Below are 144,179 nucleotides of genomic sequence, written 5' to 3' on the forward strand. Positions count from 1 at the left end.
GAAACTGAAGATCTCATACAACGCTATGTACTACTGCCTTCACAGAACAGCGCAAACTGGCTCTAACCAGAATAGAAAGAGTGGGAGGCCCCGGTGCACAACTGAGCAAGAGGACAAGTACATTAGAGTGTCTAGCTTGGGAAACGGATGCCTCGCAAGTCCTCAACTGGCAGCTTCATTAAATACTACCCGCAACACACCAGTCTCAACGTCAACAATGAAGAGGCGACTCCGGGATGCTGGCCTTCTAGGCAGAGTTCCTCTGTCCAGTGTCTGTGTTCTTTTGTCAATCTTAATCTTATTTTTTTTACTGGTCAGTCTTAGATACAGCTTTTTATTTGCAACTCTGCCTAGGAGGCCAGTATCCCGGAGTTTTGTACACTATCGATAAGAAATATACAATCTTTATGCAGATGTTTAACATCCAAACCAGCTCATGTGCAGTTATGAGGCTGATTGTCTCTGTTGGTCCATATTATACCACAGGGATAGCAACCAAGGCAGGTGTTCAAACATGCAGTTGTTGTTGCAGAGAATATCTGAAGGATTTTGGCCAATGTCGATCCAAAGTCGATGATGAAGAATAGCTGCGACATTTACAATATTTCAAAGTAGGGTGAATAATACAATGTATCAAATGACATGTGGCATAGTGTTTCAGTTAAAACACACTTCTCTGTCAGAAGAGATGTTAAAATACAGGACAAAACATGTCTGTGTTTAATACAAGTACAAGGACTGTTTTATGTTTTGGTCACGGTCATGAGAAACTGATTCAATAACGGAGCAGCGAAAAACCCCTGGGTGACATTCATAAATGTGTTTATGCAATGATTTGTTCAGACCACATTTCATCCTCAGTTTCAACCTCAAAGAGCAGTTGAAACAGAACAGGCAATGTTGGCTTCTAGGTCTTAGACCATGTAAACATTACGGAGCAAGATAGCAGGAGAATGTGTCCACTTAATAAAACTAGACATCAGATGAGGCTGGTGGAAGGAGCTATAGGAGGATGTGCGCATTGTAACAGCTGGAATGGAATAAATGGAACAGAGGCCAATGTGGTTTCCAATCTTCACCCGGCACAGCCAGAAGAGGACTGGCCACCCCTCAGAGCCTGGTTCCTCTCTAGGTTTCTTCCTAGGTTCCTGTCTTTCTAGGGAGTTTTTCCTAGCCACTGTGAATCTACATCTACATTGCTTGCTGTTTGGGGTTTTAGGCTGGGTTTCTGCATAGCACTTTGTGACATCTGCTGATCTTAAAAGGGCTTTATAAATACATTTGATTGAAAAATGTATTTGATACCGTTTCATTTATTCCATTCCAGCCATTACAATGAGCCCGTCCTCCTATAGCGCCTCCCACCAGCTTCCTATGAGAGACATACTTAACTATATACCCTACATAAGACGTTTACCTTTCTTTCTGAAATAAGAGTGGTCCTTGCATAGTAATGTGCATACTTCAATGATCTGATGATTGTTATGGAATATAACAATATTTTTCCTAGTGGCTGAGGTCTGTTTCTATTTCCAGATCCTAAAAAACTAAATGGTTTTAATATAATATCCATCAATGCTATTGGTAGCTTGTTACTGTAGTTGAAAGACATGCTTTATGCATAGCAAGCATGACGTGATAGTACAGTGGATTACTATAAATACCTCAGGCCTTTGGAATAAAAGCAAAACACATTTTTGAATTGAAATTTAAACAAACTGTTCAAATAGTAATTATCATGATTGGCGGCAATAACAAAAAGTGTTCTTTGCATATAGTGATATAAGGCACAGTTTTAGCACTAATGTGTTAGCTAGATGTCCATATTGACGGCAACGATCCGAACACAATCATGAGATAACCCCTTCAACGTCACAGGTTAGCACCTCGTCATGTTTCTGTTCCTGTCCGAGCTGCCTGTGAAACTGGCCCTGCTTTTGAGCCCTCCAACAATGGATATTCTGGCCCAGGGTGATACTCTTGATGATTGGCAAGTGACTTAGCATGTTATTTGGCAATGACGTTACTCCAGAGTTTGACAGATTGAGCTCCTGTAGAGACACAAGTCCACTGAACACAGCTGGGCTCAGTGTTTTTAGCTTGGCGTTGTTGGAGAGGTCCAAGACCTGAAGGTTCTGTAGGCCTCTGAAACAGTTGGGCTGGATGTTAAAGAGCTCAGGAAGCCCACTGAGGGACAGGTAAACAAGGTCCTTGAGGTCCTCAAAAGCACCCTCCTCAATGCGGGAGATACTGTTCCCATCCAGGTTTAGGTCCCTCAGCAGGATGCCTTTTAGCTTGGGCACGGCCCTCAGCTGGTTGGCTGCTAGAGTCAGGCTCTGGACATGTAGCAAGGGGCTCCTAGAAGAACTCAAGGAGACCACTGTCAGCCGGTTGTGGGACAGATCCACGCTGATTGGCTCTCCGTGATCTTTAGTGATGAACATGTCCAGATCAAACTCTCGGAAGTGGTTGTGGCTGAGGTCCACCTCGGTTAGGGAGAGGCCAGAGAAGCAGCCCTCGTCCAGGCCCTCCAAAGAGTTGTGGCTGAGGTCCAGAGACTCCAGGTAGCGCAGCCTGGACAGGGCCTTAGGGCTGACCATGGAGATGAGGTTGTTGCTGAGGTCCAGGCTGACCAAGGTGGTATAGCCAGGCCCAGAGAGCATGGTGTCAGTCAGCAGGGACATAGAGTTGGAGGAGAGGTCCAGGTGGGCAGTGTCCAGGGGGATGGAGATGGGGTTGGTGCTAGGGCCCACTCCCCTGCAGTCCACCCTGGTCAGGCTGAAGCTGTCGAACAAGCCGAAGCTCTCCACCTCACAGTGGCAACCCGGGTGGCAGTTCTTCACTGCTCCAGCTTGGCCATGGACCGCCAGGAGCATCCACAGGCTAACACACAGGAGAAACGCCATCATGCTCTGAGGGGACACAAAAACAAAACAAAGATGTTACGTCAAATGTATTCAGATGCTTTTAGTGTATGTGGACACCTCTTCAAATGAGTGGATTCGGCTATTTCAGCTACACCTGTTGCTGACAGGTGTATTAAAATAGAGCACACAGCCATACAATCTCCATTGACAAACATTTGCAGTAGAATGGCCTTACTGAAGAGCTCAGTGACTTTCACCGTGGCACCGTCATAGGATGCCACCCTTCCAGCAAGTTAGTTTGTCCTGCTAGAGCTTCCCCCGGTCAACTGTAAGTTCTGTTTTTGTGAAGTGGAAACGTCTAGGAGCAACAACGGCTCAGCCACGAAGTGGTAGGCGACAGAATGGGACCGCTGAGTGCTGAAGCTTGTAAAAATCGCCTGTCCTCAGTTGCAACACTCAATACCGAGTTCCAAACTGCCTAGGGAAGCAACGTCAGCACAACAACTGTTCATCGGGAGCTTCATGAAAAGGGTTTCCATGGCCGAGCAGCCGCACACAAGCCTAAGATCACCATGCACGATGCCAAGCATCGGCTGGAATGGTGTAAAGCACTCCGCCTTTGGACTCTGGAGCAGTGGAAACGTGTTTTCTGGAGTAATGAATCCCGCTTCACCATCTGGCAGTCCTTGTTCAGGGGCAGAATGACAGATTTTACCTTGTCAGCTCAGGGATTCAATCTTGCAACCTTACGGATAACTAGTCCAACGCTCTAACCACCTGCCTCACGAGGAGCCCGCCTGTTACGCGAATGCAGTAAGAAGCCAAGGTTAGTTGCCAACTAGCATTAAACTTAGTCAATCATAAATCACTAGTTGTAACTACACATAGTTGATGATATTACTAGTTTATCTAGCGTGTCCTGCGTTGCATTCAATCGATGCAGTGCGCATTCGCGAAAAAGAACAGTCGTTGCTCCAACGTGTACCTAACCATAAACACCAATGCCTTTCTTAAAATCAATACACAGAAGTATATATTTTTAAACGTGCATATTTAGCTAAAAGAAATCCAGGTTGGCAGGCAATATTAACCAGATGAAAATTGTGTCACTTCTCTTGCGTTCAATGTAGGCAGAGTAAGGGTATATGCAACAGTTTGGGCCGTCTGGCTCATTGCGAACTAATTTACCAGAATTTTACATAATTATGACATAAAATTGAAGGTTGTGCAATGTAACAGGAATATTTAGACTGATGGATGCCACCCGTTAGAAAAAATACCAAACAGTTCCGTATTTCACTGAAAGAATAAACGTCTTGTTTTCGAGATGATAGTTTCCGGATTCTACCATATTAATGACCTAAGGCTCGCATTTCTGTGTGTTATTATGTTATAATTAAGTCTATGATTTGATAGGCTTGAAGTCATAAACTGCTCTATCAACTCCCGAGATTAGGCTGGTGTAACGATGTGAAATGGCTAGCTAGTTAGCGGTGTGCGCGCTAATAGCGTTTCAAACATTACTCGCTCTGAGACTTGGAGTAGTTGTTCCCCTTGCTCTGCATGGGTAACGCTGCTTCGAGGGTGGCTGTTGTCGTTGTGTTCCTGGTACGAGTCCAGGGAGGAGCGAGGAGAGGAACGGAAGCTATACTGTTACACTGGCAATACTGAGGTGCCTATAATAACATCCAATAGTCAAAGGTATATGAAATACAAATGGTATAGAGAGAAATAGTCCTATAAATACTATATTAACTACAACCTAAAACTTCTTACCTGGGAATATTGAAGACTCATGTTAAAAGGAACTGCCAGCTTTCATATGTTCTCATGTTCTGAGCAAGGAACTTAAAAGTTAGCTTTCTTACATGGCACATATTGCACTTTTACTTTCTTCTCCAACACTTTGTTTTTGCATTATTTAAACCAAATTGAACATGTTTAATTATTTATTTGAGGCTACATTAATATAATACATCAATAAAATCAAGTTAAAATAAGTGTTAATTCAGTATTGTTGTAATTGTCATTATTACAAATACATTTTAAAAATCGGCTGATTAATCGGTATCTGTTTTTTTTTGTCCTCCAATAAATCGGTATTGAAAAATCATAATCGGTCGACCTCTAATATTAATGCCCATGATTTTGGAATGAGATGTTCGATGAGCAGGTATCCACATAGTTTTGGTCATGTAGTATATCTAAGAAAAGGTAAACGGAGAGATACATGGAATACTAATAATTTAATTGCTTCCCTTTTTTCAAATATAAAAAAAGTACAGCTAATTGGATATCATTTTCAGTGACCCAATATAAACACAGTATATGGGCTATTTAACAACACTCTGCATCATCTGGTGAACAGAGCAACACTACAGGCAGAGACACTACAGGCAGTAAAGAAGCTGTGAGTCACATTGATATGCACTCCATTACGGAGATATAAATACATACAGCTAGCGTTAAACACATAATGCATAAACATAATCTCCACATAGACATTAAAAACAAAATAAATATGACAAATGTGTTAACGGCCATAATTTACATTTTTGATTTTTATATCTTTTTTTTTAGCAGACGCATGTTAGTAGTTCATGTTTTTAAACCGTATTCCTTCCCTCAAGCCACTTATCTGAACAACATAACATTGAAGATTACACTCGGAGCAGACAGTAAATGTAGTTTTAGAATTCAAATAAAGAGTTTTTCCTTTCAAAATGCCACCGTAGCCATCTTTGCTACTCGTCAAGCTTTCCTTGCAACCCACACCAACAGCCCTAAGTTCTCTTTTCTTTGGGCTCCCAATGGATTTGACCTAATTTTCTTTATCAAAATGTATCAAATGTTTTCTTAGTTTACAACAAACTATTCATGGTTCTGATGATGCAAGCAGAGACCTCATCACTGAAGGTCCTTATACTATCTGTGTCTAATCTGTCTAATGTGTCTTTAGGAAAGTCCTCCTCGGTCTCCCCCAAGCCGACAGTTATGTATAAAGATGTCGGAGACACCAGTAGCTAGCTACTCATCAGAAAGTTCACATTCACATATTAAGTATTGTGTGGCAAAAGGCACGTATTGATGACTACTGTATCACGAATAACAATGGAATGCCATCGGCAAAACAGTTAAATGATTCCTCCAGAAACCTTGAAAACATTTAAATAAGTTTAATAACCAAGCAATAACTAAAAATGAAAATGCATTTCATACCACTATTTTCTGTTGTTGTTGATAGTTTCTTGTTCACTGCACAGCTCTAGATAGCTAACTGAGAAGGCTAGTGGTTCACAGGACTTTTGTTCCTGAACCCACCTAACTCGCGTCCTTTGTGCAGGGAAAATGATCTGCTTCTAAACCTCTTTGTGCACTTGGCAGCAACACTGCCATAATGAGCAGAGCACAGAGTACCCACACGCAACACATGGAAATTGGACAAAGGTTAAATGGGCAATCAGCAGTTGCGACATTCATTTAATTTGTACTTATAAATTAATGATATGTACCCATTGAGTATTTAAAGAATATAACTTATAAATGTTTAGTTAAACTGTCATACCCCATCAGAACACAAAATATAATCTTGCTTTACGCCAATGTTTGTAAACCAAGTAAAATGAAAAACAAACACTGTATTGCCTAAAAACATGGTTAAAACTATCATTTTGATATCATGGATGGTCTGTCCTTGCATCTAAAGCTCTGTCTTTTGAGAGTAGTAACCATTCTCAAGCCCCATCCCAACAGCTTTTTACCAAAACAGTGGTGGGGAGGGCTTTAGTGTTGTTTCAATTGCTGATTGCTGCTTTAACAGTTGTAGTTGTATAACAACTGGATAAGCGTTCAGGAGGTGTATACCCAAGCATGACCCAGCAGAAAAGCCATTGAAGGATTGATCATTAATTTGTGCAGTGGGCCAAAGTTAGGTATAGTCTGTGGAAGGTTATCACATCAAGCTTTCCAGTAGTCAAATGACCAAATTGACCTCCAATGGCCTCATGGGTGGAATGTTATTAATATCTTTCATAATGAATAAACATTTTTTTAAACAGCAGAAAATCTGGTGTTTCTATGTCAATGTGTTATGATATATTTCAGTCTTCAGTGATGTATATAAAGTGTAATATTGGGATACAAACTCCAAATGAAATACATACTTTATCTGGCATGGTACAGGTGTCTTCTTTTTTTAACAACTTGACCATGTGTGTGAGTTGTATACTTCCGTTTCAAAGTAGATTTGTTTAAGACTACCAAGAAACACTGTGGCCCTGATTTAGTCCACGGAAGTAAAAGGTTTGAAAAGTTCCAAAGGCTACAGAGTGACCTGCAAAGGCTACAGAGTGACCTGCAAAGGCTACAGAGTGACCTGCAAAGGCTACAGAGTGACCTGCAAAGGCTACAGAGTGACCTGCAAAGGCTACAGAATGTTCTTATGTAACAGGGGATGTTGGATAATCAAAAAGGACATCTGGAATACTTGAGATTCAACATAAAGGCTGATTATGTGTTAAGCTTCCCAGAAACTCTGATATACTCAACTGGAGTATATCATTTTGTGTGGTGGTTGAAACTGTTTATTCTATTAATCTGAAGGTTAAAAAAACGGCCAGTAATACTGGTTCTGATGTTTAATCAGGCAAATGTATACCGAATTTGAGTAATGTCGCAAAATGTTGGTTAAAAAATATAATTCTGCAAAGATCTATCAAATTTGCACATAAATAAGTCACAGTTTCCCTGTATCCAGTTGAGCGACTGTGTGTATGTTGGTGAGAGAACATGTGTTTTCATTGTTGACTCAAAGCCGAAGTACCCCCTACCATACAAGATAGACAAAATAAGTCAAAAGAGATCTGCCCTATCAAATGGATGGTCAGTAAATATTTCCCTATTAAACAAGATCAAGAGATGGAAAAACATAAGCATAATACTTCACTGACTTCTAGGGATACACAATATATCGGTGAACATATCGGAATCGGACCATATTAGCTAAAAACAAACATTCAAAGCATGACGGTATACCCAGGGATTTCTTTCAGAACAGGACAGAATGCTTCAGGAAACAGTGCTTCTACAGTGGAAAAGTAAGCCAGCTTGCAAGGCATTGTTGTCATTTTATAAAAAGCAGAAATAAGGGAGAACTATCTCATAGTAGTATACAGTTGAAGTCGGAAGTTTTAAAACTTGTTTTTCAACCACTCCACAAATTTCTTGTTAACAAACTATAGTTTTGGCAAGTCGGTTCAGATATCTACTTTGTGCTTGACACAAGTACTTTTTCCAACAATTGTTTACAGACAGATTATTTCACTTATAAGTCACTGTATCACAAGTCCAGTGGGTCAGAAGTTAACATACACTAAGTTGACTGTGCCTTTAAATAGCTTGGAAAATTTCAGAAAATGATGTCATGGCTTTAGAAGCTTCTGATAGGCTAATTGACATCATTTGAGTCAACTGGAGGTGTACCTGTGGATGTATTTCAAGGCCCACCTTCAAACTCAGTGCCTCTTTGCTTGACATCATAGGAAAATCAAAAGAAATCTGCCAAGACCTCAGAAAAAGAATTGTAGACCTCCACAAGCCTGGTTTGTTCTTGGGAGCAATTTCCAAATGCCTGAAGATACCACGTTAATCTGTACAAACAATAGTACGCAACTATAAACACCATGGGACCTCGCAGCCGTCATACCGCTCAGGAAGGAGACGTGTTCTGTCTCCTAGAGATGAACCTACTTTGGTGCGAAAAGTGCAAATCAATCCCAGAACAACAGCAAAGGACCTTGTGAAGATGCTGGAGGAAACAGGTACAAAAGTATCTATATCCACAGTAAAACGACTTCTATATCGACATAACCTGAAAGGTCGCTCAGCAAGGAAGAAGCCACTGCTCCAAACCCGCCATAAAAAAAGCCAGACTACGGTTTGCAACTGCACATGGGGACAAAGATCACACTTTTGGGGAAATGTCCTCTGGTTTGATGAAACAAAAATAGAACTGTTTGGCCATAATGACCATCGTTATGTTTGGAGGAAAAAGGAGGCTTGCAAGCCGAAGAACACATTCCCAACCGTGAAGCACGGGGGTGGCAGCATCATGTTGTTGAGGTGCTTTGCTGCAGGAGGGACTGTTGCACTTCACAAAATAGATGGCAACATGAGATAGGAAAATGATGTGTACATATTGAAGCAACATCTCAAGACATCAGTCAGGGAGTTAAAGCCTGGTCGCGAATGGGTCTTCCAAATGGACAATGACCCTGTTCTGTTATGCATCTGTGTGATGTGATCAATCAGTTTGTTCCAGTTCAGAATGAAAATGCATTGAATTTTAACTGCAACAGTTCCAACCTAGACAAATATGTAAGAGTTTTTAAATGGGGGAAATAAACATGACTAGCTATTTATATGGCCATTTCATTTCATTGTTATTTGTTTTTGTCTATATTGCATTTGTTTTAGGCATAAGGGCAATGAAATGTACCAATATTTAAGTATAGTTGCACATGTTCCTAAGCTTGGGTCCCAGGAAAACACAGAATTTCTAATTTGGGTCCAGGGCTGAAAAAGTTTAAGAACCCCTGCTCTACAGTTTCCATGCCCTAATGTGAAACCAAATAAAAATGAGTGCAAAGCAATAAGATAACGGTGGCTAAATGCCAGAGGGGAAGACGTAAGGAGGAAAAATGTATAAGTAGTATGTGTCAAGACTGGAAAGGGAGTTGCTTCACGAACCAGCTCGGCTGTTGTTATATTGTAATACAATTCTAATTGAACTCACAGGCTCCGGTATTTGAGAAATATGATTGACTGTTTACTTCCATGACACTAGCCAGCTACATAACCCTATTGCCCAAAGCTAATGTTATAAGCAGCCAGCTTGCTTCATCTGGCTAGTGAGGCTCCACCGGACCGGGTTATGTGTTGTGAAGCTAGCCTCGAGATGAGTGATGAAAAAGCTGCAACATTGGAGAAGGAAACACACAAGCTACAAGGGACAGTCAATAAGATTGAAACCCGAAATTAATGAAATGAAAAAGGAGAACACCGTTCTGAGGGAAGCCTTACTGGACATACAAACTAGATCAATGAGAGAGAATCTGGTACTTACAGGTATCCAGGAGAAAGAAGGGGAAGTCCCTGAATCTGTAGTTAGAGAGTTCCTCCTTATAGGCTTTAGATCCCACGCGAAGTTATCGACAAAATCCAACTTGAACGTGTACACCGCTTCGGACAGAGAGGCCAAAGGTATGAGCGCCCAATTGTTGCCAAATTTACTTCATTTAAAGATAAAAGAATGGTTAAAGGCCTGGGTAAAAGACTTGCTGGGACCAAAATTGGCATGAACGATCAGTTTCCGAAGGAAATTGCAGAACGGCGCAAAGTTCTGTATCCAATTTTCAGAAAATAGATTAAAAGGGAAACGAGTAGCTCTCGTCGTTGATAACTATATATTGATAACCAGTTGTTCAGAGACTCAAAGATTACTCCTTGGTTATTTAAAAAATTACAAAGTTCTCATAGAAAATAAACACAATTCTAGCCCGGTTATGGATTGTAATAATACAATAAAAGAATAAAGCTTTTCTATATATCTTCACATTTAACTAATTGAACACACAAGCACTAATTCAACATAGTGAAGATAAAAACAAAGTAAACAGAAGGCACAGTATGTGTGGATGGTGTGGTGTGTGTTTATTTTTATTTGTTATGTTGGTAAAGTTGAGTGAGTGAGTAAGAAATGGTTGCATATCCCAGAGCCAATGTATTGCTGTGGGCCGGGGTATGATACAGCTATCAATGTTGATGGATATACTTTTAGAATGAATTATCCGTCTTATTTATTTATTGTCCTATCATGGTGGAACAGTTTTAAAATAGATGATACATTTGATTTGTTATTGTCCTATCATGGGGAACTACATTTTTAAAATAAATGATATCAAATGATTTATTTATGATCCAATTTTAATGGTAAGATCCTATTTAATAGTAATACCCTAGACCCTAGACACCCACCTGAATGACCCAGATACTAAGGAGAAGTCCCTAATTGTTTTATGTGCATGCTGCAAGCGTTTACAAACATATATTTGAATAAAAATAATTGAAAGTTGTGTCTCATTATGATAGGTGGTGAAATAAGTATAGCCAGTTACAATTGTAATGGCCTAGCAGATAATAAGAAAAGACAATGAGTATGTACATGGCTAAAAGAGAAGGAATATAATATCTATTGTTTACAGGAAACCCCTTCTACAGTTTTAGATGAAGTTTTGTGGAAAAAGAGCTGGGAGGGCAAAATATACTTCTCCCATGGGCAAAGAAATTCCAAAGGGGTGATGGTTTTAATTAACAATAATTTTGATCCAAATGTGCAAATTGTCCAAACAGATCCTCAAGGCAGATGGATAATTTAAAATATGTTATTGGACAATAAACAGAGATGGCTTATTAACCTATACGGTCCGAATAATGATGATCCAAGCTTCTTTGAAAATACAGTATATACAGTGCCTTGCGAAAGTATTTGGCCCCCTTGAACTTTGCGACCTTTTGCCACATTTCAGGCTTCAAACAAAGATATAAAACTGTATTTTTTTTGTGAAGAATCAACAACAAGTGGGACACAATCATGAAGTGGAACGACTTTTTTAACAAATCAAAAACTGAAAAATTGGGCGTGCAAAATTATTCAGCCCCTTTACTTTCAGTGCAGCAAACTCTCTCCAGAAGTTCAGTGAGGATCTCTGAATGATCCAATGTTGACCTAAATGATTAATGATGATATATACAATCCACCTGTGTGTAATCAAGTCTCCGTATAAATGCACCTGCACTGTGATAGTCTCAGAGGTCCGTTAAAAGCACAGAGAGCATCATGAAGAACAAGGAACACACCAGGCAGGTCCGAGATACTGTTGTGAAGAAGTTTAAAGCCGGATTTGGATACAAAAAGATTTCCCAAGCTTTAAACATCCCAAGGAGCACTGTGCAAGTGATAATATTGAAATGGAAGGAGTATCAGACCACTGCAAATCTACCAAGACCTGGCCGTCCCTCTAAACTTTCAGCTCATACAAGGAGAAGACTGATCAGAAATGCAGCCAAGAGGCCCATGATCACTGGATGAACTGCAGAGATCTACAGCTGAGGTGGGAGACTCTGTCCATAGGACAACAATCAGTCGTATATTGCACAAATCTGGCCTTTATGGAAGAGTGGCAAGAAGAAAGCCATTTCTTAAAGATATCCATAAAAAGTGTCGTTTAAAGTTTGCCACAAGCCACCTGGGAGACACACCAAACATGTGGAAGAAGGTGCTCTGGTCAGATGAAACCAAAATTGAACTTTTTGGCAACAATGCAAAACGTTATGTTTGGCGTAAAAGCAACACAGCTCATCACACTGAACACACCATCCCCACTGTCAAACATGGTGGTGGCAGCATCATGGTTTGGGCCTGCTTTTCTTCAGCAGGGACAGGGAAGATGGTTCAAATTGATGGGAAGATGGATGGAGCCAAATACAGGACCATTCTGGAAGAAAACCTGATGGAGTCTGCAAAAGACCTGAGACTGGGACGGAGATTTGTCTTCCAACAAGACAATGATCCAAAACATAAAGCAAAATCTACAATGGAATGGTTCAAAAATAAACATATCCAGGTGTTAGAATGGCCAAGTCAAAGTCCAGACCTGAATCCAATCGAGAATCTGTGGAAAGAACTGAATACTGCTGTTCACAAATGCTCTCCATCCAACCTCACTGAGCTCGAGCTATTTTGCAAGGAGGAATGGGAAAAAATGTCAGTCTCTCGATGTGCAAAACTGATAGAGACATACCCCAAGCGACTTACAGCTGTAATCGCAGCAAAAGGTGGCGCTACCCAATTTTTCAGTTTTTGATTTGTTAAAGTTTGAAATATCCAATAAATGTCGTTCCACTTCATGATTGTGTCCCACTTGTTGATTCTTCACAAAAAAATACAGTTTTATATCTTTATGTTTGAAGCCTGAAATGTGGCAAAAGGTTGCAAAGTTCAAGGGGGCCGAATACTTTCGCAAGGCACTGTATAAGAACTCTACAAGCAACACTAGACTCTATTATTATGGTGGGAGATTTTAATACGGTCTTAAATACCTCTATGGACCGGAAAGGAAATCACACCACAAACTATCAACCTCAGGCACTTAAGGAAATCATGCATGTCATGGATATATTGTAATTAGTGGATATATGGAGACTTAAATAGCCTGACCTAGTGAGATATATGCTTAATCAAGCTAGTCTCCTTGACTACTTTCTTATACCATTCTCTCTGGCACCAAAAGTTTAAAAAGTGTTGATAGGGGACAAAATGCGGTCGGATCATCACATAATTGGCATATATATTACTCTTACAGAATTTCCACGTGGGCGAAGATATTGGAAATTTAATCAAAGCCTACTAGATGATAAATTGTTTAGAACTAGGACAGAAAAATGTTTAACTGACTTTTTCAGACATAACATAGGTACAGCAGATCCCCTTACTGTATGGGACACTTTTAAATGTGCCTTTAGAGGCCATGCAATTCAGTACTCATCTATAAAACAAAAGCAATTTAGATCAAAAGAGTCCATATTAACAAAGGAAATTGAAGGACTAACAGTACAGTTAGATAGCACTAGAAACTGAACCATAGAGGCACAGAATAAGTTAGAGGAAAAACAAAAAGAAATCGAATAACTTATTCAAGAAAGATCCAGTGTAATATATTATAATAATAAAGCGAACTGGATGGAATATGGGGAAAAATGCACCAAATTATTTTTCAATCTTCAATATAGAAATGCTACTAACATTTTTTTTATTAAAACTTGTTACAAATTATGGAGTCACGCATGATTCACCAAATTATATTTTGAAAGAGGAAGTAAAGTACTTTAAGAATATGTTTTCATTTCAGGCTCCTCCATCTCCACTAACTGAAACTAATTATATGGATTTTTTTCCTAATAATTATGTAAAATTAATATCTGTACAGAAAGACTCATGTGAAGGCCAAATTACAGAGGAGGAACTGCTTGAGGCAATTGGGGCCTTTAAGGAAGGGAAAACTCCAGGGCTGGATGGCATACCAGTGGAAGTATCCAAAACTTTTTGTTGGTATATGGTCAAAGGACCATTATTGGCTTGTTTTAACCACTCCTATATAAATGGTAGATTATCAGATACACAACAAGAAGGTCTGATATCATTATTACTAAAACAGGACCCTAGTGGTATATATAAAGATCCAGTCCATTAAAAAAATTGGAGACCTCTTACACGTCAGTGTTGTGATGCAAAAATCCTAGTAAAATGCTTGGCACATAGAATTAAAAAGGTATTGTCAGATATTATTTATCCTAATCAGACAGGTTTTTTACATGGGCAATACATTGGAGATAATATAAGACCAGTACTGGAAACAATAGAACACTATGAAATATCGGGGACACCAGGCCTGGTTTTCATAGCTGATTTTGAAAAGGCTTTTGATAAAGTATGACTGGAGTTTATATATAAATGCCTAAAACATTTCAATTTTGGGGAATCTCTTATAAAATGGGTTAAGGTTATGTATAGTAACCCTAGGTGTAAAATAGTAAATAATGGCTACATCTCAGAAAGTTTTTAACTATCTAGAGGAGTAAAACAAGGTTGTCCACTATCGGCATATCTATTTATTATTGCCATCGAAATGTTAGCTGCTAAGATTAGATCAAACAATAATATTAAGGGATTAGAAATCTGTGGCTTAAAAACTAAGGTGTCATTGTACACTAATGATTCATATTTTCTTTTAAAACGACAATTAGAGTCTCTCCACGACCTCTTAGAGGATCTAGATACTTTTGCTATCCTCTCTGGATTAAAAACAAATGATGATAAATGTACCATATTACATATTGGATCACTAAAAAAATGCACATTTTACATTACCATGTAGTTTACCAATTAAATGGTCTGACAGAGATGTGAACATACTCGGTATATGGGGCGGCAGGGTAGACTAGTGGTTAGAGCATTGGACTAGTAACCGGAAGGTTGCAAGTTTAAATCCCCGAGCTGACAAGATACAAATCCCCTGAACAGGCAGTTAACCCACTGTTCCTAGGCCGTCATTGAAAATAAGAATTTGTTCTTAACTGACTTACCTAGTTAAATGAAAGTAAAATATATACATAAATAAATCCCAAAAGAAAGAAATTATCTCACTCCACTATTTTTTTTTTAGAAAGTTAGCAAAAATAGATAAGATCTTGCTACCATGGAAAGGAAATACCTGTCTATTTGTGGAAAAATCACCCTGATTAACTCTTTAGTTATATCACAGTTTACCTATTTGATTTGCTTATGGTTTCGCCTGCTTTTTAAATTATATGAACAAAAAAATATTCAATTTTATTTGGAACGGCAAGCCAGATAAAATTAAAAGGGCCTATTTATATAACGAATATGAATTCGGTGGGCAGAAATTATTAAATATTAAAGCATTAGACCTCTCACTAAAGGCATCAGTCATACAAAAGTTATTCTTAAATCCAAACTGGTTCTTTGGTCAATTGGTACGAATGTCTCATCCTAAATTTAGGAAGGGCCTTTTCCCCTTTATTCAGATTACACCTGCTCACTTTTGGTTGTTTGAAAAGGAAATAATCTCCAAAATATCTTTATTTTTTAAACAAGCCTTAGAAAGTTGGTTGCAATTTCAGTTTAATCCACCTGAAAGGACGGAACAAATAGTACAACAAATATTGTGGTTCAATTCAAATATACTAATTGATAAAAAAAAAAAACTGTATTTATCGAAGAAATTTTTTAAAAAGGTATAATTTTAGCGAATGATATCGTAAATAGGACTGGTGGAGTTATGTCACACATGCAGCTAACACAGACATATGGAAATGTCTGCTCTACCCAAAATTACAACCAATTAATTGCAGCATTACCACAAAAATGGAAGAGGCAAGTAGAAGGGGAAAAAAGTAAGGAACTTGTATGTCGGCCCTGTATTAAAGAACATAAATGGTTAAAGAAAAGTGTGATAAATAAAAACATACCAATTTCATTTAAGGACCAAAAACTGACAGCTGTGCCATATAAATTGCAAAATAGTTGGGAAGAGACTTTTGATGAACCTATTCCATGGCACATGGTTTATGAATTGATACGCAAAACAACGCCGGATTCAAAACTTAATTACTATACAAAATTCTTGCAACTAATAGAATGTTATATATATGGGGGATACAATCTTCCCAGCTCTGCAGATTCTGCTGTGAGGAGGCAGAGTCATTAGATCATTTATTTTGGTATTGTCCATATGTTGTTCGTTTTTGGTCTCAGGTCCAGGAATGGCTGAAGAATTGCAACATTTGCCTAGAACTAACGCTACAGATAGCAATACTGGGTGATTTGAAAAGCCATAGTCAATCAATCAATAATATAATGATTATTTTAGCAAAAAAATATATTTTTAATTTACAATCTGTAGAAGCTATGAGAATAGGAAGGTTCAATTATTTTGTGAAGCATCACAGCACAGTTGAACAATATATGGCAAATAGAAATCTGAAATGGCTGATGTTGAGATATAGATGGGAGGGGTTGAATGGAGCTGAAGGGTGGGACTAATAACAGGATAAACAATGTAAAGCATACGGGATCTGTAAAATGTATAGGTTCGGAACTTTAGTGAAATAGCATAGTTACAAATAGAAATCAAACTGGATGGACATCAGAAATAGAGGAAGGACTAAGAACAAACAAGAGCGCACTATTGTAAAGTAGACTGTCTGTAAAATGTATATAAGATGTATAAATTGAAGGTAAAAGCAGAAGTGTTTATTAGTTTACTCCAATTGGGGGATCAGCGGTAGGGTTTGCGGGGAATAATAATAAAGGTATCATCTTAAAAAAAAGTATGTATGTCTATATATATGTATGCATGCATGCGTGTATGGATATATATATTTACCCCAAAAATATGGGGGATTGGAAATGATGCAGACAATTACATTGGAAGCAACATTCTTTCCGCAATATTAAGCTGATCCACCCCTTAAAAAAAAAAAATTATAATAATTTTAAAAACTATGCTAATGAAACAGATGATGTCGTTATGCTATGTTATTGGGGAAGAACATTGTTTGCATCCATGCGCTTGCTAGCTTTTTTTTATGACCAGCACTGTAGGTACGCAAGACAACTTTACCAGCATCATAGCATACGTATCGATGAATCGTTGTGACATATGAAATACGAGTAATAGTGTAATCAATGTTTAATAACTACGTAAAAAATGTATGAGCGTGTTAAATTATTATGTGACGTGCAGTCATATTCAGGTCCTGATTGGTCAACAAGCTTATTTGACACGTCAAATAGTTTTTTTTGACACGCAAAGACCCAAACGGCGTTCCATAGAAATCCCGGTTGAGAATGAAACAACTGATCAAATGAACAACGAAACAGCACAGCAAGTAAGTGAAAGAAATAGGTTTTGATTATATTTTACTGGTAATGGGGACGTATGTAAATGGAAACAAAATACATTTTTGGTCAGTGTGTGTGTGTGTGTGTGTGTAACATTTATTTAACTAGACAAGTCAGCTAAGAAGAGATACATATTTACAATGACGGCCCGACAATGCTGGGCCAATTGTGCGCCACCCTATGGGACTCCCAATCACGGCCGGATGTGATACAGCCTGGATTTTAACCAGGGACTGTAGTGACCCCTCTTGCACTGAAATGCAGTGCCTTAGACCGCTGTGTCCATGTGTGTGTGTTAACTATTTAACTGTGCTAGAACGCTTAAAAGGCCACAAAAATTGTAAATATCGGTTATCGGTATCGTTTTTTTTGGCAAGGAAAATATTGGATATCGGTCTCGGCAACAACTGGCATATCAGTGCATCACTACTGACATCACACAAATCCAAGATAAGGTATATATCTTTCATGATGTTGTGTTTTCTCAATACTGGATGAACTTTTACTACCCATGTTTTCCTTTTAATAAAAACAATTATTTTAACAGGAAACCATCATCCTCCATCTTCCCCAGACACCGACTACACCCTGAGTGAATGGCTTTATTAGCAAACAGATGAGGGGGCAGTCTAAAGCCATGCTGTTGGAATCTGTGGCTAAAACTAAGTGCTCATTTAGTTTAGAAGTCTAGTCTACGACATTGATGCTAGCTAGTGTCTTTCCCTCTCTCTTCATTGTCCATGTATGTTATCCATGAATACATCTGCTGCTCTTTTACTGGGGGCTGTGAACATTCCCAAACCAGGTGTTTTTCTCATCCTTTCACCAATAAATTACAGCAAACAGCAAATGACTGTTAGCCCAGACTTCAAATCAGCCAAACATTTACCACTATAATTACTTGACAACTATGGCGTACGCGCCTCAACTCTCATTACGGGAAATTATAGGCCAAACACATCTCACTTTTAGGATCTTATCTTTCAACACTCTTATATACTCATAATACACCATATACAGTGCATTTGGAAAGTATTCAGACCCCTTACCTTCGTCCACATGTTGTAACATTACAGCCTTATTCTATAGTTGGTTAAATCTATTTTTTTCTCTCCTCATCAATCCACACACAATACCCCATAATGATGAAGGAAAACTGTTTTTTTTTTCCTTTTTCTATTTTTAAATATCACATTTACATAAGTATTCAGACCCTTTACTCAGTACTTTGTTGAAGCAGCTTTGGCAGAGTCTTCTTGTGTATGACACTGCAAGCTAGTCACACCTGTATTTGGGGAGTTTCTCCGATTCTTCTCTCTAGATCCTCTCAAGCTCTGTCAGTGTCACGCCAGCTCCCGCTCTTCCCTGTGCCAGGCTCCCCAGCATTGCGCACTCCTGCCATCCATCATTATGCACACTTTCCTTTCCCCCGTCACACGCATCAGCGATAATGGACTCACCTGGACTCAATCACCTGTTTATTACCTCCCCTATATTTATCAGTTCGCCAGCTGTGTTCCCCACTGCTGCATTGATTGATGTTTGTCATTGTGTATCCGTGTGCTGACGCTGTTTCTGTCCTGCTCTTTGTCTGTTCCTAATTAAATGTAAACTCCCCGTACGTGCTTCTCGTCTCCGGAGTTGGTCCTTACAGTCAGTTTCGATGGGGACCGTCGCTGCACAGCTATTTTCAGGTCTCTCCAGAGATGTTTAATCGGGTTCAAGTCTGGGCTCTGGCTGGGGTACTCAAGGACATTCAGAGACTTGTCCAGAAGCCACTCCTACGCTGTCTTGGCTGTGTGCTTTCCCATGCCCAAACTGGACAAGTGCGTGCATCCGTGTGCGCCATTGTGCGCAAATTGATTTTGTCCCCTCACACCAAACGCAGGTTGGAATATCAAAACAAACGCTGAACCAATTATATTAATTTGGGGACAGGTCCAAAAGCATTAAACATTTATGGCAATTTAGCTAGCTAGCTTGCAGTTGCTAGCCAATTGGTCTTATTTAGCTAGCAAGCTTGCTGTTACTAGCTCATTTGTCCTGGGATAAACATTGAGTTGCTATTTTACCTGAAATGCACAAGGTCCTCTACTTTGACAATTAATCCACACATAACGCGGTCAACCGAATCGTTTCAAGTCATCTCTCCTCCTTCCAGGCTTTTACTTCTTTGGACTTTATATGGCGATTGGCAACTAACTTTCATAATAAGGTGTATTACCACAACCGACCTCAGTTCATCTTTCAAATCACCCACGTGGGTATAACCAATGAGGAGACGGCACATGGGTATATGCTTCTAAAAGCCAATGAGGAGATGGGAGAAGCAGGACTTGCATCGCATTCTGCGTCAAAAATAGAAGTAACTTCTATTTTAGCACCTGGCAAAGCAGACACTCGTTGGCGCGCACAAGCAGTGTGGGTGCAATGATTGAATAACATGTACAGTTGATGTTGGAAGTTTACATACACCTTAGCCAAATACATTTAAACTCAGTTTTTCACAATTCCTGAGATTTAATCATAGTAAAAATTCCCTGTCTTAGGTCAGTTAGGATCACCACTTTATTTTAAGTGAAATGTGAATGTGAAATGTCAGAACAATAGTAGAGAGTGATTTATTTCAGCTTTTATTTATTTAATCACATTCCCAGTGGGTCAGAAGTTTACATACACTCAATTAGTATTCGGTAGAATTGGCTTTAAATTGTTTAACTTGGGTCAAACGTTTTGGGTGGCCTTCCACAAGCTACCAACAATACATTTGGTGAATTTTGTCCCATTCCTCCTGACAGAGCTGGTGTAAGCACAAGCTTTTTCAGTTCTGCCCACACATTTTCTATAGGATTGAGGTCAGGGCTTTGTGATGGCCACTTCAATACCTTGACTTTGTTGTCCTTTAGCCATTTTGCCACAACTTTGGAAGTATGCTTGCGGTCATTGTCCATTTGGAAGACCCATTTGCGACGAAGCTTTAACATCCTGACTGATGTCTTGAGATGTTGCTTCAATATATCCACATCATTTCCTCTCCTCATGAAGCCATCTATTTTGTGAAGTGCACCAGTCCCTCCTGCAGCAAAGCACCCCTACAACGTGATGCTGCCACCCCCGTGCTTCACAGTTGGGATGGTGTTCTTCGGCTTGCAAGCCACCCCTTTTTCCTCCAAACATAGCGATGGTCATTATGGCCAAACAGTTCAATTTTTGTTTCATCAGACCAGAGGACATTTCTCCAAAAAGTACAAAATTGGTCCCCATGCGCAGTTGCAAACCATAGTCTGGCTTTTTTAATGGCGGTTTTGGAGCAGTGGCTTCTTCGTTGCTGAGCGGCCTTTCAGGTTATGTTGATATAGGACTTGTTTTACAGTGGATATAGATACTTTTGTACTTGTTTCCTCCAGCATCTTCACAAAGTCCTTTGCTGTTGTTCGGTGATTGCTTTGCACTTTTCACATCACAGTACGTTAATTTCTAGGAGACAGGAAGCGTCTCCTGCGTGGTCCCATGTTACGTACTATTGTTTGTACAGATGAACGTGGTACCTTCAGCCGTTTGGAAATTGCTCCCAAGGATATCCAAGACTTTTGGAGGTCTACAATTTTTTTTCTGAGGTCTTGGCTGATTTCTTTTGATTTTCCTATGATGTCAAGCAAAGAGCCACTGAGTTTGAAGGTAGGCCTTGAAATACATCCACAGGTACACCTCCAATTGACTCAAATTATGTCAATTAGCCTATCAGAAGCTTCTAAAGAATGACATAATTTTTGGAATTTTCCAAGCTATTTAAAGGCACAGTCAACTTGGTGTATGTAAACTTCTGACCCACTGGAATTGTGATACAGTGAATTAATTATAAGTGAAATAATCTGTCTGAAAACAATTGTTGGAAAAATGACTTGTGTCAAGCACAAAGTAGATGTTCTAACCGATTTACCAAAACTATAGTTTGTTAACAAGAAATTTGTGGAGTGGTTGAAAAATTAGTTTTAATGACTCCAACCTAAGTGTATGTAAACTTCCGACTTCAACTGTATGTGTACATTTATTTTGCAAAGCTGGCACGTGATGTGTCCAGTTTGGGCAGCGTGTTAAACAGTGTCATTGTCCAATTGGAAGGTGAACCTTTATCCCAGATTGAGGTCCTTAGCGCTCTGGAGCAGGTTTTCGTCAACAATCTCTTATAACTTTCCTCCATTCATCTTTCCCTCGATCCTGACCAGTCTCCCAGTCCCTGCCACTCAAAAACATCCCTAGAGCATGATGCTGCCACCACCATGCTTCACCGTAGGGGATGGTATTGGCCAGGTGATAAGCGGTGCCTGGTTTCCTCCAGACGTGACGCTTGGCATTCAGGCCAATCTTGGTTTCATCAGACCAGAGAATCTTGTTTCTCATGGTCTGAGAGTCATTTTGGTGCCTTTTGACAAACTCCAAACAGGCTGTCATGTGCCATTCACTGAGGAGTGACTTCCGTCTGGCCACTGTACAATAAAGGCCTGATTGATGGAGTGCTTCAGAGATGGTTGTCCTTCTGGAAGGTTCTCCCATCCCCACAGAGGAACTCTGGAGCTCTGTCAGAGTGACCATCGGGTTCTTGTCACCTCCCTGACCAAGGCCCTTCTGACCCGGATACTCAGTTTGGCCGTGCGGCCAGCTCTAGGAAGAGTCTTGGTGGTTCCAAACTTCTTACATTTAAGAATGATGGAAGCCACTGTGTTCTTGGGGGCCTTTAATGCAGCAGACGTTTTTTGGTACTCTTTCCCAGATCGGTGCCTCAAAACAATCCTCAGAGTTCTACAGACAATTCCATCAACCTCATGGCTTGGTTTTTGCTCTGACATGCACTGTCAAATTTGGGACCTTTTTTAGACAGGTGTGTTCCTTTCCAAACCATGTCCAGTCGATTGAATTTACCACAGGTGGACTCCAATCAAGTTGTAGAATCATCTCAAGCATGACCAATGGAAACAGGATGTACCTGAGCTAAATTTCAAGTCTCATAGCAAAGGGTCTGAATACTTATGTACTGTACAAAAGCTATTTCTACTTTTTATTTTTTATCCAATGGCAAAAATGTCTAAAAACCTGTTTCGCTTTGTCATTATGGGGTATTGTGTGTAGATTGATGAGGGAAAAAAATAATTGAATCCATTTTAGAACAAGGCTGTAACGTAAAAAGCTAACCTATGTGGGAACTGGGAAGGATGTTTTAATGCATTTTCAGCTATTGTTCAGTCTAATTTGATGTCCCGGTATCTGAGGATGGGTTGAGCCTCATTAGTATAGGCCTACGTAGTAAGGCTAAGAGTGTATTTTACCAGCTTAATCCCAAAGTCAAAGCCTACAAACAATGTAATTAGGAGATAGATGGTGCGGGCACGCTAATCCATTTAAAACAAATTAATGCATGACATTAAGAAGAGCCACGTTTAATCTGAACTTGAAGTAGTACATAAAACAGTATAGGCTAGGCTCATCAGGACAACAACAAGTAAATCCTCATTTGCCATGATTAATATGGTTGAACTATTGCACTGATAACGCTGTCCATCTGTCTGTGCTGTCAGTGTATGGTTAGAGATTACATCGCGTGTTAAGACTTCAAAAGTGGTTTTAAAATGAGTTCTACACCATCTGTTTTGAATATCTAGCTTCCTGACTCAATCCCAAATGAATGGAAACGACGGGCACTAATTTCATCATTTCAGAAACTTCATTTCATAGTTCAGATGGTACCTATCTTTCACTTTCATTTGGAATTGAGGGACCACAGCATGGTGAATTAGATTTGAGTGACGTTTCTCGTATTTGCCATAATAATCGTAAAGCCATGGCAATGTCTTCCTTGCATTATTTATATAAAGTCTGACTCAAAGCCCTATGCATGCATATCCACATAGGCTGCCTACATGACACTTTCAAGAAAATATTTTGTACTTGAGCGCAATATGAAATGGAGGAGTAATACGACTACAAGGCTAGCAAATTAACTTCGTTTTCCGCTGGAAATCACATTTCCTGTAGCCGTGGCAAACCTAGCCTTACCTTGCAGCCTACTTTTCTGAGACTGTCAAGCTCATCCGTGTGGTACCTCAGAAAATAATCAAATCTCATATCTACCAGACTACTACCAAGTTCCGCCACCTTTCTCTGTCAATCAATCATCACTCGATTTGTCACTTTCTCTGAAGCACCCAACCAAGTTTACGCATTTGGCCTGTGAATGAGTAATGGTTTTCAGGGGTTTAAAATAAAGTAGCTATATGATTATAATTGTAATTAAATAATATGTACAATGAGCCTAATAGCCTATGAGGAGGAGCGCAGTTTTTCTGAGAAATCAGAAATATGATCTGACCTCCGTGGTCCCGAGGCTTGAAAACCTTGAAATCCAAAGAAAACTCTAAAATACCGTTGATAATAAGGGTTATTCTAACTTGCTCACATATTTTCAGACATACCTTGACCATCAAATAGAAATGTAGATAGTTGGCTCGCCTGGATAATCCAGTTCACTTCACAGCGACGAGGAATCCTGCATGAGACTCAACCTCCGCACCCATTTTTATAAATCCCATATCATTGTGTGGTTCAGGCAAGCTAAAGAGATGTCTTGCGGTTTTATATTAACTGTCAGTGCTGCGACTAGCTATTCTGATTGGAGGTCGAGACGAGACTCCCCCCAACTTCTTCGCTGAGCACTGAAGTCCGGATAGGTTTCCGCCAGCACCCCTGTCTTTTTCTAATCACTTTTGATGTTGGACCCGAACGGTGCGCGCTCTAGTGGAGAGACTGGTGCGAGGACCGACATGAAATTATTCCATTGTTACAGATATACAGAATGTTATGCAATAGAGCCCCACAGTGGAAGTGTCATAATATCCATAGAAACTAGCGGTCAAACACGGAAATGGTTCCAATCGTTCACCCACCATTCACTTTTCACATTGGGCATTAAAATAAAGGCCGTGTTTCATGTGGGCTTTGATAACCATGTCAATCTCTCTCGGACAAGGTGATTTATATCAATATATTTGGCTCAATTTACTCTCAGATTCGAAAATGCTAATTCGTATCAAAGTAGACATAATTTAAACTTGCACAATATTTACTGCAGCCTCAATGTGGTGATGAAGGCCATTCATAGCAACTAACAAATGGTTGATGTAGACATAAACAGCAACAGGGGCACTGGGTGTTAACAAAGATTTAAGAGGAAGAGAAGGCCAATATTGCTGCACAATATTGGGCTTGACGCTGTTCATCTGTGGGTTCTGGGCTACATCAATTGTTTTCACAGTATGATGACAGAGAGTGGGCCCCAACACACACACGCACACAGATGAAGAGGCAGGTATGAAAAACACTGAAGTGGAGAGAGAAAACAATACAATGTCTTTTCAACTGTGGGCTTCCCTCTCCTTTTCAGGTCTGTAAAAAGAAAACAGCTGAAGTCGAGATTAGAAGGTTGCCACAAACAGTTTGTGTACTAGATCAATTTGTATGCAGAATTTGTTTCAAGGATGAATAATTTGCTGACTGTGTCCTCAGAAAACATAGGCAGTAAGTCCTAAAATATCCCTTCCCCCCCATCTGTCACCTTCTATTTGGCAGTAAATGACTGGAAAAGTTAGAATAGTTCCAGAGAACCGTGTGATTTTGGAATCCTGTTCATTTATTATGTGATATTCAGAGAATGAGCCCCTTGTGTAGCTAATTATGTTATCAGAATCTGTCTGGATGGGGATGCTCGTTACAGATGATAAACAGTTTCTCCAGCTGAGGCATGGGGCTGGAGAAATGTAACCACCACCAGAACTGTGGACTGATGGTCCATGAAATTGACATGATGGTTTGAAACATTCTTTGAAGCTGTATATTGATGTTGTGCAAAAAAAAATAAGGATTTTGGCTCAATCTATTGAATGTTTGAGTCAAAATGACTGCTCATTGGCTCAAATGGGGTCCCTCATGGACCCACACATGTTATATTAGTATTTTCCATGAAGTGAGACAGACCATGTATGAGGTTCCAACTTTTCTTTTTAATTAACAAAGGCTGCATTTGTAGAGTTCCATAAAGAAAGATGCCCACATATCAAGTAAAACATTACAATTTCTCATTGAAAAATAGGTGTGTGGAAATTCAGTTGCATTTTCATGGTCGGTTTGGGTGGGGGGGGGGGTGTTGACCATCTCAAGAGTTGGTATATATTCAGCTTCAGGTGCAAATGACAGGGAGGGTAAATACATTCAGTCTACGGGATATAACATGTGCTTAGTACCAATGGTTTGTCTCTAAAACAGTCCATCGTTAGTACTCCATTCTTCATAAACTACTGCTAGAGAGGGAGTGTGGCCTAAAACCACAGTTCTATAAATAGATGCATGTATTAGGTCAATTCAGACAGACTATTGTATTTAATTTATTTCTCCCTCAACTCAGTGTGCAGAAAAGGCTTTTTGTGGTGTGGAGTGCTCACCAGCAGGGGAGAGAGGGCACAAGAAGAACAAAACCAAAATAAATCACAAAAACTTGGATATGTCAATAAAAAAAGAACAGTACATCGTTAAAAAAAACTAGTGGCCACCAGTTGCAAGTTTATGCATTACACACTATTCACACTTGTACAATAGAAAATCAAAGGAGTCTGCCCACTTTTCAAACAGTCTTATGAGGCAGCTCTTCTTCTGTAATGGACTTTCTAGGATCACTGGCCTTTTGCATACCTGACGTGTGCAGACTCACTAACACTATTGTATTGCGAGCACAGCAGATGCTTGGGGAGAGAGCAGACTTGAATGGTTGCTAGGCACGGCCTTTCTTTACTTCCAATACACTGTAGATTTGATCTCTCCACACAGAATTCCCATATCCAGTATGGTATATGAACAGTCCTATTATAAAGAGGAAGTTGTGTGAAGATGTTCTGAGCAGCTGCCGTGTGGTTGGCACCTTCCTCTGTGCCAGGAACCTCCAATGGAGGTAGGTTGACTGAACCCGTGGCAGGCGTGGGTAGAAGGGCATATCAAATCTCTACGTACATAAAAATGTTTGTGCTCTTTGAGAGGCTGGGCATCCAATGGCGTTGTCTTGCTCACTGACCCCCTCACTCTCTCACTGTGCTCTCACACACACTTAAGAAAACAAAATAACAAAATCACATGCACATACACATTTTTTACACTTCTGCAAACATCAATTTACAAGGAAATTAGCTACAGTTATTCATTTATGAACATAAAAAAGCTTGTTTCTGTATTATTTAGCGAAAATTAAACGTAAAGTAACTACTCAAGTAATTTGACTGTTTTGTCTTGATTCACCCTGGAGAGGGGGGTGCCCCCTTGGTTAACTAATCAGGAACCCCTCCTCCCCAAATGCCTATGCTGGTCACCGCTAAAAGTTCCAGAGGCAAAGAAAACATCAATTTCAGTCTGATTCTCTGTCACCCACAGGCTTCTTCTTACCATAGTATTCTAAAAGCCCACCAGTGGTGTGGAGATGTGTAGAGACTGGATGTTTCATACGCCCCCTCACCCCATTTCCACGGCAACACTTATTCAGAGAGCATGCGAGCATGTTGCCCAGCAATGAGGGAGAGCTGTGGCAGGGCGAGTGGTGTTGCAGGCTGAGAAGGGTGTGAGACCCCCCCCCATCCCTTTAACCCACTTGAGCTACAGCTCGCAGCCTTCACACTTCTCTTACCTAAAGTGTCCCCCCCCCCACTATTCACAATAAAGTGCTTCAGCTAACAAATGAACAAAAAGTTCTAATTACAAATCTACAGATTCCTTTGCTCTTCAGGATTCTTTCCATGTGTGTAACAACGGTGTGTGTGTGTGTATTCTTGTATTGTAAAGTGTGTGTTTGGGCGTTTGAGTGTGTGTATTTGTTACAGTGTTGGCCAGACTGCCTGCCTTTAAGTTGACTAATCTCATATACTCCTTCCATCCACTTCAATACTAAAGACGATGTCAGACGGCATGACATCATCCTTCTTCTATCCCAAACCAATAAATAATCACAACAGCATTAATAACACAGAGTAAAAACCTTTACATTATTATAATAACTGTGATTTGCATTAAAAAGTTGTCTTTTTCATCGGTGTATAAGTCTCTGTTGTCATTGTCCTCATGTCAATCTCTTTCTTCTGGTACAAAATAATTTAAAAATCCTGCAAGTCAGAAACAAAAAGCTGGGTAGTTTGTTTGATCTGGTGGTGTGTGTCCTCATCCCACTCTCTTCAAGGAGTCGGTTGACAGACAGCATGCGAGAAGATGCCTGTGTCTTGTTCATGTCCTGTGAATGTCTCAGTTACAGGATCATTGGATCATCTTTGGTAGTGAATGTGTGCATCATCTCTCGTGCACTTCAGCGGTCAGTCTGCGATGCCCAAGAAGGTTTAATACCATCTGTCGTGTTGCTGTTTGCTTAAACTAAAAAAAAGATAAAGAATCTGAAAGGTGCTTGGACTGCTACGTGAGTGAACATTGGGGTTCTGTGCTTGTTCTCAAGGTTCTACGGTTAGGGTAGAGAGTGGTCCGTCTGGGCAGAGGAGGAAGGCAGGTAGGTCACAGCTGCCCCTGATGTGTGTGTGTGTGTGTGTGTGTGTGTGTGTGTGTGTGTGTGTGTGTGTGTGTGTGTGTGTGTGTGTGTGTGTGTGTGTGTGTGTGTGTGGTCTGCTACTCGTAAAGTGTGACGGTGCAGTAGCAGAGGGCAGAGATTCTCCGGTCCACACTGGCCTTGTCTGTTGAGGAGACACAAACACATTCAGATCACAGTCACTGGAGCGGCTGTTCAATGTCACAATGCCTTGGCTGCCATGCCACACACTCTGTCAAAGCACCATAGTGCACTCTAAACCTAATCCGATTGAAGCCTCATCTGAATGCACCTCAGAGATAGACTAAGTGGTTGAAGCAAGCCTTTTAGTGCCGGTTACCATTATGATAAGAAGTCAAAGGGATTGTTCTCAACAGACTCTAGTTAACACACTTGACTCTCCATATTAATATCCATGTCCACTACACCAGAGTCTCTGATACACTACAATGTGATAAGCTAGTCTGGTCTCTGACAGAGCCTGTTGGGGGAGTCTAGCCTGGTTGTCAGATGGATTTGTGCCTTTGGCCATACATGACATATCAATGGTGTGGCAGAAACAGACTGGTATCCAATCTATAGTTGAGGTCGGTGGGTGGATACTTACACTTGGCCACATTTTCAATGTCTGCAGGGTCCTGGAGGATCTTGGACAGGCCATCTAGCAGCATGGCAGCCTTGTTGTAGCGGTAGGCTATGTCCTCCGTCTGCTGAAACATCTCATCCAGAGCTGCAGACTGCACCGTTTCCACAGCGTGGTTATAGATGAGTTTCTCTGCGGTCACGCTGTTGATCTCATCTACGAAGCGCTGCTTGTCGGAGAAGAAGTGGTTCAGCTTGTCAGTGAGCCGCCGACACAGGGAGATGCAGCTCTTGTAACGCTCGTTCAGACTCTTCACCACTGAGGAAGGGGAGGGAGGGGGAGAGAAAGCTAGTTATGCTCAAAATAAACTAAAATAATGATATCTAAGTATTATACATGCATCTGGATACTATTGATATTTTAAGTTAGTATGCCGTTTTTAAAATGTTTTTTTCTTCCATAAATACTATAGTGTAATGGCACTGTTACCGGTCTGGGGACTTCTGTCTTACCCTGCTTGACTGCGCTGGAGGGGTTGAGCTTGGCTGATTTAATCTGGGCCTTGGCCAGGTGGAGGGAGGAGGCTAGGAGCTGGGCAGCCTTCATGTACAGCACCAGCTGCTCAACCTGCCTGTAGAGGGCAGTACAGCACATATTACTAACCTATACATCTTATTTCTTTCCATGGCTTTCCTTTCTTTCTAAAAAATAATAATAACATCCTTTCCTTTCACAATTTTTTTTTAAAATTGTGATGAAACAATATCATTTTTTGTGCATCACTATGACGAAATGCAACAGGTTTGGGTCCGAACTAAAACCAAAATACATTCAGTTAAAATGACCCTCCCCGCATATTTGGTCTCTCCCTTACCCCCACTCCTTGCTGAGCTGGCTGATCTGGTCCACTACCACACTCTCCTGAGTGGGGTAGAGGGAGGCAGCCGATACACCCAGGTCTGCTCCTCCTGCTCGCACCGCTGCGATATCCAGGACACAGTCAGTGAAGGACAGCATCATCCGTAGGTGCATCAGAGTGTCTGTGTGCTCTCGCTGTAGTCACAAACACATGATACAGGTCAGATATTACAGAAAGACGTGTGCAAATAGAAATTACACACACACAGAGAAGGTCCCCTCTCACCTCCATGAGTGTCTCCTCAGGCAGCTCTGGGGCCTCGAAGGTGATGAATCCATCCAGGCTGGGGGGAGAGGTACCGTAGGGGACATAGCGTAGGCTGCTGGGACCTGCCTCTGCCCCCCCTTGGGGAGGGGTCCCAATTGCCATGCCTGGAGGAGATCCCACATACACTCGCCCACTGGTGGAGCATAGGGAGCCTGCCGAACTGTTGGAGCCCACTGAGAGCGAGAGAAGGCGAGAGGAATATAACTTTATTGTTCATGTGAGTCATTATGTAGATCACTTTGGCATAATTTGATTGCTCTTTTCATTGGTTGAATTTGAATTCTAGAGAATTTCAGATTTTAAGATACAATTATTATTTTTTCCCCAGAACAATGTTCAGTCCACTGAGACAGACGATTATTGATAGTACCCACTAAGATGGACAGCACAAGAAGAGGGAGAGAGATTGCCCACTAAATTGCAGTTATGTACCTCAGGGAACTGGCATTGGAACCACTACCCCTGAGTTAGCGCTTCACTCCAGGTAGGCAACATTGAGTGGTCATAGTAATTAGCGTTAGAAGGTTAGCTAGGAGGGTGTAGCTTTGGGAAGTGGGGTTTAGCAAATGGTTAGCCTAGCAGGTTAGCCTAGTAGTTAGCCGCTGACGCAGTGAGCGGTCTCACCTGAGGTGGTGCGCGGCCGGGTGCCCAGGTGGCTGCAGGTAGGGGGGGTGCTGCTGTTGGGGGGCGAGCCCACGGTGAAGAGAACGGTCCGGGGACTCGCCGCCCCACCCTGAAGCTGAGCCAGCCCAAACAGTCCTGCCGGGGCTAGGGAGGGAGGGGGCGGTCATTCACACTAAGCCAATCAAGCTCTCACAGGAAGTGCCTGTCAGAGCAGCCAATCCAAGCAGTTCATGCAGGGCGAGAAGCCATGAAGCAGAAAGACTGGTGAGTCTTTGTATTTGTGTTGTTCTTGGGGACAATGACAAGTGTCATCTACTAAACCATTGTTGTACAGGTCAGTTTACTAGCTAGGTTATTTCTTACTAAACTCTCTAATTTCACAACCCATTTTCTGTCTCCAGCTGTTTTCTAATTAACGGTACAAACATCTATTCCATTAATTATACCGGTGAGGACAAACTAGGACAGTGTGTGTGTGTCAGTGTGTGTTTATTTACCTGTATCCATGGGCCGCTCTGTGTTGAGGCTGTCCGTGCTTCCCTGGTAGGGCTGTCCCCCTAGAGTGATTCTGATTGGCTGTTCAGACAGACGGCCAGTACTGACAGACCTGGGGAGAGAAATACATGCAGAACACACTGAGATGAGCAAGATATACACTATATATACAAAAGTGTGTGGACACCGCTTCAAATTAGTGTATTTGGCTATTTCAGCCATACCCGTTGCTGAAAGGTCTATAAAATCGAGCACACAGCAATGCAATCTCCATAGCCAAACATTGGCCGTAGAATGGCCTTACTGAAGAGCTCAGTGACTTTCGATGTGGCACCGTCATAGGATGCCACCTTTCCAACAAGTCAGTTTGTCAAATTTCTGCCCTGCTAGAGCTCCCCGTTCAACTGTAAGTGATGTTATTGTGAAGTGGAAATGTCTGGGCACAACAAGGCTCAGCTGCGAAATGGTAGGCCACACAAGCTCACAGGGCACCGCCGAGTGCTGAAGCTCGTAAAAATTGTCTATCCTCGGTTGCAACACTCACTACAGAGTTCCAAACTGTCTCTGGAAGCAATGTCAGCATAATAACTGTTTGTCGGGAGCTTCATGAAATGGGTTTCCATGGCCAAGCAGCTGCACACAAGCCTAAGATCACCATGCACAACGCCAACAGTTGGCTGTAGTGGTGTAAAGCTCGCTATCATTGGCCTCTGGAGCAGTGGAAACGCGTTCTCTGGAGTGATGAATCACGCTTCACCAACTGGCAGTCGGACGGACTAATAATGATCTGGGGCTGTTTTTCATGGTTCGGGCTAGGCCCCTTAGTTCCAGTGAAGGGAAATCTTAACGCTACAGCATACAATGACATTCTAGACAATTCTGTGCTTCCAACTTTGTGGCAACAGCTTGGGGAAGGCCCTTTCCTGTTTCAGCATGACAATGGTCTCGTGCACAAAGCGAGGTCCATACAGAAATGGTTTGTCAAGATCGGTGTGGAAGAACTTGACTGGCCTGCACAGAGCCCTGACCTCAACCCCATCGAACACCTTTGGGATGAATTGGAATGCCGACTGCGAGCCAGGCCTAATCGCCCAATATCAGTGCCGACCTCACTAATGCTTGTAGCTGAATGGAAGCAAGTCCCCACAGCAATATTCCAACTAGAGGTCGACCGTTTAATCGGTCGATTAACCGATTTCAAGTTTTCATAACAAATCGGTAATCAGCATTTTTGGATGCCGATTATGGCCGGTTAAATTGCATTCCATGAGGAAACTGCGTGGCAGGCTGCCTACCTGTTACGCGAGTGCAGCAAGGAGCCAAGGTAAGCTGCTAGCTGGCGTTAAACTTATCTTATAAAAAACAATATTTCTTCACATAATCACTAGTTAACTACACATGGTTGATGATATTACTAGGTTAACTAGCTTGTCCTGCGTTGCATAAAATCAATGCGATATGCAATATTAACTAGGGAAATTGTGTCACTTCGCTTGCATTCATTGCACGCAGAGTCAGGGTATACAGTGCCTTGCGAAAGTATTCGGCCCCCTTGAACTTTGCGACCTTTTGCCACATTTCAGGCTTCAAACATAAAGATATAAAACTGTATTTTTTTGTGAAGAATCAACAACAAGTGGGACACAATCATGAAGTGGAACGACATTTATTGGATATTTCAAACTTTTTTAACAAATCAAAAACTGAAAAATTGGGCGTGCAAAATTATTCAGCCCCTTTACTTTCAGTGCAGCAAACTCTCTCCAGAAGTTCAGTGAGGATCTCTGAATGATCCAATGTTGACCTAAATGACTAATGATGATAAATACAATCCACCTGTGTGTAATCAAGTCTCCGTATAAAATGCACCTGCACTGTGATAGACTCAGAGGTCCGTCAAAAGCGCAGAGAGCATCATGAAGAACAAGGAACACACCAGGCAGGTCCGAGATACTGTTGTGAAGAAGTTTAAAGCCGGATTTGGATACAAAAAGATTTCCCAAGCTTTAAACATCCCAAGGAGCACTGTGCAAGCGATAATATTGAAATGGAAGGAGTATCAGACCACTGCAAATCTACCAAGACCTGGCCGTCCCTCTAAACTTTCAGCTCATACAAGGAGAAGACTGATCAGAGATGCAGCCAAGAGGCCCATGATCACTCTGGATGAACTGCAGAGATCTACAGCTGAGGTGGGAGACTCTGTCCATAGGACAACAATCAGTCGTATATTGCACAAATCTGGCCTTTATGGAAGAGTGGCAAGAAGAAAGCCATTTCTTAAAGATATCCATAAAAAGTGTTGTTTAAAGTTTGCCACAAGCCACCTGGGAGACACACCAAACATGTGGAAGAAGGTGCTCTGGTCAGATGAAACCAAAATTGAACTTTTTGGCAACAATGCAAAACATTATGTTTGGCGTAAAAGCAACACAGCCCATCACCCTGAACACACCATCCCCACTGTCAAACATGGTGGTGGCAGCATCATGGTTTGGGCCTGCTTTTCTTCAGCAGGGACAGGGAAGATGGTTAAAATTGATGGGAAGATGGATGGAGCCAAATACAGGACCATTCTGGAAGAAAACCTGATGGAGTCTGCAAAAGACCTGAGACTGGGACGGAGATTTGTCTTCCAACAAGACAATGATCCAAAACATAAAGCAAAATCTACAATGGAATGGTTCAAAAATAAACATATCCAGGTGTTAGAATGGCCAAGTCAAAGTCCAGACCTGAATCCAATCGAGAATCTGTGGAAAGAACTGAAAACTGCTGTTCACAAATTATCTCCATCCAACCTCACTGAGCTCGAGCTGTTTTGCAAGGAGGAATGGGAAAAAAATTCAGTCTCTCGATGTGCAAAACTGATAGAGACATACCCCAAGCGACTTACAGCTGTAATCGCAGCAAAAGGTGGCGCTACAAAGTATTAACTTAAGGGGGCTGAATAATTTTGCACGCCCAATTTTTCAGTTTTTGATTTGTTAAAAAAGTTTGAAATATCCAATAAATGTCGTTCCACTTCATGATTGTGTCCCACTTGTTGTTGATTCTTCACAAAAAAATACAGTTTTATATCTTTATGTTTGAAGCCTGAAATGTGGCAAAAGGTCGCAAAGTTCAAGGGGGCCGAATACTTTCGCAAGGCACTGTATGCAACAGTTTGGGCCGCCTAGCTTGTTGTGAACTAATTTGCCAGAATTATACATAATTATGACATAACATTGAAGGTTGTGCAATGTAACAGAAGTATTTAGACTTAGGGTTGCCACCCGTTTGATAAAATACGGAACGGTTCCGTATTTCACTGAAAGAATAAACGTTTTGTTTTCGAAATGATAGTTTCCGGATATGACCATATTAAATAACCAAAGGCTCGTATTTCTGTCTTTATTATATTATAATTAAGTCTATGATTTGATAGAGCAGTCTGACGGAGCGGTGGTAGGCGGTAGCAGGCTCGTAAGCATTTATTAAAACTTTACTGCGTTTGCCAGCAGCTCTTAGCAATGCTTGATTCACACACTGTTTATGACTTCAAACCTATCAACTCCTGAGATTAGGCTGGCAATACTAAAGTGCCTATTAGAACATCCAATAGTCAAAGGTATATGAAATACAAATGGTATAGCGAGAAATAGTCGATGCGTCATAATTCCTATAATAACTACAACCTAAAACTTCTGAACTGGGAATATTGAAGAACTGGGAATATTGAACTATCAGCTTTCATATGTTCTGAGCAAGGAACTTAAACGTTAGCTTTTTTACATGGCACATAATGCACTTTTATTTCTTCTCCAACACTGTGTTTTTGCATTATTTAAACCAAATTGAGCATGTTTCATTATTTACTTGAGACTAAATAGATTTTATGTATGTATTATTGTATTATGTATTATTTTATTTTCATTGTTCATTCAGCATTTTTGTAATTGTCATTAATACAAATATATATATAAATATATATATATAAATAAAAATTGTCCGATTAATAAATATCGGCTTATTTTGGTCCTCCAATAATCGGTATCGGCGTTGAAAAATCATACTCGGTCAACCTCTAATTCCAACATCTAGTGTAAAGCCTTCTCAGAAGAGGGTAGGCTGTTAAAGCAGCAAAGGGGGGAGCAACTCCATATTAACGCCCATGATTTTGAAATGAGATGTTCAACGAGCAGGTGTCCACATACATTTGGTAATGTAGTATATATTACCCACACAGAAAGAGAAAGACCATAGTGCTCACATTACCTGCCAAAGGTGGTCCTACTGGCCTCAGGGGCAGACTGGCGCCCACTGGGATAGGGGGTGCAGTGGTGGGCACAGATGTCCCGTGCGTCCGCCAGGGTCTTAGTGGTTGTGGGACTGTCTGCCAGGGCCATCAGGTTACAGGACGCCTGCGTCTTAGGGATCTTGAATGGGGCCGAGATGGGCTGAACAGGGACATCGAGGTCAACAGTTACTGGGAATACTCACTCCAAGGTTGTGGTAAGTAGGACCGTAGCAAAACAGAATTGGGCTTATGATTAAAATATGCCAAAATGGTTATCAACTTAACCGACCTTGGTGGGGGAGCCAATGATGGTGGGCAGCGGTGACTTTGTCAGCCAATCAGAGGAGCGGGGAGAGGAGCCCAGGTGTTTGGTGGGGGAGGTGCCCAGATTGCCAGGGCGACCCAGATGAGGGGAGTGGCTGGTGGGGTAGTTGGAGGTGGAGGGCTGGATGGGGTCTGACAGCTGCTTATGGAGTTTCTGTCTGGTCTGGTAGACCTCGGTCAGGGTGGGGGCACTCTGAAGGCGAGCCCCCAGTAACTGGGACGACGGCACTGGAGAACCTAAAGGAGACACACAGTCATTCATAGAAGTCATTTATCACTTAATGTAAAAGTTTAAGTTTCATCAGTTACATTAGTGTTAGTATATTGTCATTGGAGTTGGCCCATACTAATCTAGAGAAAATGTACAATTCACCACTAGATGGCTCTACAGTTTTGAAATGTGTATTTTTCCACTGTAATCCAAGTCAAAAATAGCAGCAGTGAAGGGCCACTAGGTTAATGTTTTTATAAGCCTCTTGTTAATTCAGAGTATTGCTGCTGAGAAGTTCAAAAAGACCCCTTCTAGTTTCTTCTTTAGCAGGACATCAAGTCTGTATTGGTTTCTTCTTTAGCAGGCCATTAAGTCTGTATTTGTTTTTTCTTTAACAGATCATCAAGTCTGTGTTTGTTTCTTCTTTAGCAGGTCATCAGGTCTGGCTTGTTTCTTATTTAGCAGGTCATCAGGTCTGGGTTGTTTCTTCTTTAGCAGGTCATCAGGTCTGGTTTCTTTCGTCTTTAGCAGGTCATCAGGTCTGGGTTGTTTCTTCTTTAGCAGGTCATCAGGTCTGGGTTGTTTCTTCTTTAGCAGGTCATCAGGTATGGGTTGTTTCTTCTTTAACAGGTCATCAAGTCTGTATTTGTTTCTTCTTTAGCAGGTCATCAGGTCTGGTTTGTTTCTTCTTTAGCAGATCATCAGGTCTGGGTTGTTTCTTCTTTAGCAGGTCATCAGGTCTGGGTTGTTTCTTCTTTAGCAGGTCATCAGGTATGGGTTGTTTCTTCTTTAGCAGGTCATCAGGTCTGGGTTGTTTCTTCTTTAGCAGGTCATCAGGTCTGGGTTGTTTCTTCTTTAGCAGGTCATCAGGTCTGGTTTGTTTCTTCTTTAGCAGGTCAACAGGTCTGGCTTGTTTCTTCTTTAGCAGGTCATCAGGTCTGGGTTGTTTCTTCTTTAGCAGGTCATCAGGTCTGGGTTGTTTCTTCTTTAGCAGGTCATCAGGTCTGGTTTGTTTCTTCTTTAGCAGATCAACAGGTCTGGCTTGTTTCTTCTGTAGCAGGTCATCAGGTCTGGGTTGTTTCTTCTTTAGCAGGTCATCAGGTCTGGGTTGTTTCTTCTTTAGCAGGTCATCAGGTATGGGTTGTTACTTCTTTAACAGGTCATCAAGTCTGTATTTGTTTCTTCTTTAGCAGGTCATCAGGTCTGGTTTGTTTCTTCTTTAGCAGGTCATCAGGTCTGGTTTGTTTCTTCTTTAGCAGGTCATCAGGTCTGGGTTGTTTCTTCTTTAGCAGGTCATCAGGTCTGGTTTGTTTCTTCTTTAGCAGGTCATCAGGTCTGGGTTGTTTCTTCTTTAGCAGGTCATCAGGTCTGGGTTGTTTCTTCTTTAGCAGGTCATCAGGTCTGGTTTGTTTCTTCTTTAGCAGGTCAACAGGTCTGGCTTGTTTCTTCTTTAGCAGGTCATCAGGTCTGGGTTGTTTCTTCTTTAGCAGGTCATCAGGTCTGGGTTGTTTCTTCTTTAGCAGGTCATCAGGTCTGGGTTGTTTCTTCTTTAGCAGGTCATCAGGTCTGGTTTGTTTCGTCTTTAGCAGGTCATCAGGTCTGGTTTGTTTCGTCTTTAGCGGGTCATCAGGTCTGGGTTGTTTCTTCTTTAGCAGGTCATCAGGTCTGGGTTGTTTCTTCTTTAGCAGGTCATCAGGTCTGGGTTGTTTCTTCTTTAGCAGGTCATCAGGTCTGGGTTGTTTCTTCTTTAGCAGGTCATCAGGTCTGGGTTGTTTCTTCTTTAGCAGGTCATCAGGTCTGGGTTGTTTCTTCTTTAGCAGGTCATCAGGTCTGGTTTGTTTCTTCTTTAGCAGGTCAACAGGTCTGGCTTGTTTCTTCTTTAGCAGGTCATCAGGTCTGGGTTGTTTCTTCTTTAGCAGGTCATCAGGTCTGGGTTGTTTCTTCTTTAGCAGGTCATCAGGTCTGGTTTGTTTCTTCTTTAGCAGATCAACAGGTCTGGCTTGTTTCTTCTGTAGCAGGTCATCAGGTCTGGGTTGTTTCTTCTTTAGCAGGTCATCAGGTCTGGGTTGTTTCTTCTTTAGCAGGTCATCAGGTATGGGTTGTTACTTCTTTAACAGGTCATCAAGTCTGTATTTGTTTCTTCTTTAGCAGGTCATCAGGTCTGGTTTGTTTCTTCTTTAGCAGGTCATCAGGTCTGGGTTGTTTCTTCTTTAGCAGGTCATCAGGTCTGGGTTGTTTCTTCTTTAGCAGGTCATCAGGTATGGGTTGTTTCTTCTTTAGCAGGTCATCAGGTCTGGGTTGTTTCTTCTTTAGCAGGTCATCAGGTCTGGGTTGTTTCTTCTTTAGCAGGTCATCAGGTCTGGTTTGTTTCTTCTTTAGCAGGTCAACAGGTCTGGCTTGTTTCTTCTTTAGCAGGTCATCAGGTCTGGGTTGTTTCTTCTTTAGCAGGTCATCAGGTCTGGGTTGTTTCTTCTTTAGCAGGTCATCAGGTCTGGGTTGTTTCTTCTTTAGCAGGTCATCAGGTCTGGGTTGTTTCTTCTTTAGCAGATCATCAGGTCTGGGATGTTTCTTCTTTAGCAGGTAATCAGGTCTGGGTTATTTCTTCTTTAGCAGGTCATCAGGTCTGGTTTGTTTCGTCTTTAGCAGGTCATCAGGTCTGGGTTGTTTCTTCTTTAGCAGGTCATCAGGTCTGGGTTGTTTCTTCTTTAGCAGGTCATCAGGTCTGGTTTGTTTCGTCTTTAGCAGGTCATCAGGTCTGGTTTGTTTCGTCTTTAGCGGGTCATCAGGTCTGGGTTGTTTCTTCTTTAGCAGGTCATCAGGTCTGGGTTGTTTCTTCTTTAGCAGGTCATCAGGTCTGGGTTGTTTCTTCTTTAGCAGGTCATCAGGTCTGGGTTGTTTCTTCTTTAGCAGGTCATCAGGTCTGGTTTGTTTCTTCTTTAGCAGGTCATCAGGTCTGATTTGTTTCTTCTTTAGCAGGTCATCAGGTCTGGGTCGTTTCATCTTTAGCAGGTCATCAGGTCTGGGATGTTTCTTCTTTAGCAGGTCATCAGGTCTGGGTTGGTTCTTCATTGACAAGTCATCAGGTCTGGTTTGTTTCTTCTTTAGCAGGTCATCAGGTCTGGTTTGTTTCTTCTTTAGCAGGTCATCAGGTCTGGGTTGTTTCTTCTTTAGCAGGTCATCAGATCTGGTTTGTTTCTTCTTTAGCAGGTCATCAGGTCTGGGTTGTTTCTTCTTTAGCAGGTCATCAGGTCTGGTTTGTTTCTTCTTTAGCAGGTCATCAGGTCTGGTTTGTTTCTTCTTTAGCAGGTCATCAGGTCTGGGTTGTTTCTTCTTTAGCAGGTCATCAGGTCTGGGTTGTTTCTTCTTTAGCAGGTCATCAGGTCTGGGTTGTTTCTTCTTTAGCAGGTCATCAAGTCTGGTTTGTTTCTTCTTTAGCAGGTCATCAGGTCTGGGTTGTTTCTTCTTTAGCAGGTCATCAGGTCTGGGTTGTTTCTTCTTTAGCAGGTCATCAGGTCTGGGTTGTTTCTTCTTTAGCAGGTCATCAAGTCTGGTTTGTTTCTTCTTTAGCAGGTCATCAGGTCTGGGTTGTTTCTTCTTTAGCAGGTCATCAGGTCTGGTTTGTTTCTTCTTTAGCAGGTCATCAGGTCTGGGTCGGTTTCTTTAGCAGGTCATCAGGTCTGGGTTGTTAATCTCCAGGTTTTCCAAAGGAGACAAAGTGCTAACTGTATCTGCACTGTTTTGCTCAAGGCAAGTCCTTTCTATGACACTGTGGTTGCCATGGATACTGGCCCCGTGACACACTTCTGAAATCTGCGTGGACGGGTGGTTGAAACGCTCCAACTCCCATACACACAACCTCCCTCCCAGAGTGTTAATGGAATACCTGTTATTTCAAATAAAACCTGACTCATGGCTTTTGTCAATCATAAACATCCACCTCAGGGGAGGGGAGAGAGAGAAGAACATGTAAACACTTCTGTAGCTGCCCTTGTCTGTCGCTCTTTAAAAGTCATCCTAGGCTGGGTTTCATAAGAGCACTAAGATCATATTTTGGCCATTTAGTTTAAATGGAATGAAGATCTTTGGGAAACCCAGCCTTGTTCTATCGGTCCGTCTGTCTACTGAACTCACCTCCTGAGGAGCTGCGGCTGCGGGACTCGTGGCCCTTAGTGTGTCCACAACAACAGTGACCCAGCTGCTCTGGGATTGTGCCCACTTGAAGATAAACACACACAGACATATTCATGCAGTGTTGCATTAGATGTCAACAGAAGGTTTCAATGTAAAAGGATGTTGATGCCAGGCGTGTTGAATGATATGAGATATGAGGACATGTTGGGGCATGTTCTCACCCAGAGGTGAGGGCGAGTATGGGCGGGAGCTGCCTATAGAGAGACGTCTGCCTGTCATCTGAGGGCTGTAGTCTGCAGAGCTGGCGGACCCAGAGCCAACCTTAGGGAAACCCATGGGACTGGTGTTGGACCGCCTCACTGTACCAGACCTGCATAGACCACAAGCACACACAATGGAGGTTTAGATATCACAAATACACAATACATACATAACAAAAACATAACATTCATTGTTAGTCCACCAGAACCAACACCTACAGTTCATGAACCCCCTTTTTAGTTACAGCGATGCTCTAGTTTCCAACCACTATCCTTCATGTTGCCATCAAATAACACTTGAATAACCTTTCTAAAATATGTGAAAACATGAACTTTGGCAACGAGCTTAGCTAGATTCTATTCCCTCAGCTCAGTGTAACAGTTGCCTTTTTTCACATGGCCCTAATTTCAACTTCCGGAGTTATTCAGCGACCGTCAGATTGCTGCCAAGACCACCCTGTCACGCTGCAAGCACTTCATACACGGCTGTTAGCCTACACTCGCAAAAAAACAAGCATGTCGGAACATTGGTTGAGCAACTGTTGTGCTGACAGCGAGTACTCTTCCACTCTCTCTCTTTCTGCCTCACTTCCTCTCTACAGTTTTCTGGAGTTAAAAAAAAGAAATATGTCTGACAGAGAAAAGAGTAGGCAGCAGGCGGACACATATGGAAGCCAGTCCTCCCCTGAGATGTCTGCAGTGTCTGTCTGCAAGCCTGCTGTACTAGCTCTCTGCATTCATCTCTTCTTGAACATAAAGAACGGTCGCTAAACGCTAACTCGTTAACTAGCCAGACACGGTCAATGACAGGGTAGTCGGTCTATGACAGAGAGCTTAATCCTCCTTGGAGGACACAGAGTAAGACCCACGGCCAAGGGACAAGGGGCAGCAGTCGGGGGAGGCTGGCTATTCCGTACTCTGACTAAATTACTTCCGGCACCGACAGAGATGGCCGCCTCGCTTCGCGTTCCAAGGAAACCATGCAGTATTTCTTTTTTTTACGTGTTATTTTGTACATTGGTACCCCACGTAATCTTAGGTTTTATTACGTAGAGTCGGGAGGAACTATTGGATATAAGAGCAACGTCAACTCACCATCATTATGACCAGGAATACGACTTTCCGAAGCGGATCCTCTGTTTTGCCCACCACCCAGGACAATGGATCGGATCCCAGCCGGCGAACCAAAACAACGACGCCGTAAAAGGGGCAGACAAAGCGGTCTTCTAGTCAGGCTCCAGGGACGGGCACATCGCGCACCACCCCCAAGCATACTACTCGCCAATGTCCAGTCTCTTGACAACAAGGTTGATGAAATACGAGCAAGGGCAGCATTCCAGAAAGACATAAGTAAGTAACATTCTTTGCTTCACAGAAACATGGCTCACTCGAGACACGCAATCGGAGTCGGTACAGCCACCTGGTTTCTTCACCCACAGAAACAAGCATCTTTCTGGTAAGAAGAGGGGCGGGGGGGGTTGCCTTATGATTAACGAGACGTGGTGTGATCATAACAATATACAGGAACTCAATTCCTTCTGTTCACCTGACTTAGAGTTCCTCACAATCAAATGTCGACCGCTGGGGATTTTAACAAGGCTAATTTGAAAACAAGACTCCCTAAATTCTATCAGCATATCGATTGTGCTACCAGGGCTGGTAAAACCCTGGATCATTGTTATTCTAACTTCTGCGACACATATAAGGCCTCTTCCCCGCCCTCCTTTCGGAAAAGCTGACCACAACTCCATTTTGTTGCTACCTGCCTATAGACAGAGACCACGCTTCAAGATTGCTTCGATCACGTAGACTGGGATATGTTCTGCATTGCGTCAAACAACAACTTTGACGAATACGGTGAGCGAGTTTATTAGTCAGTGCATCGGCGATGTCGTACCCACAGCAACTGTTTAAACATTCCCAAACCAGAAACCGTGGATTGGTGGCAGCATTCGCGCGAAACTGAAAACGCAAACCACTGCTTTTAATCAGGGCAAGATGACCGGGAACATGACCGAATAAAAACAGTGTAGCTATTCCCTCAGTCTCGACCCCGCCCTGTGCAACTGGGTACTGGACTTCCTGACGGGCCGCCCCAAGGTAGTGAGGGTAGGTAACAACATCTCCACCCCGCTGATCCTCAACACTGGGGCCCCACAAGGGTGCGTTCTGAGCTCCCTCCTGTACTCCCTGTTCACCCACGACTGCGTGGTCATGCACGCCTACAACTCAATCATCAAGTTTGCAGACGACACTACAGTGGTAGGCTTGATTACCAACAATGACGAGACGGCCTACAGGGAGGAGGTGAGGGCCCTCGGAGTGTGGTGTCAGGAAAATAGCCTTTCACTCAACGTCAACAAAACAAAGGAGATGATCGTGGACTTCAGGAAACAGCAGAGGGAGCACCCCCCTATCCACATCGACACGAAAGTAATGGAAAGGGTAGTAAGTTTTAAGTTCCTCGGCGTACACATCACGGACAAACTGAAATGGTCCACCCACACAGATAGCCTGTCACCAAAAGCACTCACAAACTTTTACAGATGCACAATCGAGAGCATCCTGTCGGGCTGAATCACCGCCTGGTACGGCAACTGCTCTCCCCACAACCGTAAGGCTCTCCAGAGGGTAGTGAGGTCTGCACAACGCATCACCGGGGGCAAACTACCTGCCCTCCAGGACACCTACACCACCCGATGTCACAGGAAGGCCATAAAGGTCATCAAGGACAACAACCACACGAGCCACTGCCAGTTCACCCAGCTATCATCCAGAAGGCGAGGTCAGTACAGGTGCATCAAAGCAGGGACCGAGAGACTGAAAAACAGCTTCTATCTCAAGGCCATCAGACTGGCCATCACACCACTTAACATTGAGTGGCTGCTGCCAACATACTGACTCAACTCCAGCCACTTTAATAATGTAGAAATGTATGTAAAAAAAAATATCACTAGCCACTTTACACAATGCCACTTAATATAATGTTTACATACCCTACATTACTCATCTCATATGTATATAGTGTGCTCGATACCATCTACTGCATCTCGCCTATGCCGTTCTGTACCATCACTCATTCATATATTTTTATGTACATATTCTTCATCCCTTTACACTTGTGTGTATAAGGTAGTTGTGAAATTGTTAGGTTAGATTACTTGTTGGTCATTACTGCATTTTCGGAACTCGAAGCACAAGCTAACCATGTGTATGTGACAAATAAATTAGATTTATCCACTGCCCAGGCTTTGGGGCCCTGTGGTGAGGGTAGGTAGGGGGTAAGGGAGCAGAGGGTTCACTGTGGAGCTAGGCTACTCCAGTACCGCATTCCCACTGTGGATTTACCCCAATGTTTTACCCAAAAGACTCAGACTTTTCTGTTTCCTTCTATGCGGGCCAGCACCCATGTCATTGGGCTCCGGTGGACTTGCTCTAACTTGTAGCCAAGGCAAGGCCCTGGGTACTTTTCAGCTTGAATTTACATAATAATGGCCAACTTTGAACGTTAACACCTTCTCGCAAAGCAACAGATTTGATGATGCAGATGTTGTTGATTATGCTTGCCACAAGTCTTTCGTGTCACAGTCCTGACGGAAACACAATAATAGTAGAGCTTACATTAACATAAAACCCTGGCTGCTTGGAAAAGCACCACAGAAACACTAATCCCTGTGGCAATGTTCTTATCTCATCTCAGTCAATAGAAGCACAACAATAAAACTAATTTGCCTCTAAAGGAGATTCAAAACCTCCTCCTATTCCCTCCCTTTCTATGTCTTGACCCCCCCCCCATCACACCACAATATAACAAGCAATATCCACTGACTAAACTGATGAAACTTTGTGAAACTTTACCTGATGCAATAACTGACAGTTATAGGTGAATTTTCCTTCCCACCCAAAGGTTAGTCATTAAAAATCCAACAACATGAAATACTAGTCTCTGATCAGCCAGGTGTGAGAACTGTATGCACCCACAAGACAAAAAATGTCTTAATCATGACAGTTGTACTTCGAGAACCACCCAGGACAGGGGCACCTCAAAACGCAATACAGCTGCACCATTGAGAGCATCTTGACTGGCTGCATCACCGCTTGGTATGGCAAATACTAGGTATTCAACTGCAAGGCTCTACAGAGTGTAGTGCGTATGGACCAGTACATCACTGAGGTCCAGCTCCTTGCCATCCAGGACCTCTATACCAGGCAGTGTCAGAGGAAGGCCCTAAAGCCACCCAAGCCATTGACTGTTCTCTCTGCTACCGTACGGCAAACAGTACCGATGCCCTTTTCCCCAGACAGTGTCTCTTACCTGGGGGAGCTGTAAAGCGTAGTGGTGGGGCTGTTGGAGAGGTTCTGCTTGATGCGCTGGTAGTTCCGCACCTGGGTGGGCACAGGGATGGGGGTGGTCTCTGCCCGGGGGGACACCATGGGGGTCTGCCCGGTGGTCTGCGGCTGCCTGGAAGGGTGAAGTGGGAAGAGCAGGCCCGTTAGCCAGTTGTCTGCTAGTTCTGCCAAAACTGCACCATCTGTTCAGGAATGTCAACACCCACAGAACTCTATGTTAAAAAATACTTCAGTCCTACCAAGACGACATTTGTATGAATAGAACGTGGAGAGCACAACAGTTGGACTAAATTAAACTCTAGGCTGACTCAAAGTTTCTAACTAGGCTATGTCTCTGAGTTCTTTGTTTACTTCTACACATATGGCATTTTCAACTGAGGCTGGGTGAGGAACTAAACTTCAGTCCTGCTGTAAGGGGGCTGGCCCAACTCAGAGGGGGCAGGGCTGATGTGTAAACCCACGCGTATCTGCCCAATCAGTCGGAAGCAGTCTGTGCCAAGAGGAGGAGTTATGGGCGGGCCTGAAGAAACTGTGGTTTGTGGGCTCAGCCAATAGTATGTGCTGGGCCCTCCTCCTTTCTATCAGACACAGAGGGACAGGAGGGAAAAAAAGCCAGGCTAATTTGCATTCCTTTGTTATTCGATTGGTACAAAATGTTCCCTGAGCAAAAGTCATACACGGGTCACCCATAGGGGGGTCACTTGGGTTTAGAATGAAAAAGGGAAAGAGAGGAAGGGGGGAGGAATATAAATGTTATAGAACAGGACAGATTCAGCCTAGCAGCATTATGTAATAAGATGATTAGCAGGGGAGGGTGTAGACCAGAGACATGGGAATAGACTGAGGGATACACGTGAGGCACGCGACCACCCGTCTATTCTGTACAGCAGCGACATATAGACAAAGACACAGAGGGGTTCCTTTGTTTGCTTTCCACTCCGAGAAGCAAATAAACACATTTTACAACAAGACACACATTGACATAGCTTTCGATTAGACACAATCGCCCTTCAAGTTCCAACGATGAGTCAGCATATAGGGAGGAGGTCAGAGACCTGGCAGTGGTGCCAGGACAACAACCTCTCCCTCACCAACAAACTTTCATGGTCCAAACTAGAGGTCGACCGATTATGATTTTTCAACGCCGATACAGATTATTGGAGGACCAAAAAAAGGCGATACCGATTAATCTGACAATTTATTTTAATTTTTTTGTAATAATGACAATTACAACAATACTGAATGAACACTTATTTTAACTTAATATAATAAATCAATAAAAATAAATTCAGCCTCAAATAAATAATGAATAATGCAAAAACAAAGTGTTGGAGAAGAAAGTAAAAGTACAATATGTGCCATGTAAAAAAGCTAACATTTAAGTTCCTTGCTCAGAACATGAGAATATATGAAAGCTGGTGGTTCCTTTTAACATGATACTTCAATATTCCAAGGTAAGAGGTTTTAGGTTGTAGTTAATATAGTATTTATAGGACTATTTCTCTCTATACCATTTGTATTTCATATACCTTTGACTATTGGATGTTCTTATAGGCACTTTAGTATTGCCAGTGTAACAGTATAGCTTCCGTCCCTCTCCTCGCTCCTTCCTGGGCTCGAACCAGGAACACATCGACAACAGTCACCCTCGAAGCAGCGTTACCCATGCAGAGCAAGGGGAACAACTACTCAAAGTCTGAGAGCGAGTGATGTTTGAAACGCTATTAGCGCACACCCCGCTAACTAGCTAGCCATTTCACATCGTTACACCAGCCTAATCTCGGGAGTTGATGGGCTTGAAGTCAAACAGCAGAGCTGCTGGCAAAACACATGAAAGTGCTGTTTGAATGAATGCTTATGAGCCTGCTGGTGCCTACCATCGCTCAGTCAGACTGCTCTATCAAATCATAGACTTAATTATAACACACAGAAATACGAGCCTTAGGTCATTAATATGGTTGAATCGGGAAACTATCATTTCGAAAACAAAACGTTTATTCTTTCAGTGAAATACGGAACCGTTCTGTATTTTATCTAACAGGTGGCATCCCTAAGTCTAAATATTGCTGTTACATTGTACAACCTTCAATGTTATGTCATAATTATGTACAATTCTGGTAAATTAACTACGGCCTTTGTTAGGAATAAATGGACTTCACACAGTTCGCAATGAGCCATGCGGCCTAAACTGCTGCATATACCCTGACTGCTTGCACGGAACGCAAGAGAAATTACACAATTTCCCTAGTTATAAGAAATTCATGTTAGCAGGCAATATTAACTAAATAGGCAGGTTTAAAAATATATACTTGTGTATTGATTTTAAAGAAAGGCATTGATGTTTATGGTTCGGTACATTGGTGCAACGACAGTGTTTTTTTTTTTCAAATGCGCTTGTTAAATCATCACCCGTTTGTCGAAGTAGGCTGTGTGTCATTTTGGCACCGGTAGGAACACATTGAAAAGGAAACTTTTAGGGGAAACACTGCCGTTTCAGCTGCAACATTGACTCTCTGTATGAAACAAAGCAATCTACGTTATTAATATGCAGTATGTTAGGTGTGCCTCATAAATTATTCTCCTCACACGGAAAACAAATCATGGCAGCCCATAACCTTACAACAATCAACGTGGGCACCCCCATAAGAGTTAAATATATGCATATTACCTTATTTTATTGTAAAAAATAATAATAATAATAATACTTTTTTTTTTTTAAATCGGCAAATCGGAGTCCAAAAATACTGATTACCGATTGTTATAAAAACTTGAAATCAGCCCTAATTAATCGGCCATACCGATTAATCGGTCGACCTCTAGTCTAAACACACCAAGACAGTCGTGAAGAGGGCACATCAACGCCTATTCAGGAGACTGAAAAGATTTGACATTGTCCCCAGATCCTCAAAAAGTTCCACAGCTGCACCATTGAGAGCATCCTGACCAGTTGCATCAATGCCTGGTATGGCAATTGTTCTGCATCCGAGCGCAAGGCACTACAGAGGGTAGTGCGTATGGCCCAGTAGATCACTGGGGCCAAGCTTCCTGCCATCCAGGACCTCTATACCAGGCGGTGTCAGAGAAAGGCCCAAAAAATCGTCAAAGACTCCAGTCACCCAAGTCATAGACTGTTCTCTCTGCTACCGCACGGCAAATGGTACCAGAGCGCCAAGTCTAGGTCCAAAAGCTTCTTAACAGCTTCTACCCTTAAGCCATAAGACTCCTGAACAATTAATCAAATGGCTACCCAGACTATTTACATTGACTCCCTGCCTTTTTATTTTTTTTACACTGCTTCTACTCTGTTATTATCTATGCATAGTCACTCTATCCTGTACCGCCGCACATTGACTGTGTGCTGGTACCCCCTGTAAATAACCTCGTTATTACTTATCTATTGTGTTACTTTTTATTACTTTAGTTTATTCAGTAAATATTTTTTCTTAGAACTGCATTGTCGGTTAAGGGCTTGTAAGTACGCATTTCATTGTAAGGTTGTATTCAGTGCATGTGACAAATAAAATTTGATTTCAACCAAAACTAAAAAGGCCATAAAAAGGTTCATGAAAGTGGAATTTGCAAAGGGAAAACAAACCAACTATTCCTGTGGTTTACTCTCTAACCTCAGTACACTGTATTACCCCATGCAGTCATTCAGTTTAACACATTCATTTATCCCCAGAGCAGGTCGTTAAAATCTGTTGTGTTCTAACAGAAGCTAATTGGGACATTGGCACTACAAAAGGAGCTCTCCCTAACAAAAGGCAGTTTGTAGGTCAGTGTTGCTTTACTGTTGACCCGTTTGTTTTTACTGCATCTACCCAGAGGGGAATGGAAACACAGCACTGTCTTTTCCCTCTCCGCCTCTGTGTGCACGCTCTCTCTCTAAATACTCTCCCCTTTTTCTATTTGCTTTGTGTCTGCTCGTTGCCCTCTCCTCATTTATCTTGGGCAGCTGTTCTCTCTTTCTACTTTACCTCCCTCCCTTCTTGCTTTTCTCCATATTCATCCTTAGTAGTGGCTCTGTCTCTCTGCACTCCCATCTCCCTCCCTCCCCCTCTCATTCCCTGGCTCAGGAATCGATTAAGGACAGACAGAGCACAGGGGAAAAACAATTGACAGTGGGAGGTGAGCTGACTGAGGTGTGGGATCCTCCAGGAATAGAGAATGACACTCTGGCACTCAGACTAGCTCCTTACCTCACCTACAATAGAGAGTGGTCACAGAGGGGTGGGCTAAGTATGAACCACCTTGCAGCACAACCAGGGAACCAAGGGAAAGAGAACAAAGAGGGGAGGAATGGGGGAAAGGGACAGGCCGAGAGAGAGCTAAAGATGCAGCCGGGGATCTTAAGTACTTAAAAAGTATTAACATATTTTACGAATTGCAAATCGTAGCATCACTTTAAGAGACAGGGTAAAGAGGGGGAGAGAAAAAACATCACCCCAAAGATGAATATGGAGAGATGGTGAGAAAGGAGGAGAGAAGCTATTTGTTTGAGGAGAGCACGAGAGGAAACAAACTAAGGAATAGATGAGGGTGACTACAAAACTGTGAGAGGGAATGGAAACTGTGATAGAAAACTGTATTACTGGAGTCCGTTTACAAACAGAGAAACCGAGTGATAAAAAACAGTATTACTGGAGGCTGTTTACAAAGAGAGAAACCGAGTGATAGAAAACAGTATTACTGGATGCTGTTTACAAAGAGAGAAACCGAGTGATAGAAAACAGTATTACTGGAGGCTGTTTACAAAGAGAGAAACCGAGTGATAAAAAACAGTATTACTGGAGGCTGTTTACAAAGAGAGAAACCGAGTGATAGAAAACAGTATTACTGGAGGCTGTTTACAAAGAGAGAAACCGAGTGATAGAAAACAGTATTACTGGAGGCTGTTTACAAAGAGAGAAACCGAGTGATAGAAAACAGTATTACTGGAGGCTGTTTACAAAGAGAGAAACCGAACGATAGAAAACAGTATTACTAGAGGCTGTTTACAAAGAGAGAAACCGAGTGATAGAAAACAATATTACTGGAGGCTGTTTACAAAGAGAGAAACCGAGTGATAGAAAACAGTATTACTGGAGGCTGTTTACAAAGAGAGAAACCGAGTGATAGAAAACAGTATTACTGGAGGCTGTTTACAAAGAGAGAAACCGAGTGATAGAAAACAGTATTACTGGAGGCTGTTTACAAAGAGAGAAACCGAACGATAGAAAACAGTATTACTGGAGGCTGTTTACAAAGAGAGAAACCGAACGATAGAAAACAGTATTACTAGAGGCTGTTTACAAAGAGAGAAACCGAGTGATAGAAAACAGTATTACTGGAGGCTGTTTACAAAGAGAGAAACCGAGTGATAGAAAACAGTATTACTGGAGGCTGTTTACAAAGAGAGAAACCGAGTAATAGAAAACAATATTACTGGAGGCTGTTTACAAAGAGAGAAACCGAGTGATAGAAAACAGTATTACTGGAGGCTGTTTACAAAGAGAGAAACCGAGTGATAGAAAACAGTATTACTGGAGGCTGTTTACAAAGAGAGAAACCGAACGATAGAAAACAGTATTACTAGAGGCTGTTTACAAAGAGAGAAACCGAGTGATAGAAAACAGTATTACTGGAGGCTGTTTACAAAGAGAGAAACCGAACGATAGAAAACAGTATTACTAGAGGCTGTTTACAAAGAGAGAAACCGAGTGATAGAAAACAGTATTACTGGAGGCTGTTTACAAAGAGAGAAACCGAGTGATAGAAAACAGTATTACTGGAGGCTGTTTACAAAGAGAGAAACCGAGTGATAGAAAACAGTATTACTGGAGGCTGTTTACAAAGAGAGAAACAGGGAGAGGAACATGGGGAGTGTCTTGCTGCAGGCTATTTACAAACACAGAGAGTGTGTGGGGGTCACACGAGACAAGGAAGTGGTGTTTGTGCCTCTGCTTTCTGTGTGTGTGTGTGCGCATGTGTGTGCGTGTGTGTGACAGTCATTTAAGATGCCGCGACAACAACAGTCACATTTGCACAAAGTGATTTCCTGTGTGTGTGTGTAAGAGATCTATTCTTATACCACAGGCCTGCCTCGTCTGGGTGGTTCAGGATGTAACTGACCTATACACAGTAGCCGTTTATCTGAGATGTCTACACAATTTTGACATGCACAAAATGCCTTATTTAGGCATTGACATAGCTTCATAGAAATGGAAGACTGATATATTGCTTTCCGAGACAAATAGCATGTTGTTTATGACTAAGGAGTATAAAACACAGCTGCTGTGCACACTAACAGACACACTGAGATGTAGCATGTTTTATGTAGTGTTCTACATAGACATGTCCATGTGGAGTAGAAAGAATGACTTACTCATGCAGAGCTCATTCACAGCACACACACACACACACACACACAATATCTGGGGCTGAAATAGCAGCATGCACATCAGACTGGTTAATTTTTCCATCAGCTATTCAGTCGGTTTTTAACGTTGATCATTTCACCACACATAAGTATTGTGTTATGTTTTGTGTCAACCATTATTAGATCTGTCCAATGTGCTATAAATCAAATTGATCTAATACATAAAAAATTGTCGGACAGTGGAAATATCCTGAAATATCCCAGCTTAGGGACACAAACAGACTGTTTGTTAATCATCTCTGAGTTTAGGTTACATTTCTATGATGCAACAGTGAAAAAATTATCGATTTCATTGGAGCAACACGGTCAAGCCCAGGGGAGTCAACAGAGGAACCAGGTCAGGTCATCTAGATATTGTGCTCCTGGGAGTTCTTTAGTGTTCTGGTATTCTCTAATATGTAGAGGAAGTGCAGGGACAGGGTTTATGCTCCTTTCAGATGGTGGCCGGCCCAAATCAGACAATAACAATATGTTAAGATTGATGACGTTACACTCACCCTCCACACCACTCTGCGGACGCCCGACGCCCCACTGCTCCCATTGGCTGGTCATCTGAGGAAGAGGAGGGAAAGGGAAGTGAGCGAACCAGACAATAATTAGAAACCATGCCACATTAGTGAATTAACTGACTACCTATACCGCCACTCAAAATGTGTCTATTTGGTCAACTGTCTGTGTCAAAAGTGTGAGCAGGTGCTCAGTATGTGTGTTTTATAGCAGGTGCTTAGTGTAAGAGAAGTGCTGCCAGTAGGCCTAATTAGTGTAATAAGGAGTAGCAAGTCTTCAGTGTGTGTGTGTGTGTGTGTGTGTGTGTGTTCCTGCAGACTCACAAGACTCTGTGGAGAGGTGTGGCACCAGGACAAAGTCATCCGTGTCGCTGGAAGAGTTCTTGCTGCTCGTGCTTCCTCCAGACTCCTTAGACAGCTGCAGGTAGTTTGTAGGGCCCAGGGGGGGCGATGACAGACAGTCCTCAGGTAACGTCTGCATGTCTGGGAGAGACTGAAGAAGGGAAGGGGTATGTGTGTGTTGTAGTGAGCAAAAGGTGTGTGTGTGCATACGACAATGTGTGTGTGTGTACGACCGTGTGTGTGTGTGTGAGTGAATGTGAGGAGCGTAGGGCAAGAGAAAGAAAGCAAGAGGATTAATCTCAGTGAGAGAGGGTTTGGGCTGTACAATTCAATTAGAGCCAGACTGAGCTATCTAGACTGTCAGAATAATGCAATCACAGTGGACAGAGAGAAAAAGTACATCCCTGCGAAACTCAGTTTGTCCATTTTCCCACAGAGCTACTGTACAAAGTCTGGATTCTTCAGTGCTCAGTGTTGAGGTATGGTGCTATGCCTTGAGGTACAGATAAACCCACTTGTTGTGGAATGCAACTATGAGGTGTCTAGGCAGTCATGATTAACTTACGGCAGGGGAGTTGTAGCGAACAGAGGGCGAGCTGCCACAGGTGATGTCGGTCACAGCGCTAGGGCAGTTGGGTACTGGAACAGGACATGCTGGAGAAGAAACATACAAATACACATTTTCACACAAGACCTAAGTGTTCTCAACATTAACGCCATCTCACAATACAGCTATGATACCACAACATGTATTTTTCCCTGTTATTGATGAAGGAAGTTCTCATCTTCCAACTCACATTTTTTGATGGCAGACACTGGATCTAAGAAAGGATGGCTGAAAAATGCATCTGAAACAACAAGACAGAAGTGTGAATGTTAGAGAAATAATATCCAATTGATGGATAACAAACATTATGTTTTAAATAATTTCCTTTCTAGAAGGGAAGTGGCGTCAGAACTGACCGAAGTCCATCCTATCCTTCTGGTTCCTCTGCAGCAGGCCTAGCAACAGGTTGCCAAGGGGAGGAGACGTCTCCCTCGGGATGCTGGGTAATAGAGGCACAGACAACACGTTCCGGTTAAAAATTGACTTTTCAGCCCAAATGGCCTCGATCAGATAGTTAATAATTCTTCAATCCTATCACTTACATGGGCAGCAGCGACTTGTTCTTCTCATAGAACATCCTCAGGTCCTGGGGACTGTTGGCCTGAGAGAGAGAGAGAGAGAGAGAGAGAGAGAGAGAGAGAGAAAGAGAGAAAGAGAGAAAGAGAGAAAGAGAGAGAGAGAGAGAGAGAGAGAGAGAGAGAGAGAGAGAGAGAGAGAGAGAGAGAGAGAGAGAGAGAGAGAGAACAGAGTGTTTGTATACTACATCTATAAATGCACACCATGGCTGACATTTTTCTTGCACAGGCATGTGTTATTTTCTTCACACAGTTTAATTCTGCTTTGTGTGAGGAAAAAAAAATGCCCCATATCAACTCCCTCTCTCCATCCTACCTGGAAAGGTGGCTTCCCTACGAGACACTGGTAGACGACCGTCCCAATGCTCCACATGTCTGCCTTGGCATCATAGTTCTGAGACATGATCACTTCCGGGGCCTGGTTAGAGGACAGAGGTTAGAGGTCATGCTCTGAAAGGACCGTTCCAGTTGCAGGTTGCTGAGTAAGCAAAGCTGTTGTCACAGGAGAACAAGAGACTTAGACACAACACCCTTACACACACAACAAACAATAACCCGCATCCACTCACCATGTACATGGGGGAGCCACACAGTGTGGCAGCCATCATGTTGCTCTGGAGATATCGTGCGAAGCCAAAGTCAGCTGAAAGAGAGAAGTCCATCAGTCAGTCTGTCTGGCTGTGTCTATCTTATTAATAACAACTATTGTCAGAGTGTCACAACTCCTATTCCCAAGCCTCTCAGACACTAGACAATTGGGCACTCAACACACAACATGAGTCACCACACCTTCTGGGAATAGCATTGTGCATACTAAATATAGCTGTGAGGTTCAAAACAACTAACCATGACCTTAGCTAGCTATCATTGTGGTGCATTTTGATACATGATATATGACACTTGTGTGACACAATCAGACAAATCATATGATGGCTAACAGTTCATAGATAGGCCATCTCTATATTTACAGTATAAACAGTATTTATTTCGTATAAACATTATGAAGTTGTGTATATACAGAAATAACACTATATACAGAATTGAAGGGATAGTTGTCTTTTTGAAGGTTTAGCTTAGTTGTAGCTGAGTGTGTGTGTGTTGTATTTGAGGGGCTGGGTTGTTCAGTCACCTATTTTGATGCGGATGCCGTGGATGCTGGATCTCTTGCGGCTGGTGTATGACAGCAGGATGTTCTGTGGTTTCAGGTCTCGGTGGATGATGCCTTTACTGTTAAGGATCCTCATTGCTGCTGCTATCTGCTGGAGGAACACCCTCAGAGTGTCTTCTCTCAGTGTCCCCTTGGCTAGGGAGAGCAGAGAGGAGGGAAAAACCACTTACCCACAATCCTTCATTATACAGTACAAATGTATTGGCACATAATGTATGAAGACCAGGGATGCAGTGGTAAAAGAATACTACATCCACACTGGCTATTAGCATATTTTATCTATACAAAACTACATTACCCATAGTACACTGAAATCTCTATAAAGGACATTACCCATCCACCATGCACCAGCCTAGAGGCCACAGATACAACTTTTTACCCACACTGATCATTAACCTGCATTTCCATTTTTATATTTCCGTTTTAGTAATTTAGCAGACGCTCTTATCTAGAGCGACTTACAGTAGTGAGTGCATACATTTTCATACTTTTCCCCTGTGGGAAACGAAGCCCACAACTCCGACGTTGTAAGCGCCACGTTCAACCAACTAAGTCACATGGGACTCAAACAGCCTACCCGCCCGCTAGGAGGCGTCCACATGGTCCTAAAGCACACCGTTGAATAGTTTTGTATCACATTTGAATGATAGAACTGGGGGGAACAAAAATGCAGAGTGTGTGTGTGCGTGTGGGGGGGGGGGGGGGGGGGGGGTGAAAGTTGCACCCCTTCAACTGCACCCTGAATTCAAGGGAAAGCAACCTGCACAAAATGCTTATTCTGCAAGTAGTCTACATCTTTTATGCAAGCACAACTGATTAGGGTAGTAATTGTTTGAACACTAGCAGCCTAAGTATTAGAAGTATTAACAGTGAATGTTAGCTAGCATATGAGGTCAGGCAGTGGAGTGTATCTGGTCCCTGCTATGTACTGGTTGCAGTGAAACGACAACATTAGCTAATCCAGTGAGCTGCTAGCTAAGAGGATTCCTGGGTAAACCAAACCATTATGGTCACAATGGATCATATCAAATTCAATTTTATTTGTCACCAACACATGGTTAGCAGACGTTAATGCGAGTGTAGCGAAATGCTTGTGCTTCTAGTTCCGACCATGCAGTAATATCTAACAAGTAATCTAACCTAACAATTTCACAACAACTACCTTATACACACAAGTGTAAAGGAATTTATAAGAATATGTACATTAAAAAAATATATGAATGAGTGATGGTATAGAACGGCATAGGCAAGATGCAGTGGATGGTATCGAGTACAGTATATACATATGAGATAAGTAATCTAGGGTATGTAAAATAGAGGTCGACCGATTATGATTTTTCAACGCCGATACCGATACAGATTATTGGAGGACCAAAAAAGCCGATACCGATAAATCGGCCGATTTAAAAATAAAAAAAATGTATTTGTAATAATGACAATTACAACAATACTGAATTAACACTTACTTCAACTTAATATAATACATCAATGAAATCAATTTAGCCTCAAGTAGATAATGAAACATGTACAATTTGGTTTAAATAATGCAAAAACAAAGTGTTGGAGAAGAAAGTAAAAGTGCAATATGTGCTATGTAAGAAAGCTAACGTTTCAGTTCCTTGCTCAAAACATGAGAACATATGAAAGCTGTTGGTTCCTTTTAACATGAGTTCAATATTCCCATGTAAGAAGTTTTAGGTTGTAGTTATTATAGGACTATTTCCCTCTATACCATTTGTATTTCATTAACCTTTGACTATTGGATGTTCTTATAGGCACTTTAGTATTGCCAGTGTAACAGTATAGCTTCCGTCCCTCTCCTCACTCCTCCCTGGGCTCGAACCAGCAACACAACGACAACAGCCACCATCGAAGCAGCGTTACCCATGCAGAGCAAAGGAAACAACCACCCCAAGGCTCAGAGGGAGTAAAGTTTGAAACGCTATTAGCGCGCGCTAACTAGCCAGCCATTTCACTTCGGTTACACCAGCCTCATCTCGGGAGTTGATAGGTTTGAAGTCATAAACAGCGCAATGCTTGACGCACAACGAAGAGCTGCTGGCAAAATGCACGAAAGTGCTGTTTGAATGAATGTTTACGCGCCTGCTTCTGCCTACCACCGCTCAGTCAGATACTTAGATACTTGTATGTTTGTATGCTCAGTCAGATTATATGCAACACAGGACACGCTAGATAATATCTAGTAATATCATCAACCATGTGTAGTTAACTAGTGATTATGATTGATTGTTTTTTATAAGATAAGTTTACTGCTAGCTAGCAACTTACGTTGGCTTACTGCATTTGCGTAACAGGCAGTCAGTCTCCTTGTGGAGTGCAACGAGAGAGAGGCAGTCGTTATTGCGTTGGACTAGTTAACTGTAAGGTTGCAAGATTGAATCCCCCGAGCCGACAAGGGGTTAACTGCCCCTGAACTAGGCAGTTAACCCACCATTCCTAGGCCGTCATTGAAAATAAGAATGTGTTCTCAATTGACTAAAGATTAAATAAAGGTGTAAAAAAAAAAAAAAAAAAAAAAAATGAATATAAACATTATATGAAGTGGCATTGTCTAAAGTGGCCAGTTTCCATGATTAAATCTAACCGTGCTTACACACATTAAATCAGGGACTAAACATGTTTACTACATGATTCCATGTGGTATTTCAAAGTTGTGATGTCTACAATATAGAAAATAGTAAAACATAAAGAAAACTCTGGAATGAGTAGTTACTGCACATATGCAAACATGATCCATGACTGAGTTCATCAGGAAGTGTATAGGATATGTTGTACCCACTGTGACTATTAAAACCAACCCTAACCAGGAACCCTAATCGCGAACCATCACATTTAATCATGGCAAGGTGACTGGGAATATGACAGAATACAAACAGTGTAGTTATTCCCTCCGTAAGGCAATCAAACAGGCAAAACGTCAGTACAGAGACAAAGTGGAGTCACAATTCAACAGCTCAAACATGAGACGTATGTGGCAGGTTCTACAGACAATCACGGATTACAAAAAGAAAAGCAGCCATGTCGCAGACACCGACGTCTTGATTCCGGACAAGCAAAACAACTTCTTCGCCCACCTTGAGGATAACACAGTGCCACCGACGTCGCTTGCTACCAAGGACCGTGGCCTCTCCTTCTCTGTGGCCGATGTGAGTAAGACATTTAAATGTGTTAACCCTCGCAGGGTTGCCGGCCCAGACAGCATCCCTAGCCGCGTCTTCAGAGCATGCACAGACCAGCTGGCTAGAGTGTTTACGGACATATTCAATCTCTCCCTATCCCAGTCTGCTGTCCTCACCTGCTTCAACATGTCCACCACTGTTGCTGTACCCAAGAAAGCAAAAGTAACTGAACTAAATGACTATCGCCCCATAGCACTCACTTCTGAGAGACAAGTCAAGGATAATATCACCTCTACTTCACCTGACACCCTAGACCCACTTCAATATGCTTACCGCACCAATAGATCCACAGACGATGCAATCGTCATCGCACTGCACACTGCCGTATCCCAACTGGACAAGAGGAATACCTATGTAAGAATGCTGTTCATTGACTATAGCTCAGCAATCAACACCATAGTACCCTCCAAGCTCATCATTAAGTTTGAGGCCCTGGGTTTGAAGCCCGCCCTGTGCAACTGGGTCCTGGACTTCTTGATAGGCCGCCCCAGGTAGTGAAGGTAGGAAACAACATCTCCACTTCGCTGATCCTCAACACGGGCCCCACAACGATGCATGCTCAGCCCCATCCTGTACTCCCTGTTCACCCACGACTCCATGGCCACGCACGCCTCCAACTCAATCACCAAGTTTTCAGACGACACAACAGTAGTAGGCCTGATTACCAACAATGATGAGACAGCCTACAGGGAGGAGGTGAGGGCCCTGGAAGTGTGGTGCCAGGAAAATAACCTCTCACTCTACATTCAACAAAACCACGGAGATGATCGTGGACTTCAGGAAACAGCAGAGGGAGCATCCCCCTATCTACATCAATGGGACCGCAGTGGAGAAGGTGGAAAGCTTAAAGTTCCTCGGCGTACACATCACGGACAAACTGAAATGGTCCACGCACACAGACAGTGTGGTGAAGAAGGTGTAACAGCGCCTCTTCAACCTCTGGAGGCTGAAGAAATTTTGCTTGGCACCTAAAACCCTCACAGACCTCTACAGACACACAATAGAGAGCTTCCTGTCGGGCTGTATCACTGCCAGGTACGGCAACTGCACCTCCCGCAACCGCAGGGCTCTCCAGATGGTGGTGCGGTCTGCCCAACGCAGCACCGGGGGCAAACTACTTACCCTTCAGGACACCTACAGTACCCAATGTCACAGGAAGGCCAAAAAGATCATCAAGGACAACAACTAACCGAACCACTGCCTGTTCACCGCGCTATCATCCAGAAGGCGAGGTCAGTACAGGTGCATCAAAGGTGGGACCGAGAGACTGAAAAACAGCTTCTATCTGAAGGCCATCATATTGTTAAATAGCCACACTAGCACATTAGAGGCTGCTGCCCTATATACATAGACTTGAAATCACTGGCCACTTTAATAATTGGAACACAAATCACTTTAACAATGTTTACATATTTTGCATTACTCATCTTATGTATATACTGTATTCTATCCTATTCTACTGTATCTTAGTCTGTGCCGCTCTGACATTGCTCGTCCAAACATTTATATATTCTTAATTCCATTCCTTTACTTGAAATTGTGTGTATTGTTAGATATTACTTGTTAGATATTACTGCACTGTTGGAGCTAGAAACACAAACTTTTCGCTACACCCACAATAATATCTGCTAAACACGTGTATGTGACAATCTTTTGTTGATATCACAGGGAGGCAGGTGTGTGTGTTATGCATTTCACAGCTATGAACTGCTATATCATTAAAGTCAATGACATTGCTTTCAATGACAGTGCTTTCTTGGGAAGCATTATGAGAGATGAGTGACCTTTGATATTGCACATTTCTAGACTTGCGTCAGAGCTGTGCTGACCTCGGTGCTAAAGAAAGAACCCATTGTGTCATAACACTGTGGTGGCTCCTACACACAGCACTCCCTTGCATAGGGAACGAACACACACACACACACACACACACACACACACACACACACACACACACACACACACACACATACACACACACACACACACACACACACACACACACACACCCTCCTCTCCACTGCTAGTTACTTTGTTTTGATGAATAATACCCAGTGTGTGTTGAGATTAGCGCGATGCTTACCTTGCAGATAGTCAGCCAGATCGCCACCGTTGCAGTACTGTGGGGAGGAACAAGACAAACAAAACCATTCTATTAGCAGGCTGTGTAAGAACAACACGGATTAACAGTATCAAGCTGTGTGTGTGTGTGTGCGTACATGCGTGTGTTGTATGTGACCACAAAGCCCAGATAACGATGGGTCTCATCAATTAATCTGATGAGTGGCTGTGCTGTTATCAGTACTGACAGTCTCTATTAATCCTGGCATTAGTCAACACAGAGAATGGAAAGGAGAGGAGTCCAAGAAAGACAGAGAGAGTTAGTGAGAGAGTTAGAGAAAAGGTATGAGGGAGAAGGGGAAAGAAAGTGGAGGAGAAAGAGGGCAGCTAGGTGGTAGGAAAATGTGAGCTAGCATCTACCCCACGTCTGTCCACCATTTCCAGTTCTGTCAGTTGAACCACCAATTAAATCATGTTGGTTACCAGAGCTTCCTCTGATCAAAGCATTGGTTTGATCTGGCCTTAAAGAGCCTCTGCCTTATCAGTGACCGATAGGATCTGACTCCAGTTCAGTTTATTACCACACCATGTTTTTTAGCCTTTGTACAGGGAAATCAATTACAGCTGAGATCCTTATATTGACACATGGATGGAGGGAGAGACATGCTCTGTGTGCATTCCAATCAGTTTACTGCAAGCAGCAGAGGCATTGAGCAGAGTTTAAATAAGACATTCTTAGGGGTCCACCATAACCACATAATGCTAAGGTAATATGCATATATTTAACTCTTATGGGGGTGCCCACGTTGATTGTTGTAAGGTTATGGGCTGCCATGATTTGTTTTCCGTGTGAGGAGAATAATTTATGAGGCACACCTAACATACTGCATATTAATAACGTAGATTGCTTTGTTTCATACAGAGAGTCAATGTTGCAGCTGAAACGGCAGTGTTTCCCCTAAAAGTTTCCTTTTCAATGTGTTCCTACCGGTGCCAAAATGCTGGAGAATGAGCCCTGAGCACTGACTGCTTAATAAGTAATAATTAATCTGATCCCTCCTTTAACCGGAGTAAAACAAGCCTTTTTTACTAGGCAAAACAAGCAGTCTGGAAAACACCAGGCAGATTAACATCCATGCTAGCCTACTGCCGATGCTATCTATGCTCATCTCTCTGATACATTGATTAAGCAGCCTGCTAACTAGAAGACCAAAGCCAGATTTATGTCTGTTTCTTCTCCTGTGCCAGGAGACCCCGCCTCGTTAGTGTCAGTGTGGCTCTCAGAACACAGCGGTATCTACAACAAGCTAGAACACCCCAGGCAGGCCAAGGTAACAGGTACTAGGGTCCCATGACACCTTGCACAGCCGGTTAGCTTAACAACAGCAAGAATATGAGAAGGGGCAGAATAAGTATTGCAGGGCTAAATATAAAGCAAATTAACAATGTTTTGCTCCTGGATAAAATAATTCCTGGAAATTGGGGTGTAGGTGTACAGGTATATTTTTACTTAAGGTATCATATAGTTAGTTTCTTTCCTTCAGGCGGTTTGTGGAATTTTTAGGTCTTGAGCAATGAGAGGGAGAGAGAAAGAAGAAGGGGGAGGGGAGAGGCAGAGTGAGGACAGGAGCACACTGGGTTTGCAGCCTCTCATAGGACTGAGGAAATTACATGTGGCATGTGGAGAGAGAACATGGGGGAAAGGAGAGAGAGTATGGGGGAAGGGAGAGAGAGAGCATGGGGGAGGGGCGGGTAATTAAGCAGAGTAAGACAGACAGAGAGAGAGAGGGGAGAGGTATCAACACAAAGGCAGAGACCCTGGTAGCCTACAGGCAGCTCGGCAGAAGAGGTTGCATGCTGAGAGTGTGACACTCCACCTACCTCCATGACCAGGAACACAGAATTGGGAGTTTCCTGGAAGACAGGAGAGAACATGGGTTAGAGTGATCATCTCTCTCACAACACCTGTCACATCCACTACATAGAGGAACAGCTTTGTCACACAGACTGACATGTATGTATGGCGCAGACAGATATAGCCAACATATACTGTATAGATGGATCATATGTGTACACTACATACAATAGGATTCCTTTGCCACCCAGCATGAACTGAAGCCCATAGCATAACTGATCCACTGATCTGGATTGGATCCGTACAGTACAATACCTGGCTCCAATCTAGACACATTGACACCCTCATCCTCCATCTCATTCTGTGCGACTTACATGAGGTTAAGATCAAATTAGCGCCCCTCAAGAAAACATGCCGTCCTTAGTGAACCCCTCACCTCCAAGCTGTGTCGTGCTACAGTCTACATTTTTGAGGGGAGAGGAATGGAGTTTATTACACAACAGGTCCAAGTGGAGGTTGTTGGGGTGTGCATGTGTTCGGGATATTGGGTTCAAGGGAATTGGGCAAGGTGACAGATATAGGAGCCACCTTGTCAACATGGTGATGCAGGAGCAAAGAAGATGCTGGACAGGAGCCAAAGTAACCCAAGCAGGCTTCCAGGTTAAACAAGCTCACATGTATTTGGGAGAGTGTTTGGGTGTGTGTTTGCGCATGTGTGTGTGGTGTCAGGTTGATGGTACTGCAGCATATGGCAGATCAAGCATCTTGGCGTGTGCATCAAGTTCTCATCAACAACATCAACAACACAATTGTCGTCACACATTTTCCAATCCATTCAGTGCCATTCTAAGTAGGCCATCTATGATTAGATCCAGAAGTATTTCTTGTGACAAATTTAAGAGAAACAGCCTGTCACATGAAATGCTTCTTTCCTTTCTAAGGAGCGTAAGAGTTCAAATATACTTCATGGCATTATTTTCTGTGTACCGTACTAACAAATCAATGCGTCTCAAAATCAATTCCTGGACTACCAACTGCCACACTAGTCAGTTACTGGATTGCATTACTCTCTGGCTCTAATGGTCTCTCAGCCAAGGTTTCCAGATAGAGAGCAACCACAACAGCCACCCATTAATTCCACTTCAGCTCCTTCCTATCTGCTGACCTGTCAGCCTGCACCAGGCTTATTGGCTGGGCTCCCCTCCTCCCTGGCCAATCCCATTGGCGCGTTGCTGTGGATACTAGGATAATGGGATTCTGGTCGGTCGGTGTGTGTGTGTGTGTGTGTGTGTGTGTTTGTGGTGGCTGGTCTTGGCCTGGGGAAGATTACATAACGAGCTGTTTTCAGACCCTGCTCTATACTGGTTGATGGGGACTGGGAGAGGAAGAATGGGAGGACAGGAAAGAAGAGGGTGTTGGCCAGGCTGGACACTGTCCTGGAGGGTAATTGATACGTGAGAGGTACAAATACAGGACAGCGTCACCCCCTTTAACCTCCAGCCCTCAGTAGGTTGACAATGTACAATGAACTGTCTATGCCACCATAAAATCCATCCAAAACCTCTTCCATGGTCCAAATCTAGACTAAGTGGCATTCAGTATTTTCTAAGGCAGTGTTTGGTTACAGCTGTTATTATCAACACATTTACCACAAGAGAGGAGACACCAAATGAGTCAGAATGTGCTGTGACACAAAACACTATCTGTTAAAGAATTGATGGACCTTGGACAGACACACAAGACCAACTGCCAACAGGGTTATTCTACATGACCCATCTTCCCCAAAGGAATACACCACAACTAAAAACAGAAGCATAAACAATTATGCTTCCTGCTATCCAACATCAGCAGCCCCTCACGCAAGCATACATATTCCACTTATAAAAGCATTTCACAATCCTTCTAAAAACACTGAGTCACGAGGCGATCGAGTCAGAGTTATGCCACAAACAAGCTTTGAGCGATGCTCTTCCAGAAAACACTAGAAGGAACAGTACTATATCAGTTCAAAGAAATGTTGTCTTGAGGGAAACTCAAAACATCCCCCAACCATTTCCCACCGCTTCAGCCCTCCACCTCACAGAAATGTTCAGAATGCCAACACAACTCTAGAGCCGGGCCAAAACAACAGCATATTCTTAGTGTGTCTATCCTGTTTGTTGCGTCACACGGTAGACTGTGTCCTGGGCTACATAAGAATGAAGGGGCGTAAGGTAACAGCGGGAGAAGAGAGAGGGCCGGCTGGGCTCAGTTTAAAATTGTTGAGGACATTAGAGAATAGGGTTCTATATGTGGACTGGAAATCCACTCGGCACACATCTGTTACGCAAATTCAGAGTAATCCTTAGCATTCTGAGAACCAAGAATCTTGCCTAGTCTAATATTACTGCACGCTAGATACATAGCTGTGTCACACACTATGAGACACACTGTGGTGATTAATTAAGCAATAAGGTAAAAAGGTGTGTGGTATATGGCCAATATACCACAGCTCAGGGCTGTTCTTATGCACGACGCAACGAAGAGTGCCTGGACACAGCCCTTAGCCGTGGTATATTGGCCATATATCACAAACCCCCGAGGTGCCTTATTGCTATTAGAAACTGGTTACCAACGTAATTAGAGCAGTAAAAAGTTGTGTTTTGTCATACCACGGGTATACGGTCTGATATACCATGGCTTTCAGCCAATCAGCATTCAGGGCTCAAATCAGCCCTGAATGCTGATTGGCTGAAAGCCATGGTATATCAGACCGTATACCACGGGTATGACAAAACACAACTTTTTACTGCTCTAATTACGTTGGTAACCAGTTTATAATAGCAATAAGACGTATCCCTCTCCTTAGACCAAGACAAGACAGACCTGTACAATGAAGAATGTTAGGAAAATATTGACTCAGACTGTTGTCAGAAAAGCATAATGAAATTAGAAGCCTCTAGCACAACACTTTCTCCTTGCTTGGTACATATGGAAAGTAAAAATCCTATAACCAAATATACTTGAGTGTGTGTGTGTGTTTGTCAAATAACACAAAGCTAAATCATTTTCCCTCTCTCGGGGCAAACAAAGCGCACACAAACTACCCCCAGCTGTTCTAAGACCTACAGTATTATACACTACCATCCCGTCAGCTGTTCTAAGACCTACAGTATTATACTCTACCATCCCATCAGCTGTTCTAAGACCTACAGTATTATACTCCATCCCATCAGCTGTTCTAAGACCTACAGTATTATACTCTACCATCCCGTCAGCTGTTCTAAGACCTACAGTATTATACTCTACCATCCAGTCAGCTGTTCTAAGACCAACAGTATTATACTCTACCATCCCATCAGCTGTTCTAAGACCTACAGTATTATACTCTACCATCCCATCAGCTGTTCTAAGACCTACAGTATTATACTCTACCATCCCATCAGCTGTTCTAAGACCTACAGTATTATACTCTACCATCCCATCAGCTGTTCTAAGACCTACAGTATTATACTCTACCATCCCATCAGCTGTTCTAAGACCTACAGTATTATACTCTACCATCCCATCAGCTGTTCTAAGACCTACAGTATTATACTCTACCATCCCATCAGCTGTTCTAAGACCTACAGTATTATACTCTACCATCCCATCAGCTGTTCTAAGACCTACAGTATTATACTCTACCATCCCATCAGCTGTTCTAAGACCTACAGTATTATACTCTACCATCCCATCAGCTGTTCTAAGACCTACAGTATTATACTCTACCATCCCATCAGCTGTTCTAAGACCTACAGTATTATACTCTACCATCCCATCAGCTGTTCTAAGACCTACAGTATTATACTCTACCATCCCATCAGCTGTTCTAAGACCTACAGTATTATACTCTACCATCCCATCAGCTGTTCTAAGACCTACAGTATTATACTCTACCATCCCATCAGCTGTTCTAAGACCTACAGTATTATACTCTACCATCCAGTCAGCTGTTCTAAGACCTACAGTATTATACTCTACCATCCCATCAGCTGTTCTAAGACCTACAGTATTATACTCTACCATCCCATCAGCTGTTCTAAGACCTACAGTATTATACTCTACCATCCCATCAGCTGTTCTAAGACCTACAGTATTATACTCTACCATCCCATCAGCTGTTCTAAGACCTACAGTATTATACTCTACCATCCCATCAGCTGTTCTAAGACCTACAGTATTATACTCTACCATCCCATCAGCTGTTCTAAGACCTACAGTATTATACTCTACCATCCCATCAGCTGTTCTAAGACCTACAGTATTATACTCTACCATCCCATCAGCTGTTCTAAGACCTACAGTATTATACTCTACCATCCAGTCAGCTGTTCTAAGACCTACAGTATTATACTCTACCATCCCATCAGCTGTTCTAAGACCTACAGTATTATACTCTACCATCCCATCAGCTGTTCTAAGACCTACAGTATTATACTCTATCATCCCATTAGCTGTTCTAAGACCTACAGTATTATACTCTACCATCCAGTCAGCTGTTCTAAGACCTACAGTATTATACTCTACCATCCCATCAGCTGTTCTAAGACCTACAGTATTATACTCTAACATCCAGTCAGCTGTTCTAAGACCTACAGTATTATACTCTACCATCCCATCAGCTGTTCTAAGACCTACAGTATTATACTCTACCATCCAGTCAGCTGTTCTAAGACCTACAGTATTATACTCTACCATCCCATCAGCTGTTCTAAGACCTACAGTATTATACTCTACCATCCCATCAGCTGTTCTAAGACCTACAGTATTATACTCTATCATCCCATTAGCTGTTCTAAGACCTACAGTATTATACTCTACCATCCAGTCAGCTGTTCTAAGACCTACAGTATTATACTCTACCATCCCATCAGCTGTTCTAAGACCTACAGTATTATACTCTACCATCCCATCAGCTGTTCTAAGACCTACAGTATTATACTCTACCATCCAGTCAGCTGTTCTAAGACCTACAGTATTATACTCTACCATCCCATCAGCTGTTCTAAGACCTACAGTATTATACTCTACCATCCCATCAGCTGTTCTAAGACCTACAGTATTATACTCTACCATCCCATCAGCTGTTCTAAGACCTACAGTATTATACTCTACCATCCCATCAGCTGTTCTAAGACCTACAGTATTATACTCTACCATCCCATCAGCTGTTCTAAGACCTACAGTATTATACTCTACCATCCAGTCAGCTGTTCTAAGACCAACAGTATTATACTCTACCATCCCATCAGCTGTTCTAAGACCTACAGTATTATACTCTACCATCCCATCAGCTGTTCTAAGACCTACAGTATTATACTCTACCATCCCATCAGCTGTTCTAAGACCTACAGTATTATACTCTACCATCCCATCAGCTGTTCTAAGACCTACAGTATTATACTCTACCATCCCATCAGCTGTTCTAAGACCTACAGTATTATACTCTACCATCCCATCAGCTGTTCTAAGACCTACAGTATTATACTCTACCATCCCATCAGCTGTTCTAAGACCTACAGTATTATACTCTACCATCCAGTCAGCTTTTCTTTATATATGAAAAGGTATTGCCGGTATCAAAACCTAAACTTTAATTTACGCCAAACGACCTAGTCGCTGTAAATAAGAATGTATTCTCAGTCAACTTACCTGGTAAAATAAAGGGTTAAATAACAAATAAATAACAATTATTTCAATAAAGTTCTGCCTATGGCTTAGTATGAAACATAGCCATAATGCTGAGGCGGCATTAGCACACCTTACGCTCTTAAACTCTTGCAAGCAAAGGGGCTCATCTTGATGAATCAATCTGTCAGATTGAATATTGGTTAGACTACAATTAGGCTGTTAACTAAATTGAGGTGAGTGATGCTCATGGTCATCTTGTCTAGTTGGCTCATTTATTCCAACATTTTGCCATGTTATGTAGTTTAACAAGTGGATTATTTTGCTCTTCACTTGCAGTCGCTTAGTAGCCTAGGTCAACTCCCAACCAAAAGCCTGCAACTCCACTGGCTTGTCTGATAATCAATCAATGTGATTTTGTTCAACTGAATCTGTCTGCATAGGCTATTTGGTTAATTGGTTTCTGTCTGGGCAAATACTGTAAGTGGAGGTGGTAAAACGAATCTATTCGTTTGCTAATCTATCACTGATCAGAAACATTTAGCATGCAATAACGTAGCCTAAATCAACAGTAAGCCTATTAGTTTGCTCATTCGCGTATAGGCAACTCCAAAAGCCTGCATAGGTTGTGAAATATATACACCAGACTCACATGCTTTTGAAAATAGGATTGCTATTATTTTCTATCGGTATCATGATGAAGAACCTACACATGCTCCTTAACAAAGTGGAAGGATTTGCTTTGAATAAAAATATAAACGCAACATGTAAAGTGTTGGTCCCATGTTTCATTAGCTGAAATAAAAGATCCCAGAAATATTCCATATGCACAAAATGCTTATTTCTCAAGAAGCTGATTAAACAGCATGATCACTACACGGGTGCACCTTGTGCTGGGCACAATAAAAGGCCACTAAAATGTGCAGTTTTGTCACACAACACAATGCCACAGATGTCTTAAGTTTTAAGGGAGCGTACATTAGCATGCTGACTGCAGGAATGTCCCCAGAGCGGATGCCAAAGAATTGAATGTTCATTTGTCTGCCATATGCCGCCTCCAATGTTGTTTTAGAGAATTTGGCAATACATCCAACCGGCCTCACAACCGCAGGCCATATGCATGGTGCCATGTGGGCGAGCAGTTTGCTGATGTAAACGTTGCAAACAGAGTGCCCCATGGCAGCGGTGGGGTTTTGATATGGACAGGCATAACATACGGACAATGAACACAATTGCATTTTATCGATGGCAATTTGAATGCACAGAGATACCGTGACGAGATCCTGAGGCCCATTGTCGTGCCATTCATTCCCTGCCATCACCTCATGTTTCAGCATGATAATGCACGGACAATATCGCAAGGATCTGTACACAATTCCTGGAAGCTGAAAATGTCCCAGTTCTTCAATGGCCTACATACTCACTCATTGAGCATGTTTGGTATGCTCTGGGACGATGTGTACAACAGCGTGTTTCAGTTCCCGCCAATAAGCACCAACTTTGTAAAGCCATTGAAGAGGAGTGGGACAACATTCCACAGACCACAATCAACTCTATGCAAATAAGATGTGTCGCGCCGCATGAGACAAATGGTTGTCACATCAGATACTGACTGGTTTTCTGATCCACTCCCCTACTTTTTAAAATATTTTTTACAAGGTATCTGGGACCAACAGATGCATTCTGTATTTCCAGTCATGTGAAATTCATAGATACATTTATTTCAAGACCTTTGAAATTGTTGCATGTTACGTTTATATTTTTGATGATGTATATTCTCAATGGATTTATTAAAATAGACCCCCACCCACATCTGCACACCACCAACACTTGTCCTTGGCATGCACACGAGAGGTATACAAGGTGCATGCAGGCAAACATTTGGTAAAAATGGGCCTAGTTGTAAGGGGAGTCAAATAAATATTGCCCACATTATTCAATTTTTTTTTTAACAAGCAATATACCTTAAATCCAATGTGAAAGCAGTATATGTGTGCGTGGGAGATTTGAGTGTGCTGGGTGTGAGTTTCTAACTCAGTGGAGGCTGCTGAGGGGAGGATGACTCATATTAATGGCTGGAACGGAGCAAATGGAGTGGCATTAAACACATGGAAATCATGAGTTTGATGTACAGTGTATTCGGAAAGTATTCAGGCCGCTTTACTTTCCCCACATTGTGTTAGTGGGTGCTCCTTTAAAAGGTGTGTCATACTGCAGCACACCTTGCGGGCTGCTGCAGCATTCTGTAGCACATTTTCTAATTGTCAGCCATTTTTTCTGTTAATGCAAGTTAGTGCTAATTTGACCACCAGAGGCCATCTTTGAAAAGCGCTTGATAGTCTTCCATTGCTTAATTCATTTGATTAATATTATGGTGTTTCTATTCCATGAAAACCGAAAAACCCTCTGGGTAAATTCAGACCATTTCGCTCTCGGTGCCCACACCGGACGTTCAGGCCGAGTAGTAGGGTTGATTTGAGCGTTCTGGCCTTACAACGGCAGTCAAGCACCCAAGCTAACATTGGCTAGCATGCTACCTACTTCCAGACACAAATGAGACCACTCGCCCTAGCAGAGCTGGTTAGGCAGTTTTCGTGTTAACCAGAGTGTTGGTGAATGTAACTGTGCTGCTGGAAACAATTTAATTATGCTTTTTTGCCGATGTTCACTGACACCGCCATATTCAACGGGTGTTGAGTGCCCGTTAATTCATTATGCTTTGCCCTGGTACACTCAGATGAGAGTGCTCTGAAATCGGAGTAGATAGCCAGAGCGAATTTACGAAAGCACCCGAATAATCATGTCAATAAACATTGGGTTGTTAGATAGCCACTAGTTAATATACTGTCAAGAGTGATGTATAACTACTAACGTTAGGTAGATAACTAACATACCGGTACATACTGCTGTAATATGCTATGTTGTTTGTAAGGACAGCATAGCGAACAAATTGTCAGCCAACATAACGTGTAAGGTAACTTATTTGAAAAAGTTATTACTTTATTACATTGAGTAGCAAGATACCACGAGGATGCGCTCTACTCCCCCTTGGTCGTTAGGGCAAATCTGGTCTGTGATATGACGGAGGTTTTTCACACCTAGCTTGGCTATTAGACTATTCTCTAGTAAAGGTTGAAAAGTCTATTGTTCAGCTATTAGCCCACCTCCCCAACTTGCAACAAATGGATGTATTTTGGTCGAGAGCAAAACTTTATTTAATTTCGCTATCAATCACCCTCCATTTTGGCAATTTTTGGAGTGTCAGTTTGGCTACAACCAATACTGTTCAGCCTTTCTTTCCGACACAAAGCAAGTTATAGCGGACACCTACGAAGGATTGTGTGATGATGGAATCTCAGGTAAGCAGCACTGGGCGTTCTCCCGTCCAACTTCCACATAGCTAGTAGTTAGCTCCTATGATTCAGTGTCGGTTCATAAGATTGTACTATATTACATACATACTGTAGAATGATAAATCATGCAATTATTCTTCTCAAGCTAACCAAACACATTTAGCTACGAACGCCTGTTCTCACCATTTTCAGTTGAATTCAATTAATTCATATGTCCTATTTGATTCATTGTTAATATATAATCATATTTCATGACAGTGTAATGGTTAGCTTTTTTACAGAAGGATGAAAGATATGTCACAATATGTCTGTCAGGGAATGCTATTCTGATATGTCAGATGAAGTGTTAGACCAGAAAGTCAGGGCCAATAATTAAGACAAGGATGTCCCATGCGGGCTTTAGAATGGTCAAAGGAAGATTCCAAGCAATGGGCCATTTGGGTACAATGAAGAAGAGTTAGGGAGTCTCTGCAGCGTGTAGATGGTGCAGGTATCATTGCCAGAATGATCCAGCTTTGTTGCATTGCTCGGCAAAAATACTCTGTCCCTGCTCCCCAGTCTCTCGTCCACACTGATACAAATCATACATTGACAAAGGTACTAAGATGTATGTCTCCATCAAATCTAAGAAGTAATATTGACTTTTTATTATTACTTATTTGTAGACACATTTTCAATGATGTATGAAATTGGAGTTGTTCTTCATCAACTGGTGATACATAAATAATGAAGCAGGTTAAACATTTCACTTTTAATTCCAATGCTATTTTTCAAGAGACAACATTGTCATCTTTGGCGGTATAGATGGATTTTCAAGGAAGGTACAGTTGAAGTCAGACAGAAGTTTACATACACCATAGACAAATACATTTAAACTCAGTTTTTCACAATTCCTGACATTTAATCCTAGTCAAAAATATGTCTTAGGTCAGTTAGGATAACCACTTTATTTTAAGAATGTGAAATGTCAGAATAATAGTAGAAATAATGATTTATTTCAGCTTTTATTTCTTTCATCACATTCCCAGAGGGTCAGAAGTTTACATGCACTCAATTAGTATTTGGTAGCATTGCCTTTAAATTGTTTAACTTGGGTCAAGCGTTTTGGGTGGCCTTCCACAAGCTTCCCACAATAAGTTGTGGGTGAATTTTGGCCCATTCCTCCTGACAGAGCTGGTGTAGGTTTGAGTCAGGTTTGTAAAGCCTCCTTGCTCGCACACGCTTTTTCAGTTCTGCTCACACATTTTTCATTGGATTGAGGTCAGGGCTTTTTAATGGTTACTCCAATACCTTGACTTTGTTGTCCTTAAGCCATTTTGCCACAACTTTGGAAGTATGCTTGGGGTCATTGTCCATTTGGAAGACCCATTTGCGACCAAGCTTTAACTTAACTGATGTCTTGAGATGTTGCCTCAATATATCCACATACTTTTACTCCCTCATGATGCCATCTATTTTGTGAAGTGCACCAGTCTCTCCTGCAGCAACGCACCCCCACAACATGATGCTGCCACCCCCGTGCTTCACGGTTGGGATGGTGTTCTTTGGCTTGCAAGCCTCCCCTTTATCCTCCAAACATAACGATGGTCATTATGGCCAAACAGTTCTATTTTTGTTTCATCAGACCAGAGAACATTTCTCCAAAAACTACGATCTTTGTCCCCATGTGCAGTTGCAAACTGTGGTCTGGCATTTTTATGGCCATTTTGGAGCAGTGGCTTCTTCCTTGATGAGCGACCTTTCAGGTTATGTCTGTTTAGGACTAGTTTTACTGTGGATATAGACACTTATGTACCGGTTTCCTCCAGCATCTTCACAAGGTTCTTTGCTGTTGTTCTGGGATTGATATGCAATTTTCGCACCACAGTACGTTCATCTCTAGGAGACAGAACGTGTCTCCTTCCTGAGCGGTATGATGGCTGTGTGGTCCCATGGTGTTTATACTTGCGTACTATTGTTTGTACAGATGAATGTGGTACCTTCAGACATTTGGAAATTGCTCCCAAGGATGAACCAGACTTGTGGAGGTCTAACATTTTTAATCTGAGGTCTTGGCTGATATCTTTAGATTTTTTCTATGATGTCAAGCAAAGAGGCACTGAGTTTGAAGGTAGGCCTTGAAATACATCTACAGGCACACCTCCAATTGACTCAAAAGATGTCAATAAGCCTATCAGAACTTCTAAAGCCATGACATCATTTTCTGGAATTTTCCAAGCTGTTTAAAGGCACAGTGAATTTAGAGCATGTAAACTTCTGACCCACTGGAATTGTGATACAGTGAAGTAATCTGTCTGTAAACAATTGTTGGTAAAATTACGTGTCATGCACAAAGTAATGTCCTAACCGACTTGCCAAAAATATTCTTTGTTAACAAGAACTTTGTGGAGTGGTTGAAAAACAAGTTTTAATGACTCCAACATAAGTGTATGTAAACTTCCGACCTTAACTGTAAGTATATTATTTGTATGCATATTTCCCATCACCTAATGAACAACCACAATACCATTCTGGTGTTAAGCTGACTGTGCTGTATTGACGTATCCTGAAAATGACATCTGCTGCTTTAGATTGAACGTTCATATCTCAGTTATTGTTTTAATATCTACAAAAAAAAGCTATTTTCTTTACTTTCAGAGTGCGAGCTGATCAAGGGGTCGGAAATGTGGATATTGCCAGATGTTCACTGTTCGAGGAACAGGCCGTAGAAGCCTTATTGTTGGCAAAAGTGTCCATAACCAGAGGTAAGTAAACTGTTCTGTGATCTTTTTCGCTCTTCCTCTGTGCCCGTCATGTTGTACATGGAACCTGTCTCACATGCATTAATAAAAAAATGCTTAAAATGTCAGCTGCTAATTTTCAGATTTACACCACAAACACTCAGCCATTTTCACTGGACTATCAAGCCCGTTGATGCCAAATTTATATCATCACTAATACAGATTTGTTTATTTTGAGCATTCCAGATTCAGCAGGTGGAGGACCTGCTTTATCAGGAGGATAATCTGGAAATACTGACAATGGGCTCATTGTTCCTGACATCCCATGCCCCGTCTACTGAGAATCTTGCTGTGCTCCAACATCAAGTGAACCCTACCAACGACTCATCTTTTGGTCAGGACATATACATGCATGCTCTTCGATTAGTATTGAGTCTCCAACCTATTTAGGTGCAGTCCTCCCACACTATATAGGATATTGTTTTAGCCCCAGTGCCACTCTTGATAATGGCAAACATTTGTATTTTTTGGAGGAGGGTGAAAGGATAGCAGGCCCAGCTGTCAAAGTGAGAGGGGAGGCTATTCTGGATAGAGCAGGTACTTGTGTGTAGTCTATTTCTTGTGAGCTTTTCTGTCCTCAGATACAGAAAGCTGTGAAAGCCTGTCTGCAGATTAAGAGGTCCCAATGAAGAGCAGCAGTTTTCAGTCTTGGTGCTGGGGACTCAAAACGTTTGTTTGTGCCTTGGCACTACACAGCTGATTCAAATGATCAAGTCATCATCAAGCTTCAAATGGTATTTATGTATTCATTTGTGACGCTATCCTTGAAATTTGTGACGCTATCCTGCTATTGTCACATGCACAACATGCATCGATCTAGCCAATGTTATGATTGTTTTGTAATACATATTATCCTTATATTATACAGGAAGTATTATTAAAGAGATGCTTTAGATTGGGACTACTACATCTCTATTTGTATTTCAGAGTTAATGATCCAAGGTCAGTTTTGCTTTTCACCTCCTGATGATTATGATGACTGACCGTGTTAGAATAAAAAAAACTAAGCTAAATCATGCACTCTCTCTATCCATCTGTAGGTATGTTTTGATGTGAGAGAGAAAGACCCGAGGAAATCCCCTCAGCGCCGCCTCACCCGCTCTTAAAATAATCTTCGGGCCGACTGGGAGTCCAAGGCTGGTTAGAAGACACCGCTAGAGACACTATGTAATTGTGATGAACTGAGAGAATATTAGGGTGGCACTAATTCATTAATCATATGCTGTCTTCCCTGCTCCTCTGTTTTACCTCTCTCCCCACCTCTTTCTTCCTCTTTTTTGTATTTATAATGAATGTATTATGTATTTATAACACCTGGATAATGAACTTTCAATAAAGCGTTTCACATTCTCCACTGGTTGAAATTAAGTATCTCATTAAGATACTACACCTATCCTGTGTCTTCAGATTAATGTAGATGAAGGGAGTTAGATTTGCATAGGTGTATTTCTGTATATATATTCTGTATATCAGCCTTTACTTAAATCATGTTTCTAGTCTTTTGCATAGTTACAATGTGTAATCATTGATATCCCAGGAGCGGTAAAGACTGTTGTCTTAACTGTAATACATAACTGTAATACATACATACAGACACAGCATCATTCAAAGAATGGAGTTTGATACACCTGGTATTGGATATGACTGAAAAAGAATGTCGCTCAGAGATTCATACTTGAACCGCACCTTTATTTGCCAAGGAAGAGTACATGATCAGTGAATATATTCAATGTACAGGCTACAATGTGTGGATCTCATGAGTGGTAATAACTACTGTACATGTATATTGGACTTGCATCCTTGGCATAATAAAGTTATTATATTCTACTCAATCCATAGGCTTCATTAATGCCATTCAGACTTGACAATACAACTATGATAGCTGAGGTTCATAGATAGGTATGAATATTAGTTCAGAACCTAAAGTTTTAGAGTCCATACCATATCGGCTACATACTGTAGCTTGTTACACATCCAAAGGCATACAGTAATTTTTAACCTCCAATACACAATAAGCAAATAAATAGTTAGCTAGCTATGTTACTTCATCTGTACTGCATGGCAAATATAAGCAAGGCAAGCTAACACAATTTGCAGTAAATGCTTTAGCTAGCTAGCCTTTTATAACTAGGGGGCAGTATTTTCATTTTTGGATAAAAAACATTCCCGTTTTAAAAACGGGATATTTTGTCACGACAAGATGCTCGACTATGCATATAATTGACAGCTTTGGATAGAAAACACTGACGTTTCTAAAACTGCAAAGATATTGTCTGTGAGTGCAACAGAACTGATGTTACAGGCGAATTGTCCGTAGAGCATTCTGACACCATCATGCTTCACAGTAGGGATGGTGCCAGGTTTCCTCCAGACGTGGCGCTTGGCATTCAGGCCAAAGTGTTCAATCTTGGTTTCGTTAGACCAGAGAATCTTGTTTCTCATGGTCTGAGACTTCTTTAGGTCCTTTTGGCAAACTCCAAGCAGGCTGTCATGTGCCATTGGGTTCATGGTCACCTCTCTGACCATGATGGCCTGACATAATCCTGTCACGGAGCTCTACAGACAATTCCTTCCCCAGATCTGTGCCCAGATACAATCTTGTCTCAGAGCTCTACGGACAATTCTTTCAACCTCATGGTTTGGTTTTTGCTCTGACATGCACTGTCAACTGTGGGACCTCATATAGACAGGAGTGTGCCTTTCCAAATCATGTCCAATCAATTAAACTTACTACAGGTGGACTCCAATCAAGTTGAAGAAACAAAGGATGATCAATGGAAATAGGATGCACCTGAGCTCAATTTCAAGTCTCATAGCAAAGGGTCTGTTTTTATCTTTAATAAATTAGCAAACTTTTTCTTTTTTTTTACATTTTTGCTTTGTCATTAAGGGGTATTGTGTGTAGATTGATGAGGGAAAAATTTAATTTGATCAATTTTAGAATAAGGCTGTAATACAACAAAATGTGGAAAAAGTCAAGGGGTCTGAATACACTGTATATTGAGTCTTTGGTTTGGTTTCCACAGCGACTTGAAATACGTGCAGGAGGTAGAAACAGTCAGAAATCTCTCTCACACACACACGTGCTCAAAGGAAATGTGTGAAACTTGGTTAGAGACCACATTCACAGACCTGGAATAGCCAGTGTGATCGTTTGAGAGCACGTGTGTGTGCATGATTGATATAATAGTTGTGAGTGTGTATGTTGTAGTGATTGCTGTGTGTGTGTGTGTGTGTGTGTTGAGCCATGACAGACAAATTAGTTTGAGTGTGCATTCTGTGTGTGCATGACACCGTACCCAAATCGTCCATCCGCGTGCGCCATTGTGTGCAAATCGAGTTTGTCCCCCACACCAAACGCAATCCCGACACGCAGGTTGAAATATCAAAACAAAAGTTGACCCAATTATATTAATTTGGGAACAGGTCCAAAAGCATTAAACATGTATGGCAATTTAGCTAGCTAGCTTGCTGTTGCTAGCTAATTTGTCCTGGGATATAAATATTGATTTATTATTTTACCTGAAATGCCCAAGGTCCTCTACTTCGACAATTAATCCACACATAGTGGTCAACCGAATCGTTTCTAGTCATCTCTCCTCCTTCCAGGCCTTTTCTTCTTTGGACTTTATATGGCGATTGGCAACTACCTTTCATAATAAGGTGTATTACCACAACCGACCTCGGGTCATCTTTCAGTCACACGTGGGTATAACCAATGAAGAGACGGCACATGGGTATATGCTTCTAAAAATCCAACAAGGTGATGGGAGAAGCAGGACTTGCATCACATTCTGTGTCACAAATAGAACTGACTTCAATTTTAGCACTTGACAACGCAGACGCTCGTTGGCGCGTGCGAGCAGTGTGGGTGCAATAATTGAATAACATGTAAACTACCGTTCAAAAGTTTGGGGTCACTTGGAGATGTCCATGTTTTTTAAAGAAAAGCACATCTTGTACAACACTGTGTATTACTCCCTTCACAGAATAGTGCAAACTGGCCCTAACCAGAATAGAAAGAGGCGTCAACAGTGAAGAGGCTACTCCGGGATGCTGACCTTCTAGGCAGAGTTGCAAAGAAAAAGCCATATCTCAGACTGTCAAATAAAAAGTAAAGATTAAGATGGGAAAAACACAGACAGGGGACATAGGACCTTATTCTTTGCAACTCTGTCTAGAATGCCAGCATCCCGGAGTCGCCTCTTCACTGTTGACTTTGAGACTGGTGTTTTGCGGGGACTATTTAATGAAGCTGCGAGTTGAGGACTTATGAGGCGTCTGATCCTCAAACTAGACACTCTAATGTACTTGTCCTCTTGCTCAGTTGTGCACCGGGGCCTCCAACTCTCTTTCTATTCTGGTTAGGGCCAATTTGCACTGTTATGTGAAGGGAGTAGTATACAGCGTTGTACAAGATCTTCAGTTTCTTGGCAATTTCTCACATGGAATAGCCTTCCTTTCTCAGAACAAGAATAGACTGACGAGTTTCAGAACAAAGTTCTTTGTTTCTGGACATTTTGAGCCCGTAATCGAACCCACAAATGCTGATGCTCCAGATCCTCAACCAGTCTAAATGGCAGTTTTATTGCTTCTTCTATCAGCATAACAGTTTTCAGCTGTGCTAACATAATTGCAAAAGAGTTTTCTAATGATCAATTAGCCTTTAAAAATGATAAACTTGGATTAGCTAACACAACGTGCCATTGGAACACAGGAGTGATGGTTGCTGATAATGGGCCTCTGTACGCCTATGTAGATATTCCATAAAAAATCTGCCGTTTCCAGCAACCATAGTCATTTACAACATTAACAAAGTCTTCACTGTGTTTCTGATCAATTTGATGTTATTTTAAATGGACAATTTGTGTGTGCTTTTCTTTCAAAAACAAGGACATTTCCAAGTGACCCCAAACTTTTGAATGGTAGTGTGTGTTTTAATTTATTTTGCAACGCTTGCGAACACGACGCGGGTGGTGGGGTCAGCATGTGAGTGGAAGTCTCCATGTATAGCCCTCAGTGAGCACTGTATACTACACATGAATGACTGATATCACAACATCTGTGATGTGTGTCTGTAGGCTAGGCTTTATGGTTTGCCCACATTGAGATCTAAAGGAGCCCTCACAGTGCAGCGGGCCTTTCAAAAGGTCAATGTGCCCCAGCAGCGTTCTCTAACGAGGCACCACCTCACACTCCTACAAACACCCAGCGACAGTGCTCCTACCCTCAGCTAATGACCGTCGACTGTAAACAGACCACACTTTCTTAATAGGCATTTCAGCGTTGTGGCATCGATAACCACCAGACGCCCCCCACCTCAACTGAGGTGGTGCCACTTCAACAGACCTGTTTGTTTTTCTTTAAGAAGCCTTCCTGTTCTCCACTCATTACCTGTATTAACTGCACCTGTTTGAACTCGTTACCTGTATAAAATACTTGGTGAGAAGGCAACAACTGTTGGCGCAATTATTAGAAAATGGAAGAAGTTCAAGATGACGGTCAATCACCCTCGGTCTGGGGCTGTTACTTTTTGGGTGACCTGACCAAATTCACAAAGAATTGTGAGTTGTAGATCTTTCATTCTATTTAAAAGCAAGTCTAAGAAGCGGTAGATCAGTTTTGTGTGCCATTTTGATGCTTCCCATTCTTAAGTAAAATTTTTATGTCTTTTACTTTTGTTATTGTACATCATCTTCAAAAAAGCTAAAAATACATTACTTGTATATATTGAAAGTATATTTCACAACGGTTTAGATACAATAGTGCAATAATTAGCTACACTCTAAATGGCGACATCGAGCGAGAGACGGAGAGAGCGAGCTAGAGACTGCGACAGAACAAGAGCTTCCTGACTGGTTGCATCACTATCTGGTACGGCAATTGCTCGGCCTCCGACCGCAAGGCACTAGAGAGTACATCACCGCAAGGCACTACGGCCCAGTACATCACAGGGCTAAGCTGCCTGCCATCCAGGACCTCTACACCAGGCAGAGGAAGGCCCTATAAATTGTCCAAGACCCCAGCCACCCCAGTCGTAGACTGTTCTCTCTACTACCACATGGCAAGCGGTACCGGAGTGCCAAGTCTAGGACAAAAAGGCTTCTCAAAAGTTTTTACCCCCAAGCCATAAGACTCCTGAACAGGAAATCAAATGGCTACCCGGACAATTTGCATTGTGTGCCCCCAACCCCTCTTTTTACACTGCTGCTATTCTCTGGTTAACATATATGCATAGTCACTTTAACTATACATTCATGTACATACTACCTCAATTGGGCCGACCAACCAGTGCTCCAGCATATTGGCTAACCGGGCTATCTGTATTGTGTCCCACCCACCAACCCCTCTTTTACGCTACTGCTACTCTCTGTTCATCATATATGCATAGTCACTTTAACCATATCTAGATGTACAGTGGGGCAAAAAAGTATTTAGTCAGCCACCAATTGTGCAAGTTCTCCCATAATACTTATTTTCCAACACAATTTGCAAATAAATTCATAAAAAATCCTACAATGTGATTTTCTGGATTTTTTTTCTCATTTTGTCTGTCATAGTTGAAGTGTACCTATGATGAAAATTACAGGCCTCTCATCTTTTTAAGTGGGAGAACTTACACAATTGGTGGCTGACTAAATACTTTTTGCCCCACTGTACATACTACCTCAATCAGCCTGACTAACCGGTGTCTGTATGTAGCTTCGCTACTGTATATAGCCTGTCAGAGAGCGCGCGAGCGAGAGACAGAGAGCGCGCGAGCGACAGAGCGCGACAGAGACACGAGAGACAACTAAATAGACAAAGACCATGGGAAGAAACAAAGAAGAGAAATGAGTGCAATAGAAAGAGAGAGTGAAAAGAAAGCCTAGAAAGAGAGGACGCTTGGAGGCCTAACACCCATCTCTAACACTGCAACACTATCTTCGTCTCCCTCTAAATGCCGAAGCCGCAGTCTTTTCTCTCTTTCCTTTCAGACGGCATCTCTAAGCCCCACTGCCTGTGTGCCAAAGGCGACAGCTGCAGAGGCGAGTGATGGCCCAGGGAGAGTACAGCCCTGCCAATGGGAGGAGAGTGGGGAGCAAGAGACAGACTCTAAGACAAGCTACACACAAAGCCCAAACCAGTGTCTTCAGTTATGGGGAGTGTTCTGTGGCAATCCTATTCAGAAGTTAGAAGTTGGCCATCCCCCTAATCACATATCTAGGATCAGATTCCCTGACACCCAATCCAAATCTTAATCATAAGGGGTATGAAAAGATACATCGGCATCTAGTGCCTGTATTAGTGGATGTAACCTACTTCCACTCATCCAGTCTGTTCAGCATTGACAAGGGACTTTTCAAACACATTTTACATCACACACTACATTAGCATAACGGAAATGTTTGACTCTATAAGTGGTGATTACATCAGGGGCGTGGCCGGAGGGATGAAGGGAGGAGGGCCGGATGGGTAGAGCAGGGTCCCGGTGGGAGGCTTACATACACACAGGAAGTGCCTCGCCGTGTGGGCAGCGCTGCTTGATCATCACTTCAATAGCTCTCTCTAATACCATTCTTTCAATCTCTCCCAATTGGGTGGAGCCCTACCGGAAAGGCTTTTTATAGCTAGAGAATGCAGAGAGACTCATAGCGCTACCTGCTAACCATGGAGTGAACAATGAAGCCCACACAGGGCTGAGCTGGTGTTTCAAAGGCTGTTCCCTGTTCTTTAACAGAAGGCTCTCAGTGATTTCCATGCTGAACCAAAGCTACAGGTTTACTAGTCACCATGAAGTAAGGTCATGATGAGCTCGACTAACGCATGACCTTTGGTGGCGGCCATTTTGTCCCCCACCTTGGACGACCCTGCCCCTGGACACATCACTGGTGGTGAGTTCTGATTGGCGACCAGGGAGATGTTGGGCCGTACAATGCATGCTGCTGGTACAACCATGGCCAGTCACGTGGTGTCATGTGACTGAGAAGATCCCAGGCTCCACCAGTCAGTCAGTGGTCACAGCCTTGGCCCACCAGTCAGTGATCTGTCAGAGTTAATGGTTTACACATCATGACCACTGACTTACACACAGACTTCTACTCTGGACATATGCAGGCAGCTCCAGATGGACCGGATAAACACAGAAAAGGTCTACTCAGGAGCGTGGCAACCCATTCTAATGTGTTTGTCTGGCTCACTGGTCAGCTTGTGATCGAGAGTCTTCTGCCTGTATGCTGCTGCATTGCCCTGCACTGTACAATTTTGCTAGTTATAATGACTCAAACAATTTGCTTCCAGTCATTTAGGTCTAATTGAGCACTGTTGTTGAGAATGGCTAGATGAAACGAAGACCGGTCAGTATAAAAAGCACCTGAGTGAACTGGAAGCTCAGTCAGTATGCAGCCTCTGAGTTTTAGCGACGCTCGGGCAAACTCGGCGGCTGTAGTAGCGACGCTCGGGCCAACTCGGCGGCTGTAGTAGCGACGCTCGGGCCAACTCGGCGGCTGTAGTAGCGACGCTCGGGCCAACTCGGCGGCTGTAGTAGCGACGCTCGGGCCAACTCGGCGGCTGTAGTAGCGACGCTCGGGCCAACTCGGCGGCTGTAGTAGCGACGCTCGGGCCAACTCGGCGGCTGTAGTAGCGACGCTCGGCCAACTCGGCGGCTGTAGTAGCGACGCTCGGCCAACTCGGCGGCTGTAGTAGCGACGCTCGGGCCAACTCGGCGGCTGTAGTAGCGACGCTCGGCCAACTCGGCGGCTGTAGCAGCGACGCTCGGCCAACTCGGCTGTAGTAGCGACGCTCGGCCAACTCGGCTGTAGTAGCGACGCTCGGCCAACTCGGCGGCTGTAGTAGCGACGCTCGGCTAACTCGGCGGCTGTAGTAGCGACGCTCGGCCAACTCGGCGGCTGTAGCAGCGACGCTCGGCCAACTCGGCTGTAGTAGTCACGCTAGGCTAACACAGTAGACACACTCGGTCTACCTGCAATCAACTGAGCTCTACCTTACTTCAATGGAAAACAAGATAAGGACTTACCTGGACATCATAAAGCGCCACAATGTTCTCATGTTGAAGTTCCTGGAAAAAGTCATGAAGAAAACAAGTACATTAGTGATGCATTAGCTACTGTACCTTTGACGTGACAACTGGCTTCTATTTAGATTTATAAGTCAAGGCCTTTCAGTCAAACATGATGACTAATGGAAGATCGATGTCAACTAATTCTTTAAAATATGTTTCCAAGATAAGTGAGAAGGAATTAGGTTAAGCATACTACTCACCTTGAGGATTTTGATTTCCTTGCCAAGCAGGATCTGGGACTTGGAGAGGTTCTTCTTGGTAATGCTCTTGACCGCCACCTCCCAATCAGTCTTCTGCAGTCGGAGGAAGGAGTGACATAAAGGAACAACTAGTTAAAATCCCTTTAAACATGTTCAGTTCCTCCATCACTTACACTAATGCCAAGGGAAGCTTGTGTGTGTAAAGCTCAGGCCAACTGGCCTTTAATTGCTTTGTGTGCACTGTGTATCATCATTTGTGAGAGAGATACATGGGGATATCTTGGACAATAAACCAAACACAGGTTTCTTAAGTTTCAATCAGATAGACTGAATGAAGAAACAGTCAAATGAGTTATCATGCGCTTGACAGTTATCATGCGCTTGACAGTTATCATGCGCTTGACAGTTATCATGCGCTTGACAGTTATCATGCGCTTGATGGTTTTTGCAACTGCACTTGAAGAACTTCCAATTTTCCGGATTGACCGACCTTAATGTCTTAATGGACTGTCGTTTCTCTTTGCTTATTTGAGCTGTACTTGTCATAATATGGATTTGTTATTTTACCAAATAGGAATATCTTGTTTGTTCTCCCCAGTGGCACTGCATCACGGCCGGTGATTGCGAGTCACACAGGGCGGTGCACAACTGGCCCAGCATTGCCTGAGGTAGGGTTTGGCCGGGGTAGGCTGTCATTGTAAATAATAATTTGTTTGTAAATGAGAGCAAAACATTCTTATGAGAATGCCAAAAGTGGGCAAAGCTGTCGTCAAGGCAAATGTTGGCTACTTTGAAGAATAAAAAATATTTGTTTAACACCTTTTTGGTTACTACATGATTCCATGTGTGTGTTAATTCATAGTTTTGATGTCTTCACCATTATTCTACGATGTTAAAAATAGCAAAAATAAAGAAAAACCATTGAATGAGTAGGTATATCCAAACTTTTGACTGGTACTGTATTGCTTCCCTTGCAATACAACTTTCCCTCAAAATAGTTGTACAATGTGCTCAGCAATACAATAAAGTTTGGTGGGCATGCACAATGTTGATGCATTGGAATAGAAGGTATGGAGAATGTTAAAGAGCCTGTAGGATTTTTTTTTAAAAGCAGTTGGGAAATTAATATTTGAGTTTCAACTACAATGTGAGTATATTTAAGTGGTTTAAATGATTAACTTCCCTACTAACCTTCTTAAAGTGCCAAAATCGTATTCTGCCAAAAATGACAGTGCGAGACATGTTTTCCATAACGTACATTTCACGCATGCGAACAAAGAACACCATCACACAGTGTTTCACAGTTAATTGAGCACAGAGACAAAAATCAGGTGTCTCAGGCAGTATTTGTGTAACCTACCAAACAATGTACAGTGCATTCTGAAAGTATTCAGACCCTTTGACTTTCTCCACATTTTGTTGTTACATCCTTATTCTAAAATGTACTAAATGGTTTTGTCTCAATCTACACACAATACCGCATAATGACAAAGCAAAAACAGATTTGAAATTTCAGCAATTTATAAATGAAAACCCCCAGAAATATCACATTTACATAGGTATTCAGACCCTTTACTCAGTACTTTTTTGAAGCACCTTTGGCAGCGATTACAGCCTTGAGTGTTCTTGGTTATGACGCTACAAGCTTGGCAACTGTATTTGGGGAATTTCTCCCACTTTTCTCTGCAGATACTCTCAAGCTCTGTCAGGTTGGATGGGGAGCTTCACTGCACAGCTATTTTCAGGTCTCTTCAGAAATGTTAGATCGGGTTCAAGTACGGGCTCTGGCTGGACCACTCAAGGACATTTAGAAACATGTCCCGAAGCCACTCCAGCATTCTCTTGGCTGTATGCTTAGGGTCGTTGTCCTGTTTGAAGGTGAACCTTTGTCCCAGTCTGAGGTCCCGAGCACTTTGGAGCAGGTTTTCATCAAGGAACTCTGTACTTTGCTCTGTTCATCTTCCTCTCGATCCTAACTAGTCTCCCAGTCCTTGCAGCTGAAAAACATCCCCATAGCATGATGATGCCACCATCATGCTTCGCCATAGGGATGGTGCCAGGTTTCCTCCAGACGTGACGCTTGGCATTTAGGCCAAAGAGTTCAATCTTGGTTTCATCAGACCAGACAATACTGTTAACCATGGTCTGAGAGTCCTTTGGGTTTATTTTGGAAAACTACAAGCGGGTTGTCATGTGCCTTTTACCAAGGAGTGCCTTCCTTCAGGCCACCACCATTAAGGCCTGATTGCTGGAGTGCTGCAGATATGGTTGTTCTTCTGGAATGTTCTGCCATCTCCACAGAGAAACTCTGTAGCTCTGTCAAAGTGATCATCGGGCTCATGGTCACCTCCCTGACCAAAGCCCTTCTTTCCCGATTGCTCAGTTAGGCCGAGCGGACAACTCTGAGTTCACTGTCTTCTTGGGGACCTTCAATGCTGCAGAATTTTTAAGTACTCTTCCCCAGATTGGTGCCTCGACACAATCCTGCCACGGAGCTCTACGGACAATTCCTTCCACCTTACGGCTTGTTTTTTTTCTCTGACATGCACTGTCAACTGTGGGACCATATATAGACAGATGTGTGCTTTTCCAAATCATGTCCAATCAATTGAATTGACCACACATGGACTCCAAGTTCTAAAAACATCTCAAGGATGAACAATGGAAACAGGATGCCCCTGAACTCTGAATAAATAAGGTATTACTCATAAATAAAGTATTTCTGTTTTTATTTTTTGTAAATAAGCAAAAAACTGCTTTGTCATTATGGGGTATTATGTGGAGATTGATAAAATAAAAAATGTTTGTCAACTTTAGAATAAGGCTGTAATGTAACAAAATGTGGAATCAAGGGGTCTGAATACTTTCCGAATGCACTGTATAGCAAGTGCCGTAGAGGGCACAATTTTACAATGTCGCAGTCCAGAAATGCCAAAATCCTGGACCTCTGATGGAGACTGTCATCAACACATGCTTCTCTTTAGGAGCATGTGTGTGCCCAGGCCCCATAGGCTACCTCAATAACATTGACTTACCAGTGCCCCGCACATTGAATCTGTACCAGTACCCCCTGCGTATAGCCTCACTACTGTTATTTTATTGTTTCTGTTTATTTATTATTTATTTTTACTTCAGTTGATTTTAGTAAATAATTTCTTAAAAAACATGAGCTGGCGCACACCCAGAAACATTATTTTGTGTGGAGGTGCTGACTAATGGCGAATAAACCTTTTTTTTTTTTTTTTTAAGAGTCGCACACTCCATATATAAACTCACAGTAATTTATTGGGAAAAATCACCTTTATTGGGGGTACGACTATTTTTTATAGTTTATAGGAAATAGTTAACTTCTTTTCCCTAAAACTGCATTGTTGTTTAAGGGTTTGTAAGTAAGCATTTCACTGTAAGGTCTACACGTTGTATTCGGCGGATGTGACAATTTTTTTACTTGAACTGTTGGAATCATAGAAATAGAATGATTACTCTAATTCTATAGTTATAATAGTATAATATAATAGTACTGACAACTAATGAAAACGCCAGGGAGGAGTTATTGTGACAGGTTAGGAAGCAAAGTGTTGACAAGTTTTTCCTAGGAGACCCTATAATCTTTGACTACATTGAATGTTTTCTCTTAGCTACTTCATGTAGCTAACATATTCTTACTTTGCACTTTCCGCTTTGCTTTAGAAGATACTTTTGCACAAGCATGATTTAAGTCTATACCATCACTGAAACTGTATTATCAGGCTGTATAGCTAATTACCTTTGTTCTGACTAGTTAGCTAACTAGCAATTAGTGGCTAAGAAGATTTAGGCCCAACTTGCTAAGAAAATACATCTGCAAACAGCTAGTTTGTATCGTAAGAAACAAACTAATAGTGTGATTATAGAACGCTAGTGGAGTTATACTAAGAAGCAAAGTGAAAACAGCATCATTGTCATCAACATTGTAGCATGTGCTGCATTGACCATGCAGACTGAATGCAAGTGTCTCATGGTCGAGGAACAACAAATGCACTCCTTGGGTGACGGGGCAGGGTTAGGTCTGTGTGGAAAGCGGCATGGAGAGCGAGCAGAAAGAGAAGACTCAATTAGCGAAGTAAACTATAAGAATGGATGTTACACACGGCCTATCCCATTTGACAAAATATTAAAATACTATATAGAAGTAAAAACCCAAAGAGCTCCATGTATCAATCAATATATCGTAAAATACAGGTATACCGCCCAGCCCTAGATCCCACCCTGGTCACCAATGTAGCGAGAGAAATGTACATTTTAGTAATTTAGCAGACGCTCTTATCCAGAGTGTAAAACAAAACTAGATTGTGTAAGACAAAATCCAGAATAGAAAAGACAACATGCAAATGCAGACGAGGTCCCACTGTCTAAATCAGGGATGGGCAACTGTCAGCCCATGGGCCGCATGAAGGCCCTCGGATCAATTTCCAGTTTCAATTTAGGAACTAATTCTGAGTGTCAACTTACTGTTGCAAGTTAGAATACACAAGGTGCAATTTTGAAATTTGGTTGTGCATTACCAGTTTTTCCCTTGTTATGTAAGACTCTGACAGTCAGTCATTTAGTCCATATCAGCTAAACTATTTAGATTGCTAAATTAGTTTTGCAGACAGCTATCCAAACTTGTTATTAGCATAGAATTACCTGCTGGGGGCCCCCATTGATTTTGTTAGGTCAGTCTCTCTCCAACCCTATGGCATTATGTGTAGAATTGTACTAAATTAACTAAAATTTTAATTTTAAAAAGTCTCTCCATTGTTAAGAGGGGAGACACTAAAATGCTTTGCTGACAATGTGGGGGGGAATGGATGTGGATACACAGACTCGCGAGCAACTGTGGCAATAGGGTAGCATGATGACATCATCCCTGGAAGCATCACACAGTGAGATAGATGTGGAGCAGGCTCAGACATAAGTAACATTCTCTCCTCTCTGACCGTCCTTCAGCTGTGCCTTGATCAACAGAACAGTTTGGTCCACATCCCCATCATGGACAGTCACCACCGTCCTGTCAGTCAGTCAAGATGCTTTGTTATCACTGGTGTGTGACCAATCAAGCTAATAGAACGAATGTATCATCACTAGACTATCGTCTCATTGTATTGGTCATATAAAAAATAAAGCACTGTCAAGAAAGCATTGATGTGTAGACTATTATCATGGCTCATTTCATCACTGAAGATGGAGAAAGAAGACCTCTTGAGGAGGAAAAACAAGAAGACATGCTCCTTTCTCTCCACCTTGTCTAGGCTGGCTGCGTCAGTGAGCTATTCACTGCTGTTTGAGTCATCCGTTTCATGAATGAACGGCTGGCATCTCAATGCACCCCAGTGCCAGACCATAACGCAAGATTGCACAACATCGCATGATCGAGGCTTATGAAACAATAACATGCATAATCAATCACATTGTTATATTTGAATAAGGTAAGCCTGTAAATGGATATAATTGTATGTCATTGCAATACTTGCATCAATAATAACAAATATTTAAACATCTAGTTAGTTGAAGGAAAACTAAACAAAATGATGCCAAATAACAGTTAATTTACTGCAGTGCAATGCCATTGACCCAGATTTATATAAACGTCACCACTCTCACATAACCTCAGAGACAAATAGAGGAGAGGGAAGGTAGGGAAGGAGTAGGGAGGAGGCAAGCAATGCAATGGGAAAGATGGAGATGCAGACCTTTAATGTTCCAGATATTTACCTTTCTGTGCCTTCCTTTGAACACCACAGCAAAAGCACCATGTCCCACCAGGTCCTTTCTGCTGTATTCAAAGTCTCCAACAGTCTCCATTGTCAACGTAACCGTCCAATTTAGGTCAGGTGTCAAAAGGTTCTTTCTTCAGTAATGCACTTTGAAGGATGCTCTCTTTTGATAGTGGAACCTTGATTTAGCTGTCAAGCAAACTAGTGATTGTGGCGTTAACAGAATACAAGTCAGTTTTACAAGGACAAGCATGCATTCCAGTCCACCTTTGATATTGCCTGAGAAACAGCCAGGTGATGATGCAACTGATCACGTTTAAAATGGGATGCAAAACTGGAGCTAGTGTCAAATTCTTCCCTGTCAGTAGCCAATTACAACAGATTATATAAGGCTTTACCTTTAACTATTTCCACATTCAGACACTGCAGTCAGCTGTACACATGGCTGGCCACAATCCCAAGGTACACCATGTCAGTCCCTACTGCCAGCTGTCATTTTCTGACCCAGATTGCTAGCGTTGCAAACTGGCTAGTTAGCTAGTTAAATATGCATTTAGATGGCAAACAAATTAGCTCAAAAACTGCTTTGCCAGACATTCTACATGATGTCAAGTGTCCTGGATAAATAGATTGCAAGCTTCAAACACCCATAAACACTTCAACTATATAACCAGAGTGACATGCTGCGACGACAAGCGTCATATTGTCCATGCATTGTAGCTGGCAAGCAACCATGCTAACAACATTGTATATAGTTAGCTAGCTAGCTACCTTTAACGTTAGCTTCATGCTAACTAAACAGAAGATCAATTGAATGGACGGACATCAATTTGTGATTTTCAGATTATCGCAAGAAAATACAAAATACAGGCCGAACGTTATATATGTGCCTGAAAAACTATGAAATGCAACACCAATGAGTTTGAATAGAATTTGTGTAAGTCACAGCCAGCTAACGCTGTCATAATAGTCCTCTTGTGGCGAGATGTTCAAACCAGGTGACGTCTCTCCTCTTCGAAAACATTGATGTTCGTGCGATTCTCTTCAATGTAATCCAAAATGCATCTATTCAAATTCCTTGATTTTCATCATTGGGTCATCACATCTCAGTCACAGGGCGAAAATCATTGGGTCAGCAAGAAAATGGCAACCGATTCAAGTTAACCTTTACAGTACGACAAGTAAAACCATTCAACGTATGTCCCTTATTACGCTTCACCTGAATATTCGTTTTTGGTTTTCTTGTCCCTTCCCATCACATTGACCAGGTACAGCGTTGTCTGCTGACACGCTACCAATGTCAATACAGAGCAAATTGCGAAAAGAGTACCGTGACACATATTTTACACGATATCCCTCCGCGGACTACGTCAATGCGCAATATACCCTCCTCCACGAATGATAGTTCCATGGTGTCATCGGTCATCTCGGTTAGCCCAGAACTAAAATCTCGTTTTTGTAGCATTGATTTAATTTGAATAACAACATATTACATCCTTCATTGTCAATATATGGATCGTATTAATTCAATTAAATATGTAATTACTAGGTCCCTCCAAAATAACTTCACAGTCACACTTATAAGCTGTGTATAAAAGTTTCCCCTACTCCTACTGAATTAATTGTTAATTTCTTCATTCTCTATGGTACATTTTACTTGCACAAAATCAAATATCAGTTCCCAAATGCAATATTTTTTAAAACTTGAAATCGAATATTTAATCAAATATTATGAATTATTCAATGACAAAAAACAATATTTATTCTTACAACTCTACCTTAGGTTTACAATTGGAACCCCTGACCTTTTTCTTTGTATTTGATTGGAGGTACTTTCACTTTAATTAAACTGTTGTCACTGGCAAATTCATGTGTAGTGATTTTCATTCATCATTTTTGTTTAATTTCATAAGAATACAATATATGTGTAGTTATGTCCTATGCTTATTTGTAATTGTATTGTAATTTCAATAATACAAAGAAAAAAAAACTAAAGTCTGTTGTAATTGCATCTTTTGCTGTTCATTTAACTGGTATGGATCTACCAGAAGCAAGGTATGTTTGATTAAAAAACAGAAACCATACAATTGTTTGACTGACACCCATAAGATAAATGCCGCGTTCATGTGCTTGTTGGATCTAGGAAACTCGAAAATGTCAGATTTACTGATTCGTTGACTGACTAGGTAAAAAAATATGCAGATGTACCCTCGAGCAAGGCACTTAACCCTAATTGCTCCTGCAAGTCACTCTAGATAAGAACGTCTGCTAAATGACAAACGTACTGTATCATTAACAAATTTAGCCTATCGACTGTCATCACGTGTACAGTAATTTGATATCCTTATCTCACTATGTCTTGAGATGATATTTCAATCCTAAATACCCCAAGGATGTATATGTACCACATGCCATGGTCAGCCCCCTCTAGTGTTCTAGAGGCAGTGATAGGCTACCTGAGATTTTCATTATCATTCGAGCATCTGATTGTAAACTCCAGACTGGTCCTTCATGCCTTTGCTTTGTATATGTTGCCCCCTTTTGGATTTATTCAGGTATGACATATCCCTTGATCACATTTGAAAAATAAAAACTGTTGACTCCCTTGTCACTTAATGTCCTGGATCCTTTATTAATTAATTTGTGCATGAACTAAGTAGGCCTATAGTTTATTAGTGTGACTTGCTGTTCTTCATGGAGATTAATTTGCATTCAATTTTTGTTTGTGTATTATGCTAATTAGATTTCCGTGTGTGCATGGACATAACAGGAAAACAAAGACAGGCCTTATATGCAATTATATTTAATCAATTGGTCAATACAATAGTTGGGTTAGTTGCTTGGATAAGCCTTTGGATATGGTGTATCCTGACAAAAAGGAGAGGTTTGGAAGGTTTCTCCTGTTGAAAGGTGGAAAGGTGGAGGGGTCCTCTGGGAGTCCAGACGTGGCAGCATGTCACTATGTTGGGTGCTTTTTGAGCATCTACAGGTCCTCAAAAAGTTCTACAGCTGCACCATAAAGAGCATTCTGACCGCTTGGTATGGCAACTGCTACAGAGGGTAGTGTGTACGGCCCAGTACTTCACTGGTGCCAAGCTTCCTGCCATCCGGGACCTCTATACCAGGCCGTGTCAGAGGAATGTCCTTAAAATGGTTAAAGACTCCAGCCACCCAAGTCTTAGACTGTTCTCTCTGCTACCGCATGGTAGTCCTCAGCAACTCTGGGACCAAAAGGATCCTTAACAGAAAAGGATCCTTAACAGTTAATCCAATTGCTGCCCAGACTATTTGCATTGTCCCCCTTATTTTATTATGATTTAGAATTATTTTCTGTACTGACTCTCTTGCACAGGCTCGATGTACCCTCACCGGACTCTAACCGCACACACATGCATATTGACAACAAACACTCACATTCCTTCACACATGCTGCTGCTATTCTCTGTTTATTATCTATGCACAGTCACTTTACCCCTACCTACATGTACATATTCCCTCAATTACACTACATGATCAAAAGTATGTGGACATGTGCTCCTCGAACATCTCAGTCTAAATTCATTGGCATTAATATGGAATTGGTCCCCCCTTTTTTGTTGTTGCCATAACAGCCTCCTCTCTTCTGGGAAGGATTTCCACTCGATGTTGGAACTATGCTGCAGTGACTTGCTTCCATTCAGCCACAAGAGCATTAGTGAGGTCGGGCACTGATGTTGGGCGATTAGGCCTGGCTCGCAGTCATTGTTCCAATTCATCCCAAAGGTGTTCGATGGGGTTGAGGTCAGGGCTCTGTGCAGGCCAGTCAAGTTCTTTCACACCGATCTTGACAAACCATTTCTGTATGGACTTCGATTTGTGCATGGGGCACTGTAATGCTGAAACTGGAAAGAGCCTTCCTCAAAATGTTACCAGAAAGTTGGAAGCACAGAATCGTCTAGAATGTCATTGTATGCTGTAGCGTTAAGGTTTCCCATTCACTGGAACTAACGGGTCCACCATGAACCATGAAAAACAGCCCCAGCCTCCTCCACCAAACTTTACAGTTGGCACTACGCATTCGGGCAGGTAGCGTTCTCCTGGCATCCGCCAAGCCCAGACTAGTCTGTCAGAATGCCAGACGGTGAAGCTGATCCATCACTCCAAAGAACGCGCTTCCACTGTGAGCTTGTGTGGCCTACACCTGGTAGTAATAATCTCTGTCACCCACTTCCCTTAAAAAATAGTTTGCCCTACAGCCAATTCTGTCGAATCAAAAGAATTTGCAAAAAACAGTCCGATTTCGACAGAAATATGGCTGAGACGCAAAGAAAGTTCAAGGAGAGGGGCTACAAGAATGATCAGATTAATATTACCATTGAGAAAATTCTAAACAAAACGAGACATGACTTTTTTCAAGGTCAATCTCGCAAAAAGACGCATTATTGCGTTCTAACTACCCGCTATTCAAAGTGCTCTGAACAAATTAAGGGAATTGTTCACAAACATTGGCACATCCTAAAATCCGATGATAGTCTCGGTAATGTGTTTTCGGACCTTCCCTTGGTCGTATTCTCGCGGGGCAGAAATCTCAGAGACCAATTGGTAAACTCTGATTTACCACCCTAAAATATTCCTGTACAACGTCTATTTGCGCCCCTACTGGATGGAAATTACAAATGTAATGGCTGTGCTCAATGCAATGGCACTTATAAATGTAGATCATTCAAACACCCACAAACAGGGAAATCGATCCCAATAAAAGGTGTTATTACGTGCTCCACTAAGGCAGTTATTTATCTTATAACTTGTCCTTGTGGTAAAAATTATGTAGGTAAAACAAAGCGCGAATTAAAAGTACGTATCTCAGAGCATCGCAGCACCATTAGGTGTAAAAACTTTACTTATCCAGTTGCGGCCCACTTCTTGGAGGCAGGCCACTCGATTTCGTCTCTGCCTTATATTGGCATCGAACATGTCACCCTCCCTAGGAGAGGTGGTGACCTTGATAATTTATTGTTAAAACGAGAGGCTGCCTGGATCTTTAATTTAAAGACCCTTGCGCCCTTCGGTATCAACGTAGACTTTGATCTGAAGCCATTCTTGTGATTATTGTGACTTTGCCATTGTAATTGTGTGTAAACTTGTATGGTCAAATTAATCTATGATCGTATGCTATCCATTTGTTTGTATGCTGTTCTTTGTATGACATTTTAATATTTGATTATTAACCAATGATATTAGGCCACTCCTGGCCATGATTACAGACACCTGTGTCTTTTGACACTATATAAACGAGTCATCCCGCAGTGTTTGTGATTATACCCTGATGAAGACAGCTTGGCTGTCGAAAAGTTGGTATTACATTTTTGCATCTGAGCTTCAAGAGTGTGCGGCTCTCTTTTATTTTCTAGTAATAATCTTCAATCTGGATAACAACAAATCATAAGACTAGAGAAATGTATCGACAAATACAAACATGACGGAGAGTAAGACAGTGGAACCCATTTCAAAATGAAAACGTGACTCTTCTACAGACGATTTAATATTTTCACCACCGGGAATGGTAAAGGTCGAAACCGATCTGTTAAAATCAATAAATGACAAACTGGGTATACTTGAACTAGTCAGTAAGGATATAAAAGAGTTGAAGGCAAGCCTCAAGATGAGTGACGAAAAAGCTGCGACATTGGAGAAAGACACAAGCAAGCTAAAAGGTACAGTCAAGATTGAAACCGAAGTTAATGAACTTAAGTAGAACATCATTCTGACAGAAGCCTTACTTGACATACAGACTAGATCCATGAGAGAGAATCTGATACTTACAAGAATCTAAGAGAAATAAGGAGAAGTTCCTGAATCTGTAGTTAGTGACTTCCTCCTTACAGCGCTTCAGATCACACGGGAAGCTATCGATAAAATCCATCTCGAACGTGTACACCGCTTCGGACAGAGGTATGAACGCCCAATCGTTGCCAAATTTGCTTTCTTTAAAGATAAAATAATTTTTAAAAGAATTGCTGGACGGAAATAGGCATGAATGACCAGTTCCCGAAGGGAATTGCAGAACGGCGTAAAGTTCTGTATCGAATTTAAGGAAAATAGATTGAAATGGAAACCAGTAGCTCTCGTGGTCGATAACATGTATATTGATAACCAGTTGTTCAGAGACACAGACCACTCCATGGCTATTTAAAAAATTACAAAGTTCTCATAGAGGAGGAAAATAATGAAACACACGATTCTAGCCCAGTTATGGATTGTAATAATACAACAAAAAAATATAGTTCTATCTATATTGAAATATAACTAATAGGAACACAAAAGCACTAATTCAACATGGTGGAGATAAAAACACAGCAAACAGAAGGCACGGGATGGATGGTGTGGTGTGTGTTTTTTGGTGTTTCGGGAAGTGGCGTTGAGTGAGAAAGGAAATGGTTGCATATCCCAGAACCAACGTATTTCTGTTAGCAGGGGTTGTGTTAGCAGGGGTTGTGAGAGAGCTTTCAATGTTGTGCAGATGAGGGATATACATTTTTTAAAATGAATTATACATCTTTATTTATTGTCCTATCATGGTGGAACAGTGTTTTAAAATAAATTCTACATCTAATTGTTTTTATTGTCCTATCATGGGGAACAACATTTTTCAAATAAATTCTACATCAAATTTATTTAGTTATGTTCCTATATTGATGGAACAGTCCACAACCCTATACCCTAGACACCGACCTGAACGACTCGGATACTAAGAAGTCCCAATCTGTTTTATGGGCCTGCTGTAAGCGGCCTGTATGCAGTCAAAATGTGGTCAGAGACTCAAGATTCCGAGCCTGCCTGGCAGGGTTGGTCCTGCAAAGCCAAAGCCCCCTGCTGGGAGAGCATAATATACAAGGAATTCCCAAAGCTGTTATTGAGAACCTTGTCGACCTTCTACCTAGCCGGTGGGGATTCCGGTGGGGTGCCCCCACCCAGGCAGTGGCAGTGCTGGCAACACTAGCTGCAGTTACCCATGGGGAGGGGGTCACACTCAGACATTCAGAGAGGGGGCATATTATTGTGGCCCTGGTGGCACAAAATCAAAGGTCTGACTGCATGGTTGGGAATATGGTCACTACGGGGGACCATGTTGTGGGTGTTTCAGGGGAAGGGGGTATATTTGACCTCCATCATCTAGGACGTGACAATGGTTAATCAAATCTCCCCATTTCTGGCTATTTTTTTGCACAGTTTTGCAGGCCTTCTGATACAGCTGCAACTGTATATGCATTCATAAATCAAGACCTTTCTTGAGTTGGGCTCTGGGATAGTGCAACTGTTGAGAATCGGAGTCTATGGTTGTTGTGGGGGAAAGGAGTTGAGTGTGGTTGTGTGTGTATCCCACAACTGTTGCGAGGGCGTAAACGATGTTAGGGAAAATATAGGATGATTCACAATAATTGTTTGCTAATAAACTAATTGTTTGCCATGTAAATGTAATTTTAGTAATGGCGAGACTGGTGAGAGGTAAAATTATTTGCATAAATTGTCTACATTACTACAAATATTAATAGCGAATTATGGAAAATAAGATAAACAGGATTTTTTAAAATTATATATTGATTTGGCGGTTGATCTGCTTCTCTTCTGTGGGTGGCACTGTGTGCTCTTTTCGAAGGATGCGTCCCGGTCTTCCTGGGGCTATGGGATCCAGGGGGTCGGAGGTGGTCTGCCGGACATTGGGATGACAACCCAACTCGGGATGAGGAGGGCTTTTAGCAGGTGGAATAGTGGGGACCAATTGGAGGTTTACTTAGTAGCAATGTGAATATCATACTACAGCTACAGTGCCTTGCGAAAGTATTCGGCCCCCTTGAACTTTGCGACCTTTTGCCACATTTCAGGCTTCAAACATAAAGATATAAAACTATTTTTTTGTGAAGAATCAACAACAAGTGGGACACAATCATGAAGTGGAACGACATTTATTGGATATTTCAAACTTTTTTAACAAATCAAAAACTGAAAAATTGGGCGTGCAAAATTATTCAGCCCCCTTAAGTTAATACTTTTGTAGCGCCACCTTTTGCTGCGATTACAGCTGTAAGTCGCTTGGGGTATGTCTCTATCAGTTTTGCACATCGAGAGACTGACATTTTTTCCCATTCCTCCTTGCAAAACAGCTCGAGCTCAGTGAGGTTGGATGGAGAGCATTTGTGAACAGCAGTTTTCAGTTCTTTCCACAGATTCTCGATTGGATTCAGGTCTGGACTTTGACTTGGCCATTCTAACACCTAGATATGTTTATTTTTGAACCATTCCATTGTAGATTTTGCTTTATGTTTTGGATCATTGTCTTGTTGGAAGACAAATCTCCGTCCCAGTCTCAGGTCTTTTGCAGACTCCATTCTTCCAGAATGGTCCTGTATTTGGCTCCATCCATCTTCCCATCAATTTTAACCATCTTCCCTGTCCCTGCTGAAGAAAAGCAGGCCCAAACCATGATGCTGCCACCACCATGTTTGACAGTGGGGATGGTGTGTTCAGCTGTGTTGCTTTTACGCCAAACATAACGTTTTGCATTGTTGCCAAAAAGTTCAATTTTGGTTTCATCTGACCAGAGCACCTTCTTCCACATGTTTGGTGTGTCTCCCAGGTGGCTTGTGGCAAACTTTAAACGACACTTTTTATGGATATCTTTAAGAAATTGCTTTCTTCTTGCCACTCTTTCATAAAGGCCAGATTTGTGCAATATTGTTGTCCTATGGACAGAGTCTCCCACCTCAGCTGTAGATCTCTGCAGTTCATCCAGAGTGATCATGGGCCTCTTGGCTGCATCTCTGATCAGTCTTCTCCTTGTATGAGCTGAAAGTTTAGAGGGACGGCCAGGTCTTGGTAGATTTGCAGTGGTCTGATACTCCTTCCATTTCAATATTATCGCTTGCACAGTGCTCCTTGGGATGTTTAAAGCTTGGGAAATCTTTTTGTATCCAAATCCGGCTTTAAACTTCTTCACAACAGTATCGGACCTGCCTGGTGTGTTCCTTGTTCTTCATGATGCTCTCTGCGCTTTTAACGGACCTCTGAGACTATCACAGTGCAGGTGCATTTATACGGAGACTTGATTACACACAGGTGGATTGTATTTATCATCATTAGTCATTTAGGTCAACATTGGATCATTCAGAGATCCTCACTGAACTTCTGGAGAGAGTTTGCTGCACTGAAAGTAAGGGGCTGAATAATTTTGCACGCCCAATTTTTCAGTTTTTGATTTGTTAAAAAAGTTTGAAATATCCAATAAATGTCGTTCCACTTCATGATTGTGTCCCACTTGTTGTTGATTCTTCATAAAAAAAATACAGTTTTATATCTTTATGTTTGAAGCCTGAAATGTGGCAAAAGGTCGCAAAGTTCAAGGGGGCCGAATACTTTCGCAAGGCACTGTATATGGACACTCAATCATCATGTTACTTTTTAATGGTACATCTACAAACATATATTTTGATAAATACAATTGAAACTCGTTGTGGTAAGTGGTGAAATAAATATAGCCAGATATAAATGTAAGGGCTCAGCAGATAATAAAGAAGACGGTCAGAATTTACCTGGCTAAAAGAAAAATAATATAATATCTATTGTTTAAAGGAAACTCATTCAACAATTTTAGATGAAGTTTTGTGGAAAAAGGACTGAAAGAAATTCAAAAGGGGTGATGATATTAATTAACAGTAATTTTGATCCAAATGTGCAAATTGTCCAAACAGATCATCAAGGTAGATGGATAATTTTAAATATGTATTGGCCAATAAACAGATATGCTTATTAACCTATATGGTCCAAATAATGATGATCCAAGCTTCTTTGAAAATATATGTAAGAATTTATCAACTCTACAAGCAACACTAGACTCTATTATTATGGTGAGAGATTATAATACGGTTTTAAATACCTCTATGCACCATAAAGGAAATCACATTACAAACTATCACCCTTATTCTGACATTTCACATTCTTAAAATAAAGTGTTGATCCTAACTGACCTAAACAGGGATTTTTTTATAGGATTAAATGTCAGTTATTGTTTAAAACTGAGTTTAAATGTATTTGGCTAAGGTGTATGTAAACTTCAACTGTAAGTGTTGAACATCCAACATATTTTGAGAAAATAAAGCTGAAGCACCAAGGAGATAAGATAGCATTTATGTGTTAGATAAATTGCATAAATAAGTTACATGAATAAGTCAATTTAAAAAATAAAAACACACTGCAATTTGCCATACCAGGTATCAAGCAGAAATGGGCTTGAAAAATGTAAATAATTTTGGTGCCCATCAATATTACAAACTTACAGTATCATATTTAAGCTCATATATATTATGTTAACTAATAGCAAAGAAAAGTTTTGGAATTGGCCTAATCAAGACCAAATTACATCTGTGTGACATGATACCCTTTGGATTTATCATTTTTGAATGTCCATGTACTAGCTAGTACACAGTGCAGGTTTTAATGATGACCAGAGGGACCGTCTAAGCACCAAATTATCCTAGGTAGATTTAAAACAACACAATTCTGCTGTTCTGGTGAGAACTGGCAAAATGTTTCACAAACTCATCGTTGCTGAGGGAGTATGTAACGGTTTTCTTGAGTTGATGGAGAGGCGGACCAATACGCAGCGTGGTTACTATTCATGGTTCTTTAATAAAGCAACTACACATGAACAGACTAACAAAACAAGAACCGTGAAAAACCAAAACAGCCCTATCTGGTGCAAACACAGAGACAGGAACAAACACACAGTGAAACCCAGGCTACCTAAGTATGATTCTCAATCAGAGACAACTAATGACACCTGCCTCTGATTGAGAACCATACTAGGCCGAAACATAGAAATACCCAAATCATAGAAAAACAAACATAGACTGCCCACCCCAACTCACGCCCTGATCATACTAAATAATGACAAAACAAAGGAAATAAAGGTCAGAACGTGACAGAGTATGCCCTCCTTGACTCAACACTGAGAATTCCGAGGTGACTTATCCTGTCATCAACCATTGTTCTCCTAAGGTGGGTTTTAATCAGTTTTAAAGCTGAGAAGCTTCTCTCGCAGGAAGCACTGGTGACTGGTGTAACAACAGAAATCTTATATAGCTCATGGAAGACCTCTTTATAAGGTTCTAGAAATACAACAAAGTCAAGTAGAGTAGATGGTCTGTCCCTTCCACTGTTCTCTCTCCTATCAAGAAGCCGCTTGGTTTGATGAATCTCATGTTTGAGGTCAGTCGAATCTGACTCAAACGTCTGAGCAAAGGCAAACAGAGGTTCCACATTCAAGAATGTTGTACTCCTTGGGTTGAGAGACTGGACCGCTTGCATTATCTAGCAATTCTTCTTTGAAAAACGCCTCTTCAGCTCAGCTGTGAGACTGTCAAGCACCTGATAAAATATAGTTATTTGGAAGGTCTCACCATCACTTTGGTCTCTATTTTTGTGTCCAACAGTGCTCATCATCAATGAGTCTTTAAATCTTAAGCTTATTTTAGGCTGATTTTATACACTGTTTGTACACTTATTTTGCAGTGCTCTGCAATCTCTTCAACCTCTTTCCATAATTCTCCAAAGTAACCATCACTGTAGTCCTGCAATGTGTCTGTAAGGGCACCTACCAGATCCACAGCCCTTGTTAGGTCAAGAGAGCTTGATTAGAACATGTCAGAAAGACATTTGCCATATCCAAGCTCTTTACAAAAGGTAACCAAAGCCCAATGAATTGTAAATCTATCTGAGAAAGAACTGGCAGTTCAAGTGTGATATTCTGTAGCACTCTCAGAACTGCTGGAAGCCTGTCCCTCAAATTACGGCATGCCATGTATATGCATGCCCACCTTACATCCGTAAGTCTCTGTAGTTCCCTGGGCTGCTGCGGATACAGCTTTTTCTGAACTGCAAGCCATTTGAGATGAATGTACGAGCCAGATACAAAGTTCTGAAGATTCTGCAAGAGAGCAAAAAAGTTAACTGCCTCAGGCACTGATTTTACAGCATCGACAATAACCAAATTCAAACTATGTGCATTACAGTGCACATAAAATGCAAATCTTGCACTGTTTTTAATCTGTGCAGACACACCAGACTGCTTTCCGCTCATGACGGATGCACCATCATAGCCTTGCCCCATAAGATTATTTCTGTAGTTCAGACCATGTTTTTCAAGGCAATCAATTATCATTTTTGTGAGACCTGCTGCATCTAAGCTTTCAGCTGACTGAAAGTGTAAAAAGATTTTGTGGATGGCCCCCGTTGTAATAGTACTAAAGACATTTGTTCTTTTTTCTTTAAATATTTGGTCTCCTCTGCAATTACACTAAAAACAACTTTCTTTTACTTCTCTTATTATTTAACTTTGCACCATCTCAGTTAAGCCCTCAAGAACTTTGTTGTGTACTTAGCATTGCCACATGCATTCATCCTGTTCTCTATGAGAGGGTCATGCTTTGCTATTTCTTATAAGATTGTAAAAAAAATGACCCTTGTTGTGAGAGTCATCAGTCTCTCAATGACCTTGCTGCGCTTTATTTTGAGTGGCAGTTAATAGGAGAACATCTGCAATTGTTTTAATGTGAGGACAGTTTTCCTCCACTTTCTTTTTCCGGTCTTCATTTATGAAATCTAACATTGATGAGTTGCTGTCAATAGCCCTTTTATGCTGATTCCGAGCATACATAGCATTGATATGATGCTCTGCCTTCGAATGGAGCTTAAACCCATAATCTTTAAACCGTGCCTTTTTCAAGTTACAAAAACCTGACTGCGATGTGAAGGCAGATTCAGGTGTATTGGGCAGAGAAAAAGGCCTACAGTCGAATCTTGACTTACAGAATATTCAAGCCTGTCAAGTCCTGATCTGTTTTACCTGTCTTTGTGCTTGTCCCCCCCCCCCCCCCCAGGTGTCACCCATCTTCACCATTATTTACTGTGTACTTATACCTGTGTTTTCTGTTTGTCTGTTGCCAGTTCATCTTGTTTGTCAAGCTTACCAGCGTTTGTCCTGTCAGCTCCTGTCTTTTCCCAGACTCTCTTTTTCTCACCCTCCTGGTTTTTGACCCTTGCCTGTTCTGACCCTGTACCCGGCCGCTTGACCACTCTGCCTGCCCCTGACCCTGAGCCTGCCTGCCGTTCTATACCTTTCCCCCTATCTGGATTTCCGACCTCTGCCTAACCTGACTCTGAGCCTGCCTTCCATCCTGTACCTTTGCATCTGTTGCTGTAATAAACATTGTTACTTCAACATGGTCTGCATCTGGGTCTTACTTATCCTGTTAAAGCCATGAATTGTCCTCATACCAGGAGCTGTGGAAAGCTCTTTTCCTAGTACCATGCTGAGATCTGGGAAACGTTTTCAAACACGTCTGTGCAGGACCCTCTTCTCTGGATCTTGAAATGTCTGAAATACACATTAAATAATGTGACACATCTCTATGGAAATGTATAATTAAGGGATCCACAAGATTAGATACTAACAACTGTTAACTAAAATGTGTAGTTTAAAGTATAGGCCTGGCCTATAATTGGGTCCTTTTGGAACAGAAGTCTGATATCTCTCCCTAAGACAGTCTGTGGTTACATCTAAGCATCCAACTACCCACATTTTAGTCCAATCTTAATCTTAATTACAAATCCCCATTATCATAACTGTACCTTAAAATCAACTACCAGCCTAAGTTTGATCATGGCTAGCCCTTCTCTGCAGTAAGTAATTAGCTAGCTACAATTTCTTACACCATTACGATAGCAAACAGGCTATCTGCAAATTCTGTCACACGTTCCAGTCTATGCCCAAACAGTTCAAGCTTCTCATTTTAAAAATGAATCTCTCCAGAAATAAGTCTCTCACTGTTTCCACCTGTTATAGACCCCCCTCAGTTCCCAACTGTGCCCTGAACACCATATGTGAATTGATTGCCCCACATCTATCTTCAGAGTTCATTCTGTTAGCTGACCTAAACTGGGATATGCTTAACACCCCGGCAGTCCTACAATCTAAGCTAGATGCCCTCAATCCCACACAAATTATCAAGGAACCCACCAGGTACAACCCTAAATCCGTAAACATTGGCAACCTCATAGATATTATCCTAACCAACTTGCCCTGCAAATACACCTCCGCTGTTTTCAATCAGGATCTCAGCGATCACTGCCTCATTGGCTGCATCCGCTGTGGGTCCGCGGTCAAACGACCACCCCTCATCACTGTCAAACGCTCCCTAAAACACTTCTGCGAGCAGGCCTTTCTAATCGACCTGGCCCGGGTATCCTGGAAGGATATTAACCTCATCCCGTTGGTAGAGGATGCCTGGTCGTTCTTTAACAGTAATTTCCTCACCATCTTAAATAAGCATGCCCCTTTCAAAAAATGTAGAACTAAGAACAGATATTGCCCTTGGTTTACTCCAGACCTGACTGCCCTCGACCAGCACAAAAACATCCTGTGGCGGACTGCACTAGCATCGAATAGTCCCCGCGATATGCAACTTTTCAGGGAAGTCAGGAAACAATACACACAGTCAGTCAGGAAAGCAAAGGCTAGCTTTTTTAAACAGAAATGTGCATCCTGTAGCTCTAACTCCAAAAATGTTTGGGACACTGTAAAGTCCATGGAGAATAAGAACACTTCCTCCCAGCTGCCCACTGCACTGAGGCTAGGAAACACTGTCACCACCGATAAATCCACGATAATCAAGAATTTCAATAAGCATTTTTCTACGGCTACCCCAACCCTGGCCAACAGCTCCGCACCCCCCGCAGCTACTTGCCCAAGCCTCCCCAGATTCTCCTTCCCCCAAATCCAGATAGCAGATGTTCTGAAAGAGCTGCAAAACCTGGATGGAAAAAATTATCCTCCGCCATTGTTGCAACCCCTATTACCAGTCTGTTCAACCTCTCTTCCGTATCGTCTGAGATCCAACACTCCTTCCGTGGCCTCCAACTGCTCTTAAATGCTAGTAAAACTAAATGCATGCTTTTCAACCGATCGCTGCCTGCACCCGCCCGCGTGACTAGCATCACTACTCTGGACGGTTCTGGCTTAGAATACGTGGACAGCTCCAAATACTTAGTTGTCTGGCTAGACTGTAAACTTTCCTTCCAGACTCATGTTAAACATCTCCAATCCAAAATTAAATCTAGAATAGGCTTCCTATTTCGCAACAAAGCCTCCTTCACTCACGCCGCCAAACATACCCTCGTAAAACTGACTATCCTACCGATCCTTGACTTCGCAGTATTTCTACTTGCACATCATCATCGATCACTCCAGTGTTAATTTTCTGATTTGTAATTACTTCGCTACTATGGCCTATTTATTGCCTTACCTCCTCACGCCATTTGCACACACTGTATATAGACTTTTTTCTATTGTGTTATTGACTGTACGTTTGTTTATTCAATGTGTTACTCTGTGTTGTTTGTGTCGCACTGCTTTGCTTTATCTTGGCCAGGTCGCAGTTGTAAATGAGAACTTGTTCTCAACTGGCCTGCCTGGTTAAATAAAGGTGAAAAAAATTATAATTAATGAATAGATTGTGGTAATATTTTGAGTAACGTTAACAGATTTATAATAACAATTGTTTGTTTTGAGTTCAAGTATGAAAATCTAACTGAGTTAATGGATTTCAAATTGCTGAATGTTAACTTGTTGAACACTGACAGCTGTAGCCTACTAGTTACCCCATATTAGCTAAACATTCGTATATTGTAACTTATGACACGAGGTGAAATGAGATGTCAATCAGCATCAAACTGCCAGTAGTGAATAACATTTTGGGGTGGCACCCGGGGTGGCCCTCCGGCTCCGCCCCTGCCTATTTGGTAAAAGACCAAGTCCGTGTTACGGCAGGAACAGCTCAAATAAGCATAGAGAAATGACAGTCCATCATTACTGTAAAACATGAAGGTCAGTCAATCTGGAAATCTCAATATTTCTTTTTTAAATGCAGTCGCAAAAACAATCAAGTGTTATGATGAAACTGGCTATCATGAAGAAAGGAAGATCCAGAGTTACCTCTGCTGCAGAGGATAAGTTCCTTAGAGTTACCAGCCTCAGAAATTGGCAATTAATTGCGCCTCAGATTGCAGCCCAAATAAATGCTTCACAGATTAAGTAACAGACACATCTCAACATCAACTGTTTAGAGGAGACTATGAATCACGCAAATAAACCACTACTAAAGGACACCAATAATAAGAAGAGACTTGCTTGGGCCAAGAAACACAAGCAATGGACATTAGATCGGTGGAAATCTGTTGTTTGTTCTGATGAGTCCAAATTTGAGATTTTTGGTTCCAACCGCCGTCTAATGTCCAGAATAGGTGAAAGGAGGATTTCCACATGTGTGGTTCTCATTGTGAAGAATGGAGGAGGAGGAGGTGTGATGGTGCTTTGCTGGTGATACTGTCAGTGATTTATTTAAGTCACGGATACCACAGTATTCTATTTAAGTCAAGGCTACCACAGCATTCTGCAGTGATAGGCTATGCCATCTGGTTTGCGCTTAGTGGGACTATAATTTGTTTTTCCACAGGACAATGACCCAACACACCTCCAGGCTGTGTAAGGGCTATTTGACCAAGAAGGAGAGTGACGGAGTACTCTATTATTTGACCTGGCCTCCACAATCACCCGAACTCAACCCAATGATCTCGCAACCAATGTTAACATTCTCTCTTTCTCGTCTTCAATTTGAAAAATAATGCTTCTTTCAACAAAAGGTGGAATGAGATGTCAATCCGCATCAAACTGCCAGTAGCGAATGAAATTTAGCTCCTGGCAGATGGTTTGGGATGAGTTGGACAGCAGAGTGAAGGAAAAGCAGCCAACAAGTGCTCAGCATATGTGGGAACTCCTTCAAGACTGTTGGAAAAGCATTCCAGGTGAAGCTGGAATCAAGGCAAAAGGCAAAGGGTGGTTACTTTGAAAAATATAAAATAAAAAATAAAAACACCTTTTTGGTTACTACATGATTCCATATGTGTTACTTCACAGTTTGGTGTCTTCACTATTATTCCACAAATAACGAAAAACCCTTGAATGAGTAGGAGTGTCCAGACTTTTGACTGGTACTGTCTAAGAGATGACTCTCGATATGTAATGTAGGCCAGGGTTCTTTTGCATTTCTTTGTACACCAATATAGAAAATAGAATGTTCCTGCTGTATAAGATCTTGTTCTAATTCAGATGGGTGGAAATCTTTCTTGGAATCCTTCTTGTTCCTCTTTATGGAAGGCTAAGAGGAAGAGAAGAACAATGTCACTACAAGTCAACAACCACATCTGCCACTCCAGCACAATATTTCATTTGGAATATGAATATAATGGTATAATGGTATTTTTTAAATGGAGGGTAGATCAGCTTTAATATTGCAGATAGATTGTGGCTTCCATCAATGTAATTGTCTGCATCATTTCCAATCCCTCTTATTTTTCTTGTAAATATATAAATTATATATATATGTTTTCCAATATATTTTCCTTTATTATTTTCCCCTAACCCTAGCATCCCTCCCATAATTGGAGTAAACTAATGGACAACAACACTTCGGCTTCTATGTCCAGCTTATAAATGCTATATGCATTTGATGGACACAGTATATTTTACAATAGTTATCTTTTGTTTGTTCTCTGAACACCATCCAGTTTTGATTTATTTTTGCCATGTATTTTTCAACTGTGCAGTGAGCAGCATGACCATGCACAGGAGGCAGCCAAACCTTTTGGGATCAGGTTTTGTGATGTGTGTGTGACGTCAACTGCGTACAGATCCATTTGGGATTTTTGACAGAAGTCCCTCCACTAACATGCTGATGAGACTATCACCGCCTAAATTATTAGAGGAAGGATCTGAAAGCGAGACATCTTTGACAACATCCAGGCTGGTTGACATCTGATCACAAACAGTGCTCTAACCTACACCAGAACAACTGGTGGTATCCATTTCCTCAGCATCTTTGTTGGCTTCAAAGCCTCGTGCAGCATTGGAGGTCTTACTTTTTGCCATGCTGATGGTTGAGAAAGGTGGTAAAGGGGAGGATTTACCACTCAGTAGACTTCCTATATCAGTTACAGTTCTTGTTGGAGATGACCCTCTGCTTTGTGCATCAGAAACCACAAGTCCATGACTTGGCTTACCATTACTTTGGTAAATAGACTGACTGTCACTAAATGCTGATGTACCAGAAAAGCATGAAATCCTATCTTTGGATACACTAGCATTCACACTGACTCCCTGAGCCAAAGTCATTGAAGCTAAAGAGGGCACAAGGCTAGGAAGCAGGAGGCGCTTCACAGACCCTTCTGAAAACAGCTGAACCAGCTCGTAAGCTGTGGGCTTCTCCAACTTATTTTCATTCATATTCAGCTTAGTAAGGACTGTATCGGATGCACTCTTTCCACCGCCACTGTCAGAAGCTGGGGGGTCAAGTGGCTCTCAGAAATTATGCGTATGATTTGATCAGGGTGGGATGCAACCCTCCCTTCTTCCTGTGTATATCCTGTACCTCCTTTATGATGATATCCACTATTGCAGACATTTCCTCATCTATGTCTTCACATTGTGGTAAATAATCTTTGCAATTGTCCAAATCTTCTTCTTAGACACTTCCACAGCAGACTGGGAGTCTTCGGGGGCTGCCTCAGTGTACTCTAAGCTTTTCTCATTGCTATGTTGAAGCATAAAGTCTGCCTGCCATAGAGATGCATTATAAGTCGTTAGTGGGAAAAGGCTCTTTATGTCTTTGTTAATTGATCCAATGATATCAAAAGCAGTTGAATTGGTATGCATCAAGGGAATTGTTGATGTTGGTGACACCTGAGAATCTGTCTGGCTGGAACTGACTTTCCTGGGAAAGCTACTGACTGATTTTATCAGTATTATTCGCACTTTGTTGGTAGTGTTCATCTTGAACTCTTAACTGGAGAGCTTCTTAATCAGTGAGCCTGGAATATCTCTTAATCTCTCCAACGATGAAGAACCGGAATCAGTCATGTCTTCGAGGTAAGACATGATACCGTCCATAAAGCCACAGACTTCAAGGGAGTTGAAAGAGGAATTATCTGAAATAGATGATGTTCATTTCAAATCTACCACCTCTGACCTATACATGGTCACAATCTGGGACAAGACCTCTTTGGTGCAGGGCACCAGGTTGGAATAACAGAGAGACAGTAATGGTTGAGAGTTCTCATTTTGGCATTTTATTGAGAGCATCAAGTCCAGTTGAGTTGACCTCTTGTAGTATTGCCTCGCTCTTGTCTCAGATTGCTCTGGTATTTTCTCTTCGACACAGCAAGTTGAATCCCGCACACCAGATACAGGAGATGAGCTACAATCTGCTGTAGGTGATTCACTCCTACTTGGTGAATGAAAGCTCAGGATTGAGACAGGCAGTTCACTGTGTGCTCCAGAAGCACAATGCAGTGTCACATTTGGGGATCTCTCTTGACGCTTGTTGGCTGTTCTAATTTAGCTTAGTTCACAATGTCCTTGACATCTTCAACAAAGTTATCAATTATTTTTGATGCCTCAGAATCCACGTTGGTCTGTAGAAGCACAGTGGCCGCGGAATCAAGGATCCTGACAGATAGGCCAGATGCGTTCATCAAGCTGGGAGTGGCACTAAATTAATGGGAAGGTTGAACCAAAATGAGATACCACTCCTGAACCTTTTCACAACAATTTCGCTCACTGCCTTTGAGGCTTTGGTCTTGAACTTCACACTAGACAGAATGGCAAGATGTACATATTATGTTCAGCTCCTTTGGAACAGAAGAGTCTTCAGCATCCAGGTGCTCCACTGCAATGTCACTGCCAGATGCCAACATTTTAACTTTCACAGCCACTTCTCGAAGCAGCTTAGCCGATTCTGGATATTATTTTTCCAATTCATCCACCATGTCTGTAATAACAGTCCTCACCTCTTCCGTTGCAAGTGGCCAAGGCAGCAACAACTCTACTCTTTTCCAAAACTTTACTAAGGGTTGTTAACAGGCTGATTGGTCTGCTATTTGAGTCAGTAAAGGGGGCTTTACTATTCCTAGGTAGTGGAATGACTTTTGCTGCCCTCCAGGCCTGAGGGCACACACTTTCTAGTAGGTTTATATTGAAGATATGGCAAATAGGAAACACAATATTGTACTCTATTATCCTCAGTAATTTCCATCCAAGTTGGCAGACCCCAGTGACTTGTCACTGTTGAAAATTGAAAAAATTCACCTCTTCCACACTCACTTTACAGAATTCAAAAGTACAATTCTTGTCTTTTATATATTCTTGTCAGATATACTTGGATGTGTAGTGTCAGCGTTTCTTGCTGGCATGTCATGCCGAAATCTGCTAATCTTGCCAATAAAAAAATAATTTAAAGTAGTTGCAATATCAGTGGGTTTTGTGATGAATGAGCCATCTGATTCAATGAATGATGGAGCCGAGTTTGCCTTTTTCATTAACGTAATCGAAAGTGCTCCAAAGCTTTTTACTACCATTCTTTATGTCATTTATCTTAGTTTTATGTCGTTTCTTATTCTTTTTATTCAGTTTACTCACATGATTTGTCAATTTGCAGTATGTTTGCCAATCAGTTGTGCAGCCAGACTTATTTGTCATTCCTTTTACCTCATCCCTCTCACGCATACCATTTGTCAATTCCTCATCAATCCTCAGGGATTTAACAGTTTTTACAGTAATTTTCTTAATGGGTGCATGCTTGTTAGTAACTGGGATAAGCAATTTCCTAAATATGTCACTTGCAATGTCTGTTTGCTCCTCATTACACAACACGGACCAACAAATATTCTTTACATCAACAACATATGAATCACTACAAAACTTATTGCATGACTGTCACATTCGTCGTATTGATGAGAGCAAGGCGTAGCGTGATAAGAATACATTCTTCTTTTAATTAAACGAAGAACACTTAACAAACCGTGACGCTATATAAACCGAGTGCTGACAGCCAACTACACAGACAATAACCCACAAAACCAAAATGGAAAATGGCAACCTAAATAGGATCCCCAATCAGAGAAAACGATAAACAGCTGTCTCTGATTGGGAACCAATTCAGGCCACCACAGACCTATAATAAACCTAGACTAACAAACACCCCTAGATATACAAAAAACCTAAGACAGGACAAACAAGCATACCCACCCTCATCACACCCTGACCTGACCAAAATAATACATAAAACATAGAAAACTAAGGTCAGGGCGTAACAATGACCTTATACACTATATCAGGCCTAGCCTTTGGAACTGGTTTTCCTAAATATGGCTACTATATTGTGATCACTACATCTGATGGATCTGGATACTGCTTTCAAGCACATTTCTGCAGCATTAGTAAAGATGTGATCAATACATGTTGATGATTTCATTCCTGTGCTGTTTGTAACTACTCTGGTAGGTTGACTGATAACCTGAACCAGATTGCAGGCACTGGTTACAGTTTGAAGCTTCTTCTTGAGTTAGCAGCTTGAGAAAAGCCAGTCATTATATAAATCACCCAGAAAATATACCTCTCTGTTGATATCACATACATTATCAAGCATTTCACACATTATCCAGATTCGGACTGTTAGGACTTGGTGGTCTATAGCAGCTTCCCACAAGAATGGGCCTCATTTGAGGCAGATGAACCTCTAGCCATGTTACTTCAAAAGTATTTAACATGAGATCCTCTCTAATCTTTACAGGAATGTGGTTCTGAATATAAACAGCAACATCTCCACCACTGGCATGTCTGTCTTTTCTGTTAATGTTATAACCTTGTATTGCTACCACTGTATCATCAAAGGTTTTGTCTAAGTGAGTTTCAGAGATAGTCAGAATATGAATGTAATCTGTTACTAGCAAGATATTAATTTCATGAACTTCAGTTCTCAAGCTACATATGTTAACGTGGGCGATTTTGAGCTCTTTTCTGGGATGCTTGCTTGTTTTCATTGCTTTACTGGCAAGCTTAGCAGAAGTAGATATTCTCATGTTATTTATGTTAGTGCAGGGTGAGCTGCACAGAGTGGACTTCCTACTAGGGCACACCGCCTCAGTGCTATTGATGTCCATGTCCTGGCGTATGACATTGTTTTTGCACCAGGAACAGTCACATTTATTGCCATGGAGCTGCCCACAATCATGGCTGATGAGAAGGACGAGGAAATCTGTCCACTCCCATGCTTCACAGGATGATGCAGGCCTCCGACAGATGGAGAATCCCCGGCTCGATCCAGAGCAGGGATGGAAGGTTGCTGACGTCGACTTCAAAATTGTAGGGTAAGGAGTAGGAATAAGCAGAGCAGCCACAGACACAGTTACCCCCAGCAACGAAGGTGCAGGAAGATCAAGCTCCAGGGCGGCGAAACTATTCGTTATTTGTATCCGCTCTGGGCCTCTCGTTGGAAGTGTAGACTGCCGCTGTCTTCTGCTTCCATGGCTTGTGACAAGCGACCAGCGTTGATTGCCATGCTCTTCTTGCTGTGCTCCTTCAACTACGCTATCAGATGAGGAGGCGAGGCAGAAGATGGCTCCAATTGCGAACGAACTCCGGGCAACACCGGCCAGTCCGATAATGACAAATGACAAGACGGAGATGCATCCAACATGCGCGAACGCCGTCCAGCCACCGACGTAGACAAGGTAAACATTCCACTCTGCATTTCTCCCATTTCCTACGTAGGCTGGCTACCTGCATACCTGCATGATCAGGGAAGTCACCTCAAGCCTATAATCCTCAGCAAGCAAACAACTGGAACTCTGAGTGATCCAGTTTGTACCAAAACTTAGTAGATACAGATCCTACAGCGCTGGAACCATTAATGTATTTCTCTAGACAAAGAGGAATCCATTGGAAAACTAATCTGGGACTAACTTTGTTAGATTGATGGCTAATGTTAGCAGCTTAGCTAGGTTAGCGGATCTTTCAAGCAGACTTTAACCTGTCAGTTAAGCTAACTGCGTCGTGGAATCCATGCAAAAACAAGTTTGGTATTTATGTTTAACAAAGATTGGTTATATTTAGTTAAAATAACAAACAGAGGGGGGGATTGGAGGGACGCCATGTGCGATTGACATGTTTTACGTTTGCTCCCGTGGTCTTCTTAAAGTTTATGTGAATTTTGCAGCAGAACTGTATTTATTTTCAATTAGTTTGGTGATCCCTTTCCGTAAAAACCAAGACTACTTTGCTTTCGAATGTCAGCATGTCGACGAAGCATAAGGCCAAAAACATGAAAATCCGGCCTACAATACCCACTCTCATCACCGCCCTCTCCTAAGTCTGAGGGCCTGGGGACTCACACTTTACCCGGGGGTGCGGCTTGGCCTGGCGGCGCTGAAATTAATATTCTCAAGGCCATCAAACTACTACGCTCTGAGATAGTTGAAATGAAAACGGAGGTGGTTGCTACATTTGAGGCCCGAATACAGGAGGTTTCTGATACTTTAAAACCTTTTTGGGATAGGGGGCAGCATTTTCACTTTTGGATGAATAGCGTGCCCAGACTGAACTGCCTCCTACTCTGTTCCAGATGCTAATATATGCATATTATTATTAGTATTGGATAGAAAACACTCTGAAGTTTCTAAAACCGTTTGAATGATGTCTGTGAGTATAACAGCACTCATATGGCAGGAAAAAACCTGAGAAGAAATCCAAACAGGAAGTGAGAAATCTATTTTCAAAACAGTGCCTATTGAAATCCCAGTGAGATATGAATGAGGATGCACTTCCTAGGGCTTCCACTAGATGTCACCGTCTTTAGAAACTGGTTTGAGGATTCTACTATAAAGGAGTGGCTCATAATAACTCTTTGAGTGAGTGGTCTGTCAGAGATACTCGGTCTCATGACGCGCTCCCGACAGAGTTTGCTCTGGTTCCAAAGCTTTTCTTCAGACAATGAAATTCTCCGGTTGTAACCTTATTGATGATTTATGTTAATAACATCCTAAAGATTGATTCATTTGACTTGTTTCTACGGACTGTAACGGAACTTTTCGAGTTTTTGTCTGGAGGAAGTGTTTGCGCCTCATGAAGATGGATTACTGGGCTGAACACGCTAACAACAAGTGGCTAAATGATGGGCTTTATGGAACTTTATGGAACAAATCAGTCATTTATAGTTGAACTGGGATTCCTGGGAGTGCCTTCTGATGAAGATCATCAATGGTAAGTGAATATTTATAGTGTTTTTTCTAGCTTCTGTTGACGCCAAAATGACGGATATTCCTCTGCCTGTTTTGGGTTCTGAGCTCCGTTTTCAGATTATGCAGATTTTTTCCGTAAAGTTTTTGGGAAATCTGACACAGCGGTTGCATAGAGGATAAGTCTATCTTTAATTCTGTGAATAACACTTGCATCATTTATCAATGTTTATTATGAGTATTTCTGCAAAATCACCGAATGTTTTGGAATCAAAACATTACTGCACGTAACGCGCCAATGTAAACTGAGATTTTTGGATATAAATGTGCACATTATCGAACAAAACATACATGTATTGTGTAACATGATGTACTATGAGTGTCATCTGATGAAGATCATCAAAGGTTAGTGATTCATTTTATCTATATTTCTGCTTTTTGTGACTCCTCTGTTTGGCGGGAAAATGGCGGTGTGTGTTTTTGTGACTTGACTCTGACCTAACATAATCATATGTTGTGCTTTTGCTGTAAAGCATTTCTGAAATTGGACACGATGGGTAGATTAACAAGATGTTTATCTTTAATTTGCTGTTTTGAACTTGTTAATGTGTGAAAGTTACGCGTTTCTAAAAAATATTTTTTCATTCGTGCACTGCCTTTTCAGTGGAATGATGTCGAGGGGTTCCGCTAGCGGAACGCCTGCCCTAGAAAGAGACTAGGGGGCAGTATTTAGATTTTTGGATGAAAAACGTACCCAAAATGAAACTGCCTATTTCTCATGCCCAGAATCTAGAATATGCATATAATTGTCAGATTAGGATAGAAAACACTCTTAAGTTTCCAAAACTGTCAAAATATTGTCTGTGCGTATAACAGAACTGATATTGCAGGCGAAAACCTGAGGAAAATCAAACTAGGAAGTGGTTTCTATTTTGAAAGCTCCATGTCTCATAACCTGCCTTCGCTCCATTTAAAGGGATAGCAACCAGATTCCTTTTCCTTTGGCTTCTTCAAGCGGTGAACAGTCTTTAGACATAGTTTCAGGCTTTTATTTTGAAAAATGAGAGAGAAAAAAAACCATTGTGTCAGTGGATGGCTGGGTGCCAGCAGAGTTTTTAATGCGCAACAGCCATTTTCTTTCTCTCGCCTATGGAAGAAGGTACATTCTGGTTGACATATTATCGATTATATATTGTAAAAACAACCTGAGGATTGACTATAAAAAACATTCGACATCTTTCTAAGCACTTTACGGATACTATTTGGAATTTTCGTCTGCGATGTCGGGACCGCTCGAGCCTGTGGATTTCTGAACATAACGCACCAAACAAATGGAGGTATTGTGGATATAAAAATAATCTTTATGGAACAAAAGGAACATTTATTGTGTAACTGGGAGTCTCGTGAGTGCAAACATCCGAAGATCATCAAAGGTAAGCGATTTAATTTATTGCTTTTCTGACTTTCGTGACCAATCTACTTGGCTGCTAGCTGTTTGTAATATTTTGTCTACTGAGAGAGATGTTCTTACATAAACGCTTGTTATGCTTTCGCCCAAAAAGCTTTTTGAAATCTGACACGCCAGGTGGATTAACCTCTCTAGGGTATGTGGGACGATAGCATCCCATCTGGCCAACATCCAGTGAGATTGCAGAGCGCCAAATTCAAATAAAGAAATGCTCATTATAGAAATTCCGAAAACAAAACATATTTTACATAGGTTTAAAGATTAACTTCTTGTTAATCCAACCACGGTGTCAGATTTATAAAATGCTTTTCGGCGAAAGCATACCTAGCCCGGAACATACATAGCCCAGTTGACAAATTATTACAAACAGTAACCAGCCAAGCAGAAGCGTTACAAAACTCAGAAATAGAGATACAATTAATCCCTTACCTTTGATGATCTTCACATGGTGTCAATCAGAAGACATTAATTTACTCAATAAATGTTCCTTTTGTTCGATAAAAGGTATCTTTATATCCAAAAAGCTCTGTTTTGTTCGCACGTTTTCTTCAGTAATCCACAGGCTCAAACGCAGTCAAAACAGGCAGACAAAAAAATCAAAATTGTATCCGTAAAGTTCATAGAAACATGTCAAGCAATGTTTATATTCAATCCCCAAGTTGTCAATTTCCTTTCTTCTGAAATCACCTTATTCCTAGAAACTAATTCAATGCCAGGTATGTCCTGCACTACCATATGGGAGTCTCTCAAAGAATACCTACGTGGCAAAATTATTTATTATACAGCCAACCAAAACAGAGTTCGCTCTCAGCGACTTCGGGACCTGAGCGAATCCATAGCCACATTGGATGAGAAGTATGCTTCCTTCCTCTGATCTGCATAAAGAGCGCCAACTACTCCAATATGAATTTGATCAGCTGTCTACCAGGCAAGCTGAACAGTTACTCTTGCGAGCTCGGTACAGAGTGTATGAACAAGGCGACAAGGCCAGTAAACTCCTTGCACATCAGATCTGTAAATTTGAGGCCTCACGTTAAATCCCACAAATAAGGACCCCGTCTGGTGCCACCACAGTTATACATAAAGAGATGAATGATCAATTCAAACAATTTTACTCTGCGCTATAAACCTCTGAATCCCCTCAAGACCCTTTGCTGATTGATTCCTTATTTAATGGCTTGAATATGCCTTCAATTGATACAGACTCCCATGACTGTCTAGAAGAAGAATTTATACCTTCGGAGATTGCAACAGCAGTGTCCTCAATGAAAAGTGGTAAATCACCGGGTACGGATGGTTTTCCAACCAAATTTTACAGGATGTTTTCTGGTCTGCTTTGCGCATTCTTGTCTCGACTATTTGCAGAGTGCCATAATACCTCAAAGCTACCGCCTAGTCTTTATCAGGCTTCAATTTCAATACTATTAAAGAAAAACAAAGACCCCCTGGAATGTGGATCCTATCGCCCAATCTCGCTTTTAAACTGTGATTACAAAATCCTAGCCAAGCTTATCCTAGCCAAGCTTATCCTAGCCATCCGTATGGAAGGCTCGTTGCACCAAGTAATACACTCTTACCAGACTGGCTTTGTGAGAAATAGGCATTTGTTTTTCAATATTAGGCGCCTTATGAATATATTGTACTCCCCAGCGTGAGGGGACCCGGAGGTGGTGGTCTCACTTAATGCGGAAAAAGCTTTTGACAGTGTGGAGTGGGTTTACCTAATAGCTGCCCTTTATAGATTTGGCTTTGGCCCCAAATTCATTGCGTGGATAAAGATTCTTTATTTTTCCCCCATGGCTTCGGTACGGACTAACAACTTGTCCTCTGACTATTTTCCCTTGCACCGCGGATCAAGACAGGGTTGTCCACTCTCCCCCTTGTTGTTTGCTTTGGCAAACGAGCCTCTCGCCATTGCACTACGCTCTAATGATGCCATTCAAGGAATAATCAGGACGGGCTTAGAGCAGAAAGTCTGGCTATATGCTGACGACCTCCTTTTGTTTATCTCTAACCCTGATATCTCATTGCCACGTGCCTTATCTGTTCTTAAAAAGTTTGGATCAATCTCAGGGTACAAGCTGAATCTAGGCAAGAGTGAGCTTTTTCCTGTAAATAAGGCTGCTCTTTTACAAGTTCTCAAGTTCTTGTCCGGGATCAATTCACCTTCTTGGGAGTTAAAGTGACAAGGAAATATTAAAATTTGTTTCAGGAACACTTTGTTGCTCTAGCAGACAGTGTGAAACAATCTTTTACTTTTTGGAATTCGCTACCTCTTTCTCTTATTGGAAGGATTAATGTCATTAAAATGAATGCGTTGCCCAAATTGTTATATTTATTTCAATGTTTACCCATTTTTATTCCAAAATCTTTTTTTAATTCACTGGATCAAACGTTCATGCATTTTATTTGGGATGGCAAGGTACCATGGATTGGTAGGAGGATGGTATATGTGATCTTTATAACATACCAAAACCAATTGAAATACATTTGTATACCTGCAGAAACAGACACAAAAGTGAGCAGTTCAGGCATCTGCACCCAATAATAAGCTGGCCATCAACATATTCTTACCTTTTTGTTGATTGGTATACATTGAATTGTGTCCATTTTCTGTTTTAGAAAGACTTGCACAAATATGAAAAGATATATTGTATAATCATAAAACAATATACATTTCGATCATACAAGGGACAAACCTTACCTTAAATTGAGGAGAACTTTTCATTTGTAAAGTTAAGTGCCTACACCTGCTGTCCTTTCAAATTCAAATCGAAGTCTTTCAGTTGGGCTGTTAGGCAGCAAGAACCCCCACCAACTAAGGAGGTTCCTCGATGAACCCCACCTATGAGGTTATTGGAAAAACCTCTTGGGGGGCATTTTCAGTGCCAAGAACCCTAAGGTTCTTTGAAGAACTTTAGGGGAGAACCGTCCTGAAATGATTCTTCTGATGGTCACAGAGAGGGACGAGTTAAGCTGTTCGACCACCTCGTTGATAAGACCAACAGTCAGCTCAGGTGGGCAGGAGGCCAAATCTCATTGTCAGATAGTTACTTGTGGACACTTCTGATAATACTGTCCTCTGGCGTTCACAGGTGGACTTTCACTGAGGTCTGGGAACTATAAAAGTAACAAGCAAAGCATGATAATTCCTGTCTGAAGTTGGCAAATCGACCTCTTTACTGCAAACAAGTCTAACAAGCATTGTAATTCTACTATTATAATACAATTGACACGTGCTCTTTTGATCTCTTTCAATGCTCATTAATTCAAATGTGCTCAAAGGTTGATACATTACATTATGTACTGCACTAGAAAGCGTAAATGCATTGGCTTGCAAATTGAGATGGATGTGAATTTTAATGGAGAAATGATTGCTCATCCGTTTATGAGGTTAGGGATATCCATATGTTAAAACCAGGGGAGGCTGGTGGGAGGAGCTATAGGAGAACTGGCTCATTGTAATGGCTGGAATGGAATAAATGGAACTGTATCAAACACATCAAACATATGGAAAACACGTTTGACTCCGTTCCATTCATAACCTCAACAGCTTTAACAGCCTTTGTCTACTGGAGCTCAATTACAGATCTTCTGTCCAGGTGTTGATTCCTGGAGACTAAAGATGTGAGTGCCTTAGAGGAAGTAGAAAGACAATTGAAGAAAAATCTGAAATTTAACAATATATGCTTGGATAGAATTGCTTGTATGCTTTTACAATAGGCCCAGTGGTGATTTTAGCATGTAAATCTTAGTTGGGCAAACTTCCCCCAATTTCCTTTGAGGCATGCCGGCAAAGCCACTACACTACACAACACAACACCGAACAATACATAAGTTGCACTAAAACGGTGCCAAACGGGGCACACAAACTGTTCGGGCCTATATAAAGCTGTCCCAACAGCAGTCCCAACACTTTAACACTGATACACCTCGCTATCAGCGGAACCTTGTCTGGCAAAGAAACAGTTCATTCAGCCTCATTTACTGTCTTTAAAAAAAACATAGCTGATATGGCTGACTTGCTTAAATTAATGTGATTTCAACTGACAATTGCGATGTACAAACTATGGCATAAGGGGACGATGAGCGGATAAGAGGCAATCCGTAATTTCGATTAAGACATTAGTGAGCGAGCTAGGACAGACATAGTCAATATAACTATTTGTTCAGCACTTTTGAAATTGACAGTGACAGAATTCAGAACATTGGCCATTCTTACAGTATTCTACCTGTACACCAAGTCAGAACCGTAGGATAAATAAAGGGGGCATATAAGCAGACAATGAAAGCTCTTACAATATTTGATGATGGCATTTCTCTAAAACAGGCTATAGCCTAAATGTTCACCACCAAATCAGAACAGTAGACTAAGTTATGAGGGGAAAAGGGACCAACTAATTAGGGTGAGGCACATGGGCTACTAACAGCTTACTATACAACGTACTACTATTACTTATTACTTATTACTTATTAGTATTACTTTCTTAGCTACAGTATGGTGGGAGGAGCTATAGGATATACCCATATATCTCCCCGGCATATTACATCATTTTTTCAGCAGCATACAATACATTTTTGGACTCTTCTTGTTGTGCTGTGCTCACTTGAACAGGAAGGTGGCGCGGCGGTCCTGCGTGGGATAATTTTGTCATCAAATTCTGTAATTCTTTGCATTTATGGTGCTTTCAAGACAACTGGGAACTCTGAAAAAAATAAGGTTGAATCATGACGTAAGTGATCTTCAGGTCGGCGCTCTAGAAAGAGGCCCGAGTTCCCGACTTGGATTTGCCAGTAGATTGTCAATTTGATTAATGATGATGACTGCTAGCTTGCTAGTATGAAAAGTATTATGTTGACATGATCAGTCCAATCAACGCTACAGTAAATATAATGTGATTTTATGTAATTTATCTGTGGCCAATGACCTTGAGCCTTCTTGGATGGGCACTTCTAGTGAAACTCTGGCAGCACCCAAAGGGCTTGAATTTTCGAGCTCTTCCAATAGATTTTGCGATGACATAGTGTCCCCATGAGTGACAGAACACTGAGCCAATCACGGCGCAACTAGAGAACATTACCAAGCCCTACGTTCCATATTTTCTGATGGCTGCCCCACCACCACAGAAAGCCCTGAGCTAGGCTGAAACACCTGCGTTTTGGAGCTGCCTTACACAGGAAAGCAAAGAAGAGACCATGTTTGTATGCGGCTTTATTAACTCAATTATGTCTTTATTTGTACATAGTTTGCAAACTGATATGTGACACGTATTAATGCCAAAATAACATGCAAAACTGGCAAGCCCCACTTTCCCTGAATGACGGGTTGCCACTGGATAGAGCTATTTGAACAGAACTAAATAGTGACCTTTCATACTGACTACATTTCAACTAGTTTGACAGACATGTAAGCCAGTGGTCTTTCCTCTGCCATGTATATGCCGCCCTCTTGTGGATTGAATTTGGTACAACATGTATTGTGTATGGTCCAGTTGATTGAACCAGTAAATCTGGCCTCACCTAGTCATCAAATACCGAGTACAGTGCGAACCCTAAAACTCAGACGTTAGACTACACCTGATGGATTTGTGTGTGAGGACATTATTATTTTATTTGCAGTGGTCCCACCTGTATTGAGCCTCACAATTTTGGCAAAAAAAAATGTTTTGGGGGGTGCTTGTGCATGATATTTTTGCAATAATACGTGTCATTTATCAGTTTGCAAATAATGTAAAGAAAAAAATATATATAATTGAGTTAATAACGCCTCATACCAACATGGTCTCTTTTTTGCTTTCTTGAGTAAGGCAGCTCCATAATGCAGGTGTTTCAGCCTAGCTCAGTGCTTTCCGTGGTGGTGGGGCAGCCAGCAGAAAATATGGAGCGTAGGGGTTGGTAATGTTCTCTAGTTGCGCCGTGATTGGCTCAGTGTTCTGTCACTCATGGGGACACTACGTCCCGCCAAGTCTAAGGGTAGAGCTTGAAAATTCAAGCCCCTTGGGTGCTGCCATATAGTTACATTAGAAGTGCCCATCCAAGAAGGCTCAAGGTCATTGGCCACAGATAAAATTACTTCAAATCACTTAATAACTGCAGTAGCTTTGAATGGACTGATCATGTCAACATCATACTTTCAAAATTTTAGCTACCAGTCATCATCATTAATCAAGTCGACAACTACTGGCAAATCCTTTTTAATCCTTGTCATATGAAGAGAAATAATGAAGAGAAAGTATAGATAAAACGTATCGGTGCTCATCGGCCATTGGACATTAACATTACACAACAAGTTGGAAATCACAAATTCAACAATGAGTGGTTTAAAAGGAATCAGTCTAACTGCAGGTTGCAACCCGGTCTCTACTTAATTATGTACTATATGTACAAATTAGCACAATATTTGTATGTACTAATAGTGAAAGCGAGGTAAGTTATCAGATAAGAAATTACCAATAATCTAGAAGTTTATGTATTTCGGCCGGCAAAATTCCAGACAATTATTTAATTTTAATCAGTTATGTGTATTGCTTTATCTTGTTGTATACTGGAAGTGATCTTTATTTTCTCTGGCCAACATTGTTGTTGTAATGTAATGTTAGCTTGTTGGTTCCCGGGAGTTTGTAGGCCTTCTACTTAGCTGTTTAAAAATGTACTCGCTGTTGTTATCATGTATGTAAAATTATTATTTATTTAGAAAATTATTATTTATTTAGAAAATTATTTATTTATTTCAGACTCGTGATTTAAGTGGCGGACTGTGAGTGATGGACTGTGAAACTCAATCTCCCATTATTCTGTAGTACTGGAACTGACCATATAATGAATCAATTTATGTTGTATTCCACACCAAATTTAAGACTAAACAATTACTCTGCATATATTACTCTGCATATAAATGTATAATAACAATTATATTTTGTATCATAATCAGATCTGTGATACTGTAGCTAGTTTATTTATTTATTTTTATTTGAGAAGTTACTCTACTCTAAGTATACTTGATTGATATATACTGAGTGTAAAAAAACATTATAAACACCTGCTCTTTCCATGACATAGACTGACCAGGTGAATCCAAAGCTATGATTCCTTTTTGATGTCACTTGTTAAATCCACTCCAATCGGTGTAGATGAAGGGGAGGAGACAGGTTAAAGGATTTTGAAGCCTTGAGACTATTGAGACATATATTGTGTATGTGTTCAATTCATAGGGTGAATGAGCAAGACAAAATATTTGCCTTTGAATGGGGTATGGTAGTGGGTGCCAGGCGCACCGGTTTGAGTGTGTCAAGAACTGCAACGGTGTTGGGTTTTTCACACTTAACGGTTTCCCTTGTGTATCAAGAAGGGCCACCACCCAAAGGGCATCCAGCCAACTTGACAACTGTGGGAAGCAATGGAGTCAACATGGGCCAGCATCCCTGTGGAATGCTTTTGACACCTTTTAGAGTCCATGGCCCAACAAATTGAGGCTGCCCTGAGGGCAAATAAGGGGGGGGGGTGCAAGTGCAACTCAATTTTAGGAAGGTGTTCTTAATGTTTTGTGCAACATAATGTCATATTGCAATGAGAACATTGTAAAATACTAACTACTTCATATGACTCTAAAAGGGAATACCCCAATAACGTGCCATAAGGGATGGATGCAGATGAACACAAATGTTCTTTACTTAGTTTATGACCAATGACGTTACACTAGCCGGATAAGCAGCGCATAAGTAAAGTATTTTTCTGAAATAAAGCATGTTTTTAAGTACCATCGCGCTTAATACTCAAAATGTTGGTGTGTTAAACCAATATACAACGAATGAGGGGTGGTTTGCATACAAAATATCTAAAACTTCCCAGCTTCCTCTTTCGTTTTTCTTTTCAGCAAGCAAGGGAATAAACTAACACAAATGTTTTGTTGTCCACCTTCATCAGCATATGTCTGGTTTCAGACATCAGTTATCTAGAGTGAGACACAGGCGTAAATGATAATAATCAACAGGTCCAAGTTTTTCAAAATGTTTCTAATCAGATTTCGGCAATCGGATTGGATTAAATGTTAGAATTGGGTATTTAAAAAATATATATATTTTTATTCTAATCCTTGACACAGGTGTAAATGACAGTTGACAGTTGATTAACAGTTGGTTGGCATTCTCACATGTTTTTGGAGTGGATCATGTACTCACCTTTAACAAAGGCACTAAAACGTTATCAAATCTATAGTGAGCGAATATTGGCTGAAGTGGTATCTATTTTTTGGTGTGAACCACCCTTAAATTTGTTAAATTGCCGTTCAAATGAATGAACAATCGATTCTCAAATGACATCTTTGTTGTAATACCGTAAGCATCAGGAGAGTGCCAGAATCTCCTTCTATAGTTATGGACCTGTGTTTGTCATTTTAGCCTTTTTATTTTTCCCAGAATTACAGCGGCATCACTAGTAATTCAAATTCATATGATGTATGTAGATTTTAAATGATGTAGGCATATAGCCAGGGGCATTTCAACCACATTATTTTACTGTACCTGGTCGTACACAGGCTTTTGTGGTCATACGCGGTTATTGAAAATTAGTAGCCTAAAAAGTTTCTTCAAGGCCCCAGTCACATTTGTAATCAAATTATTTGAAACATTGCAAATACTGTTGTATATGTCATTTGTAATTTTGTACATTTGTAATTGTATAGTAATGAAATATGACATTTTCTTTCCACCACAAAAGTCTATTACTTAATAGTATGCATTGTTTTCAGCATCGGCTTGTAAGTCAGCCAACCAGGAGGAGGCAGCTGAGGAAGGGCCAGTGGTGATGGAGTGGGTAGAGAAGGTGACTGTGGTCACCATAGAGAAGGCAGCTGAGGAAGGGCCCATGGTGATGGAGTGGGTAGAGAAGGTGACTGCGGTCACCATAGAGAAGGCAGCTGAGGAAGGGCCCATGGTGATGGCGGAGCAGGTGACCATCATCCCCATGGAGGAGTTCGTTGAGGAGGGGCTCATGGGGATAGAGGAGGCAGAGAAGGTGACCGGGGTGTGGTGGTTAATTTCTTTACTATCAAATGAGGAGAGACACACTTATCACACAAGTCAGAGTTATACTTAAACTACATTTTTAATCACTTATTAATAAGGGAGCAGGTCAATGCAATGCACACATCGATGGGGTGTGCTACGATAATGATGGCTGGTCATGGCTGGTCGGCGATTCACGCTCAGATGATTGGTTGAGAGCCACGAGACAAAAGTCCAAAAGTCTTTTATAGCCAAGATACACCCCTTTCAACCTACATGACGAACAACAGATATATAGAATGGATCACAAGGTTAAGATCTGTATGAAAGATACCTATAATACATAGCAGACAGTATCTGATGTGTCAACAGTTTCTATTGTATAGAGAGACCAGTGTCTGGCCCTCCGACTCCAAACTGGAACCATCTCTCCCTGGTACGGTATAGAACAGAAACATTAACTAATGCTCTGGAATGCTCTTTAGGTTTAATCACCCAAAAGACATCATAAATCTCCTCTGTCAGTGTTATCTCCCAGAGGCCCATCCTCAGTAGAACACACACACAATAGTTAACAACATACTCTATTCTGTTGCATAAAACAACCATTTGATGCAATAAAAGTATTATAAAATAATAGCAATTTTCAACCATAAAGGTTCAACCATGGAGGAGGCCGTTGAGGATGGGCCCTTGGTGATGGGGAGACGGAGAAGGTGACCGTGGTCACCATGGAGGAGGCAGTTGAGGGGGGGACGTGATGATGGAGGAGGTGGAGAAGGTGACTGTGGTCACATTGGAGGACACAGTCAAGTTTATAAATGTAGAATAACGTGGCATTCATACATTGCTTCATAAGCACTAGTCTATACATAATGTTGGCTTGAAATTAAACTTATTTACACTAAAGAGACACTTTTTAGATTAACTTCACAAGCGTGTTGACATTTGTCATCACAGTTGTCCTGGAGGCAGAATTGAGTGATTTCCCTCTAGATATGCCAGCTAGCTATATTGTAAAAATTAATTTCACTAAATTTAGGGTTAGGGTCAGGCATTAGGGTTAGCATTGTGGTTAGGTTTAAAATCTAATTGTATGGCTTTGTGGCTTTGCCAACTAGTGACCACTTTGCAGAGCTGCCTCTAGAACAAGACTCATGGCGGAAAATACTAACCTGTACTTCACAATTTCAGACTCGGTAACAATGCACAAACTGTCTATTTTCAGAGAATGTCCCAGCTCGTTTTACAAGCATTGCGGCGTGAGAAAAATAGCTTCTAATTTGGCCCTCTATATACTTATGATACCACTGTCTGTATTCTCTCATTGAATCCCATGCAAATCCTTTTCCAGCCTAAACATGCTTGTTCACGCACGTATAAATAAGGCTCCCTGTGTGATTTGCGATTTACCCATAGTGAATTTAGCCGTTCCCACTTCACTCCCTAACTCTTTCCCTTGGCCCTAACCGTTAGATGGTTGTATATGTGTAAGGTGTAAGCTCCACCACTTTCCTGATTATACCTATCCTGTCACAATTGTCGTTGGACATATACTCAGACCAACATGCAGCGTGATCTGGGTTCCACATCTTTACTTGTGAAATGTACAAAAACAATAAACAGCAAACGAAACGTGCAGCAAATGCAGTGCTCACAGGCAACTACACAAAAAACAAGATACCACAAAACACAGTGGGGAAATGGCTGCCTTAATATGATCCCCAATCAGAAACAACGATAAACAGCTGCCTCTGATTGGGAACCATAACCAGGCCAACATAGAAATAAATGCACTTGATCACCCACCCTAGTCACACCCCGACCTAACCGAAATAGAGAATAAAAAGGCTCTCTATGGTCAGGGCGTGACATATCCAGACCCTTCAGAAAAATCTAAGGGTTAAGTCAGGGCCAAGGAGGAGGGTTAGGGGGTGAATTTGGACCAGCAAATAATGTGTATGTGCCATCTAAGAGTTTCACTACCAATCATGTCTGTTCATTCAGGTTGAAGTTCACAGTGGAAGAGATGCAGGGGTCCATTGTGACCATGGAGGAGGACACTGACACTGCAGAGTGCCAGAAAAGACAGAAACCGAATAAGTGCAAAGGTACATGTCAATGACTATTTTCTTTGTCTCCACTGTACACAATGCGAGTCTGGGCTGTTACCTCTATAGTACAGCACGTTATCTTAGTTGTTTATTAATGTAACAGCAATGACAGTGAAAGTCGACTCAAACGTTTGAGGCAACGACTAAAATACATTACGTTAATACATTGTATTATTACTTTTTTGATAGTATTCATAAATTATTGGAGCTGCATCGGTCTTGAATTTGAATCACATTGACGTTTGCTTATGTAATATCCGTTTTTTCTGAAAAAATGTATGTAAAAATAATGACACATTTTCTTCCCTAAACCAGATAAGTTGTGAATGAAAAATATGGCGACATTTTGTAGTTTATTTTTCTAACCCTGATCGGATTCGTATCAATACATTATTCAATATCATTATGATATGCCTGTAAATGTATATGTGCCTTCATTAAACCCTACATTACATTACATAACACTTTTAAAAGTGTGTCTTTCAGTTCTGCAGATTTAAACCTGAAATGTGGGAGCCTCATGATTTAATTAGGGTCCCTTAGTAAACCTTCATGTCAAATAATGTCAGGATAGGTTCATCTGTTTTTGACTTACGAGTCATTCCAGTTTGGAGAAGTTGCACCTTTGGGGGGCGCTACTGAGCACCCCATGGCCACCAGGGGTATGGGATTGCATGATTTATCCCAAATATATTTTGTGCCAAGCCACAAGTCAGAGCTACAAAAAAAACACACTTTTGGGGATTCCATGACCAGACATGGTTTGTTAAAATAGGTTTTCTAGGGTGTATAGCGCTTCATGGAAGAAAACAAGTGTATGTATGTAAATGTTCATAAAAAAATGTTTTATATTGATATTGGAGCCTTGAGAACCTCGGAAATATATTATTTAAACATTCTACACCCTTTATATGGCCATTCAACCACGATACCCATTCTTCGCATAATGGCCATAACCGCACCTATTTTGCCATGGTTTTCGGCACAGCATATTTCTGATAAGCAAGACAATTATGCACTGAATTCTCACTTCCTATCCAAATAGAGCAGCTTTGCCATGATTTGGCTTTCACCTTCAGAAAACACATCCCAACCTGTTAAGGATATGGCAGACATACGCCCCCTTTGGAGAGATTGGGTACCCCTAGTAAACTGGAAAAAAAATCTGTCAAAAATTGCTAATATATGCAAATAAGTAATTTTGAAGTTTTGATGCGCAACTTTTCGGGACCAGAGGACGTTTTGGGTGCATTTCAGCTGATGTTATTAGCAGTAGCTAATACAAAGACGCAAGACTTGAAACCAAACAATGTATTGGGTAAGTATGAAGCCTTCCAGAACATTCTGAACGAAGACCATCGAAGGTAAGGGAATATTTATGCTTAAATCTGTGTTTCTGTTGACTCCAACATTACGTGGAAATGTAGCTTGGAACTGAGCGCTGTCTCAGCATATGGAATAGTGTGCGATTTCTGTAACGTTAAAAATAAATCTAACACAGCGGTTGCATAAAGAAGCAGTGTATCTTTCTAACTATATGTAGAACATGTATATTTAGTCAAAGTTTATGATGTCTATTTACGTTATCTTGCCGCGCTACATAGATTTCCTGCGGGCATTTTTGAGTAATTTCTGAAGGTGAACTCACTGTAAATGGACATTTATGGATATAAATGGCATATTATTGAAAAAAATAAATATGTACTGTGTAACATGTCATATTACTGTCATCTGATGAAGATTTTCAAAAGGTTAGTGAGCGATTTATTTTTTAATCCTGCGTTTGTTGATTGCATGTTTTGGCTATTCAAATGAGCTGTGTCTGGTGGTGGTTTTACATATATATGTGCTATGTTTTCGCCGTAAAACATTTTAGAAATCTGACTTTTTGGCTAGATGAACAAGGTGTTTATCTTTCATTTGAGCTATTGGACTTGTTAATGTGTGGAGGTTAAATATTTTTAAGAATATTTTTGTGTTCCATGCGCCACCGTTTCAGCTGAACGTGGGAGGGTTGATTCCCAATTGGGAACCAGTATCGTAGACAGTATCGTACCCAAGCAGATAAATGCACCTGTAAAAATCATGCAGCATGTCAATATGATGCAGTGGTAGCTTACAGAAAGAAGCCTACAGAAAGAATGCACGTAAGGTAATAAACATAGTAGCATGGTAGGCTATATATACAGCATATAAACCATGATGATATACAAGTAGGCCTATATGTATTTTAATCTATAGCTATACTTAGCCTATTATAGGCCTGTAATTAACTCCTCAATGAAGATGGCCTCATTATCACATAGGCCTATAATAGCCCTGTATTGTGTAGCCTATTTGAAGGTCAGTTGGCAATATAATAAGCTATAACCCAATAAGTTGTTCCCTGTTAAAAATGGTAACAGGAGCCCTGCACGGCCTAAATAGTGAAACACTGTATCAGCCCTTTCAAAACGCTCTGTTTCTTCATGACACCCCTCACACAGGTCCACTGATGTGGGAACTTGCCTACATATTCAATTATAAGTATTTGATTTTCAAAATGCAATATTCCCATCACTTTTGATGATTGTTTTCTCATTCCTCACAATACAATCACTAGGGCTACTAAAGTTGTTCAGACCAATCCACTGCTCACCTATATCAATCAGCATTGTGCCAGGTGCCTATCTTAGTAGGCTATAGTTTGTGAACTGTATACGGTCAAATTCCGTTTTTTTGTACCATGAATATAATAAATGACATCAATTAATTTAGGTAAAATAACTATTAAATCATATGCTGCTGTAAATAGGCATACTACGTTATTGTCCTCCATCATGCAGTAAGCTTTAACAGGACACATTCCATTTGAAATGATGGTGTAGGGTACAATGTACTGCTGAAATGTATGGGTTGGGCAACAGTACATTCCACTCAATATCAGATTACAAAGATGATGTTGTACTTAGAATGTTGCAAGGGGCAGCAATGGCTTGCAGCATGCTGCACCAACACGTTTTATTATATCAAAATAATTCATTCATACTGTGTAAACGATTGAAACACACTCAGAGCTGTTAGTGCTTAATGTATTAATTTATTAAGACATTTATTTATTTATTTTAGCAGTCCTATTGAGACCAAGGACTAATTTGCAACTCACAATTACACAAAAATCCCAATCAAGGCAGCATAGATAATACAAAAACATTATTTTTAAATCATGAAGAACAACCACATTCCACAGTAAAGAGGTTCTTAACCAACAGACTGAGTTGCTGATGATGTCGCCATAGTCTAGGATCAGAAGAAACGGAGGTGAGGAGAGGAAACATGGCAACAATTGCGCTGAAATGACACATTCCTTCTCCACTAGTGCATCATCAGGCAAATTACATTTCCCTGGATGGGTTCAGAAGGTGAGGTGTCAGGGGTCAATGTCAGGAGACCAGGCTGCTCCCAAGGGAGGTGGTGGCGGCCTTCTTCCTCTCCTTCATGAGAGAGAGAGTCCGAGAGAAAGAGTCCGGGGTGGTGTATGATTTCAGAAAGCATAGCAGTCGCTATCTGAGCTCTCAGCAATAGGACTTCTATCTTCATCTGAGGTTTCATTTACATCAGAGTCATTCAAAATAGCCCCTTCTCCCAGAATCAGCTTTTGGTAGGTGTTCCTGGTGTTGTCTTGGTCTTGTGTCAGTTCACTCAATCTTCTCTTCAGGAGGAAGAGAAGGCCATTCCTCCCTCCCTCTGACAACTCTACTGCATTGCCTAAAAGTCACATGTAAAGCAGTAAATTATGAACAATTTCATTACACAAAATAGTAGGAAGGGTATTTGTAAAGCAAGACAAAAAGTTAAGTCCAAAAATAGTATAAACCTCAACTCACTCTGATCTTGCAGCTGTATGGACAGTGCCTCCAGAGTTCCCACTGCTCTTTGTAGGCTCCCCAGTGCCTCTTCATCTCCTGCACCAGGATCCTCTCTTCCTCCTGCAGTCTGTTCACCAACATCAGTCTGCCGAAGATTGCCTTTTTAATGGCAAGATGGCTGTTGCCTGTGAGATGTAAACTTACAGAGGTGTATAACAGAACAACAGCAATGACTGCAGCCTACGCTGAAGGTAAACATTTAATCACAATAGATACCTTCTGCAATCATATACTTATACTTACTGGTGCCAAGTCTCTCCCATGGCCACACAAAGTTGTCAGTATTGAGCAGCGCATCCATTGTGGGGAGACTAAACTCTGCCTGGTGCTCGTGAGGTTGAACAATGGAAGCTGTCAAGGCTGCTTTGTCCTCAACAATTTTTCTCAGAATCTGATGCCTCCTGTTGTTGCCGTCTGAATAAAAAAGGGTGATAAGATGGACTGTATATTCAGATATATTACATGACTATAAGTTATAGAGCTACTATAGAGGCACAAACAAAGAGAGTACAAAGCAATCAACTAATTTCTGTTTATGGTCACATGATTTCTCAGTTTAATGAAATGTGTTGCATTAGATCAATTAATAACATAGGGCGTGCCTACATTTGACCATTAACATGGTCTGTGTGAATGACTAATGCATTTTCTTTCACAAATCAGTTTTACTGTTTGATAAATAATGTGTTTGAGGCCATATTATTGTTGGACCTTACCTGTCAAACGGTAGAGGTAGTGTTTCCTCTGTTTCACACTGAGGTAAAGCCCCTCAATCTTCTTCTGGAGATGCCCTGTCTGACTATCCTGAAGTGTGGCTGTGGCAAGTTACAAACATGACTCCACTGACATCAATGCAATTATGAAGTTGAGAGACAGAGAAACATTCACTTTTCTACCTGTTGAATTCTGTCTTGAAATATGCTTATTCCTGTCATCATATTAGAATGTATTGATTACTTTACTTGTATAATAAATGTATAGGTTAATGAAGGGTGAATGAAGGGTAAATGAAGGGTGAATAGGAACTTTGGGTATGGAAAATTACTGAGTGAGACAAGGGGAAGGGCAGAAAGTGAATATTCTGTTGCTGAATATTGATATTTCTAAGGAAGAAGACAAAGGGGAGCAGTCTAGTTTAAATTCCTGATACTGCAGGCCAGTTGCTGAGGAACTAGGACAATGAGGGATGTGGAACTCAACTGGAGATATGATCAGCAGTTGAAGAGAGAAGACACTGCTGGGAGGGGGACCATAGGGGCCCACCCCGAAAACCATCTGACTACTGTCCTATCCCATACACACACACTTCCACACCTATGGGGGTCCTAGACTTAGGCAGGCCATGACAATACCAGTGAGAGGAACATACTGTGTTTCTGACTAACAACAGAGAAGGAGTGTTTATCTTAGACATGCAAGGTGGCAACTCCGTCTACTCAGATGGTATAAATATATGTTTGTGGGTAGAATAAACTTGGTTTGAACTTTTTCTGGTTGTCCGTTTCAGTTTTTGCTCTATTTGTTCAGAACCTAACGTACCTTCAGACATGTAGAAATAGATAAACATGAATGAGAAAGCAGATACAGCTAAACATTTTTTTTTAAAGATGATTAAACCCCCCAACATAAAATTGGCAACAATTTGCCAACATAAAATACATGTTAGTGAACTTCCTCTTATTCCAACCCATTGCCAGTGGTGTGATAATGTCTGTCTGTACTGTTGGAAAAACATCTTCAGTCAGCTATTCTAATAAATTACTACTCTGTGGCTCATCAATCAACATAAAGATATGTCATGTAAGATTTAAAAAATGACAATAAACTCATTAACATTATATATAGTGGCTTGCAAAAGTATTCACCCCTCTTGGCATTTTTCCTATTTTGTTGTCTTACAACCTGGAATTGAAATGGATTTTTTGGGGGTTAGTATCATTTGATTTACACAACATGCTTACCACTTTGAAGATGCAAAATATTTTTTATTGTGAAACAAACAAGAAATAAGACCAAAAAACTGAAAACTTGAGTGTGCATAACTATTCACCCCCCCAAAGTCAATATTTTGTAGAGCCACCTTTTATATAGCTAATTATAAATCAATAATAATACATATGTTTCACCTAATGTTGTTTTTGATCTTTTTACCACCTTTGAACTTCTATTTGCCAGTTATGGCCTGTAGGCCTCATTGACCTGAGCTCATGCAACTCGTTTTTGAGTTAAAAAAGCATAATGTATGGCTTGTTTTATCTATAACAAATACTCAGATTAAACATATCGTGCAATTTATCACAGACTGCTTTGTGTCAAAGTTTAACAAGGACTCTCTCCTCCTCACCAATGTCATGATCAAAGATGTGATCAAGAGCCTCACATATAGTATATCGTTTGGTCATTGTGCTGCCACAGAATGAATTGTGAGCAAGGCCTTAAACAAGTTTTATATACCTGTGCTGCAAGAAAAGTTCAATATATTATTGAATCAATGTTTGTGAGAATGCCAACAGGTGTGGTTCCCGTGGGGGAAAGATTTTATTGGTAAAAGGTTCCCGTGGGGGTTGCCATGGAAGCCAAGAAGGGGAGCGAGGTGTGTGTGTGTTATCAAACACACATCCATGTGGGCGTCTGGGAGAGGAAGTGTGTTGCCAGAGAATGCCAGACTTTGATGACAAAGTTTGATGACAAAATTTGCCCACGAAGGACCACCTCCCCACCTTCCTGTTCAAGTGAGCACAGCACAACAAGGTAAGTCCAAACACGTCTTGTATGCTGCTGTATAAATGATGTAATGTGCCATGGAGATATGTTACTGTAGCTAAGAAAGTAATACTAAGTGTATGTTGTGTAGTAAGCTGTTAGTAGCCCTTGTGCCTCACCTTAATAATTTGGTCTATTTTACTCTCTTAATTTTGCCTACTGTTCTGACTTGGTGGTGCACATTTAGCCTATAACCTGTTTTAAAGAAATGTAATCATCTAATATTGTAAGAGCTTTCATTGTCTGTGTATAGTCCCTCTTTATTTATCCTACGGCTCTGACTTGGTGTACAGGGAGAATACTGTAAGAACGGCCCATGTTCTGAATTCTGTCGCTGTACATTTCAAAAGTGCTGAACAAATAGTTATATTGACTACGTCTGTCCCTGCTTGCTCATTGATGTCTTATTCAAAATTACAGCTTGCCTCTTACCTGCTTGTCATCCCCGTATGCCATAGTTTGTGTATATCAACTGTCAGTAGAAACCCCATTTGTTTAATCAAGTCAGCCATAACAGCTATGTTTTTTTAAAGGCAGTAAATGAGGCTGAATGAACTGTTTCTCTGCCAGACAAGGCTCCGCTGATAGCCAGGAGTAGCAGTGGTAAGGTGTTGGTCCTGCTGTTGGGACTCTGCTGTTGGGACAGCTTTATGTAGGCCCTAACAGCACCGTTTGTCACCGTTATTGTGCAATTCATGTATTGTTTAGTGCTGTGCTGTGCTGTGTAGTGGCTTTGCTGGCATGCATCCCACATTTTTTTTTACCCCACCAAGATTGACATGCTAAAATCACCACTGACAATGAAAAAGAGTGAATATGCAGAGTGCACACTCACCTGGGATATTGCTGATGCTCTCTGCTGGTGCCAATAAGGTAGGCTACACTGTTGTTTGCTCAATGAAGTTGAGAAAATGTATAACGAAAAGACAGATTAGAGTCTTTTCATTGTCTTCTCTTTCCAGCAACCATTTGTTTTCCCGCAATTGTATTTTGAAATATTGTGAGATGCCTGGCTGGGCCTCTACTTCCCACTGACAGTTGCAACTCAAAAATAATGTATTAGTTATTTTCAGCGCCCGCTGCCCAAGTTGCTCATGCTGCCTTTCCTTCTGACTGTAGGCAATGTGATTTAAAACAATCCAAGATAATGATCCTTTGTGGCCAAATCATGCTTTAGTAGACTATTTTGAATGCTTTTATTTATTTTTGGATAGACAGGAGTAGTCTAATAGTAGTCTAATCGACTCAGTGGGTTTTGTCCAACATGTCTCTGGACCCACTCACTGTCACAGTCATACGCTGGACCTAGTTTTGTCCCATGGAATAAATGTTGTGGATCTTAATGTTTTTCCTCATAATCCTGGACTATCGGACCACCATTTTATTACGTTTGCAATTGCAACAAATAATCTGCTCAGACCCCAACCAAGGATCATCAAAAGTCGTGCTATAAATTCACAGACAACACAAAGATTCCTTGATGTCCTTCCAGACTCCTTCTGCCTACCCAAGGACGCCAGAGGACAAAAATCAGTTAACCACCTAACTGAGGAACTCAACTTAACCTTGCGCAATACCCTAGATGCAGTTGCACCCCTAAAAACTAAAAACATTTCTCATAAGAAACTAGCTCCCTGGTACACAGAAAATACCCGAGCTCTGAAGCAAGCTTCCAGAAAATTGGAACGGAAATGGCGCCACACCAAACTGGAAGTCTTCCGACTAGCTTGGAAAGACAGTACTGTGCAGTACCGAAGAGCCCTTACTGCTGCTCGATCATCCTATTTTTCTAACTTAATTGAGGAAAATAAGAACAATCCGAAATTCCTTTTTGATACTGTCGCAAAGCTAACTAAAAAGCAGCATTCCCCAAGAGAGGATGACTTTCACTTTAGCAGTGATAAATTCATGAACTTCTTTGAGGAAAAGATTATGATTATTAGAAAGCAAATTACGGACTCTTCCTTAAATCTGCGTATTCCTTCAAAGCTCAGTTGTCCTGAGTCTGCACAACTCTGCCAGGACCTAGGATCAAGAGAGACACTCAAGTGTTTTAGTACTATATCTCTTGACACAATGATGAAAATAATCATGGCCTCTAAACCTTCAAGCTGCATACTGGACCCTATTCCAACTAAACTACTGAAAGAGCTGCTTCCTGTGCTTGGCCCTCCTATGTTGAACATAATAAACGGCTCTCTATCCACCGGATGTGTACCAAACTCACTAAAAGTGGCAGTAATAAAGCCTCTCTTGAAAAAGCCAAACCTTGACCCAGAAAATATAAAAAACTATCGGCCTATATCGAATCTTCCATTCCTCTCAAAAATTTTAGAAAAGGCTGTTGCGCAACAACTCACTGCCTTCCTGAAGACAAACAATGTATACGAAATGCTTCAGTCTGGTTTTAGACCCCATCATAGCACTGAGACGGCACTTGTGAAGGTGGTAAATGACATTTTAATGGCATCGGACCGAGGCTCTGCATCTGTCCTCGTGCTCCTAGACCTTAGTGCTGCTTTTGATACCATCGATCACCACATTCTTTTGGAGAGATTGGAAACCCAAATTGGTCTACACGGACAAGTTCTGGCCTGGTTTAGATCTTATCTGTCGGAAAGATATCAGTTTGTCTCTGTGAATGGTCTGTCCTCTGACAAATCAACTGTAAATTTCGGTGTTCCTCAAGGTTCCGTTTTAGGACCACTATTGTTTTCACTATATATTTTACCTCTTGGGGATGTTATTCGAAAACATAATGTTAACTTTCACTGCTATGCGGATGACACACAGCTGTACATTTCAATTAAACATGGTGAAGCCCCAAAATTGCCCTTGCTAGAAGAATGTGTTTCAGACATAAGGAAGTGGATGGCTGCAAACTTTCTACCTTTAAACTCGGACAAAACAGAGATGCTTGTTCTAGGTCCCAAGAAACAAAGAGATCTTCTGTTGAATCTGACAATTAATCTTAATGGTTGTACAGTCGTCTCAAATAAAACTGTGAAGGACCTCGGCGTTACTCTGGACCCTGATCTCTCTTTTGAAGAACATATCAAGACCATTTCAAGGACAGCTTTTTTTTGTTTTGTTATAATCTCCACCCGGCACAGCCAGAAGAGGACTGGCCACCCCACATAGCCTGGTTCCTCTCTAGGTTTCTTCCTAGGTTTTGGCTTTTCTAGGGAGTTTTTCCTAGCCACCGTGCTTCTTCACCTGCATTGCTTGCTGTTTGGGGTTTTAGGCTGGGTTTCTGTACAGCACTTTGAGATATCAGCTGATGTACGAAGGGCTATATAAAATACATTTGATTGATTGATTGTATAATTTTGTCAATTTAATTCAATTTGCTTTAGGGAAGGCTTCCACTAGCCTTATGGATGCGTCGCCTATGATCATAACTTTCAAGGATTTTATGTTTACATAAGAGGTACATTGAGTCATTGTTGCTTCTGAAAATCTTATGCTGTTCAGCCTACCTTGTCTTCATCTACATCGATCACCTGTGTGCATCCGTTGATGGTTAAATGAGCTATAATAATTGCACAGCTACAATCCACAGATTAGATTTTTTTCTGTTGCCTATGTCATCACAAAACTGCGTTGGGATCTCCTTACATTTTGCACAGATTTTCTTAATTTTGGGCTCGAGAAGCACCGTCGTCCTGGTACATGCCACTGGCCACTTGAAATATGGATGTTTTTTAAATTTTAATTAAAAAAAATATTTCACCTTTATTTAACCAGGTAGGCTAGTTGAGAACAAGTTCTCATTTACATCTGCGACCTGGCCAAGATGAAGCATAGCAGTGTGAACAGACAACAACACAGAGTTACACATGGAGTAAACAATAAACAAGTCAATAACACAGTAGAAAAAAGAGAGTCTATATACATTGTGTGCAAAAGGCATGAGTAGGTAGCCGAATAATTACAATTTAGCAGATTATGTGATAAATGATCAGATGGTCATGTGCAGGTAGAGATACTGGTGTGCAAAAGAGCAGAAAAGTAAATAAATAAAAACAGTATGGGATGAGGTAGGTAAATTGTGTGGGCTATTTACCGATGGACTATGTACAGCTGCAGTGATCGGTTAGCTGCTCAGATAGCATATGTTTAAAGTTGGTAAGGGAGATACAAGTCTTAATGCTCTGGAATTGAGATTATTAGCAAAATATTCAGAGACTAAAAGGCTGAACAGATACACATTTCTTAGTAGGGGGGAATTACATTGAATCTAATGATTATTCCAATGATTTACTGCACGTAAGGGTGGGGTGCCACTACTAGCCTACTTTGTAATTCACTTTGACCTAATTAAACTTCCATGAAATGTTTGATATTGACATTGGATTGTACATTTCCAATACAGCTAATAACGTAGCACCGATTATATACCATAGATGACCACACCATTCCTTGCTCCTCTTTCATCCTCAGAATGTTCAATGATTTTCTAGATGCTGTTGTGCTCGCACATGTCCACAGGGAGAGAGGCAGCAGAGTATGTGTTACTGGCCTTTGCTCCTCTGCTCCTCCTGGTACTATGACTGAGGCCAGGAGTTAACCCTTGTCAGGTCCTGTAGAAAATGTTCTTGTCTGACTCATAACTATGTTCACTGACAGGCATGTGAGTTAAGCTTTTGAGCTGCTTAATTTGAGGTTATGTGATATCATTATAATTGCTTTCCATTATCTTTGAAGGTGTTGGATTCTGGGGTAATCTTTGAACATTGTTATACTCAGAGTATAGGAACATTAGTTACAAAGGAGACATGCAGGGTGCCAAAATGAAGCTTGGGAGGGGCTGAGTGCAGAGAAAACAATTGCACGTGACAGTACTACTAAGGATAGAAACCATTGAAGGCTCATATCACTTATTTCCCTGCTTAGCAAGAATGATGCAATGTTTAGAGATAAGGAGGAAACTTCACCCAAAGTGGGGTATGAATACCACCACGGGGGATGCCATCTATTGGTCTGAATTACAGCTGTAATGACCCTTTGGGAAGAATTAAACTTGGTTAAGCTTCTCTTGTGTCCGTGAGTTATTTACTCTGAAAAATTAAAACATAACAAAGGATAAACATAGGTTTAATAACAGTTTAATAACAGTTTTCTCTTTTTGTTCTTCAAAGAAAAGATCTAAGGACAGGATCGAGTTAACAACACACACAAGTGAGTAAATGATGGAGAGATTATATTTTCTTGCTTTCTCTCCCTACAGTGGCCAAGAAAGGCTAAGAAGAAAATATATCTTAAATGTATATTTTACTCAAAAACTATTTATTAGTGTTTTGTTCATTAAACAATTGTTAACACATCCAAAAAGTTTTGCATGTCAGCAGTTACATTTTGAAGATAAAGCACTTTCAGAATAGAGCAAGAACTGTGATGACAAGGCAAATTAAATAAACACTAAAATGTTTATTTAAAAGTTTTTTTGTAAAATATCCCTTTAAGCTTAATGCATGCACATACACTACCATCAAACGTTTTAGAACACCTACTCATTCAAGGGTTTTTCATTATTTTTACTATTTTCTACATTGTAAAATTATAGTTAATAACTTTTTATGTTCAAAACTGCGCACTCTCTTCAAACAATAGCATGGTATTCGTTCACTGTAATAGCTACTGTAAATTGGACAATGCAGTTAGATTAGCAAGAATTTAAGCTTTCTGCCAATATCAGATATGTCTATGTCCTGGGAAATGTTCTTGTCACTTACAACCTCATGCTAATCACATTAGCCTACATTAGCTCAACTATCCCGCAGGGGACCCACCAATCCTGAAGAAGTTGTGTTTGAGCCAATCATTTTTGTTGTTACAAGGTAGGGGGGTATACAGAAGATAGCCCTATTTGGTAAAAGTCCAAGTCCATACTATGGCAAGAACAGCTCAAATAAGAAAAGAGAAATGACAGTCCACTGACCACTGCCTGTGTCCACTGTGTAAACTAAGGTTTTATAGGAGACCAAATCTCTTTGTCAATACTTTCATTGCTGACATGGCTGATCAAGTCATGCATGTAGTCCAAGAGAAATCTCCCGTCAGCCAAGCACAACGTCCTACCAAACCTGTCGAACTGGGACAAAGCTCAAGGCCTGCAAGTCCTGCCTGGTGGGTCTGACCTCTTTCTGTGAGACTCACATGCAGCCTCATCAGATAGCCCCAGCCCTAAAGAGACACACGCTGATTGACCCTGTGGACAACCTGGAAGAAGACAGGACATGTAAAAAGCACAACAAATTCCTGGAGGTGTTCTGTAGGACTGACCAGATGTGTGTCTGCCAGTTCTGCACTGAGACAGACCACAAATATCACCACAATGTCCCTATAGAGGAAGAGTGTGAAGAGAGGAAGGCTCAGCTGGGGAAGACAGAGGCACAAGTGCAGCATCTGATCCAGGAGCGACTGCAGAAGATTCAGGAGATGAAACACTGAGTAGATCTCAGAAACAAATACACACAGAGAGAGAGAAAGCAAAAACCATTCAACTCTTCTCTGATCTGGTGTAAAGCTTTCAGAAAAGCCAGACCGACTACATGGAGGTGGTTGAGGAGGAGAAGAAAGCAGAAGAGAGGTGGGCTGAAAGGCTCATTTGGGGGTTGTAGCAGGAAATCGCACTGAGCTGGAGAAGCTCTCAAACACTGAAGACCACCTCCACCTTCTCCAGAGCTCTGCATCCCTCTGCAGTTTTCCTCCCACCATGGACTGGTCTCAGATCAGTATTCACACTAAGCTGTGTGTAGGAAACTTGAGGAGAGCTCTGTGTCAGCTCGCAGAGACTCTGAGAATCAAGCCCCAGCTGTTAGATACAGTGAAGACTTTACATAAGTCATTGTGTAATTCTGAGCACCAGAGGATGCAGCAGTATGCAGTGGATGTGACTCTGGACCCTGATACGGCAAACTGCAAACTTGTCCTGTCTGAGGACAGGAAACAAGTAAGACTTGGAGATATAAAACAACATCTTCCTGACAAACTAGCAAGGTTTGAAACTACTCTTTGTGTCCTGGGAAAGGAGGGATTCTCTTCAGGGAGATTCTACTATGAGTTGGAGGTTAAGGGGAAAACTGACTGGTCTATATGAGTGGCCAGAGAGTCTATCAACAGGAAGGGAAGGATTACACTGAGCCCTGAGAATGGATACTAGATTCTGTCACTGAGGAATGGAGATGATTACACCGCTGGTGCACCACTCTATCCATACTTCTGCCCTGGTAAACGTAGTGGAACTCTGCCCCTCTGATCATCTCAACTCTCAATGAAATTGAACTTATTGGGGTTGTGCAAAGAGAGGGAACATTCCCGGAAAAGTACCAATAATCAAGAATTTGGGGATTCTTCAATAAAATGTAAGATGAAGAAAAATGCTGAAGATATAAACTATGTTTGTAATATTTTTGTAATTCTAGCAGACGCTCTTATCCAGAGGTGCCTTCCTCAAGGACACATCGACAAGATTTTTCACCTAGTCGGCTCTGGGATTTCAGGTTTCTGGCCCAACGCTCTTATTAACTGCTAGGCTACCTGCCACCTTTATATGAAAAATAGAATCCCAAAACTGTCAAATATGAACCTAAATATAACTTAACAATTTAGTGAATATCGTCGCTGCTTTTTATGAAGATTTCAACATGGAATATCCTTTATATTCTTAACTTTCTTTATGTTTTATATATCTTTGTTATATTTTTATGAAGATTTCAACATGGAATATCCTTTATATTCTTAACTTTCTTTATGTTTTATATATCTTTGTTATATTTTTATGGGGTCCGAAGTGGTTTCAGTTGTCTATCTCAATAGTTAAATACTTTCATATTTGCTTTCAAATGCCATCATTGTTGATAAGATGTTTGTTTAATGAATAAGGCTGTTTTCTCCTGAACCATATGGTCTATCCACTAGAAATGCATGGAAAACATGGGCACAGTCATGAAGAATCAGAAAAATATGTACAATTTTAAATAATCAAGTGTAAATTCTCAAAGTTTCCATTTCCAAAATTACCTTTTAGTTAATTATAATTTATTTCTGAAAAATTCCGGTAACTTTGGTAAATTTCCTGAACTTTTGCAACTAATTCGTTAAAGAGGAGATTGCAGTATGTAATGAAATGTAAAACAAAATGGATCTTTGTCTCTCATATCAAGGAAAAATAAAAATAAACTTATCAACCTAAAATATTTTAAGAACATTTACTTTCCATTTGAGTTCTGTACCATCAAATGGCAAGTGTCTTTAGGGCTGGGGCTATCTGATGAGGCTGCAGGTGAGTCTCACAGTAAGAGGTCAGACAAACCAGGCAGGACTGGCAGGCCTTGAATTATGTAAAGAATTCAGACCCCTTGACTTTTTCATATTTTGTTACCTCACAGCCTTATTCCAAAATTAATTAAATTGTTTTTTCCCCTCCTCAATCTACACATAATACCCTGTAATGACAAAGCAAAAACAGTTTTCTAGAAATGTTTGCAAATGTAAAAAAAAAAAACCTGAAATATCACATTCACATAAGTATTCAGACCCTTTACGCAGTAGTTTGCTGAAGCACCTTTGGTAGTGATTACAGCCTTGCGTCTTCTTGGGTATGACGCTACAAGCTTGGCACACCTGTATTTGGGGAGTTTCTTCCATTCTTCTCTGCAGATTCTCTCAAGCTCTGTCTGGTTGGATGGGGAGCGTCTCTGCACAGGTATTTTCAGGTATCTCCAGAGATGTTCGATTGGGTTCAAGTACAGCCTCTGGCTGGGCTACTCAAGGACATTCAGAGATTTGTCCTGAAGCCACTCCTGCATTGTCTTGGCTGTGTGCTTAGGGTCGTTGTCCTGTTGGAAGGTGAACCTTTCCCCCAGTCTGAGGTCCTGAGCTCTCTGGAGAAGGTTTTCATCAAGGATCTCTCTGTACATTGATCCGTTCATCTTTCTCTCGATCCTGACTAGTGTCACAGTCTCACAGTCTGCCACCACCATGCTGCCACCACCATGCTTCACCGTAGGGATGGTACCAGGTTTTCTCCAGACGTAGCGCTTGGCATTCAGGCCAAAGAGTTCAATCCAACTTCATCAGACCAGAGAATCTTGTTTCTCATGGTCTGAGAGTCCTTTAGATTGTTTTGGGAAAACTCCATGTGGGCTATCATGTGCCTTTTACTGAGGAGTGGCTTCTGTCTGGCCACTCTACCATAAAGGCCTGACTGGTGGAGTGCTGCAGAGACGGTTGTCCTTCTGGAAGGTTCTCCCATCTCCACAGAGGAACTCTGGAGCTTTGTCAGAGTGACTATCAGGTTCTTGGTCACCTCCCTGACTAAGGCTCTTCTCCCCGAATTGCTCAGTTTGGCCGAGCAGCCAGCTCTAGGGAGAGTCTTGGTGTTTCCAAACTTCTTCCATTCAAAATTGATGGAAGCCACTGTTTTGGGGAACTTCAATACTGTAGACAATTTTTGGTACCCTTCCCCAGATCTGTGTCTTGACACAATCCTGTCTCGGAGCTCTATGGACAATTCCTTCAACCTCATGGCTTGGTTTTTGCTCTGACATGCACTGTATATTGTGGGACCTTATATAGACAGGTGTGTGCCTTTCCAAATCATGTCCAATCAATTGAATTTACCACAGCTGGCCACCAATCAAATTGTAGAAACATCTCAAGGATGGTCAATGGAAACAGTATGCACCTGTTCTCAATTTCACGTCTCATAGCAAAGGCTGAATGTTTATGTGAATAAGTTATTTGTGTTATTTTTTTTTTGTAAATTAGCAAACATTTCTGAAAACCTTTTTCACATTGTCATTATGGGGTATTGTGTTTAGATTGATGAGTTTTAAAATAAAATGTAATCCATTTTAGAATAAGGATGTGATATAACAAAATGTGGAAAAAGTAAAGGGCTCTGAATACTTTCTGAATGCACAGTACACTATAATGAAGATCACATCCTTCATTTTCATTGTATCATCATTGTCTGTGGTGCTGAATCTCATATTGCCTCTATTGACACTATTTGCTTTTTTGTTTTCTTATAATGTTGCTACCGTGAAACACACACACACACACACACACACACACACATACACACACACACACACACACACACACACACACACACACACACACACACACACACACACACACACACACACACACACACACACACACACACACACACACACACACACACACACACACACACACACACACACACACACACACACACAAACCATCCCATGATTCCTGACCTTCAGAATAGAATTACATAGTCTAAATCTAATTTCTTAGCATCTCCATGGCCGACAGTGGGTTATCCCATCCTGCACCATGGTTTATGCATCTTTATGTAGGTGACCCATCCTTCCATCTGTCCTCCTCAACTGTTGCCTAGAAACCAGCAGTGGGTTGGAGCTGGAACATGGACGATACAGTACGTCATCACAATCAGATGCACCCAACCCCCGGTATACAGCCAAGACACTTCTCCCCATGGTGGCATGACTTTGCCTTATAGGTCACATTCTTGGACGGCTCTTTTTTCTCAGTGTCTCAGGAAGCAAGATGCGTCCTGTTACACTTTTGATCCATTACTTTGTGTTAAGGACAAAGAGCCTTAAGTCTCAGTCCCGATCAGCCGCCAGGGCTGCATCCCACCTGGTTTGGTAATAAAATGCTGCAGGATTAGGTGGAAATGCCAGTGAGAATGATGGTGATCCTAACACTGAGTGATGTAATAGCATCTTGAAAATGGGCACGTAATCTGGGGATTAGCCACATTAACATGCTTGAAGTGAAGTAAACCTAATTTCCATAGTGCCACCCGACAACCACTGTTTCAGAGGTGGCAGATAGCCAATGTCTGCTGCTGCTCACATTATGTCATATAGGCCTATAATGTGGATACAATGAAGGCTGCTGAGGGGAGGACAGCTCATAGTAATGGCTTGAATGATGTCATTGGAATGGCATCAAACACATCAAACACGTGGTTGATACCATCCTTTTGACTCCATTCCAGCCATTATTATGAGCCGTCGTCCCCTCAGCAAACTCCACCGGTGTGAGCTACACGTGCTGTTTAGGGTGAGCATTGTGTTCATCTGTCACACATATAGTTGTCGTGACGTTGCATTAGTTCATGTGACAACTGTTGCTCATCGAATGATTACAAGTTTCTAATTGCGTGATTTACTGAATCAAGCAATTATTAACTCATTAACCTGGAACACCATGGGAAAACTAGTTTTTACTGAGTTTCTATTTCCCAAATTAACTCAAAGAATATTAGAATATCGATTTTACAACAGCCGCTAATTAACCAGTTGCCTCCCAATCTCGTTCTGAACGTTGTATAGTCCGTGAATCTGCACGGACCCGGGGGACCGTTCAGCTGCTAGATGACGCACTACTCCGGTACATCTCTCTGATCGTCCTCCCGATGTCAGTGTCCTTTTGGCTTAGGAGTCTGTTCCCTCACCCTTGCTCTGGAAGGGGTCTTCTGAGGACAGACAACTCTATAGCTCAGAGCTCACAGCGTTGGAATGAAACAGTGTAGATACCACGATTCGATGGGAGATGGAGGCTAGGTGGTTTGACTTGAATTCACCCGCTTAGACACAGCTACTCATCCTTAGCTTGGGGAGAAAAATATTTATTTGTCTTCAAACTTGCGCTGCGTTTTGGGTTCGTTGACTTTTTAGACCTTGGCCGCAGCTTGGGTCACGTAGTCTTCTCTGGAAATTCTTTACTACAGGTTTTATACCCTTGGGTCAGAAATGGGCGTAACCGCCTTTAGGGAAATTCTCTGGGCGTACCGAGTTAAGAGCAAGGTCTAGGTTTTTCTCAAATCCAATTTTAGACAACTAACTTAACATTTCATCTTTACCAAAACATTCCCTTTGATTTGGACATTTTCCACACAACGTACAATGTATAAACATCAAACATATACTAGGAAAACTCTTCACATTACAATTTTTTTGTAATAACGTCATCTATTAACCTTTAATAACAAAACAAAAATGACATACATTTTCATATTCCATCTATCGTCATGACCACCATTGTGGCTGACGGAAACCATTGTTCCAAAGTCCCTTTATTTCATGTTTAATGTTCTGAGGCTGGTTCTCCATAGTAACATGACAAAGGAATTTGTCTGTGGCCTGAGATTTACCAGGGGCGTGAGGGGTCATAAAACCCCCACATCTTCAGACCCCTAGATCTCTCCTCCTCTGTTGGGGTTGAGAGATAATCTGTAGGGCTGTGGTCTCCTGTAACCTGACCTGATCAGGACAGTCATGACATAGTTAAACGGATGTGTTTTCATTGTAGGAAAAATAATTGACAGAAACCTTGTTGAGTAATGTGGAGATTCAATTCAGTGATTTCAGAGTAGTGTTGGTTCATCCTAGTGTAACAGGTGGTTGCCTATATGACCGCCTGCTTTCTTATGACTAGGTGACTCCTTTCCAAAATAGCAACAGTGGAGAAACAAGTGTAGATCTTGAGCTCTACTCTTAACCCGAACACTCAGTTACATCATAAAGTTTAGTCCTTATTCAGCACAATGGTCAGCTCCCTCTCCACAGACTACAGATCACAGACCACAGAACACGGACTACAGACCACAGAGCCCATATGACAGAGCCAAAGCTTATTGCTATAGCTATGAAGAAAGTGACTACATTGCCAATATGACATCTCCCACTGGGTACACCCTGGTTGAAACAAGGTTGTTTCCTCATAATTTCAATGAAATTACGTTGAACAACGTGGGATAG

General features: G+C 41.4%; 3 protein-coding genes, 1 long non-coding RNA gene and 1 pseudogene across 6 annotated transcripts; 2 read left to right on the forward strand and 3 right to left on the reverse strand.

Moving 5' to 3' along the window:
* Positions 1-691: 691 nt before the first annotated feature.
* On the reverse strand, positions 692-24,144 carry LOC110504045 (tsukushin). Of its 2 annotated transcripts, none has more exons than XM_021582854.2 (2): positions 23,877-24,144; positions 692-2,912 (listed from the first exon to the last, which is right to left on the reverse strand). In XM_021582854.2, the coding sequence occupies exons 1-2, from the start codon at positions 23,883-23,885 to the stop codon at positions 1,851-1,853; spliced, it is 1,071 nt and encodes a 356-aa protein (XP_021438529.1). In that variant the 5' UTR covers positions 23,886-24,144; the 3' UTR covers positions 692-1,850. The 2 variants fall into 2 exon arrangements, with proteins under 2 accessions (XP_021438529.1, XP_021438530.1); XM_021582855.2 differs by lacking the exon at positions 23,877-24,144 and adding an exon at positions 6,087-6,263.
* A 1,296-nt stretch (positions 24,145-25,440) lies between these two features.
* On the reverse strand, positions 25,441-89,332 carry LOC110504046 (serine/threonine-protein kinase ULK2). Of its 2 annotated transcripts, XM_021582856.2 has the most exons (26): positions 87,979-89,332; positions 82,243-82,335; positions 81,998-82,039; positions 61,226-61,258; positions 59,367-59,403; positions 54,045-54,218; positions 53,485-53,558; positions 53,232-53,333; positions 52,883-52,941; positions 52,697-52,779; positions 52,531-52,581; positions 52,299-52,387; positions 51,716-51,884; positions 51,383-51,437; positions 44,433-44,579; positions 40,079-40,227; positions 39,858-39,941; positions 35,481-35,752; positions 35,170-35,351; positions 30,915-31,024; positions 30,418-30,561; positions 29,752-29,966; positions 29,482-29,660; positions 29,120-29,238; positions 28,632-28,925; positions 25,441-28,169 (listed from the first exon to the last, which is right to left on the reverse strand). In XM_021582856.2, exons 1-26 carry the CDS (start codon positions 88,066-88,068, stop codon positions 28,105-28,107), a joined length of 3,111 nt encoding a protein of 1,036 aa, XP_021438531.2. In that variant the 5' UTR covers positions 88,069-89,332; the 3' UTR covers positions 25,441-28,104. The 2 variants fall into 2 exon arrangements, with proteins under 2 accessions (XP_021438531.2, XP_021438532.2); XM_021582857.2 differs by lacking the exon at positions 30,418-30,561.
* Positions 41,233-74,268, forward strand: LOC110504048. Its single transcript, XR_002470550.2, has 4 exons — positions 41,233-41,467; positions 72,839-72,945; positions 73,168-73,715; positions 74,022-74,268. It is a non-coding gene; the product is annotated as an uncharacterized LOC110504048 (long non-coding RNA).
* LOC118944111 lies at positions 64,002-65,654 on the reverse strand. The gene is made up of 2 exons (XM_036962144.1): positions 64,763-65,654; positions 64,002-64,387 (listed from the first exon to the last, which is right to left on the reverse strand). Exons 1-2 carry the CDS (start codon positions 65,622-65,624, stop codon positions 64,128-64,130), a joined length of 1,122 nt encoding a protein of 373 aa, XP_036818039.1. The 5' UTR covers positions 65,625-65,654; the 3' UTR covers positions 64,002-64,127.
* Positions 89,333-122,406: 33,074 nt separating the features above from the next.
* LOC118944003 lies at positions 122,407-138,652 on the forward strand (annotated as a pseudogene).
* Positions 138,653-144,179: the final 5,527 nt, after the last annotated feature.

The sequence above is a fragment of the Oncorhynchus mykiss genome, chromosome 24 (genome assembly GCF_013265735.2).
Source record: "Oncorhynchus mykiss isolate Arlee chromosome 24, USDA_OmykA_1.1, whole genome shotgun sequence".
NCBI lineage: Eukaryota > Metazoa > Chordata > Actinopteri > Salmoniformes > Salmonidae > Oncorhynchus > Oncorhynchus mykiss.

What these genes read in the sequence shown, in the direction of transcription:
- LOC118944111 (XM_036962144.1), bottom strand. Translation starts at nt 65,624, where the DNA reads ATGGTAGAGTATAATACTGTAGGTCTTAGAACAGCTGATGGGATGGTA. An exon ending in GGTAGAGTATAATACTGTAG is followed by an intron (nt 64,388 to 64,762) that starts GTCTTAGAACAG and finishes ATAATACTGTAG; the next exon opens with GTCTTAGAACAGCTGATGGG.
- LOC110504046 (XM_021582856.2), bottom strand. Translation starts at nt 88,068, where the DNA reads ATGGAGACTGTTGGAGACTTTGAATACAGCAGAAAGGACCTGGTGGGA. An exon ending in CGGCATCCGCATCAAAATAG is followed by an intron (nt 53,559 to 54,044) that starts GTGACTGAACAA and finishes TCTCTCTTTCAG; the next exon opens with CTGACTTTGGCTTCGCACGA. An exon ending in TCATTGGCTCCCCCACCAAG is followed by an intron (nt 35,352 to 35,480) that starts GTCGGTTAAGTT and finishes GTCCCTGTTCAG; the next exon opens with CCCATCTCGGCCCCATTCAA.